This window comes from Neomonachus schauinslandi, chromosome 1, assembly GCF_002201575.2.
Source record: "Neomonachus schauinslandi chromosome 1, ASM220157v2, whole genome shotgun sequence".
Taxonomy (NCBI): Eukaryota; Metazoa; Chordata; class Mammalia; order Carnivora; family Phocidae; genus Neomonachus; species Neomonachus schauinslandi.
The window spans coordinates 157,294,458-157,438,052 of NC_058403.1; the positions used below are offsets into that span (position 1 = coordinate 157,294,458).

General features: G+C 47.3%; 3 protein-coding genes and 1 pseudogene across 4 annotated transcripts in view; 3 read left to right on the forward strand and 1 right to left on the reverse strand.

Annotated features, from left to right (window-relative positions):
- The first annotated feature begins 45,010 nt into the window (after positions 1 to 45,010).
- SEC61A1 (SEC61 translocon subunit alpha 1) lies at positions 45,011 to 62,504 on the forward strand. Its single transcript, XM_021694944.1, has 12 exons — positions 45,011 to 45,184; positions 45,427 to 45,494; positions 48,333 to 48,398; positions 48,488 to 48,566; positions 49,510 to 49,641; positions 51,558 to 51,667; positions 51,967 to 52,120; positions 55,978 to 56,138; positions 57,806 to 58,003; positions 58,262 to 58,453; positions 58,855 to 58,931; positions 60,444 to 62,504. Exons 1-12 carry the CDS (start codon positions 45,178 to 45,180, stop codon positions 60,628 to 60,630), a joined length of 1,431 nt encoding a protein of 476 aa, XP_021550619.1. The 5' UTR covers positions 45,011 to 45,177; the 3' UTR covers positions 60,631 to 62,504.
- A 9,307-nt stretch (positions 62,505 to 71,811) lies between these two features.
- On the reverse strand, positions 71,812 to 114,492 carry RUVBL1 (RuvB like AAA ATPase 1). 2 transcript variants are annotated; one of them, XM_021694967.1, is made up of 11 exons: positions 114,254 to 114,492; positions 110,617 to 110,703; positions 103,749 to 103,881; positions 95,399 to 95,550; positions 92,192 to 92,281; positions 91,253 to 91,402; positions 89,121 to 89,184; positions 87,499 to 87,697; positions 77,861 to 77,963; positions 73,503 to 73,594; positions 71,812 to 72,249 (listed from the first exon to the last, which is right to left on the reverse strand). In XM_021694967.1, the coding sequence occupies exons 1-11, from the start codon at positions 114,392 to 114,394 to the stop codon at positions 72,090 to 72,092; spliced, it is 1,371 nt and encodes a 456-aa protein (XP_021550642.1). In that variant the 5' UTR covers positions 114,395 to 114,492; the 3' UTR covers positions 71,812 to 72,089. The 2 variants fall into 2 exon arrangements, with proteins under 2 accessions (XP_021550642.1, XP_044772149.1); XM_044916214.1 differs by lacking the exon at positions 73,503 to 73,594 and having other exon boundaries at positions 72,113 to 72,249.
- On the forward strand, positions 80,855 to 81,269 carry LOC110585059 (annotated as a pseudogene).
- A 16,466-nt stretch (positions 114,493 to 130,958) lies between the features above and the next one.
- The window catches only part of EEFSEC (eukaryotic elongation factor, selenocysteine-tRNA specific), a 243,656-nt gene continuing 231,019 nt past the window's right edge, over positions 130,959 to 143,595 (forward strand). The window contains exon 1 of the mRNA XM_021695078.2: positions 130,959 to 131,274. Coding sequence (XP_021550753.2) covers positions 130,959 to 131,274 — 316 coding nt within the window. The remainder of the gene's footprint in view (positions 131,275 to 143,595) is intronic.

Below are 143,595 nucleotides of genomic sequence, written 5' to 3' on the forward strand. Positions count from 1 at the left end.
AAAAACACAGGGTGAGTGCCATAGGAATCAAGGGATGCAGGGACCTCACACTGCTGGGGACTCAAGGAGAGCATTGCCAAGGAGCAGACCTTTTACTGGGGCCTCGGATGGTGAAGAAGCAATCCCAGGGGTGCAGCTCATGGGGACATCACAGAAACAGCTGAGCCACAGAGCTGGGTCAAGGGGACATCACAGAAACAGCTGACCAGAGCTGGGTCAGATTGCCTGGGCCATAAGCTCTGCTACTAAGGCTGGAAAAGGAGATTGTAGATAAGTGACCAACACCTGGAAAAGCAAGGACTTTGGACCTGGTCTCTGAGTAGGGGAATCATCTCAAAATCTTGTGATGTTAAAGGAAGACTTCTCTCTGCACTCTGTTCCAGTTTCAGTCTTACAGAGACTTTCTATTTTCGTGTAGAGACTTTCTATTCTCTTCTACTACAGCAACATTGCCCAAAATGGGGCTAGTGTTGGACCACAAGTTCCTAACAGCCCAGGCACTCAAGCCCGACCACAGTGAGCAAAGAAACTCCACCCTCAGCCAGGTCTGTGTCAGGGACAGATATGGGGAGCTCTGCTGCCCTGGTCCACTCTGGGGGTGTCCTGTACTATACTTATCCAAGCTTCCTTCCAGCACACATGACCTTCTGCACATTGGCCCTGACCAGGCTCTGGTGTGGAGGAGAGAGCAAACACATCCCTTTGGCTGCCTGCTCTCTTACCTAGCTTTGCAGTATCTTCCCCAAGACTGCCAGTAGGGATGGAGCTGCCTGCTTCAGCCCACAGTTGAGCATAATAGAAAACAGCCACTCCCAGAATACACTTTAGGGGTGATATTTAAACAACACATGGGGAATCCATCTATTTTACTTGCCATCCATACTTCTGGAAGCACAGTGGATTCAAAGAGTGCATTTTGGTAGCTGTTCCTCAATAATTTCTCCGGAGTTTCCCATTGCACCGGGCTCCTTTTTAAACAGGAGTGGTCAGTAAATTCCCTAGAATCTTCCCAGAGGGAGACGATGCTAGATTGAGACAGCTCTTGTCTAGTGCCGAGCTGTGTGACCGTGATGACCGTCAGCCCATGTTCCCAGGTTCCAGCTGCTAAACCAGGCAGAAGAGGCAGGTCTAATGAGAAACCTGCTTCTGCCAACATGACAGGGGTCCACTTAGACCCAGCACAGGTTGTCCCCAAATAGGCCAGACTCTAGGAGGGCAGGAGCCACACCTGTCACTTGGCGGTGGCGCCACTTTGAACCTGCACTGAGCAAAGTGTACTTTTAGGCAGTTATGCATGCATCCATTCCCTAGTGTTTACACAGAGGGTTTTAAGAACACTTCTTGCATGAGTTGAAATGAGTTGATCCTTCTCACTCGTGGAGGCTCATAACCAGTGGGGTTTTCTTCTTGCTGCAAAGGCAGAGCAGTTCCTCTGAGTGGGCTGTGCTGGCTGTGGGCAGCCGTGGTTGCAGAGAGCCCCCCCCCCCCACCCAGCTCTTTTTCCCTGACTTCCTCTTAACAGAACCACTGTGCCTGTTCCACCCACGAGCATATACTTAGAAGCTGCCACACTTCCCTGCATCAAGGAGGCCTTGTCAGGGTGTCATGATACATCTTGTCAATACATCAGGTTCGAGATCTAGGCTCTAGTGCCAGGCTTGCTACTTCACTAGTTGTGTGACCTCTTGGGCAACATAACCTTTCCAAAGTCTTATTTTCCCCATATGCAGAAAGGGGAGAAAAATCATTTTTAGGGTTGGTATGAGGACTGAGTGAGAAAGTGCTGAGCAAAGTGCCTGTCAGATACTAAAACAATAAACAGCCTTTAGCTGCCATTATTTCTAGAATCATTATCATCGTAATCTGCATTTCCCAAAGCATAGCGCCCACAATGACCCAGTACTTGAGTGGACTCTCGTGGGATGGTAGGGGAGCTGTGCATTCATGTGAGATGGTTTTTCATTTCCCAGACTCACACTCAGCTCCTCCAGATGGTGTGCAAACAAATAAGCAAGCTTCGCTTTTAGTATCCAATTGAACCCCTGGGTGCTTCTTGTCTGACTTTCATGTTTGTTATTAAACACAAGACACCTCTACCCTCCTGTTGTCAGAGACTGTCAGGGATTCCACTTTGAATTCCTACCGCTCCTGTTTTCACCTCAACTGAAGGCCGTCTCTTCATACATGAGGGGACATGTATGTCATGGAGTACTCTTAGAAAACTTTGACTCTTTGCTAGTTCTTATCTTTGTGAGGCAGGATTTCTGGACACCGAGCATAGAACACAGTAGGGAAACGATCTGGATGCCGAGGCTGGCAAGAGATGGCAGCCGTCAGCACATCCGGGTCCTGCTTGCACCCACTAAGAAAGCACCACTGTTCTCACTGATTGACTTTATAATGAGCAGATGCTTTCAGTTTGAACTTGCAAAATAAAAATTTACTAATGAAAGATCGCTTTTGTTGCTTTTCATATTGCAATTCAATGTAGATTTCTCTCAAAGAAGGGGTTCCTGTGCTCAGGAAGTACTGAGCATCCCAAGGAGGGCAGGGAGGGCTGACTCACCAGAAAACCATAGGAGCAAGCAAGGTCCAGAGGCCAGGGCATGTGAGGGTGCGGGGGCCGGAGGTGGCCCCATTGCCAGATGGTTAAAGCACAGGAGGGTATCAGGAAAAGGAGATGAGGCCAATCACAAAAGACTTCAAACGCCACACCAAAGAGTGGTTCTCTGCCTCGGCACCCGGGTTTCAGGCAAGGAGGTCCTACGGGAACATCCCTCCACCACACAGTGTGGACAGACAGGGTAAGAACAGGCATGAGTCCCTGTCACTGAAGCCGAGCTCACCTGGCAGCAGGGAGTTTGTACAGCAAGTCCTTTGTACAGAAATGGAGTGTGTCTGGCCGATTCAGAGAGGAGGGAGATGCTGGGGTCTTTACGACAGGACAATGGCCAGTCAGCCAAAACCAAACACCAGAAAAGCTTCTAAGGGGTCATGCCCCTCCACCGGTGACCCTGAAAGACAGCCACCACCCAGACGGCTTCTTCAGCCATTCACACCAGGCCCAGCTGGGGATCACCAAGACAGAGGAGAGGCTTTGGGATATAGTCAAGTCCCCCCACTTCTTTGCCAACCCTAGCAGCCCCAGCTGGTCCCCATCCTTGTTCGCAGTCCCAAGGAGGCAGTCCCAGCTCATCAGGAAATCCTGCATGAACTGGTTGTGGAAGCCACTCCTTGCACCATGGCTAGTGTAACAGGCCATACGGCACAGTCTCCACCCAGGGGACATGGAGGGAAATCTCTGGAGGGACTTGTGGAAGGGTTTTCTCTGCCGAGTCTTTCCAAGTCTGCGTGCCCCTGGAGCTGCAGCCACTGCCCTGTGGTGATGAGGAAGCAGACGGAGACCGCCGCGGTTGGTCCACAGAGGGGACAGGATGGGGCATGGAAAGATCCAGGTCCTGGGTACCACCCTGGAGCCACTGAATGACCCAGCCATGGGACTCTGTGCTCCATGCCACTTGTTATGATAAAGGTTCCCAAGTGGTCAGGCCTCCTTGAGTTACGTGCAGCCCAAGATTTCCATACTCCAACCTTCGCCCGCCACAGCCACTTTCTCCTGGGATGACATCGGACAACCTAGCCAAAGGGGAGGACTCAAACAGTCCCGGTCGGTCGCTGGGATGTCTGGTGACGAGGTATCTTCATTCATCGCAGTGAGGTAAGTTCTGCATGCCAGGCCGATGGTTCCCAAGCTACCTCGCTTGTATTTGCCTCTCGAAACTTCGACATTTTTATTTACTACTAATCTCACCCACCACCTGTCTCAGTGAATAAAACGTCACTGGGGCGCGGTCACGCTGCTATCCCATGGCAGCAGCAGAACCCAGGGGTTGTCATGGAGACCTCTGCCCCACAAAGCCTAGAATATTTACGATCTGGCCCTTCACAGAAAAGGCTTGCCAACTTCCAGCACGTTCCATCAAATTTTCTTGAACAAAAATATGAGCTAAGGGAATATATAAATTATAAAGGAAAATAAATGCCTATTCCTTTGTTTTTATATCTAAATCATGGCTCTGTTTCATTCTGCTTTCACTCAACAATATAGCTGAAAAAGAGTGTGCCATACACTTTCTTTTTACCAGCCATATAGTGTGCCATTCCAGATTTGTCATAATTTCTCTAACAAATCACCAAGGGATGGGGATTTCAGCTGTTTCCTCCAGCTGTTATTTGAATAGTCAAAGAACCTGGTCTTTCTCACTCTTCTGAGCCTCTGAGGTATGATGCAGGGCCCTGCCCTCAACGAGTTCATGTTCTGGAGGAGGGAAGAAGGCAAACATAGGTGAAGTGACATCTTATGAGAGGTTAGGGTCTACACCCACAACAGGAAAAGTGTAGTGTAGTTCAGCGTATCCCTGCATTTGTTTCTATCGCTGCCAGAAGAAACAACCACAAATTTAGTGGCTCGGTACAATACAAAGCTGTGATCTCACGCTTCGGTAGTCTGGAAGTCTGAAATGGACATCAGTGAGCTAAAATCAGGGTGTCCCAGGACTGCACTCCTTTGGGAGGTGAGGCTCTCGTCAAATCCACATCCTTGCCTTTTTCAGTCTCCACAGGCCACTGGCATGTCTTGGCTTGTAGTCCCTTCCTCCATCTTCAAAGCCAAAGATTGCATCTGCTCTGCCTGCCCCAATAGCCTCCTCTGTCTCCCACTTCTGATCCCTCCCCATTTCTGGTGGTATCCAGGTATCCCGCCCAGGTATCCAGGATCATCTTCCCATCTTAACGTCCATTGGCCGGCAGCTTAATTCCCCTTTGCCACGAAACATTTGATATGCAAGGTTTCCAAGGATTAGGATGTACACATTGGGGGGAAACCATTATTCTGCCTGCCACACTACCTAATGCCTAACATTCCCATAGAGTACGTCTGTGCACAACCTGTACAGGATTTCACAGACACACCAAAGGTTTGGGGCCCCAGGGTTAACAAGGCCAGTGTAAATGCAGATGTGTGACCATGAGAGCTGTGGTCTCTGAGACCTCTGGGACATCCCTATGGGGGTTGCGGGGGAACCATGACAAGGAAAGACCCTCCTTGCCTGCAGGATTATTTCCACTCTGCTTTAACATGAAGCCTCTGATACAAGCCATAAGACTCGAAGAAGTATAGTAACCACCAAACACAAGCCATAACCTAAGTTAAATGCATCTCTGGGACAAGCAGAGTGACCCAAACTGCAGGGGAAGCCCAGGGAAGAGGACTCTTGGCTTTAGGGGATCCTGGGGGCTCACAGGGCAGGAGACCCTCAGGCTTGAGTTTGCTGGAGGGATAAAGAGGAAGGGGTTCTATGTTCAGGAGCAGCCTAGCATTTCCCATTCCCCAGCATGGGAAAAGGCCTGGTGTGTTCTGGATATAGAGAGAAGTTCTGTGCCAACAGTATGTGGACTGGTGGCTGGAAAGGCAGACTGGGCCAGGCTGGGAAGGACCCTGGGTGTGGACGCATGGAAGCCAGCATGGGATTTTATAAAGATCACTTTGATGGCCATACCTCAGGATGGACAGGAATAGGTCACCTGATAGAAGGCTGTTGGCAGAGTCCAGGCAAGAGGCCAACAAAGGTGGAACAGTGGGAATGAGGAGACAGACCCCATATTGTTCAAGGATTGACTGCACAGTATAAATGAGTAGAAATTTAATTATAGTGTGCCACTGGGTCTGAAATGAATGATTTTTTAAAAGACAATTGACTGTTTCAAGAAATGGGCAGAAGACATGAACAGACATTTTTCCAAAGAAGACATCCAAATGACCAACAGATACATGAAAAAACGCTCAACATCGGGGTGCCTAGGTGGTTCAGTTGGTTAAGCATCTGCCTTCAGCTCAGGTCATGATCCAAGGGTCCTGGGATTGAGCCCGGCATCAGGCTCCCTGCTAAGCAGGGGGCCTGCTTCTCCCTCTCCCTCTGCAGCTCTCTCTCTCTCTCTCTCTCTCTAATAAATGAATAAAATCTTAAAAATAAATAAAAATAAAATTTAAAAAATGCTCAGTATCACCTGGCATCAGGGAAATACAAATCAAAACCACGATGAGATACCATCTCACACCAGTCAGAATGGCTAAAATTAACAAGACAGGAAACAACAGATGTTGGTGAGGATGCAGAGAAAGGGGAACCCTCCTACACTGTTACTGGGAATGTAAACTGGTACAGCTGCTCTGGAAGACAGTATGGAGGTTCCTCAAGAAGTTAAAAATAGAGCTACACTATGACCCAGCAATTGTACTACTAGGTATTTATCCAAAGGATACAAACAGAGTGATTTGAAGGGGCACCTGTACCCCAATGTTTATAGCAGCAATGTCCACAATAGCCAAACTATGGAAAGAGCCCAGATGTCCATTGAGAGATGAATGGATAAAGAAGATGCGGTTTATATATACAATGGAATATTAATCAGCCATCAGAAAGAATGAAATCTTGTCATTTGCAACAATGTGTATGGAACTAGAGGGTATTATACTAAGTGAAATAAGTCAGTCAGAGAAACGCAAATATCATATGATTTCACTCATGTGGAATTTAAGAAACAAAACAGATGAACACAGGGGAACGGAAGGAAAAATAAAATAAGACAAAATCAGAGAGGGAGACAAACTATAAGAGACTCTTAACTAGAGGGAACAAACTGAGGGTTGTTGGGGGGCTGGGGAGATGGGGTAACTGGGTGATGGGCATTAAGGAGGGCACTTGATGTAGTGAGCACTGAGTGTTATATGTAACTGATGAATCACTAAACTTTACCTCTGAAACTAAACAAAATAATAAATAATAAAGAAAGAAATAAAGAAACAAACGAAATAATAAAAGACAATTGACTGTTTAAAGTAAAACTGATGACAGTTATTGTGGGATTTATGACATATGCAGAAGTAAATTATGTAAAAACAACAGAGCAAAAGATAGGAACTGAGAAATAAAGCATATGCTATTAGGAGGGTTTTGTGCTGGGGCGCCTGGGTGGCTCAGATGGTTAAGCATCTGTTTTCAGCTCAGGTCATGATCTCCAGGTCCTGGGATCGAGCCCCAAGTCGGGCTCCCAGCTCAGTGGGGAGTCTGCTTCTCCCTCTTCCTCTGCCTCTCCTCCTGCTCGTGCTCTCTCTCTGTCTCTCTCTCAAATAAATAAACAAATCTTTAAATTAAAAAAAAAAGGAGGGTTTTGTGCTCTATAGGAAGAGGTATAATATTATCTGAAAGTAGAATTCAGTAAGTTGACGGTGCATATTGTAAACCCTAGAGCAAATGCAACAAAATAAAAAGGTACAGCTAACAGCAGTGATGATTAAAGGGAATACAGTTGCTACTGCAAAGGAGACAGGAAAAGAAGGAAAAGGCACAAAGAACAGAAGCCACATCGAAAATGAAGAGCAAGATGGGAGATGTAATCACAAACATATGGATACCTACACTAAATATAAATAAGCTAGACACTCAAATAAAAATTCAGAGATTATCAGACTGGTGGATAAAAAAAAGCAAGATTTATCTTGAAATAGAAGAGGCCGGCAAACTCTAAAAAGATGTTAGGAAGAGCTCATCTAATCAGGGCGTCTAACCTCTGCAGGGTATTCCCAGCAGCGTCAGCTGATGCAAACATAATGAAAGCCACACCTATCATTTTAAATGACCTAATGGCGGGCGCCTGGGTGGCTCAGTTGGTTAAGCGACTGCCTTCGGCTCAGGTCATGATCCTGGAGTCCCGGGATCGAGTCCCGCATCGAGTCCCGCATCGAGTCCCGCATCGAGTCCCGCATCGAGTCCCGCATCGAGTCCCGCATCGAGTCCCGCATCGGGCTCCCTGCTCGGCAGGGAGTCTGCTTCTCCCGCTGACCCTCCCCCCTCTCATGCTCTCTCTATCTCATTCTCTCTCAAATAAATGAATAAAATCTTTAAAAAAAAAAAAATGACCTAATGGCTTCATGAAACAAAAGGAAATGGGTAAAATGAATTTCAATAATACATTTTGTCTAACTCAATATATCCAAAATATTGTCATTTCAACACATAACCAATATAAAAGAATATTAATGGGATATTTTAATTTTTTTTTTTTTTTTACTAAGTCTCCAAAATCCAGTGTACATTTTACTCCCGCTGTACATCTCAGTTAGGACAAGCCACAGCGCAAGTGCTCAATACCTTCTGTCCTTCCCCTCCTGACAGCCACTCACACTGTCCCCTAGTCTCCAAAGAACAATGCAACAGAGACATGCTCACCTGTGTCTACACCAGGGCCACTGTGAGCACTCAGGTCCTCCGCACCCCCACCCTCTGGGACATCAGAAGGCACGGCGGGCTCACGCTGGCTTCCCCTGCCTCTGCCAGCTCCCTCGCAGTGCAGTGCGGCTGCGCAGTCCCGCCTGCCGCAGACACAAGGCTTTCTGGGACTCCACCCCCTCCAGCACCACCCGTACCCCACCGGCCTTTCTAATGTTCGCCCATATGGTGAGATGATACCTCCTTGTTATTTTGATTTTAATTTCTCTAATTACTAATGAGTTTGGGCTGAGCTACTTTTAAAAGAATTTCTCCCACCTAATGGGCACCAGTAACAGATTAGCTAAATAAATTACGTTGACCACTCAATGGAGGACTGCAGAGTTGTTAAAAAGAACGAAGTGTGTATGTACCAACTGAGATCATTAAGTGGGGAAACGGTGCGGTGCAGAGCAGAGTGGTGTCCTGACACCGGTGTTTACAGACAGCTGTGCACCTACAGAATCCTCCCCCCCCCCCCCCCCCATTAACAGCGGTCATCTTTGCAGGGGTTGGATAATAGGGCGTTTTGCACTTACTCTGCTCAAGTGGTTTGCAATCATTGTGTGAACAACTTTCAGTCAGAAAAAAAGAGAAATTAAGGCACCTGGCTGGCCCAGTCAGTGGAGCATGCAACTCTGGACCTCAGGGTCATGAGTTTAAGCCCCATGTTGGGCTTAGAGATTACTGGAAAAAAAGAAAAGAGAAGAAAAGAAAAGAAAGAAAGACGAAAGAAAGAAAGAAAGAAAGAAAGAGAAAGAAAGAAAGAAAAGGAAGAGAGAGAAGGGAGGGAGGGAGGGAGGAAGGGAGGAAAGGGGGGGGGAACCAGCACACATACTCTCTAATAGCCACCCAGCCCTACCAAAAAAAGGTTTCTGTCTCAAAAACAGACCCACCCAAGCACCGCCCTCCTGGCCTCTCTCGCTGTCCATTCCCTGGTGCAAGTAGCTGGGTACCAAAGAAGCAGAGCCTTCGGGGCCACCAGTTCCCACCCCAGCCCCCACACCCTGGTTGTGTGGCCTTGGGCACCTCACCTCCCCTCTCCCATCCCTCATGTCCTTATCTAGACAGTAGAACTAATAATTCCTACCTCATTTGCAGGGCTTTGGAGAATTGAATGAGGTGAGGTGCTATCTCCTCTAGGGAGAGGGGAAACATTTCCTAACCTGGGGGCGTATTCTTGTGGGTTTTCTCTACCCATGGCTCCCCAGGGCCACATCCGGCACCACCCACTCTGTGTGACCTGAAACCTCTCTGTGCCTCAGTTCCCCATCTATAAAAAGAAAGGTGAGAACAGCATCCGTCTCAGGATAGTTGTGAAGGGCAGACGCATTTAGAGCTGTGAAGAGACCAGTCTTCCCTTGCTCTGATTGCTCCAGCTCCCCCACAGTACCAAGAATTCTCCATTCTTGCAACACACTTGCTGAGTATTTACTATGGTCCAGACACTGCTCAGGGACCTCCTCTCTCAGTCTCTCCAGAATGCTTAGGGGACATAGAAAGTTAAGCAAAAGGAAAAAATTAAATAAAAATAAGGGCATTATTAATCCCAGAGAAAATAATGCCATTAGTAAGAGAGGAAAGGTAGCCAGAGCTTAGTGTGGGCTCGGCTATGACTGGGGTTTACATCAGCTTACTGTCATGCAGAGCTTGAGCCAGAATTCATAACTAGAACGGGAGGAGGAGAGGAGGCCATGGCTGTGGGTGAGGACAGGGACGAGAGACCCTCAACGAGCAGGTGCCCTCTGCTCCCACGCCCAGGCTTCTCCATTACTGCAGGATGCCCAAATCACTGAAGAACTTGTTGGGCAGGACCTGGTTCTCAGGAGGTAATGGGCCCCCAGGTTTGGGCACATCTGAACCAGTGAAACTCAGAGCTGGCCTGGACATGCCACAAGCCCAACCTCTCATCCACCAGAAGGAGAACCCCAGGCCCAAGCCAGGAGGGACTTGGGCAAGGCCACACCAGGAGCTAGTTGCAGAACCAGACACAACCCACAGAGCTGAATCCCATCCCCTCCTCACTCACTCATGTGCACACACGTGACAGAAAACATTGCTGCCTAAAGACCACAGAGCGGCACCAGCTGTGTCCCTTTGGGCCTCTCTGAGCCTCTGTTGCCCTATCTGTAAAATGGGCATATAGCAGTATGTGCCTCTGGTACAGTGCACCCCTCCAGGACTCTGGAACTGGGAGACTGGGGTCAGAGATGAAAGGGAGAAACCGTATTTTTTTCTATACTCTGTGTGGCAATTGAACAAAGCACATAGTTTGTCTTTCAGAAAAATGCATAATTTCCCATCACTTTGCACTGTCTGCTGGAGGTTTTTCTCTATATGATTAATAGCAGCTAACCCAACGGCAGCTCCCTACAGCGCCCTACATGCTTCAGTCGTTTAACCTCCAAAGAGCCTGCCAGCCCTGCAAGGCAGGTGCTGCTGTTATGTACAGCATTTTAGAAACAGGAAACCTGATACTTGTCCAAGGTCACAGGGTTGGGGGCACACTGGGATAGGGATTCACACCCAGACCGGCTCCTGTGTGCCAACCACGTGCCCGGTGTCCCTCCAACTCAGGGCTCCCAGTGGGAGCACCCACCGGCTGGTTCCTGGGGACCTTCAGCCCTCAGTCTTGCAGCCCCGGCTCTGTGCTGGGAGCCACCCGACCAGACTCTTCCAGTCCAGGGTTTCAGCTCGCCTGGCTCCCCCGCGCCGCTCCCAGCCCGAGTCCCGCCTGCAGCGGTTGTGGGTCAGACAGGAGTCGGCTGCCCCGCGGGATGTGAAACTCAGTGGAGTCAGGACTCCAGAGCCAAGAACACTAATTACATCAGGCTCCCTGGAAGAGGGAGGTCGAGCTGCCGGGATTGCTCTTTGGTTCATTTAAAACCAGGAAGAATGAAGGATGGTAGCATATTGAGCAGAAAAACCCAAGGGCCACCTGGTGGCTCCAGCCCCAGACCCCTGTCTATTCAGGCAGGGAAGGGATCACTATCCCGTGGACAAGGGCTGCCCTGCCCAGGCGTCAGGTGCCCGGTAGCAAGGGCCTGCTCAGCCAGCACCACACCTCCTGCGCCACCTTCGGGGGAGGGGGGCCGGGAGGGGGGTCTCCCTCGGCTTCGGCTTCAGGCCACGCCCCTCCTGGGGCGCCAGCCCCGCCCCGCCCCTCTCCGGGTGGCCGCGCTCCCCTAGCTGCGGCAGGGAGCGAGGGACTGCGGTCAGTGAAGCAGCTCCTCCCCCTGGTGGCCGCCCCGGATGGCTTCCTGCGGTGAGGCGGTGGGTCCGAGCCCTGACTCCAGAACCAGGCTCGCTGCCCAGGCCCCGGCAGCCACCTTGCAGGTGCACAGCACGCTCCCGACACCACCGGGACCGCGGGGATCAGGAGAAGCAAGAACGGGAAAGACGAAGTTCCTTAGACGTCGTCTAGAAACAGGATACAGACAGAAGGTCTACAAAGTGATAAGCAAAAAAAGCTAGAGGGGAAAAAAAAAAACCAAAAACGGGCAACAGGGATGAGCTGATTTCACAGAAGGGGAAACCTGAATGGCTAGTAAACAAATGAAAAGGTGCTCAGCCTCACTAGAATTCAGAGAAAAAGCAAGTCCGACCAAGAAGAGACCACTTCGCACCCCTCCTTTGGCAGAAAGCGGACGCCAGGGCCAGGAGCGCTGTCCTGACCCCGCCTGGCCCCACGTGCACTGCCCCCCATCCCCACTGCGGTGCGGCCTCTTTGGAGCACGGCTGGGCATTACTTGGTAGAGCTGAAGGTGCAAATGCCCTACGGGCCCTCCTAGGTGCAGACCAGGGAGAAACCCTTGACCCCAGGCCACGGCGGTGCATGCACACACCAGGCATTTACAACAGCACTCTTTGTAGGAACAGGCAGGGTGTCAGAAAATGACCTATGTCCCTCAACAGGAGAATGGCTGGCTACTCGAGGTGCATTCAACCCTCTGCGGAAGTTAGAACAAACCAGAACGCGCATATCTGTGTGGATAAAATCTCAGAAACATTACATTGAATGAAAACAAGCAAATAGCAGAATTATAGATCCCTCATGAAACCACTTACATAAAGCTTAAAACATGCAAAATGATGCTGCTGTCTGTGATTTAGAGATGCGTACATATGTAATAAAAGTCAATAACATGGGTGACAAAGATTCACAATGACCTCAGACAGGGTTATGTGTAGGGAGAGAGAGAAACGTGATGGAGAGGGACCCAAAGCAGACTTCAGGTTCATCAGAATGTTTCCCGGACTTCAAGGATTCCTAACCCAAGTACATGCCACAACATCAGGATTTGTTCTAGCCGAGTGAGGTTCACACAAATATCTGTTGTATTGTTCTCTATTTTTTTCCTATCTGTTCAAAATATATTTTATAAGTGTACAGTATTTTTTTTAAAACATGGCTTTGGAGTGGGACCCACTCCAAAGAAATCAAATGAAGTTCCGGGGAATCCTGGGCTTGAGGAAGCCCTCTCCAAAGAGGTAGAGCCAGCACTCCTTGGCTCTAACCCCAGCTCCCCCACTGCTGGCTGTGTGACCTTGGCCCAGCCACTTAACCTGTCTGAATCTGAGCTTCCTTTTCTGTAGTAGGAAAATAGTAAGACCTACCCTGTCAAGAGAAATGAGTCAGTCGTTGAGCAAATCGTGTGGCGTGCCTGTCACTGGCCAGGAGCACTGCAAGGCGGGCACTGACAATTCCAGGCTGGCTCAGAGGACAGGACAGCAGGAGCCCACAGGAGGCCATGAGGGTGGCTCAGGTGGCCTACCCCTAGTCTCCTGCCTTGGGGGCCCACCAGCAATGGAGGTGGGATCCCAGGATAAAAGCTCACCAAGTCCTCTGGCAAAATAGTCATTTCTTTTTCAGTTCCCTTGCAATCCTTCCACGCGTGTCCAGGAGACGTCTCCATGGGTCTAATATGCTTCACATTTCTCCAACCCGAGCTCATCTCCCTTTGTACCAGAGAGACCGCAGGCCCCGGCCTTGGAGCCTCAGCAGGCACCTAGGGAAAACATAATGGTCCTGCAGGTTTCCCCCGCTCTCCAGAAATAGGGCGTTCCTCTGAAAACTCCCACAAGCTAGAGTGGCGTCAAGTGAAGGAGCAATCACCATTCATTTATATGGGAAATTTTTTGTCATATCCAGATTCAAAAAGTAACCTCTCTGAGGCTTTTCTGGTACCTCAGGACACATCTTGCTAATGGATGCACAGAGTGAATCGAAATAAGACAACAGATGCTCACAGATACAGGCTTGATGCTGAGATGCTGAGTGGAGCTCCGGGGGGAAGGTGCTGGGCGGCGCCCGTCTTGCTGCTCCGGATGCTCGCGGCCTCTATCAGCGCGCTCGCTGCAAGACAAACGCTGAACACTATTTTCGCTTTTCGCCCTTTCTCGTAAGGGAAAATCTTTGGATTTCTTTCGGTTAGTGGAAACCGATACTAATACCTAAGAGGTCTTTCATAAAAGCAAAGTGGCGCACTGTGAACTTTCAAAAAGTGGGGGATACCTGCATTTGGTGTTCGCAGCTGGTATTTTTAGTTCCCTTCGATTATGACAGGTGGCACTGGTTTTCCATTTACCGTAATAAAAATTTCCTCTGAAAGAAATGTATTTACATAGGGGTGCCTGGGTGGCTCAGTCGTTGGGCGTCTGCCTTCGGCTCAGGTCATGATCCCAGGGCCCTGGGATCGAGCCCCGCATTGGGCTCTCTGCTCGGCGGGAAGCCTGCTTCTCCCTCTCCCACTCCCCCTGCTTGTGCTCCCTCTCTCGCTGTGTCTCTCTCTGTCAAATAAATAAATAAAATCTTTAAAAAAAGAAAAAAGAAATGTATTTATATAAAAACGATTTAAAGGAAAATATAAACCAAATTTTCTAATATTATTCAAGTGGTGTAATGGATATGGTAGAAATCAAATGAAGTTCCGGGGAACCCTGGGCTTGAGGAAGCCCTCTCCAAAGAGGGGAGTCAAAAGGGCTTCAACAAACAGGAAGAGGGTGTGCATTTCAGAGGAAGAGGACCGGGCATTTGAACTGCATTAAAAGTGCAGTCCTTGCCCTGCAGCCGCCACAGTGGGCTGATAGAAAGCACCTGGGGACTCTAACAGTGCAGAGTCCCAGTCAGCAAGCCTAGGGAGAGGCCTGAGAATATGCATTTTCCTGAGAATACCCTGCCTCCTCCCCCACCCCAGCCCTTTCTCATCTCCCTCTTCCCACTCCTACCCAGACTCTCCTGCAGGTAGTACAGGGTCCTGCTTTGAGAAACACTCCAATAGAAGTTTGTCCCTGTGGCCACTCCCAGTCAGGCCCGTAGGACCTCTGAAAAGGCCACAGTGCTGGAATCTTCTGGGTAGGGGCCGGCTGTCCCCCCAGATCATGAGTTCCTTGAGGAGAGAGACCAGGTCCGGTCACCTCATACCCCTGGCCTAGCTTGCCCAGTCTATAACAGGCCGCCATACGTGTTTGTGGAAGAGGGAAGGGGTCTCTTGGAGGGACACTTGGCTTTGCCTCTCGCTTCTCGGCTTGCCTCTCCTGGTGCGGAATTTCCACCCTATGAACGAGCTGGGACAATGGGACAGGGACCTCATTATTTTCAATGTGTCATGCCTGAGGTAGAGCCTCTACTCCATGATCAGGAGCTACGTGGAAGAAAGGAGCCTAGACCTCATGGCCACACTCATCTAGAATTTAGCTTCTGCAACAGGTAACTGAGGGGTGGGGAGAGGTTCAGGTGTGGAAAAGAGTTAACTCTGAAGGCCTCGCCGCTACTTTTGGAAAGGCCTGCTGAAAAAGTTGGCCTTGCCCGGCATCTGGGAAGTTGGGGTTGGAAGGTTCCCACTCCCCGGACTGTAAGACTGGCTCATTGTGCCTCATTATTTATGCAAACAACATGCTTTACGCTGAACACCTGCTTTCCTTCTCAGAGTCTAGAATTTTGCTACATGCTAGGCAGAAGGGGCCTACGTGACCAATCTCCAGTAAAAATCCTGGGCAATGCGTCTCTCACGAGCTCCCCTGACTGGAGGCACCCCACGCGTGTTGTAGAGGACATTAATTGTGTCCTGTGTGACTTCTCTGGGAGAGGACCCTGGGAAGCTAGCGTCTCTTTCCACTGGGCTCCCCCCACGGGCCTGTGTTCTTTGCTGAGTTAGCTTTGCATTCTTTTACCATATTAAGTCCCAGCCATGGTATGACTACCTGCTGAGCTGTATGAGTCCTTCCAGCAAATCACAGAATCTAGGGATGATCTGAAGACCTTCTGACACAGGAGTGATAAGAAATACTGGCAGCCTGCTCCTCCCAGGGTGAAACTATAACCTTGAACTGGGAGCTAGGAAGAGCTGGGACCTGGGCTCTGGCTGCCCCACCTGAGCAGAGCTTCTGTCGTCAAAGCTAAGAGGGTGGGGGAGGGAATGGGTCATGGTTCAAATGCCACGGACGCGTTGTTCTTACCATGTTTCAGTAGGTTTTCTTGAATAAACGTTTCTTCCTTTGCTGTGTGCCCTTAGGACAATTTCCAGAGACTTGAAATGATTTCTTATAAGATTTGCACCAGTTTTGCTTGTTTAGTAGATCTATGGAGCTCCTCATGCTTCCATTCCAGAAATGGAACTTAGAGCATTGTTTAAATAATTTAAAGTTTTTGAATTGGGGCTAATATATATATAAATGCAGAGAGTAATGTAACAAACACTCTTCTTTGACAAGGTGAACAATTGGCCACTTTAGCTTCATTTCCAGGCCTCCCCAAACCCATTTTTCTCTCTCCCTTCCCTGAAGTAAACATTCCGCTAAAGTTGACATGAATCCTTCTCCTCCACATTTTTATGCATTTACTGCATAAAATATATATAAATATATAAATATTATATACTGTGTGTGTGTATAACCATCAACAAAACAGGGTATCATTTTGTGTTTTAAACTTCACATATATCTTATCAGACCTTACATACGTATCTGCAACTTGATATTTTTACTCAGCATTACATGTTTGAGCTTTATCCTTGTGAACCCAGGGAGACCCATGCAGGTCTAACTTATCGATTTTAACCACAATAAAGTACTCCAGTCATACCAAATGTAGTCATCCATTTGGCTGCCAATGGCTACTTAATTTATTTCCAATTCTCTGCCAGTCCCAGCAAAGCTCCCGGGTCACCCTCAAGCAGGCCTCCTGATACACAGGGGCAGGCGCTTCTCCAGAGCAAATACCCAGGCAGGGACCACTGAGTTGTGGGCTCTCTGCGTCTCAGGCTGCAATCTGTATTTCCAGATTGAGCCCAGAGTCACTATAACAAACTAAGACATGAACTGAGCTCCTTCCGGGTGACAGGCGCCTTTCGAGGGCCCACACTAATAGACATTTTCACCTGTGATTTCTTTAAAGTTCTTGAGCAAAACCAAGATTCTCAAACCATTCAATCATCCAAAACTATGAAGGGGCCCAGACCCTTCAAGAGAGTGGCAACAATTACTTCTACCACACGTTCAGAACCAGACACACGCCCTGTTAACAATCTTCCAACAACAGCCTGAAGAGCATGTTCCACATTTTGGTTTTTTGTTGTTTTGTTTTCTTTTTAATTAATTTATTTATTTGACAGAGAGAGACACAGCGAGAGAGGGAACACAGGCAGGGGGAGTGGGAGAGGGAGGAGCAGGCCTCCCACCGAGCAGAAAGCCTGATGTGGGGCTCGATCCCAGGACCCTGGGATTATGACCCTGAGCCAAAGGCAGATGCTTAATGACTGAGCCACCCAGGTACCCCAAGCATGTTCTACATTTTGTTGTAGATGAATCTGAGGACCAGGAGGAGCTGTTGGCTCCAGCGAGGCCACTTTGAACAGAGCCCAGCCAATAACCGGACACACACCCCATGGGTTATTTAAATGGCACCCCAGGAAGAAGGAAGGAGAATGTGAAGCCAAAGTGGCCAAGTTCACCTGTCAAGTAATAGCTCCCATTGGAATACAGCTGATCAAAAATAATTACTTAAACCTCCTACCAATAGTCCTACTCCTAGGACTATACATTTTTTAAGGAAAACAGTGTGTGTGTTTACCAAGAAATATGTACAAAACTGTTCGTGTCACTCTTCATAATAGCCAAAAGCTGGCAACCACCAAAATGACCATAGATGGTAGAATGGATAAATATATTGTAGTATGTTCACACAACAACATACTATACAGCAAAAGGGATTAATAAACTAGTCCAGCTGGCTCAGTCAGTAGAGCATGTGACTCTTGATCTCAGGGTTTTGAGCTCAAGCCCCACATTGAGGGTAGAGATTACTTAAAAAAATTAAATCTAAGAAGGAAAGAAAGAAAGAAAGAAATTTTTAAAAAAATAATTAATAAACTATAACTACATGCAATAATATGGTTGAATCTCACAAACATAATGCTGAGGGGGAAGAAGCCAGACACAAACGAGTATATGCAGTATGATTCCGTTTCTGTAAAGTCTGACAATAGGCAAAGCCACTATCTAGAACAGAGATTGGCAAACTACGGCCCACAGACCAAATTCTGCCCAAGACTGTGTTATAAATAAAGTTTTATTGTGACCCAGCCAAGTCCATTCACTTACTATTGCCCATGGCTGCTTTCATGCTACAAGGACAGTGTTCAGTAGCTACAACGGAGACCCTTTGGCCTGAAAAGATTAAGATATTTCCTGTTTATCCCTTGCAAAAAGTTTTCCAAAAGGCAGGGTAGCAACTATCCTTAAAGAGGTGGTAGGGACTAGCACAGGTTTCAGGAGTCCCCTGGGGTACTAACTATGCTTCTTTCTCTTGAGCTGTGTGCTGGTCACATGGTTGCGTTCACCTTGTAAGACTTCATTTCACTCTGAGCTCATGATTTACACACTTTTCTGTATATCTTTTACCAAAAGTTCGCCCCCCAAATTCTCTCTGCTCCCTCAGGACACTCCTCAGAAATGAGAATTCAAGAAGAAAAAGATAAAAACCTGCTAGGCCGAAGAGAAAAGGAAAGAGTTGGCAAGAGGCGAAAGCTGTGAATGGAACTTCCTAATCTGGAAAACAGACAAACACGGAGTGATTTCGTTTCACTCTCTCTGTCTGTTGCTTGCAAGGGTGGGGCGTGCGGAGGGAGAGGCGTGAGGACTGGAGTGCCAAGTCCCTGGGAAGGCAGGCCTGTGCCGAGAGAGGCTGAAGACAGAAGGATTGGGTCTACAGGAGCTCATGTGGCCGAAATATCTTCTGTCTATTGTCACCCTTGTATGAGTTTGGCTGCTCTGTAGAAATCTGGGTTGGAAAGCCACCTCTATACAGGTATGCCTCCCTCAGCCCTCTCAACTAGGTGACTGACCTTCCCAGACAGGAAAAAAGGTTGCCTCTGGATAGGGTTGCCCTATTTAGCAAATTAAAAAACTAGATACACAACTAAATTTGAATTTCAAATAGACACCTAATAATCTTTTTTAGTATAAGTGTGTCCCAAATGTTGCATAGGACACCATTCTAAAATATTCACCACTGCTTATCTGAAATTCAAATTCAACTAGGAATCCTGTGCTTTATCTGTAGGCCACACTACATCTGGAGACATGAACCAGGGGACCCTGGATGGGGCACTAAGGCCCAGCTGAAGGCAGGGGGTTACAAGAGAGCCTGAAGCCCCCAGCCTCTTCCGCACTCAGCTCCCAGGCCCCTGGCTGCCAGGTCTGAACTCCACCCACCCCACTTCCACTAAAAGATTCTGGAGGAAAAGAAGTAGACACACACGAAGAACCAGCCATCAGAATGACTTCAGACTTCTCAACAGCAGTGGTGACAGCTTTAACATTTTGAAGAACAATTATTTCTAACCCAGATTTCTATGTAGCATCCAAGCTCCCAGACAAGAGAGAAAGTAGGACATTTCAGTCACACAAGGACCCACGTGCCATGACTTTAGTATGTGTGAGAGGAAGTGCTCCACCTAAACCAGAAAGTTCACTGGGAAAGAGGAAGGCTAGGTATCCAAAAAATGAGACTCGGCACTGAGGAGGCATGAAGGGACATCCCTGTGAGAAGCAGTCCCAGGACAGCAGTGGGCTGCAGGCCGGGAGGGCACCAGTCCAAATAGGAACCCAAGGAGCAAGAGGGAATCTAAGCAAAGACACTTACAGAGTACCTGATTTTTCGCACTATGTTGAGAGGTGCCATAGAGTTTGTCCAAGAATGTAAGGATAAGTGAGAGGCTGGCACTTACGAAGTCAAACAAATGAAAAAAATAGTTAACTATAAGAGGAAAAAATGTGTGAGGAAGAAAATGTAATCATAATACACTATTTTGCTGTGAGCTGTAAGTACATAGTCATGATGCCATAGCACCAAGTTCAACAAAATGGTGACACAACTACATTGGGAACAAGCACGGTGGGTTGGTGGGGGATGTGGAAGAAGGTGGAAGAAAGCAAACGTAATCTTCAATGGGAGCAAGTCAGTAGAAAGTGTCTAAAGTGGGGGCACCTGGGTGGCTCAGTGGGTTAAGCATCCAACTCTTGGTTTCTGCTCAGGTCATGATCTCAAGGTCATGAGATCAAGCCCCAAGTTCAGTTCCACACTGAGTGTGGAGTCTGCTTAAGATTCTCTCCCTCTCCCTCCTCCCTTCCCCTGCTGGTGCTCACTCTCTCTCTCTCTCTCTCTCTCTCTCTCTCTCAATAAATAAATAAATAAATAATAAAATCTAAAAATTTAGAAAGAAAGTGTCTAAAGTTGAAACTCAAGAAGAGTAGAATAAGCATGTTCCATGGAGGTAAACACAGGGAAAAAAAGAAGTAAATGAGTTGGGAATGGTTGCCTTTGCAGAGTGGAGATCCAAGAGGAGTTAGGGCATGGAAGTCCTGACCCTCACCGTAAGGCACGTACATGGTCTTTCCCAATGTGAGCCTGTAATACTTGCAGAAAAAAAGAAACTCAGTTAAAAATAAAGTCACTGACCTAACACATAATCAAAAACTAACTCGAGATGGATCATAGACCTAAAAGTAAGCACTAAAACTATACAAGTTCTAGAACAAAATGCAGGAGAAAATCTTTGGGACCTTACATTAGACAAAGGTTTCTTAGATGTCACAGCAAAAGCAAAAAGAAAAAATTAACAATAACCAAAATGAAGAATTTATGTTCTTCAAATGACACTGTTTAAAGAACGAAAAGCCAAGCCAAAGACAAGGAGAAAAATAATTGCATTATCATATATCTGATAAAGGAGCTCTAACCAGAATATATAAAGAACTCTCAAAACTCATTAAAAAGAAAACCCAAACAACCTAATTTTTCTAAATGGGCAAAAGATTTGAAAAGATACTTCACCAAAAAAGACATATGGCTGGCAAATAAGCACATAAGATGCTCAACATCATTACTCAGTAAGAAAATAGGAGTTAAAACCACAATAACAGACCACATGAGAATGGCTAAAATTAAAAAAAAAAAAAAAACCTGGCACGAGCAACTGGTGAGCGTGCAGAGCAACAGGAACCCTCGTGCCTCCTTCGGGAACCCAAACGGGTACAGCCACTCAGGAGAGCAGTTTTGCAGGGAAACCTATGACCCCACAATCCCACTCCAGGTAGAACGAAAACTTGATTTCATACGAAAACCTGCACAAAGTCTTAAAGTGGTTTCTCTCGCAATGACCAAATCCTGGAGGTAACTTGGCCAATGCCCTTCCCCTGGCAAATAAATAAGTGAGCTGTGATACACCATACAAGGGAATGTTACTCTGCCGGTAAAAGGAATGATCTACTTACGTATACAACAACACGGATGGATCACCAATGTATTATCAGTGGAAGAAGGCAGTGTCAAAAGATTACATAGCATATGATTCTGCTTATAGAACATTCTGGAAAAGGTAAAACCGTAGGAAATGGAAAACATATCCGTGGTGGACAGGGGCTGCGAGTGGGGGAGGGGCGAACCACAAAGGGGCACAGGGCACTGGGATGATGGAACTCTCCTGTAGCTGGATGCTGCTGGTGGTGGTTGTATGGTGGTTGTATGACTGTATGCGTTTGTCAGAACTTGCAGAACCATACAGGGAAAAAGGTAAATGTTAATGTATGCAAATTATGCTTTTGTATTTAAAAAAGTAAAAATAGGGGCGCCTAGGTGGCTCAGTTGGTGAGGAGTCTGCCTTCAGCTCAGGTCAGGTCATGATCCCAGGGTCCCGGGATGGAGCCCCAAGTCAGGCTTCCTGCTCCACGGGGAGCCTGCTTCTCCCTCTCCCTCTGCTCCCCCTGCTCATGCACATGCTCTCCTTCTGTCAAATGCATAAATAAAATATCTTAAAAAAAAAAAAAAGGAAAAATAGCCACCCCAGGGAGGAGAAGCACAAACTGAGGAGAAAATGCATTCTGGGCAGTGCTGGAGGCCATCCGAGGTCCAGTGGATTCACGGTAGATCCAGTCTGCCCAGTCCCATTCAGTCATCGGCCAGCGAGGGGAAAGCATAGTTGAGATTTTGCCAGACACGTGCTTTGAAAGACAGAAGTGCAAGGGCATCGGTTCTTTCTTTTGCTTTTGTTTTGTTTTTTTTGTTTCGTATATATTGCAAAATGATCACCACTATAAGTCTGGAGATTTATAGTAAGGGTCTTTAAAGATTTTTTTTTTTAATTTATTCATTTGACAGAGATACAGAGAGAGAAAGCATGAGCTGGGGAGAGGGGGAGAGGGAGAGGGAGAAGCAGGCTCCCTGCTGAGCCAGGAACCCGATGTGGGGCTCGATCCCAGGACCCCAGGATCATGACCTAAGCCGAAGGCAGATGCTTAATCATCTGAGCCACCCAGGCGCCCCTATAGTAAGGGTCTTTTAGGGAGGAAGGGTGACCTTTCTTCCTTCTCCCTTCCTGCTGGCTACAATGAAGATGTAGGGCTGGTGCTTGAGTAGTCATATTGGACCGTAAGGTGCCACACGTGACAGAGCCCTAAGATAGAAGGAGCCCAAGTCTCTGAAACCATGGAGCGTGGCAGGGGCCCTGGAAAGGCTACTTCCAGACTTCTCGAAAATGAAAGAAATTGTTGGGGCGCCTGGGTGGCTCAGTCGTTAGGTGTCTGCCTTCGGCTCAGGTCATGATCCCAGGGTCCTGGGATCGAGCCCCGCATCGGGCTCCCTGCTCCGCAGAAAGTCTGCTTCTCCCTCTCCCACTCCCCCTGCTTGTGTTCCCTCTCTCGCTCTGTGTCTCTGTGTCAAATAAATAAATAAAATCTTAAAAAAAAAAAAAGAAATTGTTATCATGGCTAAGCTGCTGTTATTTGGGGTTTTCTGTAATAAGCAGCCAAACCTAATCATAACTGAACACAGACACGATCGAGGACCAGTGAGCAACAGACAAGAGAGCTTTAGAAACCTGTGGAAGGTGGGCTGGACATGCCATCCGGGAGGGAGAAGGGGCAGTTAGAGATGGGTGTGTCCTGGCAGACGGCAATATGCCCAAACAAGGGCAGGATGGGGGAGGGGGTGCAGAAAACACTGAGAGGTCGGTACTGGAGTGGAGGGGATGACAACATAGGAGAGGGATGGGTTCAAGTTTCCAAACCTGGCCATTATGAAAGTGATGGTTGGGTTAAGCACAGTAGGAAACAGGACAAGGAGATTTATGAAGCAAGATAATGACCTTGATTTTCCTTTCTTGCTCATGTTCTAATTTTCTGATTTCTTTTTAGACCCACACTAATTTCCACTGGGCTCGTGTTAATAAAGAGCTGCTTTTAACAAAACTCCGGGGGCAGGGGCGTAATTTGGGGGGCACAGAGAGGAGCTATTAATTATGCACCGATTTAGAAAGTGCCCAGTGTGCTAAGGACTTTACACACTTATGCTCACTGAGTTCTCACAGCCCTGCGGCGAGGGAGTCCTATTTCTTTTTTCCTACGTGGTGGTTCGGGAGATTATGATTCCCAGGTTGAGTTGCCTGCCTGCGGTGTCAGAGTTCATCAGAGACCTGGGTTTGAGGCTGGGCCTTCTGACTGCAAAACCTGAGCCCCTAATCCCAGCAACATAAGACTCTCCACTAGATTGTCTCTCTGGGACTTTGTCCCAAGCCTCATCTTTAATGGGACAGCCATCGAGGCGAGGCCACAAGAACTGTGACCTCAGATCCAGCAGGCCTGGGTCCCAGCTGTGCTGCTAATGTAGCTAATTCTTCCGATGATCCTGTCAGCTGGGTCCCCCAGGATTCCAGGAAGCAGACGCTGAAGTAGAGTTAAGAGCGTGCTATCGGGGGTAACTCCTGGGATGGGGTGGGGAGGGCCCTCGGACCTGGCAGAGGGGTCAGGCAGAAATGGAAGGCCCTCGAACTACAGTATCCCCAGTGATGGGCCCGAGCCACCCCAGGAGACCACCACTTGGCTCAGAGGCCGAGGCAGCCCCGCAGGAGCTCACTGCTGGAGGCTGTCAGCCACCCGCTGCTCAGGGGCCTATGAGCACACATCTCTGCCATCTGTACTCCTCAGCACGGCCCGGACCAGCTGGGAATCCCGGCCCTTCTACTGCCATGAGGGAGCCAAGATGTATGACTTCAGACTGCCCACCCAAAAGCCGTGTCTCACTCCAAAGCTGTGGGCTTAAAAGCTGTTTGAGTAGCCAAAAGGTGGAAGCACTCCAAATGCCCATTGACAAGTGAGTGGATGAACAAAATGTGGTTTATCCACACAATGGAATAGTGTTCACCCTTAAAAAGGGAGACAAATCTAACACAGGCTACGACATGGATGAACCTTGAGGACATTATGCCAAGTGAAATAAACCAGTCATAAAAGGACAAACACCATATGATCCCACTTATATGAGGTCCCTGGAGTAATCACATTTCTGGAGACAGAGGATGGTGGCTGCCAGGGGCCGGGGTGACAGGGAATTGGGAGTTAGTGTCTAAAGGGGACAGAGTTTCAGTTTGGGAAGGTGAGAAAGTTCTGGGGAGGGATGGTGGTGATGGTTGCACAACAGTGTGAAGGTGCTTACTGCCCCTGAACTGGGTGCTAAGAAATACTTTGAGTTCATGCATCCAGTTAGGATGGTAAGTTTAATGTCATGTGTATTTTACCACAATTTAAAATAAACTAAGGAACAATGTTGCCTCCTCTCAGGGTTATTGTGCGGGCCACATTAAAGGGGGTAATAGACATGAAGATGCCGGGTCAGCGGGCCGCGCTCAGAGCAGCCTCTGTGGCCCCTCCTACCCACGGCGCACTGAGGGGAGAGGGGAGAGCAGGCCTTTGGTAAGAGGCCGCACTGGGATGGAGCCACACGGGGGCCCACCCACAGCCCACGACAGACCAGTGGTTCCATCGGGCACCTCGGGGCTGGCTTCGGGCCTGCAGCCGGGCCCCCGAGAAACTGTAGGCAGCCAGCGAGCATTTCCACCAGCGCCCCAAGCTGCCTCCCGCCCCTCGCCAAGTCAGCGCAGGGCGGCAGCGGGGAGCCACGTGGAAGCCACTGGCGCGCTCCACGTCCTGGGTGCTGCTTAAGCCCACCCCCTGCACGGTCCTCCTGAACCTGCCCCCATCTACCACCTCTGCAAAGAGCAACTTCTATGGTTCGCCTTAATACTGACTCTCCCTAAAGGCAGAACCTGTCAGCACGGGCCGCATGTCCCCAGCGTGGGCAGGCCAAGCGGCACAGGCGTGTGAGGGGGCGGGCAGGAGGGCCACACCACAGGGGGCCGAGGGGCCGTCCCTTCACCCTGGGGGTCCCACCTTTCCCCTTGCCCTGGCGGGGATGCCCTAACCAGGACATCAGGGTTGGGGGCAGGTGCAGTGGGAAGGAAGGGGCAGGAGAGGAGAGCAGGAAGTAGACAAGCCTGTCATGGGATCACACATGTTCTCCCACTTCCCCCAAACCCACGGAGAAACTACTTTTTATCTTCCTCTCTAGAACTGATCCAGACTCCTGCACAAGCCCCAGCCCATGGGGAGGAGGGGATGGGGAGAGGGACAGGGGGCAGGGGAAGCCATTTGGATAGTCGCATGGTTTTCCTCTGAACTGGAAGTTTAAACAATTCCTCCTCTGTGCTCCGTCTCTTTAGGTAGAATCACTTCGGCACCAGGTTCCTGATCTCTGTTCCCTGCTTCCGCTGGGGTGGTGTGGTGGTTGGCTCAGGCTGCAGCAGAGGGAAGGCCCCCTCAGCACCTCTGCCGGCCAGGTGAGGGATGCCCCTGGCTGTCTGATCTCCAGCTGGAGTTGAAGGCCAGATAGTTCCTGTTTTCCTCTCCTCCCTCATCCTCTCTCCTTCCCCTTCCCCTCTGCCCTCCCTCTCCCTCCCTTCTCCCCCCTACCTCTTCCCACCTTCCTTGCTCAGGGCCCAGTAATGCCCAGCTGCCTCCCCGGGGGTCCCCTCACCTCAGCTCTCACTGCCACGCAGGCCCTAGACACTGTCTCCCACATCTTCTTCCACCAAGCTCCTGTCCCAACCAGTCGATCCAGGCTCCCTCTGATGTGGGGTCACCTGGACCCTGCCCGGTCAGGCTTGCTGTCCTTCAACTCAGTGCCTGCCCCCCGCCCCCGCAGCAGGACCCCTCAAGGTAACACCTGGGGGGATGGAGACCTGGCTCATTCCCCACCCCTCCCTCCATCCCTCTCCTCCCCACCATCCTGCCGGCCTTGCAAAGCAGGAGGGCCGCTTTTACATAAAATTAGACTGAGCATGAAGACTCTGGCCCAGCGTCACAGGTGGAAGGAAGGCGTCCTCCAACCCGGAGCAGGTTCTCAGCTGCCAGAGAGTCTGGATCGGTGACACAGGAGCTAAATGAACCTGAAAACCCTTTCTCACTCTGTAGTTCTGGCTTTCAAGCCTGTTGTCTCACTGCAAACCTCTATTTTTCATATCAGAACATGAATATAATAGTCTCTTCCCTTTGGATACTTTCTGTAGGAATCCTAATCTCATCCCAGACAGCCCTCCCCAGAAAGAAAGCTGCGGGCTCAGTAGGCAAAAGGGAAAGACAAAGACGTCAACATTGTTCCAAACTTGACCTCCATGCCAGATTTCCCATTGTTCCCCATTGTTCCCCAGACCCTTGTCTCCTTCGGATGGGCAAGTGACAATGGACGTTGAGAACCAGGAGCCGAGCCGGAGTGGGGCTGCACCTCAGACCCTACAACTCATAGCTGCCTTGGTTTCTTCAGCCCTTCACTCGAGCAGGTTTTCCTTCAGTAAACATTGACTGAGCAACTACCTCACACCTTGCCCTTTGCTAGAAGCTAGTCCATGAATGGAGGAGGGGTGACTCTGATTTCTCAGAGCTGATAGGACAGAGCAAAGAGGTCCCACCAGGAGAGGCAGACAGCAGACAGATAGGAGACCTCAGTCCCCCAGTGCCAAGGGTTCCTGTCCCCTGAACGTGTAACACCCCCACACAGAGCCCAGTAGAATGCCAGCGAGCAGGGAACACCCACCATCCTGCAGAAAACCACAGGCCCCAAGCACCAGGAGGATGCCTTGTGGGTGGATGGCGGAACATTCTAGAAGGTTCAGGAGCTGACTCGGCCAACAAAGTCAGCCTCTTTTGACCTGGCTGAGAACTATGGGGCCTTTTTTGTTTAAAATATCATCCGACTGGGGTGTCTGGCTCAGTTGGTGGAGCACACGACTCTTGATCTCAGGGTTGTGAGTTCGAGCCCCATGCCGGCTGTAGAGATTACATAAAAATAAAATCTTTAGAAAGTAAAATAAATTATCATCTGAATGATACTGATGAGGGAACAGAAGCCTGGCTGAAGGCAAAGCGTAAGCTGACACCCTGCAACCTCCCCCCCACCCCCCACTCCTGAGTGGGACATGTGTGACATTCTTCCAGGAAGTTCCCAACTATCTTAATGTTAATGCCTTACTAGAGGGGTAAACAATCTTAACTTGACAATGCCAAGGCCTCCGGTATCCTGTGAGTCTTCTTTAGCATATGAAAGTTCTTTTGGAAACCTCCCTTTTTCCTTACCTTCCCCAACCCCAGAGTATATAATCAGCCACCGCTCACAACCCCCAGGCCCCAGCTCATTCTACCCATGGGTCCTGTCCCTGTGCTTTAATAAACCACCATTTTGCACCAAAGACGTCTCAGAATTTAGTCGTCGGCTCCAGACTCCACCCCATTGAACCTCACCTGTATCCCAAAACCCCATCAATATCATTTGTTAAGAGTTAAAATAGGTACAGTCTGTCTTCAAGAAATGTGTTGATATGGATCAAGAACTTTAAAAGTGTTCATTGCTGGGCCATCTGGGTGCCTCAGTCAGTTAAGTGTCTGACTCTTGATTTCAGCTCAGGTCATGATCTCAGAGTTGTGAGATGGAGCCCCACACCAGGCTTGCTTTCTCTCTAAAAAAAAAAAAAAAGTGTTCATTGCTTTGACCTACCCAGAAATTCTCACTTTTGGGATTCTATCCTAATAGATTTAACAGGATATGTAGGCAACATTTTAGTCATGAAGATATTCATCCCAATGTGATTTATAAGAGGGAAAAAATGTGAACGATCTAAATCTACAATTTCAGGGAAATCATTATGTAAACCGTGGAGGCTCCCTGGATGTACTTCCCATGGGCATAGTATTAATATGCAGTTAATGGAAAAACTGTTAGTGACGGGAGGAAAATAATGCATGAATTATTGAAAATATTTAGAATACTCATTTAAATTTTAAAATTTAAATGATTTAAGATATTATATAAAAGCAATATACAAAATAATATGTGGTTACAATTATGTTAAAAGTAGGTAAGGAAGAAAGACAATGGAAACTGACCCACATTAGATTCTCTCCCGATGGGAGATTACAGGAGATTCTCAAACATGTGTTCGTACTTTTATGTATCTTCCAATATTCGTTAATGCCCTGAATTATTTTATAATTGGAAAAAGTGAACCAGCTGTGTTCTCTGACTCTTGAGGCCCTCTTGTCTTTCTGATGGGTCCAGCCTGAGTTGTGCCTCACAACTCCCCATGTACCCAGGCCCCTGCTAATTGGGCTATGGATGGCTGCCCAGGACTTGGAATGTTACACAAGCAAGGTGACAACAAGGGGACAGTTTTGCATTGTGGTTGCCACCAGAAACCCTGTCTAAAGTGTGATGTGGTTAAATTTACCATGTTGCTCATGGACCAACTCAGATGGAAATCAAGGAGGACACATGGAGAGAAGCACACAAATCCTAAGCGCCCAGCTGGATGGATTTCCAAACGTACACACACCCACTGCCCAGCACCAAGAATGAGAATCAGAACAAGACCAGCACCCCAAAACCTCCATGTCCCTTCCCAACCACTGCCCCAATCCCCAAGGGTAGTCACTACCCTGAACTTGTAATACCATAGATTACCTTTCCCTGCTCCTTTTTTGGGAGGGTGGGGGGGGCAGGAAGAGGGAGAGAGAGAAGATTAAGCAGGCTCCACGCCCAGTGCAGAACCCCACATGGGGCTCGATCTCACGACCCTGAGATCATGACCTCAGCCAAAATCAGGATTTGACTGCTTAACCAACTGAGCCACACAGGCACGCCTAACTTTCCCTGTTCTTGAAGTCTATGTGAACGGCCTTGTATGTATGTGCTCTTTTGGTTCTGGCTTCTTTTATTCAACATTGTCTTTGTGGCAGACCAAAGACAGTCACACTGGTACATGTGCTTCTTGAAGCTTACCACTCCCCCAAGAGGTGGACCCCAATACCCCTGCCCTTGAATCCAAATGGGCTCACACCCAGCTTATAATCAAGAGAAGGCAGCGGAAGTGATGTTGCATGACTTCTGAGGCTAAAAGACAATGCCTTGTTTGCTGAGGCACTTGCTTTCGGAGCCCTGAGCCCCTCTGTCAGACCCTGACTAGCCCAAGTCCACCAGGCTGCAAGGAAGCCCAGGCCACGGAGAGCGGCTGCGAATATTTGGCTCTGTTCCAAAGCCCCAGCGGAGGTACCAGACATATGAGTGAGAACGAATCCAAATGAGTCCAGCCCCCGGCTATCAAATCACCCGAAGCCAAGATGACCAGATAGCTAGGTAGGTAGGTAGGTAGGTAGATAGATGATAGATGATAGATAGATAGATAGATAGATAGATAGATAGATAGATAGATAGATAGATGATAGATAGATAGATAGGATAAACAAATAAAACATCAGGACACTACGATTTGAATTTCAAATACAACAAATACTTTTTAGGATAAGTATGTCTCACAATTCCTTTTTGTTTACCTGAAATTCAACTTTAACTAAGTGCCCTATATTTTACCTGACAATTTGGCCCCCAGCTGCCAAGTTTTCTTAGTCAGGAACAGAGCCGAGCCATTCCAACTGTGATATGCTCAAATTCTCAGAACTCATTTGCATGGTAAAATGCTTGTTTTAAAATGTTAAGTTTTGAGCCAACTTGTCATGCAGTAGAAGTAACCAAATTAGAGGGAGGCTGGATGTCTCAGTTGGTTGGGCAGCTGACTTTTGGTTTTGGCTCAGGTCGTGATCTCAAGGTGATGAGATCCAGCCCCATGTGGGGCTTGGTGCTCAGGCAGAAGTGTGTGTGAGATTCTCTCCCACTTGCTTTCCCTCTGCCCCTCCCCCTCGTGCTCTCCCTCTCCCTCTCTCTCAAATAAGTTTTTTTTTTTTTTAAGATTTTATTTATCTGACAGAGAGATACACAGCGAGAGAGGGAACACAAGCAAGGGGAGTGGGAGAGGGAGAAGCAGGCTTCCCACGAAACAGGGAGCCCGATGCAGGGCTCGATCCCAGGACCCCGAGATCATGACCCGAGCTGAAGGCAGACGCTTAACGGCTGAGCCACCCAGGCGCCCCTAAATAAGTTTTTTTTATAAAAGTTGTAAGGAGGGGCACCTGGGTGGCTCAGATGGTCAAGCATCTGCCTTCAGCTTAGGTCATGATCCCAGCATCCTGGGATCAAGCCCCACATCTGGCTCCTGGCTCAGTGGGGAGTCTGCTTGTCCGTCTCCCTCTGCCTCTCCGCCTGCTCATGCTCTCTCTCCCTGTATCTCTCAGTCTCAAATAAATAAATAAAATCTTTAAAAAAGAATTGTTTAAAAATAAGTTGTAAGGAAACAGAAAATGGAGAAGCAATTAATACAATGCCACAGGGGAGCAAGCAGATCAATCCAGGAAGAGAGACTCTCCAGAAAACTGGCCCTGTCTCTCCCACAGGTCAGTGGCTTGGAGACAACTTCAAGTGGGGGAGGGAGGGCTTGAATTGCTTCACCGATTGTTCTTTTTTTTGTCAGCTCTCTAGCATCCTTGCCCATCCAGGCCAAACTTCTGGAAGGCAAATACGAGTTGGCCCCATGGTTCAAAAAAAAAAGCCTTGGAAGTATGTTATTACTAGTGTAACACTTCATTTGTCCCTAACATGAGAGAATAAAGATTCTCTGGTAAGCGTAATTCTTAGACCAACAGTATTTAACTGTTATGGTTGAAAAATACATAAAAGTCACATATGTGCCTAGATCATAGTAAAGTGCACTGGGAGAGATCTGTTGACTTGCTTTATTTACATCAGATTGAATTCATCACTTGCATTCTAAAGGTGATTTCTTGGGAGGGAATGAAGGTGTTACAGAGAGTACATGCAGAGTAACTGCACACAACCCAAGGGACTGTTTGCAATATAACTGCTACCGGTCCTAGACATCCCAGCAGAAAACAACACTGGGACTAGGTGTTCTGGGAGTCTAGAGTTTATCCTATGATCAACACACTTTTGTATATGGGACCTGAATATATACAAAATACACCTTACAATCCCCTGTAAGAAAGTTTAACTACTATAACTGAAACAGAAACTCCCTTTTTAGGTCTCATGGTCATCAATATGACTAATCGTTATATAATCCTTTCTGCTTGCCTTGGGCTTAGTTTGCTCTCACATTTTTGTCTTTCCCTCAGAATGGATCATCTCAATTGTTCTATCTTTATGTTTGTTGACTCTTTCTCCTGACTATTGAAATCGGCCGTTGAGCTCCTCTGGTGGATTTTTCATTTCAGTTACTGTATTTTTTTTATTCCATAATTTCTATTTTTGCAATTTCCAGCTCTTTATTGATATTTTCTATGTGGAAAGACAGTGTTCTCCTAGTTTCCTTTAATTCTTTAGACATGCTTGAACTCTTTGTACATGTTGAAAAGAGCTGATTTAATACAGGAATTCAGTAAAGTGGCAGGATATAAAATCAATGCACAGAAATCAGTTGCATTTCTATACACCAACAATAAGACAGAAGAAAGAGAAATTAAGGAGTCGATCCCATTTTCAATTGCACCCAAAATCATAAGATACCTAAGCAATAAATCTAACCAAAGAGGCAAAAAATCTGTACTCAGAAAACTATAAAATACTCATGAAAGAAATTGAGGAAGACACAAAGAAATGGAAAAACGTGCCATGCTCATGGATTGGAAGAACAAATATTGTGAAGATGTCAATGCTACCTAGAGCAATCTACACATTTAATGCAATCCCTATCAAAATACCATCCACTTTTTTCAAAGAAATGGAACAAATAATCCTAAAATTTGTATGGAACCAGAAAAGACCCCGAATAGCCAGAGGAATGTTGAAAAGGAAAAGCAAAGATGGCGGCTTCACAATTCCGGACTTCCAGCTCTATTACAAAGCTGTCATCATCAAGACAGTATGGTACTGGCACAAAAACAGACACATAGGTCAATGGAACAGAATAGAGAGCCCAGAAATGGACCCTCAACTCTATGGTCAACCAACCTTCGACAAAGCGGGAAAGAATGTCCAATGGAAAAAAGACAGTCTCTTCAACAAATGGTGTTGGGAAAATTGGACAGCCACATGCAGAAGAATGAAACTGGACCATTTCCTTACACCACACACAAAAATAGACTCAAAATTGATGAAAGACCTAAATGTGAGACAGGAATCCATCAAAATCCTTGAGGAGAACACAGGCAGCAACCTCTTCGACCTCAGCCGCAGCAACTTCCTCCTAGAAACATTGCCAAAGGCAAGGGAAGCAAGGGCAAAAATGAACTATTGGGACTTCATCAAGTTAAAAAGCTTTTGCACAGCAAAGGAAACAGTCAACAAAACCAAAAGACAACCGACAGAATGGGAGAAGATATTTGCAAATGACATATCAGATAAAGGGCTAGTATCCAAAATCTATAAAGAACTTCTCAAACTCAACACCCAAAGTACAACTAATCCAATCAAGAAATGGGCAGAAAGCATGAACAGACATTTTTCCAAAGAAGACATCCAAATAGCCAAGAGACACATGAAAAAGTGCTCAACATCACTCGGCATCAAGGAAATCCAAATCAAAACCTCAATGAGATACCAGCTCACACCAGTCAAATGGCTAAAATTAACAAATCAGGAAACGACAGATGTTGGCAAGGATGTGGAGAACGGGGAACCCTCCTACACTGTTGGTGGGAATGTAAGCTGGTGCGGCCACTCTGGAAAACAGTATGGACGTTCCTCAAAAAGTTGAAAATAGACCTACCCTATGACCCAGCAGTTGCACTACTGGGTATTTACCCCAAAGATATAAATGTAGTGCTCCAAAGGGGTATGTGCACCCCAATGTTTATAGCAGCAATATTCACAAAGCCAAACTATGGAAAGAGCCAAGATGTCAATCAACAGATGAATGGATAAAGAAGATGTGGTACACACACACACACACACACACACACACATATACACACAAAGGAATATTATGCAGCCATCAAAAAAACCAAAATCTTGGGTGCCTGGGTGGCTCAATTGGTTAAGCGACTGCCTTCAGCTCAGGTCATGATCCTGGAGTCCCTGGATCGAGTCCCGCATTGGGCTCCCTGCTCGGCAGGGAGCCTGCTTCTCCCTCTGACCCTCCCCCCTCTCATGTGCTCTCTGTCTCTCTCATTCTCTCTGTCTCAAATAAATAAATAAAATCTTTAAAAAAAAAAAAACCCAAAATCTTGCCATTTGCAATGATGTGGATGGAACTAGAGGGTATTATGCTAAGCAAAATAAGTCAGTCAGAGAAAGACAAGTATCATATGATCTCACTGATATGAGGAATTCTTAATCTCAGGAAACAAACTGAGGGTTGCTGGAGTGGTGGGGGTGGGAGGGATGGGGTGGCTGGGTGATGGACATTGGGGAGGGTAGGTGCTATGGTGAGCGCTGTGAATTGTGTAAGACTGATGAATCACAGACCTGTACCTCTGAAACAAATAATACATTATATGTTAAAAAAAAAAGAAAGAAAGAAGAAGATAGTAAGAAGGGAAAAATGAAGGGGGGCGGAATTGGAGGGGGAGACGAACCATGAGAGACTATGGACTCTGAGAAACAAACTGAGGGTTTTGGAGGGGAGGGGGCTGGGGGGATAGGTTAGCCTGGTGATGGGTATAAAGGAGGGCACGTATTGAATGGAGCACTGGGTGTTATACGCAAACAATGAATCATGGAACACTACATCAAAAACTAATGATGTAATGTATGGTGACTAACATAACATAATACAATAAAATTTTTAAAAAAGAAAGAAAAGAGCTGATTTAAAGTCTTTGTCTAGTAAGTCCAACATCTAGACTTCCTCAGGAACAGCTTCTATGGATTGCTTTTGTTTACTGTGTATGGGCCATATTCTCTTTTTCTTTCTCTCTTTCTTCCTTTTTATCTTCCTCTTTTTTTATTTTTGCATGTTTTCAAATCTTTGTTGAAAATTGGATATTTTTAAAATTTTTTAAAAAGATTTTGTTTATTTATTTGACAGAGAGCAAGAGGGAGAGAGCACAAGCCGGGGAGCGGCAGAGGGAGAGGGAGAAACGGACTCCACTGAGCAGGGAGTCAGATGCGGGGCTCAATCCCAGGACCCCAAGATCATGACCCCAGCCAAAGGCAGATGTTTAACTGACTGAGCCACCCAGGCACCCAAAAAATATTTTAAACAATATAATGGGACAACTCTGGAAGCCGGTTTTGTCCCTCCCTAGGGCTTATTTTTATTGTTGTTATTGTTTGTTTGTTTAGTGATTTATTTGAACTAATTCTGTAATTCTTTGTTGTGTGTGTCCACTGAAGTCTCTGCTGAGTTAGCTTAGTGGTCAGCTAATGACTAGACGGGGATTTCCTTAAACACATATTCTCCCAATGTACACAGAGGGGTTCTCTGCATGGGCAAACCCTCAACACTCAGCTGGTCAGTGGACAACTCTACCTTAGCTTCCACTTCCTGCTGGGGTAGAGCCTCAAGGTCAGCCAGATGTTAGATTTCAGGGCCCTTCATAGCTTTGCTGAGCATGTGAACAGCCATAGGCATGTGCATGCTCAACCCATGCATGTGATCTTCTAGATTTGCAGGAATATTTTAGAGCTTTTCAAAGCTGCTATGGATGACCATCCCCCAGTTCTGTCTTTTAAGCTTTTTGGCTAACCTATTATTTGTCTCAAGCGTTATTTGCTACTTCAGGCAGTTGTGAAGCTGAACCCTTGCCTGTACATGTTATTGGAGAATGTCCTTGGGGAAAAGTTTTTTTGCACTGGGTGAATTCTGAGCTCCAAATCAAGTCAAATAAAGTGGGTCTTTCAAGTGGGGTCTTCTGGAGACCCTCCAGACAAGTCAAATAGTGACAATTCTCTTGGAATGGGGCTTTGAAGGAGCTCTACCCCATTCTGCAACCTCCAGTAACTGCCAGGCCATTGGTTTTCACCATGATTGCACCTGCCGGTCTTCCTGGTTACTGCAGAGCCGGGGCCTGCAGGGAGAAGACGGGCAAGTTAAAATACTACAAAGCTCACTACTTTTATCATGATTCAGCTGTTTTTCTTAATAAATGCTTACCCAGATTGCTGTAAGCCCTTGGCTACTTTTCAGAGCTCTGAATAAGTTGAATTTTTTTTTTTTTTTTTTTTACCATTTTTGGCCGTTTTCTTGTTTCTTTTATGAAGGAGGAAATTGGGGGAGGTCCTTACTCTGCCAGTTGCACTGATATCAATGGAAGTACACTTTTAACTACAGTGGGTATTGTTTTTTCAGGCAGTGTCAGGGTAGTAAAGGGGACAGGAAATTACCAGAGAAAGACATTGACAGCGATAGGAAGTTAGAGCTGCCACAGGAAGAAAATGCAGACATCACCCTGGGCCAGCAGTGTGGGGTAAAGGGCTCCCATCTATCAATTGCTCTTGAGTCTATTCTTATTTCATCTCAGCTGTATTAGTTTGTTAAGGCTGCCATATAAAATACTGTAGACTGTGTGCCTTAAGCAACAGACATTTACTTCTCACAGTTCTGGAGGAAGTCTAAGATCAAGATGCCAACAGAGTTGGTTACTTCTGAGGCCTCTCTCCTTAGCTTGCAGATGGCTGCCCTCCTGCTGTCTCCTCACATGGCCGGCCCTCTATGCGTGTACATCCCCAGTGTCTCTCCATGTATTCACACTGCCTCCTCTTAAAAGGACACCAGTTGGATGGTGGGTGAGGGCCCACCCTAATGGCTTCATTTTAACTCATCAACACTTTCAAGGTCTTACCTCCAAATACAGTCACATTCTGAGGTATTTGGGGTTGGTCAGGGCTTCAGCATAAGAATTTTGAGGGAAAGAGAAGTCTTGTCAACAAATGGTACAGGGACAATTGGATATCCACATGCAAAGTTGGACCCCCACCTCACACCATATACAGAGATTAACTCAAAATGGATCAAAGAGTGAAAACTATAAAACCCTTTGAAGAAAATAGGTGTAAATCTTCTTGGTCTTAGATTAGGAAAGAATTTCTTATGGTATCTAAAGCACAAGCAACAAAAAATTAGGTAAATTGGATTTCCTCAAAAGTAAAAACTTCTGTGCTTCAAAGGTCACCATCAAGAAAGTGAAAGGACAATCCTCAGAATGGGAGAAAATATTTACAGTCATGTATTTGTTAAGGGACTTGTATCCAAAATGTATTTTAAAACTTTTGTAACTCAACAGTAGAAAGACAACTCAATTTAAAAGTGGGCAAAGAATTTGAATAGACATCCTCCAAATAAAATATACAAGGGGCAAATAAGTATTAAAAAGAAAATTCTCAACATCATTAAAGATGCTCACATCATTAGCCATCAGAAATGGAAATCGAAACCTCAACAAGATACCACTTTACACCCACAAAGACGGTAATTTAAAAAACAACAGACAATAACAAGCGTTGGGGATGATGTGGAGAAATTGGACCCTTGTACACAGCTGGCAGGAATGTAAAATGGTGCAGCTGCTTTGGAACAGAGTTTGGTAATTCCCCAAATAGTTCAACATGATGATACCATATGACCTAGCAATGCCACACCATGTATACATAACTGACAGCTAATGGGTAAGGGGTTTCTTTTGGGGGTGATGAAAATGTTCTGAAGTTAGATAATGGTGATGTTTGTGCAAACATGTGAATATACTTAAAGCCTCTGAATTGTACACCTTCAATGGGTGGATTTTATGGTCTTTGAATTATTGCCCACTGTAGCTTTAGAAGAGCAAACAGGTTCTGCAATGTTTCTTTCAAGGTAAAGTGAGCACTAGGACACCTATCATGGCCATCCGGGGTCCTTCTCTGACTTACTCTCAGCTGTATTCTTGAAAGCTGAAGTTGCCATTAAGTTAGCTGGACAAGGGAGGAGTTACACTGAGCATCTTATAAGAATCATATTGAGTACCACACCAGGATCTGACATCAGGACAGTGGATGTTTCCCCAAATCTAAGTGTTGAAGGCCAGAGAAAACCACTGTAAATTTTCGCAAAATCTGTCACAAAAGGTTATCAAATAAAAAAATGGGTTTATTTGTGATTGATAAAATGTTTTCTTAAAACGTATCTGGAATTCATTGTTTTGAAGTAAACAACTTTGTGAGGACTCTTGGCCCTCAAAGAGGTGTTGATCAAAACATCCTGCAGGGTGCCTGGGTGGCTCAGTCGGTTAAGGGTCTGCCTTCAGCTCAGGTCATGATCCCAGGGTCCTGGGATCGAGTCCCACATAAGGCTCTCTACTCAGCAGGGAGTCTGCTTCTCCCTCTCTCTCTCTCTCTCTCAAATAAATGAATAAAATCTTTTTTTAAAAATCCTGCAAATAGGGGCGCCTGGGTGGCTCAGTCCGTTAAGCGGCTGCTTTCAGCTCGGGTCATGATCCTGGAGTCCCGGGATCGAGTCCCACATCAGGCTCCCTGCTCAGCGGAGAGCCTGTTTCTCCCTCTCCATCTGCCTGCCACTCTGCCTACTTGTGCTCTCTCTCTGTCTCTCTCTCTCTGTCAAATAAATAAATAAATAAATAAAATAAAATAAAAAAATAAATAAAAAAAATAAAAATCCTGCAAATAAGAGACAGCAGACAACCAACTCTCTTTGAGGCTAACATGGTTGGAACAAAAGTGCTTGAGGTCCTTTCCAAAATTATGAGCATTTATTTTCACAGGGAAAATCCAAGAAACAGCATCATCTGACCTTGACAGGACCCTGGAAGATACTTGTGCTACCACACTCAGATCGTGTCTACTGAGTAAATAAATAAACCACATCATTCCAAAGCTTGTCAATCTGACACATTTCACAATTGCTATATTTGCTTCAAATTATTTGGAAGAGGTAGAAGATGCTCCAGACTGTTTATGTTTCTGTTCCCTTCCTAGAGGCTAAGGATAGTAAATGAGACAGCTGGTAATATTCTCAGCTCCAGGGTTCTGGTAGACGGTTTTTATTTGGGGGGTTTGGAGATGGTTTTTAAAACTGAAATGGTCTGTCCTCTCCCTCTGCCTCCCCTCCCCTTGCTGGAGGACTGTAGTAATTGTGGATCCTGAAATCTCAGGTTTGTATTTTTACAATGCCCCACCAAAATATCTCTAAAAGATACGGTTTCCATTGGTTCGTGTCACTGAGTCATTCAATAACACTGGGCAAGTTCCTTAACCTAAGTCACAAAGTTCTTTGCAAAACAGGTTAATAATACATTCTCCACAATGTCAATGAGGACTGATCAGTGCACGTGAAACAGGACTGCTGCACCGCCACCCCCAGGTGATGCCATCCTCATCGGAGTCTGTGACTGGCCCAATGGGGAGCCAGGTGGCCCAGTCTGTGTGGCCCTGGGAAGCAGTCCTACCTAACAGTGCATATGGTTACACAGCAAACAGTAAGTGGTAGCGAGTGTAGTAATTATCATTACAGTCAACTTTTACTTGCAAGAAAGGTGAACTTGCCTCTGGATGCTTCAGAGAGGCTTGGATTAATAGCAAAAAGGAAATTACCAACATTAGGCTGTCCAGACCAGTTCTGATGTTTTCACATGTGTTACTCCACTTAACTTTCACAACCACTCCATAAGAATATTATCACCTCTCTTTGACTGATTAAAATCTGAAACTCAGGGACGCCTGTGTGGCTCAGTTGGTTAAGCGTCTGCCTTTGGCTCAGGTCACGATCCCGGGGTCCTGGGATCAAGCCCCATGTTGGGGGGAGGCGTCCCTGCTCAGTGGGGAGTCTGCTTCTCCCTCTCCTTCTGCCCTTCTCCCCGCTCCTGCTCTCTCTCTCTTGCTCACTCTCGCTCTCAAATAAATAATCTTAAAAAAATAAATAAAATAAAATAAAAATTTAAAACATAATAAAATAAAAATGGAAAGGAACCATTCCCCCCACAGAAAAGAGAAAAAGAACAAATTCCACTTGGTGGATCTCCAATCCAAAACCCAATTCCTAGGCTTGTGTCTGATGGTAATTCCTATGTTAACATCCCACACCGAGGCTGTCTCCCAATATCCATTCTCCCCTTCTTCCGTGGTAATCTGATTTTTAGCCAGTACCTAACTTTCCAGGATAATGACTACATTTCCCAGCCTCCTTTTCAGGTAAGTGTGGTCACATGACCAGGTGATAGGCAATGGGATGTGAGCAGAAGGTACAAGCTCAAGTTCCAGGTTGTGTGTTGAAAGGGAAGGCATGCCAAATGTAGACGTGGTGATGTGACATGATGGATTTTGTGGGCAAGGACGCCACCCTAAAGGGAGGGGAGTGATAAGACAAGCAGAGCTTGAGTTCTCTCTGCTACCCAGACTTCCTTTGGTTTATTGTACTATCTTTTGGAATCTCTGCAGTAACAGCCAAATTTACATCCTAAGTAGTACAGCAACAAACCTGCCAAAAGAACAAGCCCCCTCCATTCAACCTTTCTACTTCTTGAACCACCTTGCTCCTCCTTCTCCCCACCCTTAAATATGGGTGACACTCTCATTCGAAGTCTTTCCTTACATCTGGTTTCTCTCTATACTTTCTTCCTTGGAAATCTCATCTACTCTCATAGAAGAAGACTTCAAGCCCTCCTAACCCTACCCCATCTCTCAGCACCAGCTCTGCTTACCAACCTCTCCTCCCTGATGCATTGCCAGCATATCAAACTCTGTATGTTTAAAATCAAGCCCACAGTTCTCCCTCTCCTTCTCACACACACTCACACACTTGCACACTCACCACGGAGGTAAGGGTAGACAATCTGTTCTTTTCCTGATTCCTTTTAGTAAATGGAGCAAATGACACCACCATCCTGCCAGAGCCCAGGCTTAAAACTCTAAAGCAGGGGCCACAATTTCAAATGCTCATGGAGACCAGGCAAGTAACAGGCAAAAGTGGAGATAATGGAGAGCTGAAGGGCTCAGGACCAACCTAAATAGAGCAACCACCATGTGGCTGAATTCTCACATGTAGGAATGTGGATGCAATGTTGTAATGTCTTCTGATTTTTCAAAAGAAGTAAAAAATTTAGATTTTATGCTGTATGCAATCTCTCTCGATTTGTAAAAAGACAACAAAAGCTATCTCCCACAGAGCTATTCAAAATATTGAACTAGTAATATATATAGATCAATATGTAAATCACATTTTCAAAACAAACCTTATGCCATTTTCTAAATATTATAAAATGACTTGTTAAATAATATAATTTATGGCAAAAATAACTCATCAGATCATTCCAGTAAGGGTAAATCATTTATATTTGGAAATTATTCACCTTTTGATGCAGTTGTCACTAAATTTTGTCCCTGTATGAGTCATGATTTGACATAGGGAGCAACATCAAATTCTTCCAGCAACTTCCCCATTAAATTGATAATCACTGGATGAGTTAAGTAGACTGTTTTTCTGAACATCAGTGATAGTTTAGCGTTGAATCCTCAGCTTCTGATGAATAGCAATTGCATTTAAATATTTTCCAGACTTATAGTCTGAGGCTTTTATATATTCAGTATTTCTGTTAGTGACTAAATCACAAAAATCATTTGTTGAAATACCTTTTAGCCAGTTGGCTTAATTGTTCACCCTCAATCTTTGGAACTGCACAAACCAGTTGGCCAAAGTTCAGGACTCGGTAAATTGAAGGAATTGAAAAGTTCATTACATTTTTCACTTTTGTCCTCAAATACCTTTTCATATTATCTGTTGGACAATCTTACAGTTTTTCTATTGAAACTGATACTTCACTTAGTTTCAAACAGTGTACCTATTTTTTTTAATATCTCTACCTTCCACTTTTGTTTCAAAGTTTGTTACAGACAGAATGTCTTCCCAAAATTCTTATTAAAGCCTTACCTCCCTCCCTAACATGATAATTAGAATTAGATAAGATCACAAGGTGGAAGTCATAAGAATTATGCTCTTTATAAGAGTCACTAGAGAAGGGCGCCCGGGTAGCTCAGTTGGTTAAGTGTCTGACTCTTGATTTTGGCTCAGGTCATGATCTCAGGGTCGTGACATCTCTGGGTCATAACACTGAACCCTGTGTTGGGCTCTGAGGTGGGTGTGAAGCCCGATTGGGATTCTCTTTCTCCCTTTGCCCCCCTACCCCACTCTCACCCTCTCTCAAACAAACAAACAAAAACAGTCACTAGAGACCTTGCTTCCTCTGCTCTGCTCTCCACCGTATGAGGATGCAAAGAGAAGTCTGTGGTCTGCAACCTGGAAGAGGAACCTGCCCCATGCTGGCACCTTTATCTGACTTCTAGCCTCCGGAACTGTGAGAAATAAGTTTCTGCTGTTTATAAGTCACCCAGTCTGTGGTATTCTGTTATAGCAACCCAAACAGACTATGACAGTTTACATACATCCTGTTGTTTCATCTATAGTTCATTAAAATATCAGCTACAATAATTAAGTCATTTTCCTCATTAAGCTGAAATAAATTTTGACATTTCCATGAAAATATCATTTATTAAGGCCAAAACACTTAAAACATGTTTTTGAAATGGCTAACCACTCTGTTTGTTTTCTCTGACAGTGAACATACAGAATTTACTGATTTCCAAACTGCTTTTGAAGCTCTAGCACTTCAAGCTGTCCATCAAGGTTCGATTTTCTTTATGTAATTTGCAGTTCTTTCTGATCTTTATTTGATGTGTGATAGTAAATACAACATATTGAGAAAAATATGAGAATTACTTGACTTATATCCCGTATTGCTTTATCCAAAATTAATTAAATTTGATAACTTAGTGCCAAGTTAATACATCCAAATTTTTTCTAAACTTTTGGCTGAAACCCCAGACTCTAATATTACACTGGTGCTTTTTGTACAAAATCCAATGACTTTTTTTTAATTGTCATAAAATACTCCAATGACTTTTTTTTTTTTAAGATTTTATTTATTTGACAGAGAGAGACACAGCAAGAGAGGGAACGCAAGCAGGGGGAGCGGGAGAGGGAGAAGCAGGCTTCCCGCGGAGAAGGGAGCCCGACATGGGATTCGATCCCAGGACCCTGTGATCATGACCTGAGCCGAAGGCAGACGCTTAACGACTGAGCCACCCAGGCGCCCTCCAATGACATTTTTATGGAAATATTTTTCAATGGAATATAATTTTTCTTGCCCACAAAAAAGTTCAATACATTGTATTAAATGTGGTTCTCAGTGCCATAAGGTCAACAAAAACCATTATCTTCAAAATCATGAAATTTGTATTTTAAGCAAATTATTAAAACACCTTTAAGTAAAACAAATGAAGTTTCTTTGATGGTGATTTAAAATGATCTGCCTTGGGAGAGGGGCTAGAGGTTGAGTCAATTGCCAATGGCCAATGATTTAATCAATTATGCTTATGGTAATGAAGTCTCCATAAAACCCCAAGAGAACAGGGTTTGGAGAGCCTCCCTCTTGGTGAAACATGCAGATTCAGGGACAGTGGCCCACCTGGAGAGGGCAGAGAAGCTCTGTGCCCTTTCCCACATATCTTGCCCTATGCTTGTCTCCTATCTGGCTGTTCCAAGTACGACTTTTTATAATAAACTGGTAATCTACTTAAGTAAAAAATTAAATGAACTGCCTTGATTTATGTTTTCCAAAAAGTTGTTTTCTCATCTATGTTTTATAACTAGGGGGGGTCCATATACCCAAATCCACATCAATAGCATTCCTTTAGAAATTCTATTAAATATTTTCATAAAAATGCCCAGTTATATAGTGTCAAAGATTTCACTTGAACAAGTTTTAACAGTATCCTGATGAAATACACATTTAGAACTTTAATCTTTTAACACATAACTTTTGAGCACTATTTGCATCCAACTTTTCTGTCACTACCAAGAAGTCAAATTCTTGGCTGGAAAAAAAATTATTTTTCATTCCAGAACTACAGACTTTACATAATAAAGTTTATTTAATGCAAGTTTCATTTTGTGCAGATTCTTGCACAGCATCAAAACAGAAAACAGGTCTCAAGCTGGGATTCACTACTATTGTAGTTCCTTCTTTGTCCTGCAGATTAACAAGATTCATGTTTATTATGTTTAAAAGTCTTAAAATTTTATCCAGATTTTCCCTCTTCATTCTAGGTATTTGTTTTTAATATTTTATAATAACATCTTAAGTGTATAAAACACTGCACAACTACTTCCAAAAGAATTACAAAGTGCCAAGAATAAAATTATTTTAAGCTAGTGATTCTCCTGAAGCAATTAGTATTTTGTTAACATAAGCAACTTAGCCAGTCCCTTCAGTGACACAGGTCAAACTATGTCATGAATATTTCTTGGATGTGGCTATATCAGGAGGCCCATTTCCAATGGTACTAATATCCTAAAACTATCACCAGTGAGTTTATATTAAAATTTATATTAACTAATTGTAACACTTACCACAACTACTATAATACTATTTACCATTAGGTATTTCAATATTTTAACCATCAGTATGGTGCGCGATGCGTACTAGCTAAATCAGCTCTGGTCTATCTGCTGGATTTAGTCCAGGGGCTGCCAGTTTTAAGCCTCTGACCAAAACTCCAGAAGAGATTATCAGTGGATCCTGGATTGGAAGATGGGCTGCATTTCAGAAGCAGCTCTACAAGCATAGTCCATGGTCACTTTTTTGTGTGGAGGATGGATATCAAGTGATGTCACACGTGGACCACTTCACTCAATGAAGTTACCTACCTGCCTCTGGTAACATTGTAACTTCCCACCCCTGGGTTTGATTCTCAGAAAAAGACTTCCTGTCCTACCAAACTTTCTGAGGTAAAGATTTGCAAATCCTGGCCACACGATAGAAATGGGGGGGGGGGGGCAAATAGAAATAGCAATCCCTAAATTAGTATTACCAAAAAAGCATCTTGCCACATCTACACCTCCAACTTAGATCAGTCCAGGTCATGATTTAGCTCCCTGAAACCTTCCCTAATCCCCAGCCAGCATCACCCACCTCCTCTTCCTCTAAATGATCACAACTTAAGTCTCTCTCGTCTCTTTTAGAACACTTATCACATGCTACCGTGATTACACATGGCTCAAAAATAAATTCCAAACTCCGTGTCTAGCATACCTTGCCCCACCTATTATCCCCCACGAACGTTAAATCATATTGTTTCTCTTCACATATCCTTTGCCCCAGCCAAACAGGACATTTCCCCCCCAAAGATCTCAGGCGGTCATACCGCCATGCCTTGCTCAAAAAGGTTTCCTCAAGCTGGGGCACCCTCCTCCCTCATTTCTTGTTGCCGGAATCCGTCGAGGTTTAGCACAAAAGCAACTCTCCTGGGAGGCCTTCCTGGATTCCCTAGCAGGCGTAACTGTATCATGAGCTTTCCCAGTTCTTCTCTGACCATCTGTCTCTCCACGAATTCACCCCATTCGTCCTCAGATGGCAGGGACTCGGCAGGAGTCATTTCCGAGGCCCTGTGCCCAGGGCAGGCCTCCGGATTTGCTGAATGACTCAACAAACGAGGGTGTTCCGTCGGCCTCACTAGCCAGGCACCTACAAGGAGCCGGGCATTTTGGTCTGCGCCGGGACACAGGCTCCTGATCAAAGGAGCTTACACTCTATTTCCTAATTCATAGTTATAAGTACTATGAAGGGCATAGAGGTGACCTGGGACACCAACGTGCTCGCAGGGCTGTGGGCACAGACGGCTTCTACCCTTTGCCTCAGGTTCTCCACCAGCCGACGCCCACCCAGCCTCTGAAGCCACGACACAGCCTGCACCGAGCGCTCTCGCTTAGCCAGCTCTGCGCAGCCTCAGCACACTCCCAATCCCGGCGTGCCCCGCGACGCGCCCCGCCCCGCCCCGGCGTCTCGCACCCTCTTCCCGGGAGGCCCAGGAGCCCCGCTGCATGCCGGGAGTTGTGGTCTCGGCGGCAGCTGTGCGGCGCCGCGGCCGGCACGCAGCGCGTGGCAGGAAGCGGAAGCAGCCTGCGGCCCGCCCCCAGCTCCGCCCCGCGCCGCGCCGCGCCGCTCGCCGCGGTGCTAGCACTGACGTGTCTCTCGGTAGAGGTGCAGCGCTCCGGAGCGGGCTGGGCCGCGGACAGCCTCACCTCACCCGGAGTGGAGCGGAGCAGAAGCGGGATCCGGAGCCCGAGCTGCCGCCGCCATGGCGAGTGAGTCCCTCGGGGCAGACCCCAGCAGCGCCGGGAAGGATCAAAATCCCCCTTCCCCTCACCGGTCCGGGCGAGCGGCCACCCCCGGGCCCGCCCGGGTCCCCGCAGACCGAGGCCCGCGCGCCCGTGCGCGGTCTGCTCCCCTAGTCCCTGCTCCTACTCATGCTAGGCAGAACGCTTGCCCAGGGAGCGGGGAAGGTTTTTTACGTGCCCTAACTCTGCTTTTGTCTCTCCCATCAAAGTCAAATTTCTGGAAGTCATCAAGCCCTTCTGTGTCATCCTGCCGGAAATTCAGAAGCCGGAGAGGAAGGTAAGTCCCCGAAATCGCCGTCCAAGAAGGTTTCATGAAATGTCTGGGCGCTCGAAGTTTACAGTACAATTAAAAATGGCTTCAACACGCCAGATGGAAACTCTGTTTCCCATCCCTTTCTCCTGGAGTGTAGTTGTGTATACTCCTGAGCTTTGTCGGAAGGTGACCTGGTTGTGTGGGAATTTCCACCGAAATCATGGTGCTTTATTTGGAGCATCTTTTGTGGATTTTACTCCAGCAGACAAAGCCTCCGGTTTGCTCTGTCCCAAAAGTGGATCTCGGCGGTGAATGAATAAGGCCTCAAAAGCCTCAAGATACTCGGATTGAGTTACCTTTCCTTCTTCACCTTCAACAGGAGCACTTCAGGGCTGGGTTGTTTTTTCCTAGGAGAAGCTTTTAGTGTGCATGTGCTAAAAGGAGCTAAGAGCAGTCACTTTGTCCTGTGCATATGAGTTAGTACTCTGACAGTCGCCATAAAAGGTACAGAGAAAAAGGGCATTTTGTGAACCCTGCTTTTTACAGCAGACATATTAAAACGTGAGAAGATAAAAATGCAGAACCTTTATCAGAATTTCTGCTCCTACACAGCCCAGGATAGCGAGTGTTGCCAATGTTAGTGAAGCTGTTAAACAATGGGGAAGTTTTATTTAGATTCTTGCATTCAAGAGAATGAATAGTAAAAGATTTTTGTCTTTAGATTCTTTTCAGACTGTTGTTCATGCATTCACATATACATCTGTGTACTTGACATCAATATGGACACTTACATTCTTGAAGTCTCCTTTTTTTTTTTTTAACTTAAAATCATTTTGTATAAGTGCTTCACATACATGCTGCCTTTGAGGGGCAAAATACAAAGTTGTCCCTTCCACCCCAACAGCCTAGCATAGTAGAGAAGGTATAGCTCTGGAGGTAGACAAGCCTGGGACCCACCCTTACAAACCTCTTAATAGCTGTCTGACCTTGGCCTTGTAACTAAGTGTGGTAGATGGAGCAGTGAAAACGTGCAGGGTGTAGCAGTGGCTCGGGAAGGGCTTAATTCTGGAAGATGTGGTTTCTGATGGTGGTTTTAATGGAAGAATAATTTTTTTGAGGAGAGGGAAAGGAATTCCAGGCATAAGGAATATATGGTGTGCAAAGCAGACAAGCAGGTGGAAGGGTGTTAGCTGTAGGACCATATTGCTGGAACATAAAGGGTGGTGGGGAGCAATGGAAGGGCCAGGTGATTAGAAAATGCTCTGGAAATCGGTACAAGATGAGAGTGGTTTCAAGGCTTTTGTAACAGAGGGTGTATGGGGTGGGCTCCCTGCCCCCCCCCAGTACTTTTTATTACATTGTTTTACCCTTAATTCATAGCAAATACACTGTGGGACTATCACATATTGCAAATTAGTTAACTACAGAATAGCAAGATTTTATCAATTTCAAAAGCTTTTTGAATGAGAAGTGATTGTTGGCTGATTCAGGGGCTATTTCAAAGGTAAGGTAGACAGGACTGAGATAAAGAGCTTTTGAAGTTTTGCTGTTGAATTTGGCTGCATCCAGGAGAGGAGACTTGGTTATTAAGAAATGAGGAGTCTTATAAAAATTGTCTACTCTTTTTTCCCATAAAGAATCCTTTCAACTAGTTAGCCGGAAGTGGTGTTGCCTTCCCTTGGCCTCCTAATTTCTTGGTGTGGTGAGGTGACAGGTGGGAAAGGGAGCATTCTCAAGAGGAAGAAGGGTTCTGTGAATTCACCCCAGCTTCATGTGAGTGCCCACAGCCTTTGCATGGCAGTCTTCTTGGTGCCTGCCTAAAGGCAGTCATGGAAGACCTCAACTTCTATTCTGACCAGAGAGCCAGACTATGTCTCAGAGCTTGTGTAGACTTTAGACTTCTCCCCTCCAGTTAAAAAGTACTTTTTCAGAGCACAGTTTTGTTCACTTAATGCTGTCGCTCACAAGGTATTTTTTCATATCAAAATCCTCAGTCCACACAATAATTAATGGTGTTTTTTAAGCCCTTTAAACCCCTTCTTGCAGGATAGGCAGCAAGTACTAGGGAAGGCACTCAGTTGTTGAGGCAGAACACCTCGAAAAGCTGCCGGTTCTACTTGGTACCAGAGGGACCTTGGGAGGGGATTCTAAATTTATCTGATGGTACTTACTCGTCATCTATAAAATAATTCCCAGTAGTCACTTGGCCTACCTGTGTACCCAAGGAGATGTGAAAAGTCTTAAATAGGTGCTATTAGTAGGCATTGAGTAGGTTAAAGGTGTAATTCTCCTTGCCTTCCCCCCCAGTATTTTTTATTACATTGTTTTACCCTTAATTCATAGCAAATACACTGTGGAACTATCACACATTGCCAATTGGTTAGCTACAGAATTGGAAGATTTTATCAATTACAAAGCCTTTTTGAATGATCACTATCCTTGGCTGGTTGTAAGGACTGGTCTGTTTTAGGAATTCCTTGCTGTTGGAACATTGTTTGATCTGGGATCTGATCCTAAACTGTTAATGCTGGTGATTAAGAGCAAAGGTTTTGCACTCAAAACTCACTTCAGCTGTGAGATTTGGGACAAGTTAGCTTTCCTAAGACTGTTTTCTCATTGTAAAGATAACACTATGTGATATGAGGATCAAATGGTACGTGTGAAGGTCTCTGCATAACTGTCTTGTACATAGAAAGTATGCAACACACATACTCAGGTTTCAGTGCTTATGTTTGGCACACAGTTTTGAGTGTTCAAGGCTCACTTCTCTGGTGAACAGAGGAAGGGGTCCAATTCAAGTTCATTTTTATTAACTTGCTTATATAAATAACCACTGCCTTAATGCATTCTCTTCCACTGTAGATTCAATTTAAGGAGAAAGTGCTGTGGACCGCAATCACCCTCTTTATCTTCTTAGTATGCTGCCAGGTAAGCACAGTTCCCATTCCAGAATTGGGGTGGGGTGAAGAGCAGGCTGGGGGTCAGTGTGCTGACTCCTTTTCTCTGCTTGTTTCCAGATCCCGCTATTTGGTATCATGTCTTCAGATTCAGCTGACCCTTTCTATTGGATGAGAGTGATTCTAGCCTCTAACAGAGGTAGGTCTCTGGCCATCTGTACCACTCTGCAGTGTGGATTTGACTGGCCTCCTCCGGTTAAATTACAGGCTTCGGCTTTATGTGGAATTCAGAGAGTGTTAGGGAGGAATGCTAGCGCCCTGTGCTGAATAGCCTGAGCAGATGCCCAGTTCAGCACCGAGGCATTTGAATGCAACATAAAACCTGTAATAACAAGATAAGTCTAGGTCGTAGAGGATAAAAAAACATGGAAAAACTAGAATGTTTTTTAAACAACTGAAATGATGACATTTGTACCAGTCTTTCTCCTGTTTTGATAACATTCTTTAGAATATGTAATTTATTTCTGAGCTACATCTTTATATCTACAGGTTACATATACGTGTCCAAAAAAATACGTAACGGTGTTTTGTATACTCTAACCCATTACCTATGGGGGGTAGGATTTGAACATTTATGTTGATACTGCTTTTGATTAACTCGCTTTTTAAACATAGTTCAAATTAAGTTCTAAATCAGTTGGAAGTGTAGCTCATTTTAGCATAATGGAAATAGAGGTTTATTCACAACTAGATACAATGGTGCAGACCTTCTTTCCAAACTCTGGAAATTATTTGAATGTTATCCTTTTTTATTAACTGATGAAGAGACGAACCTTTCTTATCTCTGTGAAACCAGAATGAATCTGTTTGGGATGAATTTAAATGCAGTTGTCTGTTTAAATGCCACGTGACTTCCTAAACAGAATAAGATGTTGCCTGACAGACTGAACAGAATGAATTGAATTGTACTCTAATCATTGATATTTAGGGATTATTTTTGAAATTAAATGCTGCTAGCAAACTCAAACACATCGGATTTGTATACAGGGCACACCGTCGAATTTTGCTCATTTCGTTTTCTTAATAATGTGTTGCTTTTCTAAGCTCATACTGGCTGTGTTTTGCCTTGCCCTTTCTTCAAGGCACATTGATGGAGCTGGGTATCTCTCCCATTGTCACCTCCGGCCTCATCATGCAGCTCTTGGCTGGCGCTAAAATAATTGAAGTTGGTGACACTCCGAAAGACCGAGCCCTCTTCAATGGAGCCCAAAAGTGTAAGTGAGATTTTGAATAATGTTCAGATGTCTGTAGGTGAGAATTCAAATTTGCTCTAAAGTTTAGGGCATCAAAACAGGTGTTTTTGTACAATGTAACCTTCTTGGCCCACCAACCCTGTATGTACTGTGGACTATGTTAGCAAGAGAACACCTGGAGGGGCTGGATGAGGCAGCGGTGGGCACAGGCCCCAGACGCCATGTGATCGAGGGGAAGGAGCAGGGCTTGCAGGGCTTGGCAGTGTCACCCTCCACCAGCCACAATTTCCTTACCACTTAGAAGGAAAACTTCAGAGCTGTTGTAAGACTTCAATTGAATAGTGTGTGTAAAATCTCTCAGTGCCTGGCCCACAGTAGTTACCCAACAAGTGGTGTTTTCTCTCTGCTGGTAGTTGGAAAGGATTCAGCTTAGGGGAAAGGGGTCCTCTCCACCCAGCTCTGCTATGTCCTAGCTCTGACCTGGGACGAAGTTAGATGACAGCTCTGAAGTCTCCGTCTTTTCATCTGTAATAGTGAGGATAATAATGGTATTTGCTTTATAGCAAATAATATGTTACTAGTAATAGTAACCAGTCCTCAGAATGAACCACATGCAGCCTCTGGCTGTGAAGTGAAATGTATTAATTAGGAAATGACATTTACAGCTGCGTACGCAGCCATGTTTTCTTCCACACCAGCATGTTTTACAGATCTTCTGAAGTTAGTAAGATAAATGACTGAGCAAGAAAGACTAATCCAATTCAGACTTGTCAGTTTCAGACACAAATCAGGATTTAAAAATATACACATGTATTATTTTTCAAAAGCACAAATGAGCCGTTTTTCTCTTTAGTTTTGGACAGTTTTTTGAAATTTTTCTGTCTTAAGACATCTGTTTTATTAGGCACTTTTTTAAAAAGTCAAATGGAAACTATTTGATGGGCACTTTGGAGTAAAATTGTATTTTATGTGCAAACTAGGCAGAAAAGCTGAAATTGAATCCCAGACCCATCTAGTATTGTGGAACCAATAAAAACATGTGGATTCCACTGTGCCTAACAATGGAGTCTAATGAGCTACAAGAAACAAAGACATGTTCATACAAAAAGGAAAGTGTCTCTTGGGCCAGAAGAGCTTTGTGGCTAAGGAAACGGGACTAGTAACTAAATTGACTACTTTCTGAGTTTTTTTCTTTAAAAGCACATTAACTCCAAGCTGGGAAGGGATCACCTTATCCCAGAGCTAATATTCAGTGTGCTGGACTCAGACCCGGATGATGGGCCTGTAGAGGGCCCAGGCACGTATTCAAGCTAGGGAGCTCTCCAGAGCCCAAGTGACCTGACCTGAGTTTGGGTGCTGCAGGTCAGTGCCATCACCAAATCACGTGCCTCTGGACATCGTCTTCCCTTGCTCCCTGACTCACCTTTCATAAGAACTAGATTAGTGGGGCGCCTGGGTCGCTCAGTCTGCCTTTGGCTCAGGTCATGATCCCGGAGTCCTGGGATCAAGCCCCGCATTGGACTCTGGGGAGTCTGCTTCTCCCTCTTCCTCTGCCACTCGCCCTGCTTGTGCTCTCTCACTCTCTTTCTCTGTCAAATAAACAAATGAAATCTTAAAAAAAATAAGTACTAGATTAGTACATTTCAACTCTTTTTCTCCTGCCATTACTGAAAGGAAAGTGAATTTAGGAGAAGCTGAAATCAAAGAGGTCATGGGCTTTTGTTAGAAGGCATTTGAGTACTTGTACTCAGTACTCTTGTACCTTGGCCATGGGGCTACTGAGTGTTCCTGGATCGAGCTCCTCGCGGGCATTGTCTGTATTCTTCATTTCCATTGTCGTCCTCCCTGATGCCTGGCGCACAGTAGGTGTTCTGGAACTGTTCTCTCCAGACCGTGGAGTGTCGCACTTTGAGAACACTGTGTTCTTGTGATTCCAGTATTCGGCATGATCATTACCATCGGCCAGTCCATCGTGTACGTGATGACAGGAATGTACGGAGATCCTTCTGAAATGGGTGCTGGAATCTGCCTGTTAATCACCATTCAGGTCTGTGCAGCTCTGCCATGTCCCCCCTTCGGAGTAGCCCCTCCCACTCACTTAGACTCCTGAAGGACAGAGCTGAGGCGTGCTTAAAAGAAGCATGAGAAGAAGCCGGGGCCCCTGGGGTAGCCTTCCTGAGTTCACCAGAGGAAGGCTCTACTGTCCGAGGCCTACCCTGCCTTTAGCATTGATAGCAGAGATGCTCGGTACTATGGAAGGAAAGAACCAGGCCCGTGAAGAACAGTAATGCGCAGTCTTTTAGGGTTTCTTTATTTTTTTTTTCTTTTCTCTTTAAATTTTCACAGCTCTTTGTTGCTGGCTTAATTGTCTTGCTTTTGGATGAACTTCTGCAAAAAGGGTACGGCCTGGGCTCTGGGATCTCCCTCTTCATTGCCACGAACATCTGCGAGACCATCGTGTGGAAGGCCTTCAGCCCCACCACTGTCAACACCGGCCGAGGTAAGGGCCCTGGCCTTCCCTGGGGACAGGGTTTAGTAAAAAGTACCAACGTGTGCAAGGCAGGAAACAGAAGTTCCCCCGTGCCAAGGAAAAATTAGCTTAGTTTTAGGTACATCTCTTCTAATTTTCCTGTGTGTATCTGCAGAGTTTTCGTTTTTGTTTTTTAAAGTAACCTCTATCTGCAGAATTTTTTAAACACAGATAGGTTTGTGCTCATCAAGATGTCTAACTTGCATTTTTTGTGTATTTCATGGACATTTGCCGTGCCAGAATACATAATTTCGCCTCGTTTTCCTCAGCACAGTATGGACTTCCATTGCAAGGATGAAGCATTTATTTGTTTGTTTGTTTATTTGTTTGTTTATTTATTTGACAGAGAGAGACACAGCGAGAGAGGGAACACAAGCAGAGGGAGGGGGAGAGGGAGAAGCAGGCTTCCCACCGAGCAGAGAGCCCGATGCGGGGCTCGATCCCAGGACCCTGAGATCATGACCTGAGCCAAAGGCAGACGCTTAACGACTGAGCCACCCAGGCACCCCAGCAATATTCATTATAACCAGTCTTGTGATGGACACGGAGGTTGTTGCCAGTTTCGCTGTTGTTGCAGCAGTGAACGGCGCACATCCTCACACGTTCATCTTTACAGATCTTGGCAGTTGCTCGCAGTGAATAAGTTTCTAAAAATGAAATTACAGAACCAACGCACTTGCTCGTGTGAGGGGCAGTTTTGGGAGAGAGGCCTGAACTTGGAGCTCACTGCGTTTAAGTCCTGGCGGTTGCTGGTAGTAGCTAAGTGGCTTTGGGCACAGTCCTCTGCCTATGAGCCGTGGGGGCCAGGATTAATGAGGAATAACATAAAATTCTGTGATGCCTGGCTCAAAATAGATGTATGTCTCGTGTAAATGTTCTACCTACAAAGAAGGCAATCTGTGTCTTTAATAAAAGTTCCTAAATATTTAGGGAAATGTGACTTACTAGGAAAGGAAAATCAGGTTTTTTCATCACTATGTTATTCACTCAGAATTCTGAGTCTCATGAGAAGTAAATATTCATACGTGTTTATTTTTCTTAGAGATGAGTGCTGGAAACAGTCCCTGGCATCCAGAGACCAAGTGATCTCTATAGTGAGACTCCAAGTAGGTCCCTGGACAAATGAAGGCCACATGCACCCAGTAGATTACAAGGAAAAGAATGTAGCTTGACGTAGGAACTGTCAGAAGAGTCTTAGAGGAGACAGGAGCAGACTTGGTTCCTCCCTGGGCACTTCTGGAATTGCAGGAAATTCAGGACAAATTGGGAGAAACGAGAGGGTGGAACAAGGTTTTTCAGGGATGGGTGTGAAAAGGCAGGAGGGTAAGGGAGATCATAAGGGTTCAGGTTTGTGAAGACTATCACTGTTACTGGCCTGGGAGCATCCTGAGGTATGAGGAAGTGATACCAGAGTGGGGCCCAGGAGGGGAGGAGTCAGTAAAGGCCCAGAAGCCACCTTCCATTGAGGAGCAGGCCAGTGAGGCAGTGGGGGTTGGAGCGTGGAAGGAGTGATTCAGCCTGGACTCGAGGGGAAGATGGGTGGAGAACACAGCCTGATAGCTGTTCCGTCGTCCAGCTTTGACCAGCCGGCCCGAGGTGGAAAGCACGGAGCAAAGGCACAAGGAGATAAGAGTGTAAGAGACGGGACAAAGGAGGTTCTTTCAAGGGGGATGGAAAATCGCAGAGCAGAGTTGGGTGTGTTTCTGGCTTTAAAAGTGTTTCACTGTCAGCTGGTCGTGTTGGGGGCTGAGCCGGAAAGAAGCGCAGCCAGGAAGGGTCCCTCTGAGGCGCATGTGTGGGCAGTGAGTGCTGCCGTGAGAACTGTGGGGTGAGGGGAAAGGGAGGAGTGGGGTCTCGAGGACTGGGCCCTGGTGGAGGAGGGCAGAGGTCACAACGGTCACAGGCCTGAGAAGACAGTATGGCAGCACATCTGGAACTCTGCTACAGTGTGGCTTGTGCACATGGAAATGCGTCCGTGACCGTGACCCTCTCACGGGAGAACAGCCATTCCCTGGGCAAGTGGAACAGCCCAGATGGGATTGGCGGGGACCCTTAGCCTCTGCACCCGAAGTAACTCTTCACACTTGGAAGCTCTGTCCTGTCCCCAGAGATGCAGCAGGTAGTGAATTTTAAGAAATGATGTTAAAAGTTAGGAGAACTAGAGCTTAACCCTGGCATTGCCCTTCACTCAACAAATACTTTACTAGGCGTCTGTGAAGGACCAGGCACTGTCTGGCCACTGGGAATGCAGAGTGAGCTTGAGTGTTTCACATGGCAGGTGTTACAACAGGTACCTCGGGGAAAAACAAGACAGAGAAAGAAGACGGAGATGCTGGGAGGGTTGTCACAGGACTAGTCTGGGTGATCGGGAAGATCCCCTCTCAGCATCCCCCACCTTGGAACAAAGTCCTGCCGAGGGGAGGGACTGTGCAAAGAATGTCCCATTTGGAGGGAACAGCCAGCTGCCAAGGCCCTGAGGTGGGAGCGTAGTTGGTGTTCAAGGCCAGCGCGTGTGCTGGTGCAGAATGAACAAGGGGAGAGGAGTCGGAGCTGAGATCAGCAGTGTGGACAGAGGGCAGAAGGGAACAAGTTCTTCCCCGGCGGCTGGGGCGGCATCCCCTGTGAGGCACGCGCTTGTCCTGGCTCCAGCTCTCAGATCCCTGAACCCTGCGCCCTGGGAAGACAGGCCAGTGCTGTCACAAGCCTGGGAGCAGGGCTGCGTGGGGACTGAGCGCAGCGTCCCAGGGTGAGGTGAGGAATTACTGACAGTTGGGACAGTGTTTCTTTCACAGAAGCCACATTCCAGAAGAGGTCCGTGGTGATGCCCATTAGATGGTTGGCCTACAGCCTCGTCTTGAAATGGCCCGGGAACAGCAGCAGGTGGTGCCAGCCGCCATGTGTTAGAAACTTGAGCAAATGCTGTGGCAGGACAGTCCCAGGGCATACCTCACGCGACTGTTACCCGTGCCCCCAGCTGCCCTCAGAGACCATGGCTCTAGACATGGCACTAGCTTCAGGCATGCGCGCCACCAGACTGTGTCATGACATAGACTGTCCTGGGTTAGCAGAGATTACACAGTAACACGGTGCTCTTGTTCCTTGCTTTGGCTTTTGTTTGTTTAACTCTATAAATTTCTTGAAAATTAAGACAACTCTAGGCCTTACTGACGCCCTGTGCTCCCCGGGTTCCTCTCACTTGTCCCTCTGCTGCCTGCTCCTCAGGTCAAGTACCCAGTCTCGCTCTTTCCTTCAGTCTCTGGCAAGCTCAGCCTGCTTCATGGCTGTGGTTTCCTGGCTCTTACTGGGCTGCCTCCTTCCACACCCTTTCGGCGTAGGGCATCAACTCGGATTTGGATCAGCCTTGTGGTGGGCGCACGTGTGGTCCTTTGCACTTGGCCATCCATGTAGGGAGCAGAGCCCGAGCCCCACCCTCCCCTCGGAGGGGCTGATGCTCCGACTGGCCGGGCATTTCCGGGAAGAGAATCTGGCAGCTTGGAGGCCCCTCTTCGGTGTAGGGCCCCTTCCAACTGGGGTTCAGCAGACCCTGCCTTTATGTTTTTGTAACTGATCGTCATGCCATACATCCAGTAGCCATTGATTCGTACATGCTAAAGAATTGAGATCAATTAATTCAGAAGGTAAGATAGCCCTTTCTGCGGGTTGCAGTCTCTACAAAAGCAGTGGATGAGAGAACTCTCTCCCTGTGGTTATGGGAGTAGGCACTGCAAATGGTAGGACTTAGTCTTTTTGGCCACTGAGAAAATCCTTAGCCAAATTTAGTTGGTGGGTGGTTTCTTTACCACGTGCACCCTCTCCTTCACCAACAGGAATGGAATTCGAAGGTGCCATCATTGCACTCTTCCATCTCCTGGCCACCCGCACCGACAAGGTCCGAGCCCTTCGAGAGGCCTTCTACCGCCAGAATCTTCCCAACCTTATGAATCTGATCGCCACCATCTTTGTCTTTGCAGTGGTGATCTATTTCCAGGTGCGTCCAGACCCCAGCGCGGTGAGTTTTGATGGTCTGCATTTAAGTGTCAGAATGCCTTGGTGTACGCGTCCCCCACCCACACCCAGGGGGAGCCTATCCCATCGCATTGTACTGACATGAGATGGCATTTCAAGGACAGGTTCCTTCCACTGAGTCGGGGGACTTGCCAGAACGAAACAGTTGAGGCAGAGCTAACATTTCTGGAATTGTGTTCCTTTGCATTGGGCCTGCTGACAGAGAAGATATTTTAAGTCCTTAGTTCAAGAGAAGTGAAAAGTAACCAAACTCTAACACCTCATCTCTGTCTTACCCAAAGTTTGTACCATAATTGTAGGCAGGAGCCTCATCTTGGAAAAGGCCTTCCTCTTACCCTGCACGTTATTCGTCTGTGTCACTTGCTTCTGAACAGGAGAGCTGAACTGCCAGTTGGCTTTTCTGTAGTCGGATTAATCTCTGTATTTCTTGATCAGCCACTTTGTATTCTAATATTTATTGACAAGAAGAGACAGCAGTTGGGGCGCCTGGGTGGCTCAGTTGGTCAGGCGACTGCCTTCGGCTCAGGTCATGATCCTGGAGTCCCTGGATCGAGTCCCGCATCGGGCTCCCTGCTTGGCAGGGAGTCTGCTTTGCCCTCTGACCCTATCCCCTCTCATGTGTTCTCTCTCATTCTCTCTCTCTCTCAAATAAATAAATAAAATCTTTAAAAATATAAAAAATTAAAAATTAAAAAAAAAAAAGAAGAGACAGCAGTTGAGAGAGTAGGTGAATGCTTGTTGGAATGGTATTTAAACCAGGCAAATGCTTTTTCCGAGGAGTGAACAGTTCTGTTCCTTTGGCTAAGACTCAGATGCCTCATTACTAACAAGTGGACTCTTTAGGGGCTTGGCAAGTATTTGCATTTGGAGCATGAAGATTTTATTTTAAGTCTTACATATTCTAAGCCCTGTTCTAGGCACTGAGAGTTTGTGAAAATCATACAGAAGAAACCCTTCCTCCAAGGGTTTCCGAGGGAGAGGTCATATTCATAGAAAAGCTTGGCTTTTTTGTGTATGATTAGAAACTTCCTAAATGGCTGTTCTCGGGTGCGAGGCAGATGCTGTGGTGGCATGGTCTTGGAGCCGCTGAAAGCATAGGCGAGAGAAGCACTGCTAGGACTTGGGCAGGTGTTCTTCAGGCTTTTCTAGAGCTGGATGTAATGTGCTGGACTTTGGTTTCTGACAAAAATGGGATTATCTCTGCTGGGCTTTGGTGCATTTTTAAGCCAGTATTTCTGGGAACCTTTTTTTTTTTTTAAGATTTTATTTATTTATTTGAGAGAACAGAAGGAGAGAAGAGAGGGCGCACGAGAGCACAGGAGTGTGGGAGAGGGGCAGAGGGAGAGGGAGAAGCAGGCTCCCCGCTGAGCAGGGAGCCCGACGTGGGGCTCAACGATCATGACCTAAGCCGAAGGCAGACGCTTAACTGACTGAGCCACCGAGGCGCCCCTTCTGGGAACCTTCTGTTCCAATGCCCCCAGGTGCAGAGATGGCTAAGGCAGGGGAACCAGAGCCCTGGCAGCGGTACTTGGGGCCGGCTCCCTGGTGGCTGTCCCCTGCTGGCCGGGGCTTCTGGGCAGTGGGCCGGATGAGGCAGTGAAGGGCAGTCTGCTCTGTTTGGTGTCTCAGGGCTTCCGCGTGGACCTGCCCATCAAGTCAGCCCGTTACCGAGGTCAGTACAATACCTACCCGATCAAGCTCTTCTACACCTCCAACATCCCCATCATCCTGCAGTCCGCCCTGGTGTCCAACCTGTACGTCATCTCCCAGATGCTGTCCGCCCGCTTCAGTGGCAACCTGCTGGTCAGCCTGCTGGGCACCTGGTCTGTAAGTACGGCCGCTCGGGGTCATCAGTTTCAGCGCCGCGGCAGGTTGCTGTATGTGACCAGATATTTCACCTGTGGGTATTTGCTAATCATGCCCTTTACAGATTCAGCACATTCAATTCCCTTTTCGGTGAGGGAACTGTACTACGGGCACTTGAGCAAAATCGTCGTCTTTTTGTCATCTGCTCAGAACTATGTCTGTCCTGATGCGGAGGTATGACGAAACAGCTCTCACAGGCTCCCTGCGTATTCTTTCCAGGATACCTCTTCCGGGGGCCCGGCGCGTGCGTATCCAGTCGGCGGCCTTTGCTATTACCTGTCCCCGCCAGAATCTTTTGGCTCCGTGTTAGAAGATCCTGTCCATGCCGTGGTGTATATAGTGTTCATGCTCGGCTCGTGTGCGTTCTTCTCCAAAACATGGATCGAGGTCTCGGGCTCCTCTGCCAAAGATGTAAGTATGAGTTACAGTAAGTTTCTAGAGAGGTTAAACCAGGAAACAATAGTCCTTATCCGTTTGGGGCCTGAGGGGTCTCAGCCTGTCTCCTCTTGCTAAGAAAGCGGTCTGTGAACACCTGCAGACGCATCATGCTCATTGCGGGGCAGTTCCGAACCCTTAGTGGCCAAAGCTAAAGCGCAGCGTTAAGTGAGCGCTTAGCTGGGGAAGCTGGAGCCACAGTGTGCGGTTAGGCCTCGTCACGTGACTTCTCCACGGCAGAGTCGCAGTTTCCTGTGTGAGTGTTGAGAGCGCGGAAGAGAAAAAGATGTGAGCGTTGAGTCCCACCAGGAGACACGTCTGCCTTCCCTTCAAGTTCAGGTTTCAGATTTAACGTCTCCTTGGTGGGCATCATGCAGGTTGCAAAGCAGCTGAAGGAGCAGCAGATGGTGATGAGGGGCCATCGAGAGACTTCCATGGTCCATGAACTCAATCGGTGAGTGCTGGCCCCCAGCCCCCAGACTCTGCATTTGTGGAGGCATCCTGATCTGGCTTAGGGATTTCTGGCTCATTAACTCCTACCCTGGGGTAACAGGATAGAAAAGACCCCTGTGTCTCTAATTCTTCATGTGCTTGCTAGATGCTGGAGACTGGGGATAGGGTAATAAATGCGTGCAGCCCCTCTCCTGGAAGAGGGACCCGCCAGGGAGCAAGAGAGCGGCCCGCGGCCCCATGCGTACAAGAGGGTGTGGTAAGGGTGTGGGCAGTGAGCTGGCCACTGGGGCATGGGGCTCACTGCCCCCCCCACACACACCTGTGCTCCGAGGGCTGGTGCCCAAGTGCAGATGAGGGCTGAGGTGAGGTGAGCCTAGTGAAGCTGTGCAGGAAAGGGACAGTGCCCAGGGTCCCTTTAGGACGCTCAGTGCTGGAGGCAGACCCACCAGAGGGAGGGCAGGCCAACCGCCGAGAGGCCATGGTGGGAGTTTGGGCAGGGGGGGCAGGAGGGGGCCCCAAGTGCTGCAGGAACTTGGGGACGCAGAGGAGAGGCCACAGCACTTGGTGTGTCGGGTACGGGAGAGCAGGCAGCTCCAGGCTGGCCCTTGCGGTGTGCATGTGCCTCTTTGCCATCTGCACCTCCTTTTCACTTACCATGGAGCTGCCTCTTGGGCAGCGGGGTGGTGGCATTAAGTATCTCAGGCTTTTTGAGCCTGTCGTGACTATTCCTTCCCTCCGCCGCCACTGGGCAGCGGCCGCAGACAGTTCGTACGCAGATGAAGGAGGCTGTGTCCCTGCAAAACTGTTCACTAGATCAGGTGGCAGACCAGGCTTGTCCCACAGCCCACCTGTAGCTTGCTCACCTCACCTAAAGGAAGCAACCACAGGAAAAGCCAGCGTTGCAAGTTTCAGGTGGTTTTCAGATCTCTTGCAGGGGCGGTATGTGATGTTCTCTTCATAAGACTCCTCCGAGGCCTCTAGATTTATACCACCATTCAGTCGTAATAGTTTGCACGCCACTTAGGAAATTTTAAATTTTCTACTAGCCACATTAAAGAAAAATATATATACCTGAAACTAACAAAATGTTGCATGTAGGTTATATCTTAAAAAGAAAGTAAAAAGAAACTAATTAAACTTAATGATATATTTTATTTAATTCTACGTGTTCAGACTATAATTTCAAGTTGTAGATAACATAAGAAGAAGTATCATGAGATACTTTATATTCTTGTTTTCAAAACCTCTTGTGATGTCTTCAGCATCTTGATTTGGAGTAGTCCCGTTTCATGAACCACATGTGGTTCATGTGGCACCTGCTGGAGAGCACAGCCCTAGTCTAGGCCATCAAGGCGTGTGAGTCAGTGAAGGTTCAAGGGGGTAGTGGAGTGGCCTCAGAGTCAGGTTCCTAAATCAGAGGTGGGCATGTCTGATGGCCTGGCCACTTCTCGTGGCCAGGCCGGGGGTGGGGATCTGCACGGTGGCACGTGGCTGATCGGTCCCCACTCCCCAGGTACATCCCCACCGCCGCGGCCTTCGGCGGGCTGTGCATCGGGGCCCTCTCCGTCCTGGCTGACTTCCTGGGCGCCATCGGGTCTGGAACTGGGATCCTGCTCGCAGTCACAATCATCTACCAGTACTTTGAAATCTTCGTGAAGGAGCAGAGTGAGGTCGGCAGCATGGGGGCCCTTCTGTTCTGAGCCGTGTCTCCTCGGACCAGGGAGAGGGGGCCCTGCCCGGAACTGCAAGGGATGGGAACAGTGAGGCCTCACCGTGAGGCGCTCACCACAGGGAGTGCTGCTGCAGTACCAGGACTTTTGTTTAATGATGTTTTTGAATTTCATATTCTTTCATTCCACTTTGTAAAGTGCTAGAATTTTTCCAGTTTGAAATTTTGCTTTTTATTCTGGCATTGGCAAAAAGAGGGTAGAAGGGAGGTTTTATGGAGCTGACTGCCAGAGGTGGGGATGGTAAAGGACCGTCCCCAAGTGTCCATGTAACTTTTAACCTTTGCACCTGCTCAGTGCCATAGGCGGCTGCAGTGGTCTGAGCTGTTCCCCCACCAAGGGAGCGTCTTTTGGTTAGAAGCACAAACCTCGGAGCCATGTCTCTGTTGTGGCCGTAGGGCACGAGGCTGAGAGCAAATCATGTTTTCTGGTGGACGTGACTCACAAGTGAGTCCCTATCACAATCGGGGTAAGAGTATTTGGCTTCAAACTGTTTCTCTGGAAGACACTATTGTTTTCCCTTTTTATAAGTAGCTTTTTAGGAACAAGCCTCTTCCAAAAGAAAGGGATGGGTTTTCCAGAAGACACTCTTGGGCCATCTGTTAATTTTTCTGCATGTGCCTGTTGGCTATTCTTGTTGACTGTTCTGGTCGGGCTTTGAGGCTGAAGAGCACGGAGTCGGCTTGGCTCCGTCATGTCTGTCCGTCTCTGTCGTCGGTCTGTGTCCTCTGATTGAGCGAGGCCAGGATTCACCAGCCTTACGGAGTTGCACCTGGCCTAGCCGGGTGGACTCTGTACAGAGGACTCTGGAAGTGATGCGTGTCTATGCAGTCCTTCCATTTCGTCGATGGACGGGCCTCCCGCTCGCCGCCGTGGTGGAACTCACACGGGGAGACGGCTTCGCTTTCGCAGGCCACCGTACTTTCCAGGCAGAAACCTTCCCGTTGTGTTTGTAGCACTTTTTTCACTGTGCCTAGGACCAAATGCATGTTAAGTAAATGACCAGATGCCACCTTGTCCTCATCCGTCAGCACCGCCCCGCATAGAGGAGGGTGCAGGCCCCACATCCGAGGCAAAATCAGGGGCAGAGAGCTTAGGGTCTTCGTTTTTGCTTTTTTAGTAAGTTGCTCCAGTGTTGGATAGGAGAAGACGATGATGTCTAAGATGAGTTCTGTTTGTAGTAACAGGGGACCTAGGTTTTAGGCAGTGGAACCTTTTCTAAGGTCTGCAGAGAGGCTCCTCGGGGGACAGGTGGTGCTTGGCAGCAGGGACAGCAGAGTCGGGCGCCACGAGCCTGAGGAGTTCTCCCTGGAGGATGCCCCAGGTCTAAGAAGGGAGCACCGGGGCCCCACGGAGAGAGACACCCCACCAGCAGCAGGCACACAGTGGCCTTCGAAGCACAGAGCCGTGGTCACAACTCAGTAGAGCTGAGTCCAAGCTCCTAGGACACCTCACTCGCAGCACCAACCAGGAAACAGACCGACCAAGGGACAAGAAGTGACTTGTCTAAAGCTACCCGGCAAGTCAGCAGCAGACCCAGGATGGGCCCGGCAGGTCTGTTGACCCCCCCAGTCCAGGGCATCCCACCATAGCACACGTGGCCTTGTCAGACCCAGTCCTGAGCAGAGACTCGAAGCCTCCCCACAGCACACAGTCCGCTCGGCCCCACCTGTGGGCACGCTGTGGGCGCCAGCCTCATGGGTGGGGCCCTGCGTGGCTCGTGCTCTGTGGTCCGTGATCACGGTGGGCGGGGGCTGACCCCAGCTTGCAGGGGACTGTCACTGTGGACGCCAAAATGGCATAACTGAGTTAAGGTGAATAAGTGACAAATAAAGCCAACTTTTTACAAGCCACTTGGTCACGTTCTCTTGGTTTACAGCCCCCAAGAAGGCCGGTGAGGGCAGAGCTGGGGTGTCCTCCGAGTGTGTGTGAGGTGCAGTCGTCCTGCTTTTGCACAGTGCACCCTGGGTCTCCCCAAGTCTACCCTGGATGGAAGTGCCTCCTCAGAAAGGCATTTCACCTGGGAAATGGCCTTCTCCTGGTGGTGGCGTCAGCTGCCAGTGAGACACGGGTGACGGGCTGATGCGGGGCCGGCGTGCGGGCAGCCCCGAGGCCCTCCCGGGAGTGTGGGAGGGGGCCTGGCATCTCACCTGTGACTGCAGCCCACCGCGCCATCCCCGTGGAAGGTGCTGGCAGGAGCCTGTGGCCCACACCTCCGCACCCTCCCAGCCCGGGCCAAGGGGTGCCACTGCCCTTGGCTGCAACAGCAGACTACATCCGGTCACTGGCCAGGCAGACCCGTCGCTGAGCCAGGAGGGTTTCCACCCCGCCCTGACCCCAGCATCGCGTGGATGGTGGTGGCAGACAGGAGGGCTGCCCCCTGCAATGGGCCGCGCAGAAGTCTTCCAAGGGCTTCCACTCCAAGGAGAACAGCGGACTACATTTCCAGGGTGACGTGGGGAAAAAACTTCCCACTCACCTGGGTTTTGAAGCTGTCACGCTTGTCGCAGACAAGGCCTTGCCCCAAACCCTCCCATCACGGCCCCTGGCCTGGAGCTTCCTCCGTGACTCCCGAGTGACAGGTGGGCAGGGCCTTCCTCCTCAGCTGGGTGTTCCAAGGACAGCCTTAGGCCTTGTTTTAGAAAACTTCGGATTTCTGAGACGGCCTCGGGCAGCGGCCCTGAGACCCCAAGAGGGACCGGTGTTGGCGCCTGGCCCCGCGGAAGCCGGTGCCCGCCTGCCCGGCGCCCCCTCCTGCCCGCTGGCCGCCAGAGCGGGCTCAGAGGCCCTGGACGGGAGCTGGGCAGGCGGGCACTGCGGGATGGCGACGCAGGCAAGGGGCCCGGCTCTGACCTCCAGAAACTCAAATCAGGGAAGCTCCCGCCCCCCAGGGAGGCACCGCACCCTTCCTCGTGCCAGGAATGCGGCCCCGGTGCCAGGCTCCGCCTCGGCTCGCCGTGCTGCCAGGCCGGACCTTTGTGCTGGGGACGGTCCCGCAGCGCTGCTGCCTAACGCTCTCCCTGTCCCCCCGGGCTGGCCCTGTGCTAGCCGCCTCCTACGCATGCTCTCCCGCTCCCACCCCCAAGCCGCCCGAGGCCTCGGAAGAAACAGCACTTCCCCATTTGGTGCAGAAACGGAGATGCAGTGTGACCAGCTGACACACAGCCACTTAGTGGCAGCGTCGGGACACGAAACCCAAGGTGCTGTTCCTGCCCCCAGTTCCTACTTGGCTGCTAGGCCTGCCTGCGGGTGCCTCTGCAGGGGGCATCGTTGGAACCAGGAACAAGGGGCTTAGGGAACCTGCCCCACGCAGGAGCTTCCCCATGCTGACCTCAGCTGGGGCCCTGTAGGGGACCTGCCCTTGTCCGGGGCATCCTCAGTCCCAGCTGGCGCCCCTGCCCCACGCCCCACCCCAGCCTGCTCCTGTTGAAAGCCTGTCCTGGGCCCAAGTCCCAGCCAGGCTGAGAAGTCCTCGAGAAGCTCAGGTGCAGTGGGGAAGATGGGTGAGCCTCCGATCCCTGCCCCAAGAGGTGGGCCATGTCCTAGGGAAGAGTGTGGCTTCCTGAGGGCCAGGGGGTGGGCATGTGACCACCATCCAAGGATCAGCAAAAGCTCTAGTACGAACTTTAACCCCCACCAATGCCTGGTTCTGAAGAGTCCCAGGAACGCCCCTTAGTGGCAATGCCCACCTCACTCCCCTGCCCCAACATTCTGGGACTTTCCATCACCCTGCCCCAGAACCTTTGGCCAGCACACCTCCACATCACCCACTCCTTTCCATTCGACACACATTATTGAGCCCCTGGGGGTAAAGGGGTCAGGAGTTGATTGTACCCTCAGAAAGCTCATGCCCCAGCAATGGGAGTTATGCAACGTCCGCCAAGCCTCCGCGCTCTCCCCAGTTTGCCTCAGTTTTTGTCGGCCTGACAAATTCCTGTTCACCCTTCAAAGCCCAGCTTAATGAAGCTAGAAACATCCAAATGCCCATCAGAAGGGGACTGGATAAATTACAGCAGCTCCCTCCCATGGAACAGAACTTGGAGGACATTCCATATATGCTATGAGAAGAATCTCCAAGATGTGCTGTTGAGGGAGAGGAAAACTGCCAAGAAGCAGGAACAGTGCTCGCTACTATCTGTGTTTAAGAAGTTGGGGCCGGGGTGGTGGGGGAGGGGGTGGTGAGATTGTGCATCGGGAACAGGTCAAGCAATTTCTCATGAATCTGAACATACACCCATCCTACACCCGGCTCTTCCGCTCCTGGGCATTTACCCAAGAGAAATAAAAATCTATGCCTATACAAAGACTTCTACAGAACGTTTGGGGCACCTGGCTGGCTGTCGGGGGAGCACACGACTCTTGATCTCCAGGTTGTTAAGTTCAAGCCCCACGTTGGGTGTAGGGATTACTTAAAAAGAGTGTACATCACACACACATTCTGTAATACCATTCACTATTTTATGAGAATATATTTGCTGAATATTAGAAAAGAATTAAAAACAAGACAGGCATCTCTAACATTTCTCTCCTTGAAAGAAATAGCTTATTCATGAAAACTGAAAAGTGAGAATGGGCCAAACAGCCAACAACAGGTACACGGATGAGTAAAGGGTGCTACACCCATAGAGCGGCATCTCCAGAAATCTGGACAAAGCACTGATACACACCACAGCATGCATGAATCTCAGGCGCAGGGGCCTGTGTGACTGAAGGAAACCAGTCACGAGAGAGTGTATACACACCGTACAATCCCATTTTTAAGAAGCCCCAGAGCAGGCAAAGATTATCCACGGTGAGAACATCCAGAATAGTTCTCTCTCTCTCTCTAGTGTGTTAGAGACTGACTGGGAAGAGGCACAAGGGAACTTTTCTAGGGCAACAGTAACATCTTTGATAGGGTTTGGGTTTCACTTGTCAAAACTCATGGATTGGTCCACTTAGGATTAGTGCATTTCACTGTGTATAAATTTAACCTTAAAAGAAAAACACGGGGCACCTGGGTGGCTCAGATGGTTAAGCATCTGCCTTCGGCTCACGTAATGATCTCCAGGTCCTGGGATCCAGCCCCGCATCCCTCTGCCCCTCCCCCTGCTCGTGCTCTCTCTCACTCTCTGTCTAATAAATAAAATCTTTAAAAAAGAGAAAAACACAAATACTGAACTCTAGATAACTATATGTATGCTACAGTATTTGGGGATGAAGGGTGATGGCTGCAACTTGCTTTGGAATGAATGAGAAAGATTGGATAACCTTGGATGCAGGGAACGCTGGAGAGCATCTAGATGATATGGATGGTCACTGTACAGTTTCTGCTACTTTTTATGTTTGGAATTTTCCATTACATGTTGGGAAGCACACTGTGCATGTGGCACTGGCTTGCATACACAGAACATCTCTGGCGGGGTACACCGGTGTAAGGCGGGCTGCTTCCACAGGGGAAGATGGGATGGCTGAGGGCAGGGGGAGAGGAAAGTTCTTCACCGTACACTCCTTTTGCTTTTTACATTTTGAACCATGATCTAAATTATACATTTAAATATATATATGGATATGTATTATTATTATTAATTATTAGAAATCCAGCTCAGTAAGGTTTCCCTGGCTGCTCTATTCCCACGGGCAGTTTTGGACAGACACTCCCTCCCTGCCCGCCCTGCCTCGGTCTCCATTGCAGGGAGGCGGGCTGGGCCGCTGTGGGTCCGCTGCGATCTCGGTCCCTAAGGCCAGGCTTAGCCTCGCCCGCCACCCTCCGACCGGGCCGGGTCCGGGGCCGAGAGGCGCGACGCGGGGCAGGCGCTGTGCGCGTCTGGCCGCGCGAGGGCGCTGTGGCTCCGCTGTGGGGAGGCTCTCCAGACCCCCGGAAAGCGAAAAGGGAGAGGGACTGGCATTGTCCCCGCTGCCGCTCGCCCCTGAGACACCGCCGCCCACCGGATAGGCCGCAGCTAGGCCCCTCCCCCGCGCTTGCCCTCAGTCACTCTGGCCACTCGGGCTCCCCGCCTACTAGGTACCCCCCATCCCCGCTATCCCCGGCCTGCGGCGGCTGGCCTCCCCGCGCTCAGGTCACCTCCTCTGGGAAGCCCTCCTGGCGCCTCCCTTAGCACCAGGCCCACGGCTCCTTCCTATCAGTTTATCGACGGGTGGGTGAGCTGACGCGGTCTCCGAGGCTGACCGTCCCAGGCGGCCTGGCTCTTTCCCCCGGAGAGGCCGGGGAACAGCTCACCTCCGGTGCATCTGTGGACATTGGCCCTGGCGGTCCGCCAGCTCTTCGCGGTCACCTGGTGCGGCGCGGGCAGGACAGACAGGGTGAACCCAGGGCGCCGAGCTGAAGGCGGGGTGTCCTGCGGAGCAGCGCTGTGAGTGGGCCCTTCAGGCGCAGGGCTGGCAGGAGGGCAGGGGCAACCACGAGCCTTGCGATTTGTCCCCTGGGCCATGGGGACCTATGAGAGGGTTTTGAGTAGGGGCCTGACTGGGTCACATCTGGAGTTTCCAAAGATGGCTGGGACAGTGGGGAGAGGCCTGCAAAGGCTGAAGAGCCTGGTGGCCCTGGTAGCAGAGGCCTGGGCCAGGCAGGGGCAGGGAGAAGAGGTCACATTAGCTGTCCCCCCAACTCCCGGCCCTCCGTGCGCTAACAGCCGGGGTCACGCAGGCCCCTGGGTGACCGGGGCACGTGGGCCAGAGCAAGCCTTGGCGACACCTCTGTGCCCGTTGTGCATGTACTTGCCCCAGCCCTGGTGCCTGGGTCCCCCACACGCGTGTCCTGGGTCCTGCCGGGCCCGTGAACACGCGCTCCCAGCGTGTGCCCCAGACCCGCATTCCGCCACCCCTCGGTGACCCCTGTGCCCCAGTGGGAGAGGGCGGTGTCGCATCCCACCCCGCGCGTCCCTCCGCGGCGGGGTCCGCGCGCCCGCGCGCCCGCGCCCTCCCCGCCGCTGCTCGCGTCCCCATTAATCACGCGGCGCTGACGGCACCGATCTGCGCGCGGGCGGCGTGACGGGGACGGTGACGGCGGGTGACGGAGCGGGCAATCGGCGGGCGCCCATCGGCCCATCTTATCGCGCCGGCCCAGCCGCCGCCCGCCGCGCGCCGCCCATTGATCGCGCCGGGCGGGGGCCGGGGGTCAGCGCGGGCCGGGCCGGCCTGACAGGCGCATCCATCGCCGCCCAGACGCGCGCTGATGGCGGCACGGGCCGCGCGGCCCGGCCATTAATCACCGCGCCTGCCGCCGAGTGACGGGGAGGGGCGATGGGGCCAGCCGGGCCGACAGCCAGCCCCCGCGGCCGGCCCACCGCTTCCCCAGCACCCGGCCCTGCTGCGCGGCTCGCCCCGCACCCTGGGCTGCCCAGTCACCGTGCGCGGGCCTCCGGCTGGTCCCCGCGGGCCTGCCGTCCCGGGTGAATGGGAGGGGGAGGCGTGGGGAGCGCGCAGTACGTGGGCCCAGGTGGACCCTACTCTGCTCCCCGGCGGGACGGTTTCCCAGAGACCAAAAGGGAGGGTTGGCCTGGCCGAGTGGTCGCTACTGCTTGGCGGGCACAAGGGGGCAGCCGTGTCTCCCCTCTGGCTGCTCCAGCCCTGGCTGGGCCCGGGGGGCTTGGGGGGCCCGCAGGCCCAGTGAGGGGCAGCACATGGCTTTTTCAAGTTGTGGACACCGGGGGAAAAGCTCACGCCTTGACCGGTTTTCTCTTCCCTGCTCCGGAGCTTGTGTGGCCCTGAGCAGTCGCTGGTCCTTTGCGCCTAACAGAATGGTCCAGCCACCTGGGATTTCCAGGCCTTTCCAAGGGCCTGCTGCCTGAGATAGCGAGGCGTGGAGCCTAGCCAGCTTCTGCCTCCTGTTGGACAAACTGTGACCTTCTCTTCTCCCAAGAGGGTCAGGAATTGGGAGCTCTTTGCTGAATTTCAGTACATCTGGAGCGCCTGATGCAGCCACACGGCAGCCCCCCATGGCCCCACATCCATCTAATGGGATAAGATTGCCCCCATCTTATAGATGAGGAAACCAAAGCTCAGAGGACCAGAAGGGACTAGCCTCACCAGGACCAAGGGCCAAACCCAATCAAAACCACATCCCTGTGTGCCGTACCCCCAGAACCAGGTTGCTCCTGTCTTCCACCTGTTGCCTGTCTGGGGCCCTCAAGAGCAGGACTGGCCATCGGGGGTGCCGAGAACTGCCGGGTGACCAATGTTTGCTGCTTTCCTGGCCGAAGCCTGCTGACCCTGGGGTCAGCTATGGAGGCCAGCAGGGAGTACACCCCCACCGTTGTGCAGCTGATTTATTAGAAAAACGTTTGCTAACCAAGAAGTCCCTTTCTGGTGTGACACCACCATCTATCTGTTTAGTCCTAAAAACACAGTAGTATCCTATGAACCAATCTAGGAAGTGCATCCTAAGAGGTGTGATGGTAAGAAGACATTTGGGCTGAGGAGGAGGGGGACAAGGGGACTTCCCAGCGAGGGCTGGGGACATTGTCTTTCAGGAGCCCTTCCAGCATTCACACGCATCTCTGCATCTCCAAGGCCATTAGCACAGAACTGGGGAGCTGGGATTTACATGCAAACCCCCTTGCCAGGAGGCCCCCAAGAGAGCCTGGGCCCGGAGCTTAGAACACCAGCCACTTCTATGACCAGCCCCCACCCTGACTCACTTTAATATTACAACAATTTTTCACGCTGGAGCTGAAATAGTGCAAAAAATGGGGCTGCTGTAATTGTTGTTAGATTGTGTGTCAGCCTGATAAGATGTAACAAATATTTTCCTCCCCACCAGGGTCTGTTTCCCTCTTGGTAATGGATGGAGAAACTTCTCATAGTCAGCGAGGGATCGGTCGTAAAAACTTCGCCTGGAAGATTAATGTAATAATCACAGGCCTTGCTGGAAAAAATAGGAGGAAAATTAAAATAACCCAACCTTCCTACCTATCCAGAACCATCTCCCTCACTGGAGCACAGATGAGCGAGGTGGGCCAGCTTCCTGGGCACCACCAAGGCCAAGATCCTGGAGGAGCTGGAGCAGGGGGCCTGTGACCCCCCTCCCCGCCGCACCTCCTCACCCAGACTTGCTCTGGCCATCCAGGTTCCCGGAGCAGCGGGGAGGACTCTGTCATCACCTGTGCTGGAGAGGTTTGCCAGCACCCCTGCTTCTATCCTGCTCCTCAAACCCTGTGGAAGGCTTGGGGGCTGGGGGAGAGGCCCCGGCTGGGGCAGAGCCCGCCCTGGTCCTCTGGGGCATCCGAGGCAAGTCAGCGTCCTCACACCTGCCCCTGCTGGCCTCACCTGCCTGGTACGGAGCTCAGATCTTAAAGGCCCCGCCGCCAAGTCAGCGCAGAGGAAGGTGGTACAGCCATGGGGTTAGGAGCACGGCCTCCAGCCTGGCTGACTGCAAATGCTGGTTCCACCTCTTACTAGCTGACCAGCACTGAACCTGTCCCAATCTCCTGGGGCTACCGTGAGAACATGGAAGGGGATGGCTCCAGTACCCGCTAGCTCTTGCCACACCTTAGGTGTCATTCTTCTTTCCTACCGTGGCTTGGGTTGGGAGGCCAGAGGCACAGGCACAAGGACAGAGGATCTGGGCAGCCCGAGCAGGCTGCAGAGTTCAGCCCTGACTTCAGGAAGCGTCTCACCATCCCCCATTGGACCCGGTCTCCTCCCTGCCCCCACTTCCCCCAGGACCCCCATGCCAGCACCTCCCTCAGGGTCCGGGCCCACAGAAGATCCATTCTGACAACACAGATTAGCTGGGGCCTTCCTGGGGCGTGAGTATGGCCAGGGGACCCTCGGAGGGCTAGATGGACGCCCACAGCATGACCTCAGCCCTCCTGCCTGGAGTGTCCTGGACACGCTCGGGTGGATATCACTCATGGGACAACAGTTGTGCCTGCCCCACAAGGCCCTCATGGCTGACTGGGATTAAAGCCCTGACTGGATCAAGATACCCATCTTGGTGGGTCCCCTCTCCTGTCCACTGAGAGCGCAGAGGCCCTGCGCATGTGGGCAGAGAACCAACGAGCCTTTACTGAGGCACGGCTTCTGTGGCTAAGCCGGCTGACGAGGCCTGGGCGGGGCAGAGGCAGAAAGTTGTGCTTATCCTACCAGGCAAGATGTTCCACTGTGCTGTCAGGGCTGCCACTGCCCCTTCCTCTCAAGGGGCTGAAAGCCCCACTCGGTGGACTAACATGTCAAAGGGACACAGGAGCCAACCAAAAGAGCTCTCAACAGTCAAAACTGGACCAATCTGAGCCACAGAATAATGTAGTATTGGATTATAACCCCAAGCATATGATAAATATCCCTGACCCACACTGATATAAATGATTAATACACAAATGGGAGACAATGGGGAGAACAGATACCTCCTGTGCAGAAGAATTCCAAATAATTTATGTAGATACCCAGCCCTCAAGAAGATGGAGCAGAGGGGCGCCTGGGTGGCTCAGTCGGTTAGGCATCTGCCTTTGGCTCAGGTCATGATCCCAGGGCCCTGGGATCGAGCCCCGGGTCAGGCTCCCAGCTCAGTTATCTGCCTCTCCCTCTAGCCTCCCCCGCTCCTCATGCATGCACTCTCTCTCAAATAAATCTTTAAAAAAAGGGGGGGGAGGGGGTGGAGCAGAACTCCCCAGCCTTACATGTGGGCTGCTTAGTGACTCCTTCCAAAGAGGACACCGTGGAGGATGCACAGGACACCCAGGTGACTGCGGCCAGCCATCAACAGGGGGAGGTCACACGGATACGAACCCTCAGTGCGGTGTGATGGCGATGGCACTGCACCTCGGTGGTCTGCCACCAAGAACCCAAAACCCTGGGTGACCACGAGAAACCCATCAAACCAACCCGCTGCAGGATATTCAACAGAACACCTGACCAGCACGCCTCTTTCCGTCGAGGTAGAAAAAACAAGGAACTGTCCTAGCCAAGAGGAACTGAAGGAGGGCGTGATGGCTAAACGTGACGCGGCATCCTGGGTGGGATCCCGGGACAGATGAGGCCGCTCAGTAACCCAGGGGAGGTGAGTAGGGTACAACAACACATTAACTGTGGCTCATTAGCTGGGACAACGTGCCATACCAGCCCTGTGGGATATTAACAGTAAGCAAAGCGGCATGAGGTGTATGGGAACTCCCTGTACTATCTTCACAACAATTCTGGAAATCTAAAATTATTCTAAAATACAAAGTTTATTTTTAAAAAAATCGAGAGAGAGAGACAGGTCATCAAAATAACCTACAAGGATTTATTAGAAAACATGCCAGGCGAGGCAGGGTTCCTTCAAAGCAACCGCAGAAGTTACGGTAATTTAAAAAGCAACACTTTCCACACTGAGCTGGTGCTGACCGCCGTGGCCAGAGGGGACAGAGCCCAAAGCGCAGGGGGAGCCTCCTGCTCGCAGGCGGCACCCAGCCAGGCACGCCCGGAGTCTCTCCGGAACACCTCAGCTGTCTTCACTTCATGTACTTATCCTGCTGGTCAGCCAGGATTTTGGCCGAGGACTTGGCATCGTAGAAGAGCTCGCTGATTTCCTCGACATGCTCTTTCTCGATACTGTCCTTCCCATTGATCTTAGCCAGCAAGTTGGCTGGGGTCAGCAGCTGCACCGAGTACCTAGAGTGACAGGGGCCAGGGCAGGGGTGAGACGGGGCCACGGGTGGGAGACCCCTCACCACACCAGCAAGGCCTGCCGTCATGACCCCATCAGAGGAAGGAAGTCACCAGCACGACACATCCTAGCCCCCAAATCTCTGTCAGTCTAGTTCTCTGTAACAGCAGTAACTACACTGCTAGTTCAAAGAGACCACAGGGGCGCCTGGCTGGCTCAGTCGGTTAAGCGTCTGACTCTGGATCTCAGCTCAGGTCTTGATCTCAGGGTCGTTGAGTTCAAGCCCCATGTTGGGCTCCACACTGGGCGTGGAGCCTACTTACAAAAGTAAATAAGGGGCGCCTGGGTGGCTCAGTCGTTAAGTGTCTGCCTTCAGCTCAGATCATGATCCCTGGGTCCCCGAAGCCTATTTCTCCCTCTCCCACTCCCCCTGCTTGTGTTCCCTCTCTTGCTGTGCCTCTCTCTGTCAAATAAATTAATAAAATCTTAAAAAAAAAAAAAAGTAAATAAAATAAAATCTTTAAAGTTGTGGGGGGGGGAACCACAAACTGGTGTACACAGGCGCAGGCCAGAAATGCTAAGGCCCAGATTGGGACACTGCCCACAGCAGGCAAATGAACACACAGCCAACTAAAAGCACGTTCCCCCTGCAAAGGCATGAACTCTGGGAGTTTTTAGAGCACCGCTCCACCCAAATAAAACAGCTTGCAGTTCTGCTTCAACCTTGGAGCAAGGAACAGACTCAAAGGGAAACAGAAATAGCGACTGGGGTCACGACTTCACAAGCACTAAGAGGGACATCCTGCAGGCAGCTGGCTTCAGACCACTGGTGAACAGTCAGGAAAGCAAATCTGTGTCCGCACTCGTCCTTCCCCCTCCCTGCCCACCTCAGCCTGGAGAAGAGCCCCACGGGAGGGGCCGAGCACAGCCTGGCCAGTGAGCCATCTGCCTTGGACCCTGATCTCAGGATTGTCTGTTGCCTCCACCAAGAAGGCTGGCAAGCTCTCCACACAGGAGCATCTGCTACAGGACAAGGGGACCTAACCTGTTACTCTAGCTCTATGAGCATCATCACCTGAATATTCCGCATTCTAAATCACAGTGCCCAGGACAAGACCCATCATAGCAATGAGGGCAGACATGGTCCTATGCCCTGGGAGAGGGATCCGCCTTTATGTCCCAGGGCCCTCCGGTGGCCCCACTGGGCCCTTGGGCAGGCACCAGCAGGTGGGGAGCAGCTCCGGGCAGACGCGCTCACCTCAGAGTTGTCTTGGTACCGATCTCCCCCAGGTGGTTCAGCGCCTCCTCACTGATGTTGATTCCTTCTGTCTGGGCTCGGATTTTAATGATCTTTTGGAGGAGAAAGACCATGATCAACAGTGACTGACCTCAAGTGTCCCCTTTATCAAGTGCTTTAAAAACGACCTTGTCCCATGTGTCTTGTCCTGCATCATCAGTGCTGAATCAGAGGCCCAAACCCGGGCTGGAGGGGCAGAGAGCTGGCCTCTGCCCAGGACTTCTGGCCCGGCACACCTCGGGGCTCCAGCCACACCACGTTCTGTGTGAACAGCTTACAGCCTGGGCTCACAGTGACTAGAAGGCAGCTGGTACCCCTGGAGGTGTGCGCCAGGGTAGCTCAGCCCCTGCCTCCCCAGCCTCCCCAATGCAGTTCCTAGATCTGGAGAACACAGGCCCCTCCGAAACCTGCCAGGGCTCCCTCCAGGGCTCTAACCTTCCTCCCCAGCATGGGCACCACCACCTATAAGCACTCAGGCAAGAAGAGACATTTTTTATTTGCTTGATAAATACGATGGTTAAATAAGTCAAAAAAGTTACTTTTAAAGATTTACCAGCCCTCACAACATCACTGGGAGATATCTAATCTATCACGAAGAGGCTGATGCTTGTTGGTGTGAAGATCCTGGGGAAGCTGAGGGGAGGCGGGCTGGCGGCGGGGCCGCTTAACACACATGGCCCCAGGATCCTGCAGGCGCACCAGCACTGAGTGATAAGGGGCAGCCGGGATAATGATGTTGTGTGTTGGGGAGCCGAGATAACTCGAGGACTTCGAGCCTCATATAATACAGGAATTTTTCACTTTGGCAGCTTCGTAAACAAGATATCAAGAAGCCCTTGTTTAAATTAAAGCCATAAAAACACCCAAGGTAGAGGAATAGGAAATGGGAAAGACTGAGCCCCCAGCTAAAGCCTTGCAAGGGGAAGAGAGGGACCAGAGGTTCAGGAGCCAGACTCTGAATTCACACCGGCCCTGAGGCTCTGAGGCAGAGACCCACTGGGGCAGGACACTCAGTGTCTGGGAACTCCGGTGAGGGCACCTCGCATGTCAACTGCCGTGAATTGGGAAAGTCGTGCTCCGGAGGAAAGTCAGGTCTCGCAGAACTGGACAAGGGCAGAGGCCAAGGTAGACGAGGCTGCACGAGCCAGGGCAGGTGGCACGTCTGCCGCAGGCCACTGGTGCCGCAGGGCGGAGGGCAGGTGCTCGCAGGGAAGTTCCATCTGGTCCAAAGACACTCAAAACTTAAGACTTTTGTATGAGATGTCCCAATTTCTAAATGTTGGCAACTTGTTTGAGTCACTCACAATCACAGCACTGGCTACATAGAACTTTCCATTCAGCCAGTGGGCTGCCAGGTATGACCTCTGTCGAAAGACTCTTAGCTTGTGCATGAGGAGTTCCAATGTCCAGGGGCCAAAGCTAAATGTAGCCGAGGCAAGGGAAGTTACTGGATAGGTCTAAGGATGGCACAAAAAAGAGCAGAAAGAGAGATCCCTGCTCCTGGCTCCAACCACAGGAGTCCCCTCTGACCACACCAGCCAGAGTCAGAGAGGTTTGTGCTCTAACAGAAAAGGGCTTTGCCCTGACAGCTGGGGATTAAGGAAACCTCCAAGTCCCCCTGCCAAGTCCTCCGGGGGACTTCGGAAACTCTAGGGAGATGCAAATACTGAATCCGAGAGCCTGGTCAAGGGGAGAGCTTCAGCCCAGAGCATCTGGCCTTCAGCAAGTTGCACAGCATTCAGAGTCGGGCTTCAGGAATGTCAGGGCCACTCTGCTCTCACTCTCTCTCTCTTGAGAGCAGGTCAGAGCAATCCCAAGAGCTCCTGTTTCAGACTGCTCGGAAACGGACAGTTCATAAATTAGATCTTTAATCATTTAATAACCTGCAGGGATAGTTTATGAGGGTGTCAGCACTGATGGCAGAGTACACAAGTTACATTTACTTTGTTTTTTTAAAAACCTACCCAGGCTCCAGTAAAAATGCTGAGGTTATCCCTTGAGCCCATCAGAACAAAGCAAAGCGCATCCTGGCAGCTGCTGTGACCTCTGCTCACCCTCCTGACTGAGCCAAGAAGGGAACCAGCCCAGGAGCCAGAAGCACAGTGCAGAACTTTACAGGAGAGCTCAGACCCTGTGCTCCAGGGTCAAATGGAGGCAACAAAGGTGAACTGGCTCTGAGTGGGGTCCCAGCTCCGCAGCTTATCTCTGTGACCACAGGACCTTTGTAGTTCGGGAGCCTCAAAGCCTGGTTACTGGGAGCTGCGGTAAGGCCCCCAGCAGGTAATGGTGAACACCTGTAAGCCATTAGTAGCAGTAATAACTGCGCTGGGACAAAGGATGGCCAGCCCGGTCCCCTCCCTCAGTTACTGTCACTCAGTCCTCACAACAACCTGGAAAAGAGAGAACAGACCTTCCAGAGGACAAAGAAGGCCAAGGATCACAGAGATGTGCCAGTGGCTCAAGTCACGCGGCCACGAAGCACCTCAAGCGGATGGGGCTGCCTCTCCTGGCAGGACGACACGGGGCTCCTGTCCCCACAGTAAGGATGCGGGGGCAACCAACTCTTCCTTTGCTTCTGCCTCTGCTTCTGTTCAGTGAATGCCTTGGCTTCAACCTAGCATTCACCCAGGAGCCGGAGACCACGATCTGGTGCCAGGGCCCCGGCCATGGACACCATGTCCCCAACGGTGCGCCCGTGGCCGCCCTGCACTCTTACGGCTCTGGTGGTCCCCAGCTCCCTACATCACCATGGCACTGGAGGGCGCTGGCCGGGCTGGGGGGGGGCGGGGACCATGGTGAGCAGGGGCGCTGCCAGGGTGTGCCCTGGAGAGGCCCTCAGAGCTCCACAAGGAAAGGCCCCTCACAAACTGCCACAGGGAATCCACCCCCAACTGAGCTATGTCTAGCAGGTGGGAGCTAGTGGCCCGGTGAGGAAGAACATGGGCTTCCGGACCAGGCAGCCTGGACTCCGGTTTGTCAGTCCTGTCACTGGCCACCGACAAGCTTTATGAACTTGGGCAGACGAGTGGGCCTGGGTCTCTGCGTCCTCATCTTTAAGAATGACAGTGATAACAGCTCTCCCACCTCACAGGTAATGGGGAGCAAATGGAACCACATTGGCTCAGTGTGTCCACAGGCCCAGCATGACATCCAACAAAGAGGGCCTGTGCTCTGTGAGAGGAGAGGGTCCAGGCAGGGACCGCTGAGACATCAGTGCAGCCCTGGTCCACCCGATCTGTGGCCACACGGACCCCGCAGTGAGAGACCTACACCAGCAGCGAGACTCTCCGGCACAGGGTGGGCCGGGCAAGGCCACAGCACAGCAGTGCTGCCCCAGTGGGACACCAACCTAGGGCGCAGCCCACCGCTGAGCACGTGGCCTGGGCTCCGCACCCAGGGCTTGCCACTCAGGGACTGAGCCATACACAGGAAGAAAGGGGATCAAGCACTACCTGGCAGTACCAGGAAGAGGACTAGAAATTCTAAGTGTAAAGTGCCTGGGCACGTGGTACTCCAACTCCAGATCAAGCAAGAGACGAACGCTGTGGGGAGAGCTGGGACGGTGCCCCTTGGGGTAAGGCCCGACAGCAGACACCTGCTTCATTTCCCATCCTCAGGCCTAACGCAAATCCAGCTCGCACAGAATTCTGAGCATACACTCCGTGTCAGGTACACCTCCTTCAGCCTCTTATAGGTTAGTTTTAGGACCACCACTTCCAGGTACCCCTCTAAATTGTATGACCATGCTTCACCATCATCTCTATGGCCTCCACAGCCCCCAGGAGACCTGCCACTAGTCACACTGGTTGCAGCAGATAGGCTCTCGGCCCCTCCAGGTTCTGTGCCCTTTTGGAGCCAGCCTGCTGTGGGTTCTGGTGGGACGGAGCACTTGGCTTTGCCTACTCAGCAGAAAAGGCCTCGGACAGGGCCTGGCCTAGACACCAAGAGTGACTGCTAAATCATATCTTATTGCCTCTGTCCTACAGCTGGTGGCCTCCCTAATGGCTGTCATCAAGTTGATTTTTTCACTATCCTTTTCCTAAAGTTTATCAGAATGCATGTAGTAGAAGAGACAACAGCCAGGACCCACAGACCTTAGCTGAGGTTTGGGGATACCTCAGGCAACGTCTCATCAGCCCACCCATCTTTCAGACGGGAGGACTGAAGCCCCATACTATGACTTGCCCAAGTCCAGCAGCTAAGTGCCAGGATGGTGGTGGGAGCCAGGTCTGCTCCGTGAATACCTTTCTGCACAGCATCAGGGAACGCTAGGAGTAAATGGGGGGAGAAGAGGGAAGGGCGGGGGAAGGGAGGCTCACCTGTTTCATTTCCTGTGGGGTATACAGCATGGTCCGGATGATCATCACGCGGTCCAGAAGGTCAAGAGGGATGCCATGAGGAGAGGTGATGTCTTCAGTACCCCTGCAAGGGCCAAAATGATCACATCACCCAGGCCTCTCTGAGACCAGAAACTGGATACTGGAAACATGGCTGAGGTACTCACAATGATAAAGCAGGCAATTCACATCCTGAGTCAACCCATGACCACAGAGTGAACCAACTAACATTCAGGTGGCATCAAAAACAACTTCATTATTTTAGCAAATGTCAGTACAATAGGAAATTTGGGAAAGAGGAAAAAAAAAGGCCACCTAAAATCCTATCAAAAATATTCATATAGATATTTACCAAATTTTCATATAGATGTCTTTATAAATCACACTAAGTGTGTAGATTTTTTTTGCTTTTGTCCATGCTGCTTCAGTCTTAATAACCCATCAAGGGGGCACCTGGGTGGCTCAGTCAGTTAAGTGTCTGCCTGCTCAGGTTGTGATCCCAGGGTCCTTCCTGGGATGGAGCCCCACATCCCCACATCAGGCTCCCTGCTCAGTGGGGAGTCTGCTTCTTCCTCTGCCTCTGCCCTCCCCACTGCTCGTGCAAGCACGCACTCTCTCTCTCTCAAATAAACAAAATCTTAAAAAAAACAATAATCCATCAAGTATTTTCCTTAACCCAAACTGTTGGGCATTTAGGTAGTTTCCAACTGTTGCTATTATTAATGATGTTTGATAAACAATTTCATGCATACAGCCATAAACATTTCCTCAGCAACTCTCAGAGTACCTGCTACAATCCTGAATATGTTTGAATGAATGAGTGAACTAATTTCCACAGCTACATGAGTGATCTGATCTCAGTGCATTGTAACCAGCACAGGGTATTCTAATTCTTAAACATTTTGCTGCTTTAATGGTTTAGAAAAAGAAAGGGTGACACTTTGTTTGAATTTACATTTCCTTGATTATTAGTGAATCATTTGAATGTTTCCCTTAGATCCATTAATTATTTTCTTGCCTTTTGGGAACTGCCTAATCATGTCCTTTGTGCCTATTTTTCTCTCGAATCCTTAGCCAAGCCATAGGAAGAGCGGCCCAGGAGGGAGCCCTGCCAACCCGTGAGGCCACGAGACACCAGCTGCCCAGCAGGAGGCATGCCGAGCAGAGCTGGTAGCACACAAGGTCGGCTTCGGCCGCTGTGTCTGAAAGCCCAACGTGCTATGCTGTGCGCTCCTGCCTCAGCCTCCAAGAGTAGCAGCAGCAGCTCGATGTCAGCACTGACTCTGGCATTCCTAAACTTACGCCAAACTGCAGAGTCTATGGGGTCGTAACTCATCAGTAGAACAGAGAACAAGGCAGGTCATTTGGATTTAGTTGTTAATATTACCAGAATATTCAGTTTCAAATATAAGTGAGCATTCAAGAAATACAACTTCAGTAAAGAAATCTAGCTGTTGAAATTCTATCCAGGGACGCCTGGGTGGCTCAGTCGTTAAGCGTCTGCCTTCAGCTCAGGTCATGATCCTGGGGTCCTAGGATCAAGCCCCACATCGGGCTCCCTGCTCCGCAGGAAGCCTGCTTCTCCCTCTCCCACTCCCCCTGCTTGTGTTCCTTCTCTCGCTGTGTCTCTCTCTGTCAAATAAATAAATAAAATCTTAAAAAAAAAAAAAATTCTATCCAGTTGAAGTACAAATATATACTTATTGCAAGCATAAAATGCTCTGATGCACATTACAACAGGATGCTAAGTGAAAGAAGCCAGTCATAAAAGGGCAGATATTGTAGGATTCCATTGGTAGGGAATACCTAGAAAAGGAAAATTCATAGACACAGAGTACAGTGGAGGTTACCAAGGGCTCGGAGAAGGGGAAGATGGGACTCGCTGCTTAATGGGCACAGAGTTTCTGTTTGGAGAGACAGGAAAGTTTTTAAGACAGGTGGTGGGCATGGTTGTACAACTCTGTGAATGCAATCAATGCCACTGAACTGTACACTTAAAAATAACTAAAATTGCAAATTCTGTTATAGCAATTTTCCCAAAATAAAAACAATTCAAAGAAAGAATAAAATGCTACATTTAATGAGTAATTGTTAAATCTAACATGAAAAAACAACTAAGACCTTTTAAAATAAATAGGGAAATAGACTGGTAGCAAATATAAATATTAAGATAACTTTAGAGAAAACAAATCTTTTCCACCAAAAAATATTTTTAAAATAACAAGGAAAAATTATAAAGATTAAATTCTATCATGATTCAACTCTCAGTATTTGGAATGCTTACAATCTTTACACTCAGCAAAATAACCTTTGAAAACTACAATTAATTTTTAGGTATCTAATTCCGTTTAGGTGATAAGTTTGGTTTTTTTTAACTTCTACTTTGGATTTTTCTTGAGAACTCTTTAAAAGATCTCAACTTTGCCATGTTAAAATATCCCAAACTCTGTAACACTTGTGGTAAATCATCTTCGATTGAGACATAATAACAAAGATAAAAAGTCTGAAGAAGAAAAGGTTAGGGGCGCCTGGGTGGCTCAGTTGGTTGAGCGTCTGCCTTCGGCTCGGATCATGACCCAGGGTCCTGAGATCGAGTCCCACATCAGGCTCCCTGCTCAGAGGGGAGACTGCTTCTCCCTCTGCCTGCTGCTCCCCCCTGCTTGTGCTCTCTCTATCTCAAATAACTAAATAAAATCTTAAAAAAAAAAAAAAGAAAATTCTTTTTTTTTTTTTTAAAGATTTTATTTATTTATTTGACAGAGAGAGAGATAGCGAGAGCAGGAACACAAGCAGGGGGAGTGGGAGAGGGAGAAGCAGGCTTCCTGCCGAGCAGGGAGCCTGATGTGGGACTCGATCCCAGGACCCTGGGATCATGACCTGAGCCGAAGGCAGACGCTTAACGACTGAGCCACCCAGGCGCCCAAGAAAAGAAAATTCTTAAAAAAAAAAAAAGAAGAAGAAAAGGTTAGGAGAAAAATGAAGTACTCTCTAATCAAACTTCAAAATTTCTCATGGGGGCTCAGCAAACAAGTGGACCAGCAGCAAACCACCAGCACGGAAGAGGAGGCCCTGGGTCTCCACAAGGTCAGCCTCAATGAGTGAACTTATATGAAGATACTGAGTGAACTTATGTGAAGATGAGACACGACAGAGAGCTTCGAGACAGATTATATGCTTCTGATCAACATTTAAATATGGTATTAGGACATGTGGGAGAGACTTGACTACTATAGAAATTAATGAGGACACATGCTAAGAGATACGTAAATCAATAAAACAGAATATTGCGATGCTCTTTGTCCAGGGAGATGGTGTTGTACTAGTTGCCCCTCCACTGAGTTGGCTGAAACAAAGAATTTATTGTGTATGGAACACAGGAAAGTTTGTATGATTGCCTCCTTAAATACAGAAGATACTCAAAAGAGAAAACTGCATAAATTTTGATATTAAGAACCAAGTATCCTTCCACTCCTGAAATGAGTTGATTTGCAGATAACCTACAAATTCTTTTTTTTTTTTTTAAGATTTTATTTATTCAGGGGCGCCTGGGTGGCTCAGTCATTAAGCGTCTGCCTTCGGCTCAGGTAATGATCCCAGGGTCCTGGGATTGAGCCCCACATCGGGCTCCTTGCTCAGCAGGAAGCCTGCTTCTCCCTCTCTCACTCCCCCTGCTTGTGTTCCCTCTCTCGCTGTGTCCCTCTCTGTCAAATAAATAAATAAAATCTTTAAAAAAAAAAAAGATTTTATTTATTTGGGAGAGAGTGTGCGAGAGAGCACAAGCGGGGGTGGGAGGCAGCAGAGGAAGAGGGAAAAGCAGACTCCCCACTGAGCAGGGAGCCCGATGTGGGGCTCAATCCCAGGACCCTGGGATCATGACCCGAGCCGAAGGCAGATGCTCAACCAACTGAGCCACGCAGGCGCCCCTAACCCACAAATTCTTAAGCGAAAGGGCATCTTTATTTTTCTCCAACCTTTCCAATAAAGTTGTTCACCAAGACGCAGAACTCTTCTTGTTTCAGATGCAAAACTTCACTGCTTTTTTCAGATTTTTTCTTTAAATTTAATTTGATGTTTCCTTTTTTATGCAAAAAAAAAAAAAGAAAAATTCTTGCAGTTTTGAATCCACAAAACTAAAAATTTAAACAAAAAGGTCCACTTAAAGACTGCCAAGTATTTTTCAGGAATTAAAGCCTAAACATTGGTCGAAGCTATGAAACTTAGGTACAAAGTTTCTTTTAGAAAACATATTAGTAAAAAATAGTTTCTGGGATTCTATTCTGCAAAAATCCCACAAAAGGGTCTGTCCCATCACTTGCTAATGGGCAAGGGAACGGAAGCCCCTATTTACCAGTGCTCCTCTGGGGTGGAGGGTGAGCCCAGAAGGAGCTCTCAGTGCAGAGCAATCACTGTCTGACAAGGCTGCCATAACTGTCAGATTAGATTATAAAATTGCTAATAATAAACTGCAATAATTACATTTTGGCTAAAATTGCAGATTTATTCTTGTACCCAGAGGCTCCTTTCTGGCTTTGGTGTCAGCCCAATATTGATTTCACCATTAGGCCATTTGACAATTGTTCCCACTGTGTTAATGCCGTACCTCTTCCAGATATATAGTTTTGGGCTGTGATGCCACAGACCTAATTCTCCTTGGAATCCAATATGGTCTATCTGCAGGAACAAGGTCACTGCACTTCTAGAAATGTATCCTATAGCTACACTTACAAGTGCAAAGGGTTGACTCAATTGTGAACGTTTCCATCTTACTATAATTCAGGGTTCCTCCGCTGACACTTTTGACATTGTGGACCAAATAATTTTTGTAGGGGCTTCTCCTGTGCATTGTAGGATGTTCAGCAGCATCCCTGGCCTCTACCCCCCAGATGCCAGTAGCACCCAAAGTCGTGACAAGTCACAACATCCCCAGCTGAGAATCACTGCCTGACTGCTTCTTTATATAACCCCATGGCTGCAGGGACACAGATACCACAAAGCTTTTCTGATGACAGGAGACGCAGTGGAGAACACCTCTCTGGGTAATGTGAAGGGTAACTCCCATAAGTCCACTGCACCCTGGCTCAGTGGACACAGGCAGAGTGCTAAGAAGAAAACCATTTGCTTTTCTGATGAGGCTGCCGAGACGATTCACTGAAGAACAAATGGTCCTGGGACAGCCGGACATCTACATGTAAAGGAGTGAAGCTGGACACACCTCTTCCTTAGACTATACACAAAATTAACCACAAATGATCATAAACCTAAATGTAAGGGCTAAAACTACAGAACTCTTAGAAGAGATCGCAGGTGTAAATCTTTGTGACCTTAAATGGTTTTTCAGATATGAGCCCAAAAAACACAAGCAACCAAAGAACAGAAAAACTGGCCTGCATCAAAAAGACACTATCAAGAAACTGAAAAAACCACCCACAGGATGGGAGGAAAGTATTTGCAAATCATACATCTGGTACAGGTCTAGTACCAGAATACATAAAGAATTCTTAGAACTCACTAATAAGAAGACAACCCGAATAAAAAAAAATGGGCAAATGAGAGTAACAGACAATTCTTCCCAGAAGATACACAAATGGCTGAGAAACACATGAAAAGATGCTCAAAATCAATAGCCAAATGCAAATCAAAACCACTGTGAACTACCACTTCACACCCCCTTGGAAGGCCAGACTATAAACGAGAAAGCGGCTTTTCCCCCCTCCCCGCTCCCCGTAGCTGCTGGCAGCCATTCATCTACTTTCTCTATGTGTTCGCCTTCCCTGGACAGTTCATATAAACGGCACCACACGACCTGTGCTCTTTTGTGCCTGGCTTCTTTCACGGAGCATAATGTTTTCAAGGTCCATCCGTGTTGTGAACCGTGTCAGTGTTTATTGGTTTTTAAGGCTGAATAGTATTCCAAAATGTGGAATATTTAATAATACACTGACCCTTTAATTAGTTGATGGACATTGAGTTATTGGGTTGTTTTTACTCTGTGGCTCTTATGAATAATGTTGCCCTGAACATCTGTGTACAACTTTTTATGTAGACTTCGGTTTTTATTTCTCTTGGGGACATACCTATCAGTGGAATTACTGGGTCCGATGGGAATTCTTTTTAACCTTTCAAGGAGCTGCCAGACTGCTTTCCACAGTGGCTCCACCATTCTCACCAGCAGTGGCTGAGGGGTCCAGTTGCTCCCCATCCTAGACGACACTTACTACGGTCATTTATAGTCTGGCCTTCCAAGGGGGTGTGAAGTGGTAGTTCACAGTGGTTTTGATTTGCATTTGGCTATTGATTTTGAGCATCTTTTCATGTGTTTCTCAGCCATTTGTATATCTTCTAGGAAGAACTGTCTGTTACTCGCATTTGCCCATTTTTGCTGATTCACCTAGACTTGCCTCTGAATGATGGTGGGTCACACGCAGGACTTTAGCTGGATCTAGAGATACTAGACCTGCAGCCATCCTGAGGCGTGGCAGCAGGATAACCATTGACGGGTATAGGATTTCTTTCTGGGGTGACGAAAATGTTCTAAAATGGACAGTGGTGATGGCTGCACAACTTTGTGACTATACTAAAAACCACTGAATTGTACACTTTAGACGGGTGAATTATACTGTATGTGAATTCTATCTCCATAAAGCCATTTTCTTCAAATGTACCATCTTCTGCCACAGGAATACACTGAATGGAGACTACACTATTCCTTAAGTCTTGCTCTTTGGTGCAACAGAGTGACTTGTGGAGAGAAACTCCCACAAAGATTCCTTAACACCAGGGAGCTATCCCCACAGGAAAAGAAGACCTCTTAAGTTTGGGGGGCTGGGATCAAGGCCAGGCTCTCCTTTAATGGCTGAGGGTCCTGGCACAGAAGGGACTTACTTGAGGGTGGCAAGGGAGGGTGGAGCCCATGCAGCTGCACCACCCCTGGCGCCCAGGGGCGTTCTCTCTTCCCGGGAGGAGCCTGAGGCCTCAAGGTGCTCCTGCAGGAATGGCCACCCTGCCCTGTGCACAAAGAGACATGACCTAGAGGAAGAGGGGGCAGTTGGCACTTTCACAGCCACTCCCTGACAGAGGCGGCAGTGACCTGCACCAGCTCAGCCCCCCACCACGCCCCACACTGACCAGAAACAGTGCGGGAGAACAGGGGTGGCAGGAGCTTTAGAGCCAGCCAACCCCCAGGCTTGTGGCCTACTCACGTCACCTCCCGTGGGGTGCAGGAGAATCGTCAGGTGCAGGAGATTACATGGGGTGACCTATGTAGAGTACTGTGGACAGTTTCGGGCACAGAGGAAGCCCTCAGTTACAGGTAGCTCCCTCCCTCCTCTTCCCTTTCGAGCTCTGGAGGTCAGATATGGGTCTGAAGGGCAAGGAAGCTCAACAGCTCCCTCCAGGAGTAAAGTCTATTGGGAAGCAAGTCAGATGTGCCGACACTGTGCCAATATTCCAGAAATTTCATCACTTCACATCTAAACCAAATCTTGTTGGGAGCATGAGCTCTGAAGTCCAACACCCTAGATTCAAACCCCAGCCTTACTTCTGAGCTGTATGACCTTGGCCAAGTCCCCTATCGTGGTGGAGCCTCAGTATCCTCATCTGAACAGTGAGAACACCAGTCCCTTCCTCGGTAAGTTGAGGTGTGACCAGCAGTGTGCACAGAAGGAACTCCTCAATACATGTTGGCTATTATTTTTATTGTTGCTAATTTCACATTAGTTTCAGCACCACAACAAAATCCCTACCAGCTACCAGCGCTTCGCACCAAAACCTTCACCTAAAGCATACAACCCAGTTCTGGTTGCTTCAGCAGGGCTGCAGAAAGCATCACACACTGAGCATCTTCCTCCCACTGTGGTCTGGCAGCAGTGGGCAGCCACAGCCTCTAGCAGCCCTTGAGGAAATCCGTCTGGGGGCACTGGGGCCAAGTTTCCCAGGTTTCAGGCTGACCAGAGCTCCATCCCCACTGGGCATGCTCTGAGTTCAGAACCATCTTCCTGTGTACTTTTTTCCTGGGTGGGACAGGTCTGAGAGAAGGTACTCTGAGGCCTAAGAGTCTGCTCCTGTCAGAAGCTGCCAGGCTCCACTGGCATCTGCTGGGTTGGGTTATCTGCTGTGAGGGAGCGGAGCCTGTTGGCAGAGCTCCCCAGCAGGGGGCACCATCAGTTCAGGCTGAGCCTTTCACCAACTTTCAGACTGAAGCCAGGCCTGACCAAAGCAAGCAGAAGTCCAGCAAAGCTACAGGGTCTGGGCGGCAGGGATGCCAGGCCCACCAGGCACCAGGCCACATACCGGGCTTCCAGAGGCTGCCCAGGTAGTCAGCTCCTCTCACCAACGGCTGGCCTGGCCCTGAAACAAGCTGCCTTCTCCCCAAGAATGCATAAAACACCTGTGATGATGATCTTGTCAAGACACCAATACAGGGATTCAAAGAGTGACTACAAGCTGCTGCCACATGAACTTGAATCATGTAGGCAAATCCTAATTCTGAGCCAGAGCGATCACCTGAGAGGGGAGCTGCCCCGGAGCCAGCAGCATAGCTTTGGAACACTCTCAGTGGAGACAAAACTCTGTCAAGAGCCAGCTAAAGTCCTGCATGTGACCCACCATCATTCAGAGGCAAGTCTAGGTGAATCAGCAATTTGGGTTCCTAACTTGGTCTGGCTCCAGCCCTGTACTGAAATACTCATGGGCCTTAGGGTCTCTTTCCAGATTCCTACCACCCCTGCTGCCAGGAACACGCAGCCCCCAGAGCTCTATTCTCCCACACTACTCCCCAGCAGGCTTGAAAAGGGCTCTTCACCACTCTGCTTTGTGCCCCAGCATTCAAACCGGAGCACAGAAAACCAAAGAGCAAGAAAACTACCAAGTACAGGGCCCTTGAGAGCTGGGAAGACAGTGTGTTCTCTGGGGCTCATCTGCTCATTTGCAGAGTACTCAGGAGAAGAAGAACCTCAAGAAAGAACCCCCCACCCAGCCCTGGGCCCATCCTGGCAGGGTGAGCATCACGTGGGCATGTGCCTTCCAGGCCTCAATATCTACCCTTCCCAAAGGCAGGCCTCAGGGGGGTAGGGGTGGGGCAGGGGCAGGCACCAGTGTGGCTCCAAGAAGGTAGAGAGAGAGAAAATACTGGTTTTGTTACTGGTTTCATTATTAGAAAGATCTGGGTCCTCATCATATCTTTATCTTCACGACCAGGATTTATTCTGCTGTTGTTTCTTTCATCTAAAACACAAAGCCAAGAATACTTACTGCCCACAGCTAGTATGAGGATAGAAATTAACATATGTAAGGTCACCCAAGGCCAGCCTGACTAACCTTAACTTTGCCCTCTCCAACAGAATGACCAAATCACACCACACTGTAACCCCAGAGACCATGTGGGAGGCCCTCATATTTAGTAACAGGATGGCTGTTGCCCTTGATGGCCATGATGGAATGAGGCTGATGCATGAACTACCTGTGAAGACAAGCCACTTTGGCAGGTTTCTCTCAAAATGAACATGATCTCCCTTCACCTCTATCCTGACTCACGACATTATGGGTTGAAAGTGATCCCAGAGGAAAACATGAACCCAGATGGAAGGTGGAAAAGCCTCACGGCTGGCAGGGAGTCACCCTACCTGATGACACAGTTGCCTCGGTTGGATGCAAAGATGACGATGGGGGCGATAGAAGATTCCAAGGCCCGGTGCAGGTAGGTGAAGCACTCGATGTCCAGCATGTGGACTTCATCAACAAAGAGCACGCCTGGAACCAGCTCAGCAATGCCCTGATCAATGTACTTATTCACTACCTTGTTAATCTCCCCTCGAAGTTTGTCTAGGAGACAGTAAGAAGAGACAGGCAAAGTTAGGTGGGGAAGCGGTCACCTTTTCTCCTCTTCCCCATCCCCATTTGATCCAAAGACAAGTGTGGGGCCCACTTTTACTGCTAACTATATGACCCCAGGCAGGTTACGTTCCCACTTCAGTGTCATGATCTGAAAATAGGGATAATCACCACGGAGAAGTAACAGAACTGGTAGCTTCCCCTGCTGACATGTTAAGTCTGTAATGGCTTTTACAGTTTTGCATGTCTTCACAGGGGCATGCATCCCCCAGTCATGCTCTCCACTTTGCTTTATTACTCACACCCACCCACCTAGTGCCCTGCCACATCCCAGAGAACAGAAGTTGGGGAGCCCTGCGTGAAGTGAGTTTTCATATGCAAATTTTCCTGTTCTGCACTCAGCAAATGACCCTTTCTTTTGGCCCTATATGACAAAGCTTGGGTTAATTAACTTTCAGTCAAGTGCCTAGATGAAGGAATAGGGTGCGTGCAAAAGGCTCTCTGGAAGGAAACCTGTGAGGAATGCAGGTTCTGAGGAAAGGTCCAACCTCAGAGCTCTAGAGGGACGGGTCTCTTAAGAGTTACATGAGACCACCTAAGGTCACAGTTCTTGTTCTCCAAACCAGCTCCTGCACTATCACGAGGAGGGAGCTGCTCACAAATACAGAACACAAAGATCTGATGCTGCATCTTCCACCAAAGCCAGGAGGCAGGGATGGTCAAAAGAGGAGGTCATGGTCAAAACCGTGAAAACACAGAAACTGATCTTGGCAACTCTGCTAGAAAAGTCTCAGATCACTCTGCTGGCTAACACGAAACAGGTAACAGAGGCTTTAATGTTTAACATTTTAAAGTGACAGGTGCTTAGAAAAAAGAGGGATGTACCAGTTGGGAAGAGAAGCAGGGGAAACTCAAGGTCCACAAGGGAGAAACAACATTCCTGCCAAGCCATGGGAAGTGCCCAGGAAGCTGAGCCGGGCAGGCTGGGAGCTGCTTTGCGGCTGCAGAGCAGAGAGACCCGGGACCGAGGCAGTGGAGCTTGCTGTGCTCAGGAGTGCTCTGGCAGGAGCTGTCCTGCACAGCTGAAGTGATACCATCCACGTTTCCAGGACCTCGAGGGGACCAGATTGTGACGGCCTCCATCTTCAAAGATGAGTGCAAGGATACTGAATGCATTCAAGAGGGTGCACTAGCACTCTGGACCAGACAGCACAGAGTATGCTTTATTTCGAGCTGTCTAAAGCAGCCACAGACTGCTAGGATGAAGTCAGGCTCTGAATGACAAGGAAGAAAGAACCTGTCCCAAAGTATTTCCTCAGGTCCGAGGATTCACTCAAAAAGCCTCACACAGTACATCAGAATCCAGGGCCCTATGGTTCTGGTTCTTGCTCGCAGGCCTTGCTGTTTCTCTTACCTGTGATTTCTGTCTTCTTCGGCTTCATTAACTGGCCCATCATAGACAGGATGTCTTGTCCCCCCTGCAAAACAGAAGACCCACAGAGTCAGTCCCGCTTTCTAAGGCAGCTGCAAAGGTCTCCACCACCACCATCACCATCACACTGCTTCCCATTGTCAACTGGACACGGGGTTTTAGGTGTGGAGACCCCAGACACCCTCACTGGAAAGCGTGAGGAACTTTTTTTTTTTTTCAAGATTTTATTTATTTATTTGACAGAGACACAGCGAGAGAGGGAACACAAGCCGAAGGCAGACGCTTAACGACTGAGCCACCCAGGTGCCCCATGTGAGGCACTTCTAAACACAGAGGAATTTTTAAGAGGTCCCCCTTGGCCTTCATGGGATGTACCAGCTCTGTGCGGCCTGCCCCAATCTCCTTCTCCTGCCATAGCCTTTTCCGATCCCACATTCCCTGATTAGCCACACAGGACCATACCCTTCTCCAAACACCCGTGCTCTTGTACGATTCAGTGCTTTTGCATATTCTAGTCCACCTACCTGGAAGCACAGTCTCTTTTCCGGGAAGCTCCAGTTACCCATCAAAGTTCGGGTCAAACGCCCTCATGGGGCATCCGATGCCTACCCTCTGCCGATGCTCTGGTTCCCTTGGGGATGGATGGACTGCTGAGGTAAGTGTAAGGATGTACTTATCTGCGTTCCCACGTCTCCTCTCTCTAGACTCAACTGCACAGTCACATTCAGCGAGTCCTGCCCTGGGGCTGCTTGGTCAGGGGAGCCAACCCTGCAGGACGGCCGGCTGCTAACAGATTCACTGACAGGCTCACCGCCAGCCCCTCCCAGGGCAGTCATCTGCCTAGCGTTTCGTGATCCCTTTCTGCCAGGCCCTGGGACAGAGGTGGAGGTGCTTACTAAATGTTCAGCTATAAAATATAGCGAATGTTTCCTGAGAACCTACGACATCTGATCCTGCAGGGTAGGAACTATTATGCCCTCTTCACAAAGGAGGAAACTCAAAACCAGAGCACCCTAAATCACAGAAAACCCAGGGACACCAAGCGACTAATGGGCAGAACTCATTAGTGTCGGAGTGACACAATCCCTGACTTCCAACTCTTGGCCAAACACTCTAACCAAGGTGAAGGCTCCCGGGAGGCTGGTTTGGGGACAGCTGTTCCACACACAGACGGACCTCTTGGTCCAAAACGATTCTTCAGCGGGACACCTGGGTGGCTCAGTTGTTAAGCGTCTGCCTTCATCTCAGGTCATAATCCCTGGGTCCTGGGATCGAGCCCTACATCGGGCCCCCTGCTCAGTGAGGTGCCTGCTTCTCCCTCTGCCTGCTGCTCCCCCTGCTTGTGCGCTTGATCTCTCTCTCTCATTCTCGCTTGCAAATAAATAAATAATAAAATCTTAAAAAAAAAAAAACAAAACCCACAAACGATTCTTCAGCAATCTCTTGGCCAAGGCTCTAAGGGGCAAAACACCCAAGGATCAAATTTCAGGTTAGAAAGCCTATTCCCTGCTAGTGAAAAGGTAGACTCTTAGGATGAAGAGGAAATCAAACTGAAAGACTACCAGCAGGGGAGAGTTGGGGTTTTAAAATGGCACAATTTCGCAGAGATGTCATAGAGTCATACTGTACTCCCCCACATTTTACTAGTCAAGGCCTAAGCATCCATTCGTTGGCATGAGGAGCAGACACAACTCCCGCTCCAAGCTAAAACACTGAAGATTTCACTAAGCAGGGGGAAAGACACAGCTTGGTCAGGCTTTCGGGAATCCTGCAAAGGGCTCAAAGAACACTCCTGCCCTCCACCATTAACACCCAGAGAATCCCAGGCGTGAGCCTGCTTGCTGGAGGGAAGCCATAGAAGCTGGCTAGCTCAGGGCCAGAGGCTTGGCTGGGGTAAGAAACAATACACATGAAATCATCTGTGACTAGAGCATTTGAATTGGAACAAAGGAGTCCCTCGTAGCTCATGTCGATGTTAATTGCTGAACATTACAGATAGAAAAGGACCGTCTGCCCTAAGAAACGGCAGCAAGACACTGACAATTCATTCCCCGAGCTTCCATGCACACACAAAAGGGCTCGGGTGCCAGGTCATACCCACATCAAGGCAGTACCTGGGGCCGTGCGTTGGCCACATCCAAGTCGTGCAAGGTCACATCCTGGATGATTTCTTTCTTCTTGTGCACATCCCCCTTTGGCAAGGGGACATACTCTTCAGCTTCAAGGTCGAATTCTGTGGCGTAGGTATCACACCTGCCCTGCCTCTGCAGAAAGAAAGAAACCTGAGTGCCCGGTGAGTGTTCACTGCCAAGTCCCCAAATGGCACAGTGCTAAGTGAGATAAAAGTCTCAGTTCCCAACTGCGGGCCTGACAGCCTACCTGACGAACTCCAAATACGCCCCACGCCCCCGCTGCCAAGAGAAGGAAGCTATCTGCTCATCACTGGGCTCCAAAAACCCAGTTGAAAAACACCTGATACTTTCTCCAAATCTTTTGCCCCCTCTCTTTCTTTTAACTGTATGCAATTCCTGATAAAGGGCAAATCCAGTAGATTAACTGGAGACGGAGGGAGCCGTTCAGACTCTTTTGTAGGTGGGTGATTTATCGTATGATATGAAGTATTATGCTCATCCATTAAACAGTGAGGAACACTGTACAGGACACTGAAAATCAGATATAAAAAGAATGCCAACTAATGCAGCATTCCTTTCCACATGCATATATCTTGGGAAGAAAATACCAAAGAGATAAAAGGAAGATTAAACACACTGCACACTTCAATTTGAAAATGACTACAGTTGTTCTGCTTTCTCACCCGGTACTCCCCCTCTAAACAGGCTTTAGTATTTTTCGAACAGACTGTCTGTTTTAATCATGAGAAGGTTAAAGAATGAAGATAAAGGGAAAGCAAACTTTATTCAACGTAAAGGGCCAACTGCTGACCTTCCCTCAGCATCCCACCAGACGCCAGCCCCTCCCTGCACCCCATACTCCTGAAGAAAGCACCCCCCTTGTCACCTAGGCCTCCTCCTGCAAACCAGGCATGGTGTTACCTTCACGGCCCCACTGTTGGCTTCAATGTAGATCACATCTCCAGCCTCTACTCGCTCTTTCTGCAAACTTTCAAAAATGCTGGGGTCCAGCTTAAAAAAAAAAAACAAACAAACCCAAAAACATTTGACTCAGGGAACTGTAATACATATATAGTATCTATTTCCGATATGCTGTAAGGTACCTTTCCACAAGGGACTCGAGGTAGCTAATGACTATATGGAGAAAGTGCATCTGTGTGGGGGTGGGGGTATGTGTGTGCGTCTGTGGATGTGTGTGTGTGGATGTATGAGACAACTGGCTTTGGGGATATGTGTCCTAGAGACAGCAGGAGAATGAGTGTGCCCAAGCGGAACACGAGGGGAGACCTATTATCCGCCTTCCTCTTACTCCTGAGGTCCCAGATTGGCAAATATGATTCTGATTGCTTTTAGGTGAGGCCCACGCTGTCCGTGGGACCACAGGCTCTAAGACCCCCTTTTGAGATTGCTCTCCCTGCTTCAATTCTTCTCCTCCTCACCTCAGGTGGGGGTAGAACTTCCTGCATGTGAAGCACCCACTGGAACCTGCTTGCTCTTTGTGGCTGGCACTTGGTGCTCCTATGATTTTGGTCAAGGCTCTCTGAACCTCAGGCTCCTCATCTGTACAATAGCACCAAGGTATAAATATCCAGAGGGAAACACAAACCAAGCCTTTTAATTCAAATCTGTGTCTGCTCCCTGAGGCCTGCCTGCTTATACCTCCAGGAAAGGAGAGGAGCATATTTTTGACCACTGCTTTTCCCCTGATTGTCCAAATTCAAGCTACCCTTAATGTTCAATATTCTAGGACAGCATCTTTCGTCAGGAGTCAGAATTTAAACATAAGTTGCCGTTAAACTTCAAGGAGAGCTGTTTTTCTCAAACTTTGTATTTTATAATGTGAAAAAAACGTGGGCTTTACCTCAAAATTAAAGAGTAAAACTCAGGACTCAGTGAAAGAAGCCAGACACAAAAGAACACATGCTGTATGATTCCATTTACATGAAATGTTCAGCAAAGACAAATATATACAAATAGAAAGTGGATTAGTGGTTGCCAGGGGATGTGGGTGGGAATGGGCGCTATTATCAATGGGCAGGAGGTGTTTTGGGGGGTGATGAAAATGTTCTAAAACTGGACGGTGGTGCTACCTATACCATTCTGTAAATAGATTAAAATTCCTTGAGTTGTACGCTTAAAATGGGTGAATTTTATTTAAAACTAAATCTCAATAAAGCTGTTAGAGACCGTAACCACAGGAACAAACCCGGGGCTCCGTGTCACTGGCAGGGTGGGGCCTGGCAGCCTCCTAAAGCATGAGAACAGTGCTTGGTAAGCCCCTGATGCAGGGCCTGGCACGAGGGAGGGACACAATAATGATGGCAAGTATGATAATTCTCCTCCTTCACAATTCAATACCTACAACAAGTATCTGAACTCTGTGCAAATACCTTATACATATGCTCAAATTAGCTACTCATTTGGGAAGAAAAACATTTTATTTTCTCCCTTAGGTTATTTTCTTGAAGAAATTGTGCAAAGCAGCCTGGTGGAGAGCTGAAATCTAAACTGCGTGCCTTACTTCAGCTCTCCTACACTGGGGAATATTCCTTTTTTTTTTTTTGCCTCAAGCATTTTAATATTGGTTAATTTCCCAAATGAATTGACTGAAGATGTAATTACTGGAAAAGCAGCAGATCCTACCAAGAAATCTAATTAATACAGAAAGGGAGAGATGAGGGGGAGGTTTAAAAGAGATATTTGCAGAGGAAAGCTCCTGAGATGGAAACCCTGTTAGGAAAAAGAAAAATGACCCTCTGAAGAAGTGACATTTTTATGATCTCCATAAAGCAGTGACCAAGAAACCACCTTACAGAATCAAAGAACCATAAAATCACAGAGGAGAGTGAAGATGGAGAAATTATATGGTCAATCTCCCACAGTTCACAGATGGGCAAACAGAGGCCCAGAGAGCTCAACTCACTCCCAAAGGTCACACAGCAAGTTGGAGGATAGACAGCATAATGGCTGGGACTCACAGAGTCCACTCTGCCACTTAACCAGCTGTGCAAGCCTAGGATAACTGCTTAACCTCCTGATGAAGTCTCAGTTCCTTCTTCTATAACATGAGGGAAATTACACACATGGCACACATACATGTAGAAAGCTATAAATGACAAAAGATGAAATATATGTTGAAGCACTTAGCCTGGGCCTGGCACATCCAGTAAATAAGATCTATGATGCTATTATAATTATTATGATATTGTTTATTATAAATAATAAGGCAAAGCCTACAATTCCAATTGCCGCGTTTCTCTAACTGAAGGCTCTCAGAATAACATCAACAGCTACCATGTCTTAGGTAACTTGGAGCTACCCCCAGAACTACAACTTTTATATCCTTCTAAGAACTCATTATCCCCATTTAATAGATAAAGAAACTACTGCTCAGAGATTAAGTCACTTGCCAAAAGCCACACTGCTCTCAGCAGCAGAGCCCGGTCTCCCCTTCGGACTTCACCAGACTCCAAACCACACTCTTCCCCTGGGCGCCCCTGCTACCCACATCCCCAAGGCTAACAAGACAAGTGTCTGAGGAGGGTGACAGAAGGCCTCCCACACTGCCACCACTATGGCTTCTCCACAAAGCCCTCGCCTGAGCAGAGTCAACCACTGAAGCCACTATAGGTTTCTAGGCTCTGACACATAAAAGGAACTACATTAAGGATTCTGTGTTTGGCCCCTTGGGATGTCCATCTGTCATCTGTTATACAACTCTTACCAGATTACTCAATGCTGCTTCTTTCTGTGAGCATGAACACTGATATCTGAAACATTAATCCGCCGGTTCAGAGACAGGCCCAGAGCCTTTGACACATGATCATAATACGGGATACAGCATGGCAAAAGGTAGACACAACTAACCACACAGCTCAGGTTTTAATGTACAGTTTCCTAGGAGTCAATGAGAAAAGTTAGAGCTATCTTTATTGGGTCTTCTTGTGTACTCGCCCTATTCTAGGTACTGCTTAACACACATAACATCCCCAAACGGCCCTGTGATGTATCATCACCCACAGCATACGGAGAAAAGTGGGACAAAGAGAGGTTACATCACTTGCCCAAGGCCACACAGTGCTGAGAGATTCTGAGGCAAGACAAAAGAGTCCACACACAGGTACTCACTTTCAACTGTTTGGTTCCTTTGGCCGTTTTAAGTCCTATGATCACATGGCTAATGGTTTTGCCGTACCCTCCCATGGGGTTCTCTGTCTCACATGGAGTCAGCTCTGTGACTTCACCTTCATAAACCTCCTTGGTCTCCTTTATCCGCAGCCCTGGAAGAGATGGCAGGTGAGCCCTGGTGAGAAGCAGAATTCTCTCTCACATATTCATAATCTCTCTCTCTTACTCCTTAGTAGCCTTTTTAGCCACAAAACTTCCATGTCACCAAGACTGACAAGTCAACCTTACTAATGCACATTCAAGGGTATCACTCTGGGTAGAAAAGTACTACAAACATAAATGTAACCTGGAGGAGCTATTCAGAATTCAGAAAAACAATTTTATTTCAACTTTTCAAAGGGACTTTCTAGGTTCAAATCTAGAACTAAATAGACAAGCTATCATACGCAAAATTGTTTCTCACATCTGCTACACCTCCAAGGGGATGAAATTTAGCTTTAGCCTCTAACCCAGTCTCTGAACCCAAACCATTCTGCTCCACTAGATATGCCCTCGTTTCCTGCATTTCTGACTCTCGAAAAAAATTTTAAAACCAATGGAATAACTCCCCACATCCCTTGTGACACTATCAGGCCTAAGCTAGATATAATTAGAGGTCCATGCCAACAGCGAGTGATACTTGACCTGCCAGGTGTCCTGGGCCTCTGGCTGACCCTCACTGCACACCCAAAGAAGAAAGACCCAATGGTCATTCAGCATTTGCAATGGGTTGTTTTACAAGTTTTCCGAGGCCACAATTTCCAAAGCAACCCCCCAATAATAAAGCACAATTTTCAGATTAGAATATTATCAGTGAAGGCAAATGTCTCTCCTTGTTCTAAAGATCAACCACATTAGCTGTTCAATAAGTGTTTATTGTCAAACTAAGAACTGTTGGCAAATTAATTTTTAGAACATGATCTCAGTGCCTTTTTATGAAATGTTTTTGCTGCCTAAAGTACTTCACTCCTTTTTGGCTTCGCCAACTCCCCAGTTCAAATACTTACTCCTAGAAAGCTTGCCTGACACACCTTCTTCCTTACCCTCCAGATGACTCCCATGGCAACCTGTGCCTCCCACCCGGCACTCATACATGGGATTGCTGGAACTCGGGAAACCTGACTCCCCTCTGCTAGACTGTCAATGGCCACACACATAAGTGGATGAATGGAGGAAGTTACTCGAGTAACTTCAAGGGGGGTGTCATCAGGCAGACCATCCAGTACCCAAGAAATATGTCTACGGATACTTCCACACATTCTCTGTAATGACCGAGATCTCTAAGGAGGTTGCCACATGATGCAACAGCCCAGGTCCACCATAACACCCCCAAACCTAAAACCCTAAAACCCCAACCCTGGATCACACCTTTCTGCCTTCAAAGTCAACACAGGCATGTCCCTGCTCACTGGTGCAGGGGGACAGGGAAGAGCGACTGGAGGGGGCACAAGGAGCTATTGAAATGGTTGTTCTTTTTTTAGGAGCTTCTGGAGTTCTAATGTGTCTCTTGATGTCGGTGCTGGTTACATGAGTGTATTGACTTTATGAAAACTCACTGAGCTAAATACCTATGATTGTGTTTTTTCTTCTGTGTGTGTATATATATACATATATATATACACATATATACATACCCATATATATATGTATTATGCTTTAATAACATGTTAAAATAACAAAAAGAAAATTGGGTTTGTCTAACAAAGCAATGATAATTACTAGTAAGTAAAGGTTTTCTTACAACAGGAAAACAAATGCATACCACTGAACACTGCTTCTCTGAAAACACATGCACTCACACACAAGCTCTCCCCAGTTCCCAAAGTCTGGGTCAAGGGACACAAATCCTTTTCTCCAAAACCACAAATGTATCACAGGTAAGTTAACAGCCAATAAATCTGTTTTCCAAGGATTCTACATCAACAAGAAAACCATTTTCAGTCACTATACCTGCCATCAATCCAGAGGCACGAAAGGAAACATCCTTAGGTCAAACTAGTTGAAGATGCATCCAGAAGGAGTCCCTACATTTAGGGAAAGCTGCAGGCCGCACCAGGAAGAACACACTATAAACCTCTAACTGTGGCGGCCTCTTCACCCATGTAAGTGGCCTTCCCACACAGTCTACAGAGGGCATGCATGTCACTGCCTCATTTGATCCTGCACTGGAATCCTGAGGACGAGGGGAGGGGCCAGCACATCCCAACCTAGCCCTGTGAAACAGCCACAGTGAGCACTCCTTATGTCCTTTTACAGATTTTACAGAGGGGAGGTCAGCTCCAAGAGGGGAGCCAAGGGTCCTTTCATCCTTCATGGTAGACCCCAGACTAGAGTCCAAGTCTTCTGGCTCTGACACCAGCTTCTTCCCACCATGCCACACCACACCACACCACACCACAGGGCGCCAGCTGGCTGACAGCCTTTCCCACAACACTTGGCTCTGTCCTTTCCCCTTCAGGTAACATGTGCCCACTGACTTCAGCAGTCCCTTTCTGCCAGCCCTTGGGTGTGAGCCTAGTCTCCATCTAATTTAAGTTTTGCCCAAAGGAAAAAACAGAAATGTAAGGGAAACCCATAGGTTAAAAAGATGTAAGACACATATCAACCAAGCTATCATGCAGATCCTTATTTGTATCCTGATTCAAATAATAATTCAAAAAATTTTCGAAAAAGGAAAAACACTATAACATGAGACAACTAGAAATTTGAATACTAGGTATTTGATGACATCAAGGAATATATTGTTCGTTTTTTTCTAGGCATGACAGTGGTATAGTGGGGTTTTCTTTAAGTCCTTATTTTGCAGAGATACATATTGAAATATTTATGGATGAAAAAGTAGGTCTGCAATTAACTTCAAAGGATCTGGGAGGGGAATGATGGGGGCTATAGATCAATCAAGATTAACTATGAGTTGAAGCCTGGTGATGGGACCATGGGGGAAGGTCATCACTTGACTCCTTTTTGTACATTTGAAACTTTCCAAACTAAGAGTTAAAAAAAAAAAAAAAGGAAAAAAAGCAATGAAATACTGTTCTACCACCTCTAGGATCACTACAATTAAAAGCTGACCATATCAAGAGTTGGTGAGGATGCAGAACAGCGGGAAAGTTTGCACTGCAAATAGGGGTGTAAATTGGTACAAATACTTTAGAAACAACATGGTATAATCTCCTAAAGTTGAACACATGAATACCCTATATTCTGTAATTCAGCTTCTAGGTATACACCTACTAGGTATAGGCGTACTACATGAAACAATACCAATGACTCTCACAAACATAACTTTGTGGAAAAGAAACCAAACACAGAAGAATATTTACTTCTACACTGCCTGATTGCATATATGAGCTTCAGAAACAGGCATAACTACTATAATGTTAGAAACAAGACAGTCATTAATTTGGAGAAGGAAGAAAGGATGGAGATTGGGGGTGACACAAAGGGTACTTTGGGGTATTGGCAATACTCTCTTTCTTGACTGGGTGCTGACTGCATGGGCTTTCAGTTTATGATAATTCACTGAGCTATACACTTGTGCTCCAGGTACTTTTTTGTTATGTGCACACAAAATGACCAAGTCACTTTAAAAAGAAAAATTTAAGTAAATAATACTAGTGAGACCTGGCAAAGGAGGAACACCAATGGCTTACATTTAGGAGACAATATTCTGGGGCGCCTGGGTGGCTCAGTCATTAAGCGTCTGCCTTCAGCTCAGGTCATGATCCCAGGGTCCTGGGATCGAGTCCCGCATCGGGCTCCCTGCTCTGTAGGAGGCCTGCTTCTCCCTCTCCCACTTCCCCTGCTGGTGTTCCCTCTCTCACTGTGTCTCTGTCAAATAAATAAAATCTTTAAAAAAAAAAAAAAGGAAACAATATTCTAAACCTCAGCTGGAGTCTACATCATGGTTCTCTCACCCTTTAGTATCATGATAGGCCTCTACAATTCTTCAGACCCTGGCTGGACTCAGACCATTTGCCTCTGAGTCTCAGGGGTTGGGACTGCCATTATCATTCATTTAAAGCTCCCCCAGTGATTCCCGCGTGCAGCCACAGCTGAGAACCACTCATTTAAGGAGTGAAGAACTCCGTCCTACTCACAATGTAGAGCCGTAAACTACCTCTGATGACAGGTAGCCCAGATAGGGTTTGGGTGTCCTCACCATCAAGCCACCTCTGTTCTGATACGGAAACAGCCCAATGGCACAAAGAAACACTGCCAATGGTGTCAGACACTCTCGATCACTTCCCACTTTTAAACGTGGTCATTATCTTATCATTGGGTCAGTTGCCTTCTTTCCCCAGAAACCCAACCAGAACAAAGACTCTCAGATACTAAAGTTAAGGAGAAGTTCTACTCTACCTTCATTCAATCTGATAGCCCTACAAATGGAAGTTTTGGAATGGCCCCAAGAGAGGCTGTGTTTCACTTTCGCCTTTCCAAATTCTTAGTTCCTCAATATTGAGACTAAAATTTTCCAAACTTACAGGAATGTATCAGAAGACTGTGACATACTTGGAAAATTCTGTACTTTTAAAATGAACTTTGATTTTTTTTAAATCAAAACTTTTATATCCCACAGAGATAAATTCCTTCCAATGGAATGCTCCCTCTCTTTCCTGTTAATGACCATGACATGAAATTCCTTGAGTGGGGAAGAAAGGCATTCCCATCTCTCACTAGTTCCTGTGTTTGTTTAGAAGTCGCTGTGTGCTGACAAGCAGGCAGGGGATGTGGCTGACGGACAATGAAAGCGGCTGTTAGCCAGGGAAGGGAACAAGCCGGCGCTCTCTCTGGCAACGGCAACACGAATGACACAGGTTTCATCTGCTGGCTCAGGTTTCTGAATCCCTGACAGGGACCTTCATCACATCAAGGAAACAGCACAGACTCCTTGCTTTTAATTTCTGGTCAGCTTACCGCTTCCTCCCCACCCCTCTGCCAACTTCACAGGAATTCAAAGGCAGAGGGAGATGGGCAGGGATCCTTTTTGAAGACAGTCAATGGCCTGCCTTTTTATTTCGTGGCAGGATCAAGAAATTCTCTTTACCTCAGTGCCATCAAAAGAACTGCACTGCCCCCTCCCCTCAAAAATGGCAAATCACAAAGCAGATGCCTAGGAAATTTACCTCTATTTTTTCCAATTTTAAAGCATTAAAGTTACTTTTATGCAACCTCAACACATGCACTTATGTAAAAGTCAGTTTTGTCAGATTTTATCAATCAGAAAAATAGTTTTTAGTAAATAAGAATACATTTCAGATGTACTCAGATATTTGAGCCAGTTGTAATATCTTACAGTTTATCTTATTAATTAGTGAGTTAAATAAAATCTTTGGCACATGTTCATTAAGTTTTTAAAAAGGACTCAGAAAGATTTTAAACCCCGAAGAGGGTCTTTCGAGCCATGTCCACTGTTATTCCAGATACGATGCAAAAGTCCAAAGAGAGCAAGACACGTAAGAGCACCAGCTGAACCTCACAAACATAAACACTGCTAAAAAAAAAAAAAAAAGCAACACCTGAAGTAGGTTCCATTTAGATAAAGTGTAAAGGGCAAAATTCTGCCACCCCGCTGCACCAGCTCTGCCGAGCACAGAAGCCGCAGCCACACAGCGCTCACGCCCTGCGGGTCGGTGTGGGACAGGTGAGGGGCTGTGGCCAGCCAGGGCATGGCGACACCTGCGTGCTGGCCCTGCTCTGCACCTCGAGCTGAGCGGTGACTGCGTGTTTACCTCATAATTAATTGTTAAACTACAGGCATGCTGTACCTGCTTTTCTATATGTATATGATATTTCAATTTAAAACAGCCACCAAAACAATGCAGTGTTTCCAGTAACAAAGATTTCCAGTAAGGATTATTTCGCAGTTTAAAAAAAACACTGTATCTACATAACACAAAGCTTAGCCTACAGACACGGCTCATAATCCCTCTGGCTTAGAACAAGAGTCCCACACTCAGGTGCTCGCAGGGACCCGGTACAGGCAAGCACCCAACGGGGAAGGTCAAGAAGCAGAGCAGGCCCCCGGGGGGCTGTGACGCAGTGCCGCACAAGCCCGCTCTGCAAAGGAGCGCTGCTCGGCCCCAACCTGGCTGTTGCTGTGTGGGAATGAAAGCTTCTCTCCAGAAGCCAGAAAGAAGGATTTTATAAGACATTCCCCAATTTCTAAACACTGGCAACTAACTCAAAATTCATTTTAAAAAACCCTGTGTAGGGCGCCTGGGTGGCTCAGTTGGTTAAGCGACTGCCTTCGGCTCAGGTCATGATCCTGGAGTCCCTGGATCGAGTCCCGCATCGGGCTCCCTGCTCGGCGAGGAGCCTGCTTCTCCCTCTGACCCTCCCCCTCTCATGTGCTCTCTGTCTCTCTCATTCTCTCTGTCTCAAATAAATAAATAAAATCTTTAAAAAATAATAAAAAAATAAAAAAATAAAATAAATAAGATAAATAAAATAAAAAACCCTGTGTAAACCAAACCAAGTATATCTATCGCCAGACACAGACTGAGGGCTATCTTTAGGCAAAGGCTTCTGTTTTCCACCTGCTTTACAGTCCATCCTCTTTTCTCATTCAGAAAAACTTTACTAAGCATCCACTCTGTGGCAGGAACTGGGGCTACAGTAGATACTCTACCCACAGCAGACATTTAATAAACACCCAATCTGCTCCTCTCCATTCTTTCCCATCCCCCAAGATGGCCACCTCTCTTTCTTGCAGCCCCACATCTAATCCTTCAGGCAATTCTGTGAGCTCTACCATCCCACTACATCCAGAATCCGACCACTTCTTATCACCTCTGCCATCACCACCCTGGCCCAAGCCACCACCATCTGCTCAGACTCCTCACGGTCTCCCTGCTACCCTCTCACTCTCCTCACTGCCCACTCTCCATCCCCCAGCCAGAGGGGGATTCTTGGACATCCGAAACTACTCTCCAATTGCTTCTCCTTTCACTCAGCGAAAAATGCAAAGCCCTAATCGTGGCTTGAGGCCCTACATGATTGTACCCCTGACCTAGACTTTAGCAGTCTCAAGGCAAGGATTCTGGGCTAGACAAATCCGCTTTCTTAAACTTTCCTCATTTCCTCAAAGTTTTCTAGCAAATTTCCTTAAGAATGTCTACCTTGGGAGCACCTGGGTGGTTCAGTCAGTGAAGCATCTGCCTTCAGCTCAGGTCACGATCCCAGGGTCCTGGGATTGAGCCCTGAGTCAGGCTCCCTGCTCAGTGGGGAGTCTGCTTCTCCCTCTACCTGCCCCGCCCCCACTCGTGCTCTTTCTCTCTCTCATGCTATCTCTCAAATAAATAAATAAAATCTTCTTTAAAAAAAAGAATATTTACCTTGTTTTGACAACCAAAGGGCCTGGAAAACTGTACAGGCACTCTGACAAGTGTTTTTAACTCAGCAACTGTATCCTAGAGATAGATGCCTATATGTGCAGAAACACATCAAGTAGTTTTTAATATCTTAAAAGGAATAAGCTATTTCTACATGTAGATGTGAGGGAAGCTGGGATTTTCCCAGAGCTAGGGAAACAAAAATGGAGCAAGGAGACTGGCCCAGACATCCCCGCTGACAAGAGGTAAATACTTGGGAAGGGCCATTTTTTTTTCACAGCAGATCTTCAGAGTATGGGCTCTAGAATCAAACAGATACACATTCAGACTGTAACACTGCTACTTACTAGCTGGGTTACTGTAGGCAAGTCATTTAACTTCCTGAGATTCTGTTTCATCAGATGCAAAATGAAGTCAGAGAACTTTCTCTTAGGGAAACAAAAGGCTATAATCAATGTTGGGGGGGGCCTGGCATATAACAAGCACTTGATATGGTAGCTCCCAGCCCCATGAGGGTGGCACCATAAGCCTCAAATCTCTGCCTGTCCCCACATGGTTTCCCCACTCTCTGAAGGCCACAATTCTGGCTCGATATCCAGGACCAGGGGCATTCCAGCATCACGACACACAAAGCTTTTGGCTTACGTCCAAGCCTTTTCAGTGGACAGTCATCTCTAAAAGCATAATAAGGCTGCCAGGAAAATCTGACTTGTTTTTTAAAAAATCACTTCACAGCCACATTTATTTTGTCAGGTGAGAAACCCCAGCCCATAGCCAGGGCCCACATTTGCCAACTGCTAAAGCACTTCAATTAGTAAAGTTGGGTTCTTGTTTGGCTTGCAAAGATAACACTAATAGTGCCAAAAGAAAAATGGTAGTACAACAAATATAAGTCATAAAGGCATTTGCACAACAAAGCGGCTTCAAGGCACTGGGCAAGTGAGAAGAATTCTTGCCACAGACATGATACTCACCAATGGCCCTGCGGAAGTTCTCCATCAGCACCTCCGTCTTCTTGATCTCCGTGGAGTAAACTTCACTCCCCACCATTGGGCAGAAAGGGACCTTACTACCCAGCTCCTGAGCAATAGCCAGAGCTAGAGCTGTCTACAGAAAAAGTGGAAATGCACTTGTTTTACATTCTTGAAAATACAATAATTCAGAAACATATGCTATTAAAAAAATATGAACCAGGAATAACTGAAAATCTAGTCCTTTTAGTTGTAACATCATTTAGCATGTTTCACACAATAAATGCTGCATGACTTTTGTGGACAGGTGATTTATAACCCAAATGGCATCTTTAATCATCCCTGTAATTACAACAGTTATCACTCACTGACACTTACCAGCACGGGCCCGACTCTAAGTGCTTCACATGACCCTCCACTCACCCTATGAAGTAGACACTAAACTCTCCCCATTTTACAAATGATGAAACAGAGGCACTGTAGAGATTAAAACATGTCCTGGGAACCATAATCTAGAAAATGGCAGAATGAGAACTTTAAGTCTGGCAACGGGTTCCAGAGATCGTGTTCCCATCACAATCAGTAGTCTTCTAAAACACTTCCCTCAGTATCACAACAGGGCCCTGACCTAATGGCTCGGAACACTACTCCGGGGTGGTTTTTACAGGCACAGGAGGACACCAACCTCCAGCCCATCAGAAAACTACTAATCAAAGAATGAATCACATGACATTCGCTTTGTAGTAAGTGGTCTGCACATGGTGAAGAATGATGCATGAGCTAGGGTCTGAAGCTATGAGCTGGTCCTAAGTTACACTTGAAGAACTGCCCTCGTAAACTACAAACTGATTTTTAATAAGATAGCTACAGCTGGCAGATGCTAACCACAAGTAGATTTAACAGCTGCATGGTCACATATCAAGTATGAAAATCCAATGCGTTAGAACTGGTATGGGACAGGGAAATGCCATGGTGTCTGAATGCCTGTTTTCATCTTTGCTCAACTTTGAAACAAGAGCCTGAGAAAGGTCAGTTTCCAAGGTGTAGAGACTAAGCAAGAAAGCAAGCCTGCAGTGAACAACAAAGTACATCTCTGAAACAGTATTTTAAAACTGGCCCAGTAAAGGTTCCTCTTAGAAGGAACCTTTTCAATGCCATGTTGGTGATGTTTTAGGATGGTAGAATGTGTTAGAGAATCGGCATGTAGTGTAGCACAACAAGCACTGGCGGAAGGTGCCTGGGTGGCTTAGTCGGTTGAGCGGCGCTGCCTTCAGCTCAGGTCATTGTCCCGGGGTCCTGGGATTGAGCTCACCCGAGTCGGGCTCCTGGCTCAGCGGGGAGCCTGCTTCTCTCTTCCTCTGCCCCTCCCCCTGCTCATGCGTGTGCACACGCTCACTCTCTCTCCCCCTCTCTCAAATAATGAAAAAAAAAAAAAAAGCCCTGGCAGGCAGGGCAAAAACTGGGCTGTAGTCCTGGTTCTGCACCTAATTTTCACGGTGACTCTGGGCACATGGCAAATCTCCGCTGCTCCATTTCCCCACCTGTCAAATCAAAGTCCTAGCTTAAATCACAAGTCACAAACTAGTTGCCCACAGCCTGTTTTTTTTTTTTTTAATTATTAACATAATGTATTATTTGTTTCAGGGGTACAGGTCTGTGATTTATCAGTCTTGCACAATTCACAGCGCTCACCATAGCACATACCCTCCCCAATGTCTATCACCCAGCCACCCCATCCCTCCCACAGCCCTCCACTCCAGCAATCCTGTTTCTTTCCTGAGATTAAGAGTCTCTTATGGTTTGCTCCCCCTCCAGTTTCATCTTGTTTCATTTTTCCCTCCCTTCCCCTATGAGTCTCATGTGTTTTTAAACTCAATTTGTTGCCTATTTTTTAATGTTCGGAAATTCCACGTAAAAATCCAGGTATTTAGCTTCTTTTGAGGAACTAGAAGGTCTGGCCACAATGGGCCCGAATTACCACGTGGTGACACCTGGGGTGGACCTCTAGAACAGCTGCCACCTTCGGTGAGGACATGCCACTCTGGCCACCCTAAGCCCTCGTGCTTGTACCCAGGCACATCCCTCATCCCCATGGCCTGTCTGAGTAGGCATCTGAGTTTGTGACCGCAGGGCTGATACCTCTAAAACTGTTATTCTCTGGTACTCTACAAGCGAAGGGAAAATCTCTGCAGCATGACAGGGTACAGTGTGAGGAGGAGACTCTAGTACCACATCTACCTTCTATCCAAACCCACCACCTTCTTAGCCACTCCTTTCTCACCCAGGTATCTCCACAGGCCCTGACTCCACACCTTCAGCTGTGAACTTCAAAGACAGAGACTATATATCTGGTTCAATGGTATCCCCCTCACCTCAACCTAATACAGAAGAGATGATCAATATCCTTCTACTAAAGTATGATAAATACTTGGTTAAGAAATGCTTCAGGTGTGTCTAGTTTCTTCCATTTCCCAGAAGGCAGGTATACAATATAGCTATTATACCCACATCTGTGCTAGATGGTGCTAGATCACTTATATGAGGTCTCACTGAATCCTCCCACCTAGCCTATGAACTTGATGATCTAGTATTTGATAGTGTATTTGATATTTGATATTGTATTTGATAGATTTAGAAACTGAAACACACTAACTCATCCAAGGTCAGTTACCAAGCAGCAAAGCCAAGATGCAAACCCCACTCCCCAAGACGTTATTTCTTTGTGAGCACCCCCTATGTAAGTGGCAAGTGGCACACAAAAAAATAGGCTGTTGCCAAAAGAAGACTGAAGAAACCTATTTCAATCTCATCTAAGCATCTCCTTTCTCTAGAGCCTAAATATAAAGCCCCATTATTAATAGCATGAGGTCCTCAAGAGTGGATTGTCTATATGAACCACGTATTTGCATCTCTAAAATAAGCACCATATTTCTGTCTGCCACTTAGTTAAGTTGCCTAAACCATTGGTCCCATCAGCGCACTGTAGAGCAGGAGTTACCACACGCCTTCATACACATGGAAAGAGACTGTAGTGTTGGGAACTTCTTGTATTTCCTAGGAGGAAAATGCTACAATACTACAAAAGGAACGAAGGGGGCACCTGGTGACTCAGTCAGTTAAGCCTGACTCTTGATTTTTGGCTCAGGTCATGATCTCAGGGTCATGACATCGAGCCCCAAGTCTGCTTGTCCCTCTCCCTCTGCTCCTCCCCACCACCTGCACTAGTGCATGCACTCTCGCTCTTTCTCTCTCTCAAATAAATAAATAAATAAATAAATAAAACGAAGAATTTATGCTGCCAGGAATATGACACACTAGAAAGAGCCATGGAAAATCCTTCCTGTTACAAAACACCCAGAAATAAAGAAATAATAAAAAATCCAGAGTAGTAAACTATTGTTGCCTTGAAAGTTTGGAAGGTTTTGACAGATGGCAGAAACCTCAGCAAGATATAGTAAGAGAGAAACCCCTCGGGGCGCCTGGGTGGCTCAGTCATTAAGCGTCTGCCATCAGCTCAGGTCATGATCCCAGAGTCCTGGGATCGAGCCCTCCATCGGGCTCCCTGCTCAGTGGGAAGCCTGTTTCTCCCTCTTCCACTCCCCCTGCTTGTGTTCCCTCTCTCACTGTGTCTCTCTCTGATAAATAAATAAAATCTTTTAAAAAAAAAAAAAGAGAGAGAGAGAAACCTCTGAATAGAAAGGAGCCCTGAAGGACTATGAATGAGTAGAAAAGGTGAGCCATAACAAAAAATATCCTGACATACAAGGTATAAACTTATCCATCCTGCCATGGCTCTGGGTGAGGAGAAGAGTCCCCACAGCATGCTCTCAAACAACTTTAGGATTAGTCTTTACATTGATGACCGGAAAACCCATGCCACAATTTCATTGCAAGTGCCCTGGGCAGGGCAGGAGGGCCCCTCACAACACTCTGAGAAGAAGCCTCACAGAGTTGATCGGCCAAACACAAGTTTACAAGCAGACAGAAAATACAGAAAAAATGAAGACACTGAGTCATGAACAAAGAACAAGAGGCTATAAAAATAGCCAGATTAAAAAAAAAAAGAGCCATATTTTGAAGGGAAAAAAAAAACTGAACTTAGGAGGGGGATGTTCCTTCTTTACCAAAAACAAAACCATAAGCAAGCTAATTCATGTGGAATGACAGATTTAGAAAATCACCATTTTGCAACCACCAATGTGGTAACTGATATAGCAATAACCATCAGGGAATCCTACACCCTTACGGTGAAAGGATATTTGCAACATCTCAGTGCGTCACTTCTGATCACTAATTAATTAAGGGAACCAGGACCTTCACAGCAGAACTTGGCCTCTGGCCCACCTGTCCTGTCAGCCTCCTGCTGGGATGCAATGGGATACAACATCACCAGTGCAGGGTTCCACCAAGTGTTTAACATTTCCTACTGATGAAACAATCAGACAATCAAACAATCAGACAATTGTAGGCCAGCTGTAGGACCTTCTTACAAAACAACTGTCCTGAACTCTTCAAAAATGTCAATGTCAAAAAAGAAAACAAAACCAAAAAGGGCTGAGGAGGGTTCCTGTTTAGATAAAAAGAGACTAAAGACACAACAATGAATGCAGTGTGTGATCTTTGATTGTATTCTGAATTTAAAAATATAAAAAAATGACACAACCCCAAACTGGAACGACTTGGAGAAATTTTAATATACACGAGACATCAGCTAATAATGTTAGCATTTTTTGGGCGGATGCCGGTACTTTGGTGTCATAGGAGAATGTCCTTGCACTGACTTCCAAATGGTTCGGAAATAGAGAAAATGCAAATGTCACAAAATATTTACAATTACTTATTTACATGTGGGGTAGAGAGCGGATCATCATACCATTCTTCCAACTCTTTTTAGGTTTCAAATTTTTCAAAATGAAAAAAAGAAAAATATTCAGTGGGTTGGATTAAACAGCAGCTTACTTATAGCCTACAAAACAATGAGACTGAACAGAGGTCTAAAGAAATTACTCAGAATGCAGCAGAGCCAAATATAGAGAAAATACGAAAAAGAGGTTGAACGACAAAGAAGACAAAATAAGAAGCTCTGGCCCAGGGTTTCCCAATGTTGGCACTACTGGTATTTTGTGCTGGATAATTCCTTCTTGTAAGGACCGTCTTGGTGCGCTATAGGATGCTTAGCAGTACTTGTGGCCTCCACCCACGAGATGCCAGCTGCAGTCCCTGCTCAACCAAATTCTGACAATCAAGAATGTCTCCAGACCTGGCCAATGTCTCTTGGGGGGCAAAACTGCCCCAGGCTGAAAACCCCTGCAATCAAACATCATCTGACTGGAGTTCCAGAAGAGCACAAAGAGAATAAGGAAATGCAACATCTGCAGAGGAAAAATTGTAGTGATACATATCACAGTGAAGTGGTATCAAGAGATACGTATCATAGGGAAATGCCAAAACCAAAAACATCTCGAAAACATCAAGACAAAATCCTCAAAACTAGACTTTTCAAAAGCAAAAAGGTAGCAAGCTTCAAGAGAAATAATACCAAGAGAAAACAGCTATCAACAGAATTATATATCCAACATAACGATCTTTCAAAACAAGGGCAACATAATAAATACAAACCTGAGCTGGATACCAACAAACTTCTAGAAGCAACTTCTAAATGATGTACTTTAGGAAGAAGGAAAATGGAGGGAGAGGGAGAGGGAAGGGCTAAAATATAAGAAGGAACAGTAAGCAAATAAATGGTAAATACACTGGACAATCTGGTGTTGCCTACAGAGAGATAATTAAAGCTCACATTTACATGGCACTTGAAAGGTTTTTCATGAATACAGCACTTCTTCCTCTACTGTAAGACACTAGTATAACATATACCATCAATTCAATTACATGATTTCAAAAGGATAATGCAAGTCATTATCTTACAACTGACTGGTGTAACAACCGTCTGAAATGAGGCACGTGCTACTTCAGAAAGGGTGAACATACTTCCCTCGGGTCCCCACGGCAAGTCAACACCAGGGCTGGAATTTAAAGCTTATTTCTTTACAAACGCAATCCCAAGCTCCTACTGTCCCATACCAAGTGGCCCTGTTGAGGAACATGCATGACTCAAATTGGGGGCTCTGGTCCATTTTGTGTATCTGGCCAGTCCCCTCACAGATCCCAACAAGTTGTATTGCCTCCTCTGCCTAGAAGGCCCTTTTCTCCCCTGCAAAGCCAAACTCTCTCCCAACTCTGCAGGGCAAATGTCAAGTCTCAACCCTTCCAGCTTTACCAGGCCTCGGTACCACCTCCAGCTCAAATCCTGGCTGCATTTAAGACGAGTCAGTATCTCACAGCTTAGTGGCCAACTTAAGTATTTTGTGCTGTCATGGTTTCCTCTCTCTGCCCTGGACACTGGAAGCCCCTTAAAGATAAAAATCATCTAATTCCTTCCTTCTTTCTTTTTCCCCATCTCTCACACTGTGAGAGATAGTGCTAGGTAAAGTTAGCCTTCAAAAAAATGGTCACTGACTGATTTTCTTTCCCCCTTAAGTAAGATGTCATCCCCAAGATTTAATGATGCCCTAGGCCAACAGAAATGTATTTCCAAGGCAAGGGAGACTGGAAAGAGATAAAGGACAAATTCTAGACACAATGGAGACCCCTCCAAGGACTTCATCCTCTCTTCTTTGGAGGTCAGCCAGGATAATTTGAATTTTAGGAGCATGGGTTTTAGATACTCAATTGTATTATTGCACATTAGTTTTTCAAACATACATATAACCAATTTAGCTAAACAAAGACTAGTTAAGACACGAATTCAATTTGGCTTAAACATTAAGATCATTCTCTTGGGTAGATTTAAAAAATGAAAGAAATTGAGTACCTTGCCAGTTCCAGGAGGTCCTGCCAACAAGACAGCTCTTCCAGCCATTTTCTTGCTTTTGATTAATTCTACTATCACACCACATGCCTAGACACCACAATGGAAAGAAATAATAAATCAGTATTAAAATGTTTCACATGGGGAAAAAGTCCAGTTTCTGGTCCAAACAATTCATACTCAATTCAGCCAACACTGAGCGCCACTACACTGCAGGCACCGTTCTAGGTACTGGGAGCAGGGGAGGGCGACAGAAAAGAAAGCCTTGTGATCTTGGAGCTTGTGGTCTAGTGGAAGGGACACACACAAAAACACTGTAGATGATCACTACTGTAAAAAAAGGGGTATTAATCTGGGGAGCCCTCTCTGAGGACACTGTATTTGATATGTGAAGCTCCAGACAAAGGGAAGGCAGTGTTGCAGACAAAGGAAACAGCAAATTCAAAATGCAGGAATGAGCTTGGCATATCCAAGGGACAGAAAGGCTGCATGGCCACAGCATAGATAAAAGGAGAATGGGAAGATGAGGTTCAAGAGGCAGGCAGAGACCAGGACTCACAACAGGATTTTAGTCCATAGTAAAGTTTGGATTTTAACCTACATGTAATGGTAAGCCATTGAAAAGGTCTTAGGCTATGCATCCCATGATGATTTCTTTTTAAAAGACCTTGATGGCACTGTGTAGAGAATGATTGGTAGGGGTACAAACGGGAGCACTGATTTCTAGCCTAGGGGCCAAGGGTAGACTCCAGGGGCCCACATACCTCCTGAGACTGGGAATGAAATTGAAAACAAAATTGCGTATAGATGTTCCAGGGAGGAGAGTCACAGCTTTCATCAGATTCCCAAATTAACCCAAGAATCAAGGCATACACTACTAGGTTGGCCATCGTTAACTCCCAGAATGTTGCAAAGCAAATGCTGCACGTGAGGTTAACCTAGGGCGCCATAAGATTAATTGAATGCCTTTCAAATCCTCAAGAGTAAATTACTTGATGATTTGTTGTTATACCTTAAGTTCATACTAACACAACACTATTAAGCCATTTACAGCATATACATACATATACATATAGGTATATAAATATGTGTATGTATATATGCAAATTCCATAAATGGGTTACTGATTTTTATATATTTTAGAATATTTAACTATAAAGAAGGCTGAGAGTCACACTTACTGAACACATATCCCAGGACTACAAGGTTTCTTACATTGTTTTAATAACCTAATAAATTACTTAGAGCAGGCCATAGCTCTTCTCTCCAGGAGGTGACAGGGTCTTGTGAACACATCTTATCTCCTCTACCACTCTTCCTATGGACTGTGGAGAAGTACCTTGGTCCCACACTTAGACAGCCACTCCAAAAATGTGGGTTCAAAGAATGCATGTGGATGGGCTATATTCCATTTTTGGCTCAGATGGAAAAGCACAGTACCCTGAAGAAAGCCCAGAAACTGTTCTTCAGCTGCTGCATTTCTAAAAAGAAAATAGAGCCAACCACTATGGTTTTTCCCTAGAGCCTTGTGATATCATAATCCTCGGCACTCTTAGGGAAGAAACTTTCCAAACCATGGATGTGTACTCTTACTGACACACTAGGACCTCTTCCATTTACTCTAAGTTTAAGCTCCAAATCCTCTCCAGTGAGATATGTTCAGTGAATTCTAAAATTTAAAAAGAACTGGAAAGGCCTTTAAAAGATCACCTAGTCTAACTCTCTTATTTTTTCAGAGAGGATATTGAGCACCAGGGAGACTGCTGATGTGACCAGAGCCATGCAAGGACCTGGAAGCTGCAGCAGGATGCCTATTATTTCAATAAATAAATAAATACTGAGCCCTGATGAGTAAGGTTTGGGTATATAATCATATTTAATCATTTCTATTGTCAGGAAGCTCATATTCATAAGGAGGCATAAAGCGTCAGAGTTAAGAGCATGGATACTGGAGGGTGCATGGGTGGCTCAGTGAGATCATGACCCTAGACTCAGGTCATGATCCTGGGGTCCTGGGATGCAGCCGAGTTGGGCTCCCTGCTCAGGAGGGTGTCTGCTTCTCCCTCTCCCTCTGCCCCTCCCCCCGCTGGTGATTTCTCCCTCTCAAATAAATAAATAAAATCTTAAAAAAAAAAAAAAAAGAGCATGGATTCTGGAATCAGACAAGCCTGGGTTTAAATCTGGTCTCTACCACTACCCTCTGAGTGACCTCAGACCTACCTACCTAACCTGTGTGAATCAAATCTCCTCCTCTGAAAACAGTTCATAATAGTGGCACACACGCTAAAGGGCTTAAGGGTAAAGTGTACTACTGTCTGCAACTTACTTTGAAATGCAAAAGTGGATTGATGGATGGATAAATGAATGGATGTAGGATAAACCAACAGAGTAAAATGTTCATTGTAGAATTTAGGCACATAGGCATTCACTATACAAGCCTTTTAACTTTTTTGTTAACATCTGAAAAGTGGCAGAGTAAAGTAGGTGACAATTATTAGGGTGGAGGTGAAAACAAGACAATGGAGATAAAGCTGCCTGGCATATTAGCAAGCCCTCAGCCAGTGTTAGCTATTTTCAGTAACAGGTCCTCAATAAGCAAAAGCTGGATAAAGAGAAATTTCAAAGTCCCCCTGACCCTGTCAATATTTCCATTTTTGGAAAGATGATGCTCAAAATAGAAAGTGGAGGCTTTTCTTTGGCCCTTTCTTCTAGCACAATCTGGCTAGGAGGCAATAGTCTTAACCTTGTACTAAGTGCATGTGTCTGTAGCTACTAAACTACGGCAAGGCCAAAGGGCATGGATCTGACCTTAGAGCACAGCAGGCTAAAAAGTAGCTGTAATATCATAGAGAGAGCACTGATTTGAGGGTCAGAAATACATGTGGGTACAAATCCCAGCACCACCATTACTAAACTGAGTGGCAATTTTTTCATCTGCAAAAAAATAATACAAAAAGCTTGAATAATTTCGTGATTATAATGTAGGTGAAATGACTTGGCATCACTGCCACTTAAGTGGATTTGATTGGAATGGTCAAAAAGGATGCTGGAGTGTGGCTGAAGAGGACTGCTCCTCTCCCTAATTCCCATTTCCCTCCTTCAGTTCCCAAGCCCTGGAAACCAAAGTGAGTTTTCTAAGGTTGATCACTTCCCTACTTTAAAACCCCCATAGCCTCCCACTGCATTCACAGAAATTCAAATTCTTTACCATGTCCAACAAAGCCCTTCAGGAACTGACCTCCACCAAAATGTAATAATTATTTTATATACTGGTTAAACGTTTATCGTCTCTCACCACACTAAAATGTAAGCTCCGTGAGAGCAGGGACCTTAACTAACTTCTTCCCAGCTTACCCCTGCGTCACGAAGAGAGCAAGGCACAGAGGAGGGGACTCAATCGTGATTTGCTGTCAGTGAGGCGAAGCATGCCGTCAACCGCCCGCGTGGGGTCAGCACCTGTTCTCCTGGAACTGCCCCTCTCCCAGTCCCAGGGCGGACCTCCCTCACCGCCCACCCCCCCACCACCACCGGAGCCCATTCACACAGCCCTACGGAAACGTCGGCGGGACATTCAAGCGCGCACCCCGCCCTGAGCCCCCCACTTCAGCGGCCTCTCAACTCCCGGGCCCGCCCGCCACACCTCTCGCGCGTTCTCCTGGCCCACGAGCCCCGAGGCCGCCTGCTTGGCCAGGCCGCTCTCGTCCAGCCCCAGCCCCTTCACGTGGCTGTGGGACGCGATGCGCTGCGTCTTCGTGGTACTCTTCACCTCCTCAATCTTCATCTTGCAGACGCCGGGAGCCAAAACCAGCGAGGAAAACCGAGAGCGAGTACCACACGCCCAGCACCTAGGTTACCATGCGGCTGTTACTAGGGCGGTTTGTCAAGGCCCGCCTTACTCGGCGTTCCATTGGCGAGGACGGGAACGCCTCCGCTCTCCATTGGCTTTTGGCTGCGCCCATCGAGGCTGCCGGTAGGGCTCCGCCCACCCACTTCCGGCTGTGTCTCGGGGTTGGCTTCCCCCGCCGCCGGCACTTCCTGCTCGGCTCCTAGGGTGAGAATGGGAAAGGTTCTCCTCCGATCTAGGGCACCAATGTGGGGTCTTGGAGTCCGGTTCCTAATCGTGCCATACTATCATCGCGTTTGAACGTCATACCCTTCTGCGGAGCTCAAGTCATTACCTCCGATTTGGAGATGAAGAAAGCAAGTTTAGAGCTTAAACTTTGACTTTTGCTTACTAAGCAGTTTTCTGACTCCCAAGTCTTTACTTTGCCTCCCTGGGGAGGCCAAGCTCAACCAACCACTCCCACCCTGGCTCCGCTCAGGATCCTCCCTGGAACTGTTTTCCTCCGCTTCTCCTGGCCTCCACCCTCTCCCTTTATTTAAATAAAGTTGACAGTGAATAACATGTTTCCAAAACTCTACCTCCCTGTAAGGTAGTCCAAGTCCTAATACAGATGAAGATGCAGACTAATCACAGTAACTTGCCCCAAAATAATCACATTACTGCAGCGAATAATCAGCAAAACTGGAGAGCTTGACTGAGGACTTGAGGCTCCACAGCCTGTATAATCCTCATCCCAACCCACAGCCTCAGATGATACAGCCAGCAAATATGTCTTGTCAGAAGTGACACTCCTTTATGACACTCCTGAATGATATTCACACTCCTCGTAACACAATGTACTCTCCCCATCCATCCATTCATTCAATAAACATTTGTTAGTACCTGCTATGAGCCAGACTCTGCAATGCACTAGGGATGACAAAATCTCCAGCAAGGTCCTTAGTTGACAAGGGAGGTCCTTAGTTAGGAAACTTGCAACATGAGATGTGCAGGAACAGGTATATGCACCTGGTGTGCAAGCCCAGAGCAGGGCCACCAAGAACAGCCTGGAGAGCCCAGGAAGGCATCATGAGGAGAGAATGCCTGTGCCAGATCTGACCAATGGGAAGACTTCCTCAGGAGCAGTTGGTATGTTACTATTTTACAGATGAGTAGACTCTGGTCCAGAGAAAAGGAGGGACTTGCCTAGAGCTTAAGAGAGCTTGAATCAGGTTTGAGACAGACCTGAAGTCAAATCCTACTGTAGTAGTTTCTGACTCTCACTTCTTATACCTCTCCAGTATTTTTAAATCTAGGTTTCTATTTGCAAGATTATTGGGTCAATGTTTGTCTCTCTCACTAAACTGCAGGCATTGTGAGAGTGTAGACCGCATTCGTATTCACCATTTTAACCCAAGTGCCTGGCACATAGCCTGGCTCATAATTAAGGCTTCTTATGAATTCAAATAAGATTCAATACCACCACATACACGCTTAAGTCATGCAGTTTTGCTGCATGTATTTTAAACACTGGGTTTTATGGGACTTGGTAATGATTTCTGTTCACGAAAAGAAGCTTTTGGCATTTTCAGAGCATGAAAGAGCAGGGGCAAAGCCTTGGAAGGCTGAATATGCTACAGGTGGCCTATGATTCATCAACTCTAGGACACCAAGAAGGTTGCTTAGCATCTCATTGACTTTTTTCCTGGTCATTACCCATAAGTAAGGAGCAATTCCTTTCACCCCATAGAGGAAGAAAGCTTTCCCCCAATTATAGTCAAAGTGAGGCATTCTATAGGACTAACTTCTTTGTGCCTTGTTCAGTTAGGAGAGAAGACCTTTTCTACATTTAGTATTTTAAGCCCCAGACTTTGGTATGAAGAGGATTTCCTTCCAGAAGAAATGGGGAGGGGGGCGAGGGTTGGGGAATAAGAATTTTGGAGCTCAGGGGAATCACTAGGAACACTTGATCCAGTGGTTTTCAAACCACATTCTGTGAGGTTGTTGAATTCCTCTGTGGCCAGTATGTGTGGGGAAAGGGAAGCCTGAGGGAGCAGGATGGCTGTACCATGCCCCACCTCCCCTTCCCCCAGAGCTGTTCCATCACGGATCCAGTCTAGCATTCTCATTTTGAAGATGAGGATACTAAGGCCCTCAGAGGGGATGGAGTTTGTCCAAGATCATAAATCGAGCAAGTGCCTGAAAAAGCCTAGACCCCACATCCAGTGTAGAAAGAAGCTGGGCCTGGTGGCAAAGCCAGACAGTTCCCCTCAGTTCAACAGAAGACTATGCAGCAAGCCAGTGTCCAAGATACACAAGGTGAGTAAAGGGCAGGTGAGGCCCACAGTAGTAGACATATTTTGGCTACCCAGCATCCATCCTGCTTCTTCTGGCTACCATCAGGCTTTCTTTAGAGAACCACCAATCACTAACTTTGAGTCTGAGTGGTTTGGATGGGTTGACCCCACTCCATAGCTTTGTTTCAGGAATGGACATGGGACCCTGGCCTGGCCTATCAAAGTATCCCACCCTCCACCCGCAAAAGGATGATTGGTTCAGAAATGTGAGCAGACAGACCAATGACATGTGTCCTGGTATTTTTACTGGAAATATCAAGAAAGAGACTTGAGTCATGGGTTTCCAGGTCATCTTTGCCACTTTATGGAAAGACTCTGCCTGAGAATGAAGCCAACACAAAGGAAAAGAAAGGGGGCAGACAGGGGCACCTGGGTGGTTCAGTCTTTAAGCGTCTGCCTTCGGCTCAGGTCATGACCCTAGGATCCTGGGATCGAGCCCCGCCTCGGGCTCCCTGCTCCCCAGGAAGCCTGCTTCCCCCTCTCCCACTCCCCCTGCTTGTGTTCACCTCTCTCGCTGTGTCTCTCTCTGTCAAATAAATAAAATCTTAAAAAAAGGGGGGGGGGAGCAGACATTCCTAATGAAATCCTTTACATTCTCTGATACAGCCTTGCCCTACTTGCAGTGTATATGCACTGATATTGGGACTTAAAATAGATTGAGTTAGGTATCTAACCGTGGGTACTGAAAATCTTTATCAATGCAATGACATATAGACAAGGAATTATGTGGACTGCTACATTCCAGCACTGTGCTGTGTGACACTCCCAGACTCGCCAGTATTCTCATTCTCTCACTCCTATGACCCTTGCTCTTTCATGTCCAGTTCCTTGACTCCACTTTTCTCCAGTCCAAGCTTGATCATCTCAGCCACTTGTTTCTCAACCCCTTCTGCTTCTTCTTTGCTTTGGCTTCTTTCACACCTGACCTTTGAACCCACAAGCCCAGGTCAAGCCTACCCCTGCCTTCACCACTGCCTCCTGAAGGCTGAATAAAGAACGTGGTAATGAACTCTCACATATGTGATTAAGGGTGCAAAGACCATTCAATGTGTCAATGGGAAAGGACAGTCTCTTCCACAAACTGTGCTTGGGAAACTGGATATTCATGTGCAAAAGAAAGAAGTTGGTCCCTTATCTTACAAAATATACAAAAAATTAACTCAAAATAGATCTAAAACCTGCACTTAGGAACTGTACCTATAAAACTCTTAGAAGAGGGGCATCTGGGTAGCTCAGTCAGTTAAGCGTCTGCCTTCAGCTAAGGTCATGATCTCAGGGTCCTGGGATGGAACCCTGCATCGATCAAGCCCTGTTTCTCCCTCTTTCTCTGCCCCCCAACCACTTGTGCTCGCTCTCTCAAATGAATAAATAAAATCTTTGAAAAAAACTCTTAGAAGAAAACGTAATGGTAAATCTTCATAACCTTGAATTTGACAAAGGTTTCTCTCTCTTTTTTTTTTAAATTAGATTTATTTATTTACTTGAGAGAGAGAGCAGGGAGAAGGGCAGAGGGAGAGGGAAACTCAAAGCAGACTCCACGCTGGGCCCAGAGCCTGATGTGGGGCTCAATTTCACGACCCTGAGATCAAGACCTGAGCTGAAGCCAGGAGTCGGATGCTCAACTGCACCAACCAGGCGCCTCAAATTTGGCAATGGTTTCTTAAATATGGCACCAAAGGCATAAGCAACTAACAAAAAAATAGAGAAGTTGGACTTAATAAAAATTTAAAACTTTTGTGCATCAAGGACTCTATCTCTCAACAGAGTGAAAAAATAACCCACAAAATGGAAGAAAATATTTACAAATCACATATTTGATGAGTGTTTAATATCTAGGAGATAGAATCGGCTCCTACAACTCAACACAAAAAAAATGAACAACCCATTAAAAAATGAACAAAGGACTTGATAGACATGTCTCCAAAGAAGTTACACAGATGGCCAATAAGCACATGAAAAGATGCTTAACATCATTGGTCATCAGGGAAGTACAAATCAAAACTGCACTGAGATACTACTTCACACCCATTAGAGTGGACTACAATGAAGAAGAAGAAGTTTGAGGAGGAGGGAGAGGCTGAGGGAGAGGAGGAGAAGGAGAAGGAGAAGGAAGAAGAAGAAGAAGAAGAAGAAGAAGAAGGAGGAGGAGGAGGTGGAGGAGGAGGAGGAGGAAGAAGGAAAAAGAAGGAGGAGGAGGAGGGGGAGGAGGAGGAGGAGGAAGAAGGAAGAAGAAGGAGGAGGAGGAGGAGGAGGAGAGGAGGAGGAAGGAAGAAAGGAAAGAAGGGAAGGAAAAGGAAAAAACAAAATAACAAGTATTGGCAAGGATATGGAGATATTGGAACTCTTGTGCACTGCTAATGGGAATGTATAATAGTACAGCTGTTGTGGAAAACAGTTTGTTGCTCCTCAAAAAATTAAACACAAATTTACCATATGACCCAGCAATTCCACTCCTAGGTATATACTCCAAAGAACTGAAAACAGGAACTCAGCAGATAGCTGTACACCAATGTTCATAGCAGCATTGTTCACAGAAGCTGTGATATTGTGATTTATAATAAGAAATACATATTTGGTCTGTCAAGAAAGAAACAAGAGACCCAAAATGGAGTCACTTGTGTTAAGCCCCATGGCAGCAAACTAAGAGTAATACCTAACCTAATTGCACTTTCAACCTCTTCCAGAAATATGACTTTAACCAGTCAATCTGGGATTACCTGGATTACTCAGCACTAGTGAGGTAATCTGCCTTATAGACCCCTGTCTTCCCCCAAAGGAAGGAGACCTGTCCTGACACAATCTACTCTTTGTTAGAAACTTCCTTTTTCTGCCCCCTTCTTCCTATAAAAGCCTTCCATTTTGTACAACTCCCTAGAGCTCCCTTCTATCTGCTCAGATGGGATGTTGCTCAATACATGAATCATTAAATGAAGCCAATTAGATCTTCAAATGAATTTTGTTTTTTAACCAGTCTTTGTGCTGCTTCTGGCATCAAACTCCTAAAGCCTTTGGTATTTCCTAAGTTATGAAAGCTTTAAAGGTCTATTATGTTAATAAGGTGACTTTTGGACTGCACCTTGGGATGGGGACTGGTCACCAGGAGAACCAACCAAATGATTAAAGGGTGGGCACTTTCAGTCCCACCCCTCGACCTCCAGAGAGATGAGAGGGGCTGGAGTTTGGATCAGTTGCCAATGGCCAATGATTTCATCAATCATGCATATGTAATGAAGCCTCCATAGAAACCCAAAAGGACAGGGTTCAAAGAGAGCTTGATGAACGTGTGGAGATTTGGGGAGGGTAATGTGCTTAGACAGAGTGTGGGAGCTTCAGGCTCTTTCCCCATACCTTGCCCTATGTATCTCTCTTCATCTGGCTGTTGATCCATATCCTTTGATATCCTTTGCAATGTTAAAAAACAAAATTCAACTGAGTACATTTTAAAGATGTTGTTGGCTGGATTCAACAGTTCATGAATCGGGCAGCATCCAATTAGCAGAAAGGATCTCTGAGGAGCTGCACAAAATGAAAGACTTTTATAGGCAGAAGGGAGCAGGAATAAGGAAGTCCCAGTAGACCAAAAAAAGTGGGTTGGTTATTGCAAGGTTACCTTCCTTAGGGAATGCAGGGTCTATCGGGCAGGTTATCTAGCGCCGATCAGACGATTCCTGATCATTAGTTTAAGATTCTATTTCTGGGGCACCTGGGTGGCTCCGTTGGTTAAGCGTCTGCCTTCGGCTCAGGTCATGATCTTGCGGTCCTGGAATCGAGCCCCACATTGGGCTCCCTGCTCAGTGGGGAGTCTGCTTCTCCCTCTCCCTCTGTGCTCTCTCCGTCTGTGTTCTCTCTTTTGCTCTCTGTCATAAATAAAATAAAATCTTTAAAAAAACTAAGATTCTATTTTTTGGAGAACCAACACTAAATAAGTCTTGGTTTGGTGATGTGGGGCTTAGCATAAGTGAGTCCACTGGGGGCTTATTGTCTTGTTTTTTAACAGTTCCCCCCCTTTTTGATCAGACTCTCAGCATACCCAAAGGACATAATCAAAATGTTACGTATTAGTGCTACTCCCAGCTACTGCTCTAGAATCCTGTTTTTTGCTGAATCTTTGTATGGTATTCACAGGTCACAATGTCAGATTTACATTCTTTAGGTCAGTTATTCCCTTTGTTCCTTTTCTGACATTCTAGTCTTAGGGAGATCATTTGCTTGCTGGCAGTGGCTGGGAACTTGTATTCAAAGCTTTTGAGAGAATATGGCACACCAAGGAGACTATTATGCTCATTATAAACAGGATAATTCCCAATGTGTGGAGTGCACTTCAGAGCCATGGTCCCAAGATCCCAGCCAATCAGAATCAAGTAAGTCAGAGAAATACCCAGGTGAAGGAATCACTTTTTAAAACTAATTGGCTTATTCACTGATCTTGCGTTTCTACATCCTCACCAGCATTCGGAAGTATACCTTTCTGGTTATTGCCAACCTAATTGGCATGCTTGTTATTGCAGCCCTAGGCTGATCTCTGGGGACAGAGCAGACAGAGAGAATTTTACTGGCAACTCAGAGGTGGTACAAAGACCTAAAATTAAATAATATTGATTTTTATAGTAAGAACATTCTTGCCTTTTTTTTAAAGATTTTATTTATTTATTTATTTGACAGAGAGAGACACAGCGAGAGAGAGAGCACAAGCAGGGGGAGTGGGAGAGGGAGAGGCAGGCTTCCCGCGGAGCAGGGAGCCCGATGTGGGGCTCGATCCCAGGACCCTGGGATCATGACCTGAGCCGAAGGCAGACGCTTAACGACTGAGCCACCCAGGCACCCCCATTCTTGCCTTTTTAATTCTCTTTCAACAAATCTTAGGGTGCAGACTGTAACTTTAACCCCTTTCTAGCACTTGCTAATCTCCCTAAGGACCCTGAAACCAAGGTTTTTGTGGTTCCTGCCTACTTATTGCAAGTGATAGTTTTCCGATGTATAGGAAATACTTTGATTTAAGTTGAAAAGCAGGTTAATTTAAAGGCACATATTAAGAGGTAGGTGGTACCTGGATGGGACACAAATTATGAAGATGGTGCGCATCACTGGGGCTGAAGGAAACTAACAGAACCAGGAGCAGCTGGCCAAGAACAGAAGGGTCCTGCATTCCTGGCAGTGTGGAAGCCTCCTACTCCAACATGGATGCTCTGGCTTCAAATCCTGATGTTTTCTGAGCAAGTTATCGCTCTAGGTCCACTTCCTTGTGCTGTGAAACAACAATAACAACACTCACGTATAGGATCACTAAGAAAATTAAATGAGATCTTTTACAAGGGGCTCTAGTGTTGCGAAGGGCACAGAAAGTGGTATCAGAGCCTTAGACTATAAAGGCATGGACTCCCCCCTTTAATATTTGCCTTCTCTGTGTGTGTCCTGACCTTAGTGGGTCATTTTGTCATGCTTTTTTCAGCTGAAACAGTACCCTCAGGGAACCCACAGGAACTGCTGTGGAGAGCAGAGGTGGAAGTCAGGCTGGAGACAAGGGTCAGCTTAACAAGGGCTAGTCCTGCGTCTCCTATTGTAACCTCCTCTGCTGGGGAACAGTTCTTCTATTTCAGCAGGCATGTCCCACTGCAATGGGGAAACCTGGTGGCCATCTGCTGAGTCCCAGTGACAGCCTAGGAAATCAGCCCAAGCTTGCAGCTTCTGAGGGCTCCCAGAGCCCTGTCCTACTGGTGTTGCATGACAGTGTGGTCAGAGGTCAGGGTAGCCAGGATGAAAGCAACAGGTCTGAGCAGAAGACAGGCACTAAGGTTGTTTATGGTGTAAGTCTTAGTGATCCTTAGGTCTACGATGTAGAGCAAGCCTGGTAAAGGCCCCCTATACCTCTGATCAGGTGGGAGGAGATTAGGAGATATTCATTTATGTAATAAATATGAAAATAGACTCTGTCCTCCAATTAAATGCTTGCATTCATTTCCTGTGGTAACAAATTGGCACACGCTTAGTGGCTTAAAACAACATTTATTCTCTTAGTTATGGAGGTCAGTGTCCAAAATGGGTCTTAGTGAGCTAAAATCAAGTTGTTGGCAGGGTTTCACTCCTTTCTGGAGGATCTAGGGGAGAATCCACTGCCCTGCCTTTTCCAGCTTCTACAGGCTGCCCACATTCTTGGGCTTATGTCCATCTTCCATCTTCAAAGACAGCTATGGCCAGTGGAGCCTTTCATGATGCCATCTCTCTGATTCTGACCCTCCTGCCTCTCTCTGATAAGGACCCTTGTGATTTCATCAGGCCCACAGGATTATCCAGGATAACCTTCCCATCTCAAGATCCTTCACTGAGTCATACCTGCAAAGTCCGTTTTACCATGTAGGGTAACATACTCACAGATTCTAGAACAGGGACATCTTTGGAGGTCCACTACTCTGCCATGGCCAGGCTCCCCTCCTGGGATAGTGGCTGGTGGGCTGGACCTGAGTCTCAGGCCCACTCTGAACTAGAGGAGTCAGTCTCCACAGTGACCTGGAGGAGAGGTGGTGTGATGCCTCCAAGGAGAATCAAGGAGACTTTCGGAAAAGGAGGGAGAGGATGCTGGCCAATATAGACTACGGTGATCTTGTAAAACATTATTATGTCCATGAGCAGATGGAAAAAATGGTGAGTCACACAGCCAGCATGAGATAGGGCTCTGGTTTGAAACTGTGTGGGACCAGCTCTTGCCAGGACACCCTCTTCCCCACCCTGTGGCTAGTGGCATTAGCAGATCTGCTTAGTGCTGGAAATTCCATGTAGCACAGCGGGTGGCCCAAGTGACAGTCTCATCTGAGGTTAGTATGGGACATATTGAGGAAGGTACATGGTTAACACAATCGTTGGCAAGGTAGTCACCCTTAGAGAAAAGGGAAATTTCCATTTCACTCCTAAAAGAATCTTTAGAAGCCAAAACCTAAATCAAAGAGCAAAGTATAATAACTTCCTCTGGGCAAATTTATAATTAATCCTGGATTAATTGGCCTTAATGAAGTTGAATTAATTACTAGCTGCTTGTAAAAACTTTGAGCTACCTTAGTACAAAATGGCATTAAAGAAACCAGCATTGCATTAACATTAAGAACAAATCCCAAATAATCGCCATTCTGCAGGCCGTTTTCTGTCAGTCATTTCCCAGGGACCGTGCCCAGCCTGTGGAATCGTATGAGACCCAGCAGTCTGCTGCAGAGGGGGATGTATTTGTGGGCTAGAGGTTTGGGGGTGAGTCCAGTCAAGAAACAGTTACAGGGCATTTGCCTGTGTCAGGCCCTGGGCAATCAAAGATGTGTAAGGGACCCTCAGCCGACTAGGATTGGGGGTGGGGTGGGGGGCTTCAGAGCACCAGCCTGGCCTAAAGCAAACTCAACTCAGATGTCAGGAGAGAGACAAAATTCTCAAGAGTGAGGCATAGTGTGATTTGTATTTTGCTGGCAACAGCACCCCGCTTTCCTCCCAGCCCTCGGAGTGAGCTAATGACTGACACCTAGCTAGGCAGAGCATTTTATGTCTCTGCTTTGTGCAGGGACACACGACTTCATCAGGGACAATGAGACTCCACGTGGGGACTTGGAGTTGCTGAGGTTGTAGGCTTGGAGGTGCTGGCAGCTATCTTGTCATCATGAGGAGCGAGCCTGCCTGCAATGGAAGCAACCCAGTGGGGCGAGGAACAAAGCTGGTGGCTTTGCGTCATTGTCTGGGCCCCTGGATGAGGCTGACATGAAAATGGGAGCTCATCTAGATCTTTTAGTTAGGTTTATTTATTGAACTTAACAAACACCAGTACAGCACTTACTCTGTGCCAGGCATTGTTCTATGTGCTACACAAATACTTCATTTATTTATTTATTTTTTAAGATTTTATTTATTTATTTGAGAGAGAGAATGAGAGAGAGAGAGCACATGAGAGGGGGGGAGGGTCAGAGGGAGAAGCAGACTCCCTGCCGAGCAGGGAGCCCGATGCGGGACTCGATCCCGGGACTCCAGGATCATGACCTGAGCCGAAGGCACAAAGAGGTTCTGTAACTTGCCCAAGACTGCACAGCTTTCAGATGATGGAGGTGGGATTCAAGCACGAGCAGACAGCCCCTGGAGCCTGTGCTTTTAACTGTACCATCAGACAGTGAATTTCCTTTTTCTTTTGCTTCAGTCAGTTTCATGGAGGGTTTCTGTCACTTACTTTCTAAAACTGTGACTAGTGCAGGACATGATATGGAGGAGGCTTCCAGAAGGTGTGCCAGGCAAAGGGCATAGCTGGTGGGCAAGTGTAGGGCAAGGTGGATCAGCACTGTCCATTTGCAGGATCGCACAGGTTCATGATGGCCAGAGTGGAGAGGGGTGGGCATGGGGCAGATGGTGAGAAGTCCATCCACAGGCAACAGTGAGAAAGCATTTATGACTCTTCCACTAAGGACTAAAACCAAAAGGATCTTAGTCCCACTGGTTTCTTTAGGACATTATTTTACATTTAAAAAATATTTACTTATTTATTGAATAGGTAATATTTTGGCCTAATTTAAAAGTGAAAAAAATTTTTTTTTTAAGATTTTATTTATTTGACAGAGAGAGACACAGCGAGAGAGGGAACACAAGCAGGGGGAGTGGGAGAGGGAGAAGCAGGCTTCCCGCGGAGCAGGGAGCCCGATGCGGGGCTCGATCCCGGGACCCTGGGATCATGACCTGAGCCGAAGGCAGACGCTTAACGACTGAGCCACCCAGGCACCCCTAAAAGTGAAAAATATTAATGCATTTCTAGTAAAATGTCTTCCTGTCCTTCAGCAGATGAACGGATAAACAAATGGTGGTCCATCCACTGAGTGGAATACTGCACAGCAATGAAAAGGAACTCACAATGTGGTTACATGCAACAACACGGATGAATCTCAAATGCATTATACCAAATGGAAGAAGCTAGACTCAGAGGTTACCTACTGTCTGCGTCTATTTATATAATGTTCTGAGAAAGGCAAGTCTTGTAGGGATAGGAACATAGATCAGGGGCTTCCAGGGTTTAAAGGTATGGGAGGGTTTGATCCCAAAGGGTTTCTCTGAGGGTTGTGGAACTGTTTTGTATCTTGATTGTAGTGGTGGTTATGTGACTGTGCATTTGCCAAGGCTCATAGAACAATATGCCAAAAAGATTGTATTTTCCTGTTGCAGTAATCCGGGTAAAAGATGACAGCTTCAGCCAAGTGCTAACAGGTGGTTGGATTCTAGGCATAAAACCAGCAGGATGTTTTCATGAATTGGATGCAGGGTATGAAAGGAAGAGAAGACTCATGGATTGAGCCAGGGTTTGCTGCCCAAGCAAGTGGGAGAATGTAGTTCTCATGAACTGAGATAGGGCTGCTGGTGGGATGGGGAAAATGTAGGATTAGACATTTCATTCCCTACATTCAGTTTGAGGTATCTGTTAGACATTCAAGATGCATATACAAGCTGCATATATAAGCTGTACATTTGAGAGCTGATGGCTCTTAAAGTCATGGCTGGTCCTAGTGATTTGGATCACCAGGAAGTGAGTGCAGAGAGAGGAAATAAGAGGATTGAGCTCTAGGGCCTTCCTGGGCCCATCTTCTGGGATACACTCATGTGTATCCTTGCAGGGCTATTCTACACTGTTCAAGCAAATATAGAGAGGGAGTGCCTTTCTCATAGAAGTACACATGTTACACGTATGGGTGTGTACCTTACTTCTTTTTCAGTTACTAATATATCTTAGAAATTATTCCCAAGTGGTATATAAACATTGTCTTTTTTTGTTTTTGAGGGCTGCATAATATTCCACTCTGTGGCCATACCATGATCTCTCTCTCTCTCTCTTCCTGTTTAAAATTTTTACTATAGGGGGCGCCTGGGTGGCTCAGTCATTAAGCGGCTGCCTTCGGCTCAGGTCATGATCCCAGAGTCCTGGGATCGAGTCCCACATCAGGCTCCCTGCTCAGCGGGAAGCCTGCTTCTCCCTCTCCCACTCCCGCTGCTTGTGTTCCTGCTCTTGCTGTCTCTGTCAAATAAATAAATAAAATCTTTAAAAAAAATTTTTTTTTTACTATAGGGGTGCCTGGGTGGCTCAGTTGGTTAAGCGTCTGCCCTCCGCTCTGATCATGATCCTGGAGTCCTGGGATTCAGCCCTATGTCGGGCTCCCTGCTCAGCAGGGAGTCTGCTTCTGCCCCTCTCCCGGCTCCTTCTCTCCCCTTCTCAAATAAAAAAATAAATAAAATCTTTAAAAATAAATAAATAAATATTTTATTATGGAAAATTTCTAACATATACAAAAAGTAGATAGAAAAATATAATGAATCCTCTCCCCACCCTGACCCATTACACAACTTCAATGGTGATCAACTCATGGCCAGTTTTAGTTCATCTAGACCACCACACACTCTCTTTCTTTCAAAATATTGTTTCTTGGTAACTTGTTATTTTGATGTAATTGTAAACTTACCATAACATCTATTTTCAAGGATATTTCAGTTGTGTATAATATTTTATTGCTGTAAACAATATAGTAAAGAAATAGTACAACATGCCTATTCACAAAGACCACATTCCCTGGTGCCCAAAAGGACAAAGGGTTGGGAACTGAAATGCTTTCAGAACATCTCTCTTGAGGAATGGGTCCTGAACACTGAACACAAATCTCAACTTTCTCTTGGAAAGTCTCCTGGCCTTGGCCTCTACATTTCTGTTTTTTTTTTTTTTTAAGATTTATTTATTTATTTGAGAGAGAGAGAACGAGTGGGAGGGGCAGACGGAGAGGGAGAGAGAATCTCAAGCAGAATCCACGCTGACCATAAAGCCCAGTGAGGGTTTGGATCTGAAATCAAGAGTCAGATGCTTAAACAACTGTGCCACCCAGGCGCCCATGCCTTTCCATTTCTGGCCCCAATTCCAGTGTGTGGGTTTTCCCACACCACCAAGCAATTGCCTAATACCAGCTGGGTGTTGTTAAAAGATAAACTGAGGCATATTAGCAATTTTAAGAGTTTGAGCAAAAATTGATTAAAAGCAGGCAGCATCCTATCTAGCAGATAGAAAGAAGCACTGAGGAGCTGTATGAAAGACTTGTATAGGCAAAAGGGAGTGGGAACAAGGAAGTTATACCAGGCGAAAAAGTGGGTTGGTTATCACAAGGTTGTAAGGTTACTTTCCTTTAAGAGATGATGAGAATCTATTAAGCTGATTACCTAACTAGTGCTGATCAGGTGATTCCTCATTGACTGGTTTAAGATTCCATTTTTGGGAGAGTTGAAATTGTAATTAAGTTAATTCTGTTTGTTGACATAGGGCTTTGCATAAGCGACTCCATTTTGGGCCAGTTGTCTTGCTTTTACCAATGTTGTTGGGGTTCAGGGCAGGCTGCCCCCAATTATGCCACTTTGGTAAATGGATTATTTTGAATTAAAGTTACTTAAGAAACAGCCAGTACAATAAGGACATTGTGACCCTTTTTTTATCTCCCTGAAAGCAGGAAATAAATTTCCCATGTGAAGGGTACCTGGGTCGAAGACATCCTTATCACCAGAGATAGGGAATTCAGGGCCCAGAATGCTGTATAAATAAACCTTGTTTACTTTTTCACTAATTTGCTACCCCAAGCTCCAACTTCTTTTTCTTGTCAATTCTTCACAGACTTATTATTTCTTTATCTAAAAGGTAAAAAAGCTGTGTGCTTCGGTTACTTCTTCGAGTCTCATATTTTTATAAGTTTTCATATGTACAAAACTAAATTTGCTTAGCCTGTGACTCTGTCTTACGTCAATTTAATGATTAGGCCAGCCGTAGAACCTAGGAAGGAGGAAGGGAATAGTTTTTCCTCCCCTACAGTGTCCTACAATTCAGCTCAATTCTGTCACTATTTACCTGGAGATCAGCTCCACATGTTAAGGGTTCAGTCCTATGAGACTGCCCTGTACCCCTTCAGAAGCCAACTGCAAGTTCAGCTTGTCACCTGTGCTTCTGAGGACCAGCTAGCTATGGATGGGAAGTTCCAAAGACCCTCTCCTCAACTTCAATTAATTTGTTATAGCAGCTCAGAGAACTCAGAGAAACAACTTACTGGATTGCAAGTTCATTACAAAAGGATTTAACTCGGGAACAGCCAGATGTAAGGGATGCATAGGTCAAGGTATGTGAGAAGGGACATGGAGCTTCCATACCTTATCTGAGCTCGCCACTTTCCTTGAACGTGCAAGTTCTCTGAACGCTATTCTTTTGGGGTTTTAGGGAGGCTTCATGATCCAGGCATGACTGAATAAATCATTGGCCATTGGTGATTGATTGAATCTCCAGTTCCTCTTTTCTCCCCTCTCCAGAGGTTAGGGGGTAGGACTGAGAGTTCCAACTCCAATCACTTGGTTGGCTCCCCTGGTGGCCAGCCCCCATTCTTAGGTGCTTTCCAAAAGTCACCCCAGCAACATAACAAAAGACACCTTTCTCACTGTCATCACAGGAAATTCCAAGGGTTTTTGGAGCTCTGTGCCAGGAAGAAGACCAAGTAAATATTTCTTACTATAAATCACAATATCACAGCCTATAACTGACTCTCCAGAGCTTTTGCCTGTGACATTTTAGAAGGCCACAGGTTCAGACTAAAATCTTGGAAAGACATTTTCAGAATAAGCTTACCATGCAGCTTTTTCTCTTCTGTACGGGTATTTTGTGTGCAAGCACACAGCAGTAACTTTTCCACAAGTGAGTGCCATGTGCCTGACAAACAGAAGTGTCCTACCTGGGCCTTCTCTAAACCCCTGCCCTAAGTCTTCACCCTGTGTTGTGCATGTGTCTCCTCGAGTGGTAGTTGCATGGTGTTAGCTATCCCAGCACATGTCCTCCTCTTCTCTGCTGCACAAGGGACTGAACAAACCGCGTCTGCTTCTCCCAGGGACTCTGTTGTTAGCGCACGGCCTGGACCACAGGAGGCATCAGGGAGCAGTTACTGCCAGGTTGACTATATCAGAACATGACCCGGCTCATTACAGATGGCAAACTGGCTGCCAGGCAGAATTGAATGGATTTTGTGCTTGGCTACCTTAGTGTTTAAATTAAAAGCTAAATTAGTTGCTGACATGTAAAAGATTGCATATAGAAATTTCATATAGAAACACTCTCTTCTCTTGAAAAATGGGAAGATGGGCAATGTGGGGTTGGCATTCCTGCCATTCCTGCCTGGTATCAGTTGGCTGGAACTGAGCAGTGGCTTCCTCTACAAAGGAAGCTCTTCAGGTCTCCAGTCTCCACACTCACGGGCATCTAAGCCCTGCTAATCTCTCTCCTGAGTCATCTGCCTAGCCAGTGAAGACCCCTGTTTGTGACCCCTGGCTGTTAGCTGTAGTTGACAACCTTTTTAGTGGCTCCAGACACTTCAAGAATCTCTTGAGAGTCATGTACCCTCTCCAGTACAAGCACATAGCATAACATTTTACATACAATCTGGAGCTCTGCAGCCCCTCCTGAGGCCAGGCTGCAGACCCAAAGGGCAAGAACTCCTGAGTCAGAGATGACATCTTTCTCTGCCATCTTCTAACAGCCTTTAACAGATTCCCCCATACTGGCTCCTGCTTAACATTCCAGCCTCAGCTCAATCAGCAACCCGCGACAGGCCTTCCCTTGACCATTCATTGTTAATTAGCTGTCCTCCCTTCTCCTGGCGCGCTAGTCCTCTTAATCTCTGCTTTTATTTTCCCTGGAAGGCTTCTCCCTCTCTGAAACGATCTGGTTCAGGCGTTAGTTCACCTGTTTATTGTCTGACCCCCACCCGCGCTCCAATACAGTATAGCATGCAGAGAGCACTGTATCCCAGTGCCGTGAATAAGCAGTGCCTGGTACTCAGTAGACACATAATAAGAGCCTGTTGAATGAATGGATGGATGGACGGATCCCCCCATTCTCAATCTCCTCGAGGCATCGGGTGGCAGGAGCCAGGTGAGAGAACAGCCCCACAGTAGGTGACCTTGGTCAAGTCCCGACCCCGGAGCCTCCTCCTCCTGCGCGGTGCCAGGCAGCGCCCGCGGGCACCGAGAGGGCGGAAGCTTCGGGGCCGGAACGGGCGTGCCCGGCGCGCGGGTTGCGGGGGGAGCGGCTTTACCGGCCGGACCGCGGCGGCGGCGGCGGCGGGAGGGGAGGGCCGGCGGGCGGCGGCGGCGGCGGCGGCGGCATGGCAGGTCGGCGGGTGAACGTGAATGTGGGCGTGCTGGGCCACATCGACAGCGGCAAGACTGCGCTGGCGCGGGCGCTGAGCACCACGGCCTCCACCGCCGCCTTCGACAAGCAGCCGCAGAGCCGCGAGCGCGGCATCACGCTCGACCTGGGCTTCTCGTGCTTCTCGGTGCCGCTGCCCGCGCGCCTGCGGTCGGCGCTGCCCGCTCCCCCGGTGGCGTCCGGAGCCGAGCCCGAGCCCGGCGAGCCGCAGCTTCAGGTCACGCTGGTCGACTGCCCCGGGCACGCCTCCCTCATCCGGACCATCATTGGCGGTGAGCGCGGGCCGGGGCGGGAGCCGGGCTCGGGGACGCTGGGCGGAGCGGTCGGGCGCCGTGTCCGAGCTCGCCCGAGCCGCTGCCGGGGAAGGGAGACGGCCTCACCTCACGGCCGGCACCCCCCCCTCCTCCCCCCAGGTCGCGAGAGGAGGACGGGGCTCGCAGAAGGCCCCGCGCGGCAAGGGAGCAGAGGTTCTGGGACTCGAACTCGCGGCCGGCTGACTTGGAACCTCTTCCCACCCAGCATAACCGCGCTGGAGTGCCTCCTTAAAGTTTTTGGTTTTGTTTTTTGCTTTTCTGTTTTCAAGATGAGTTTGTAATACACGAGCAAGTAAGAAAACTCAAAGACTACCAAAAGGGTATATGTAAAAAGTGCTAAAAAAGAAGTCTCCACTCACCCGTTCTTTGGTCTCCTGGTTCCCATTTCCAGAGTCAACCAGAGTCAACCGCTGTTCCCAGTTCCTTGTATCATTTCAGAAAAACTCCACGTAAAGACAAGCATACTCGTGTGTAAACCCCCTTCCTCTTCTTTCTCTTCACAAAATAGTAGACACTATTTTAGTCAACACCAACGGCTCCATATCTGTACACACAAAGCTATATTATTATTAGTTCTTAGAGAGGCAGAGAGAATCATAAGCGGGCTCCACGCCCAGCACAGAGCCCTGGGGGGGCTCAATCTCAGGATCCCAAGATCATGACCTGAGCAGAAATCGAGTCTTAGGGGACTGAGCCACCCAGGCGCCCCAAAAGCTATATTATTTTTAAGGGTCATATAAAATTCCATTGTACACTTGTGCCAACGTTTTCTTAAATAACTCTTAATGATGGACACTTACGTCATTTCCAGTTTTTGCTAATGATGCTTCAGTGAATTTTCTAGAACAAGTCTGGTGGGGGTGCTAATCTATCTGTAGGATAAGCTCCTAGAACTGAACTGGCTTGGTGCAAAGGGCACATGCATTTTCAGTCACAATGGGTATTGCCAAAATGCCCTCCAAAGATGTATCACTTAATTAATTTTTAATTATACAGGTAATACACGAATGGTTCTGCTTGTGAAGAAATAGAACGTTTCAAATTAGGTAAAGGTCCCCTGATTGCCCCTCCTATTTCTCCAGAGGAAGCCACTATTATACCTTTGTGCATTACTTTTCTGGACACATTTTACCACAGTGGTAAAGCCCTGTGGACAAGGCTTTAAAACTTGCTCTATTTTTAGAGGAAAATGATGAAATAATAGAAGCACCTGGCACAAAAGGGTGTACAGCTAAAAGAAGTCTTTTCTTCATTGCTGACCCGAGTATTTGGTTACGTTCCTCTTTTCCATTGCTTTCTGTTTCCTTCCAATTATATGATATTCTCTACACCTACAAGCACATATGGGAATATATATTGGGCAGATGGTTTTATTGGCTTGGTGGCGGATGGCCTCATTGGTCGCTGGGCATACTGGGTCCCAGTTGTAGTGATGAGTGTGTTAAGTACTTTAATCTTTGTTACCTCCCAGCTGTTCCATGCTGCAGGCAGTCTGAGGTCAGTTCCCCATTTTACAGTAGAGGAAGTGGAGGCTCAAAGGGAAGGGACCTGCCCAAGGTCACCTGGCCTAAAGTCTTCCACTCAAGTCGTGTTTCAGTCATCAGATGAATGTTAAGGGTCATGTGATCCTCTCTACCCTTTTCCCCTTCCCTTCTCTTAACAATTCTGTTTACTCAAGTCCAAGTACATTTTAAGACAGGTACTCTGAGCCAGTCTAGGTTGGAGATGGAAGAGCCAGGTTAAAATAAAACAAGGCACTTTTAGGTTTTTTGTTGTTGTTGTTTTTAGTAAATAGTGTAGGTGAGTAATGAAGGACATGCTTTTGAAGTCAGAACTGGGCTTGAGGCCTGGCTTTTTCCTTTACTAACTGTGCAACCTTTGAATCTAATTTTGGACCTTCCACACACTGGCAGATAGCAACCACACAGGTCTTTATTGGCTTTGCTTTTCTTGCATGTTTGCCACTTCCCAGGCAGACCCTGTAAGGAGTGTGGTGGTTACCATTTAATAGTTGAAGAAATTGGGACATGGGGAGGCTACTGGTAAGTGACCCTATAAGGAGTGTGGTGGTTACCATTTAATAGTTGAAGAAATTGGGATATAGGGAGGCTGCTGGTAAGTGGCACCCAGGTCCCCCTGGTCCCAAAGCTGGAGCTCTTTCCTATGCTTCCTCAGATCACTTTATGCTCCCCCTGCCCCCCTTCTAACATATCCATTTATAGAGAAGCTCTTTGTAGGACAAAATGTTTCAGGTGCCAGCCTTATCCTATATAACCAAATTTTAATGCCTCCAAGAATTTGGCAAATCCTTAGTTTAGACTGTAAAAGAAAAGAAGAGGAATTTTTTCTCTTCTTGTATGTACACCGTGGTTCTTCTTACTTTTCTCTCACCTCCTGAGTGAGGAGACTTTCCTTACCTTCTTACAGGCATTAAAATGCAACCTGAACACAGTGGAATGGTGAGACCAAGGCTGCCACTATCCTTCCTTCCATAGATCAGATTCCCACCCTTTTCAGAGAAATGAGAAAAAAATGAGGGAAGGGTGCCCACATTTGAGTACCTGCTCTGGCCCATGCCTGTTGCTGAAAACTTGCATTTGTGCAACAACCCCAAGTGGTAGGAGTGTTAGGCCTATTTTTCCGATAAAGGAACTGAAGCTTGGAAAGTATCAAGTACCCTGGGCTGGTGTTTACCTAACTCTGCTGCCCCTAACCTGGATCTGGTTAATACCTTCAATTATCCTCATGACTCATAAATCCATAGCCATCTTTGCCTTCTTGAGATTGCTCCAGAGGCCAAATCCCTGCTTCTGGGAGCTGATCTCCTACAATGCTGGACCTACTTCTCACTGACTGCTTGCCCTCCTCTTCCTGCTACTCCATTTCCATACACAAGGCAGCAAAACTCCTTTTACAGAGGTTCAGCAGATCATGTCAGCCCTCGGCTTCAACACTTCCCAGCAGCTTCTCTTTGTGCTTAGAGTAAAATCCAACCTCTTCTCTGTGGGCCGCAGAGCCCACGATCTGGCCTCCCTCTTCCTCTGAGCTCATCCCTTGCTCTGACCTTCAGTCTCACTGGCCTCATTTTTGCTTATTGAACGGGCTAGTTTTGCACCTGCTGTTCCCTCTTTTTGGTACATCTGGCTCCTCATGTATATCTCAGCTTGAGTGTCCTTTAGAGAGGGCTCCTCTGAGCTGCCTAGCTAAAGTATCCTCAATTTTCTCCCCCAGGAACTTTCTCATGGCCCTGTTTTACTTCCTTACAGCCCTTTTCACTACCTGATAACTCTTTATGTGTTTACTTGTTTACTGTGTCTGTCCTCCACGAGAGCAGAGTAGGAATCATGTCTGGCTTATTTACCAGCATATTCTCAGCATTTGGGCCAGAGCCAGGTGTGTGGTAGGCATTTGGTAAGTTTGAATGGATGAAGCTGTGTCCTACTTCCTGGGCTGGATGGTAATAGTGAGCAAAGAACTTTCTTCATGGGTTAGTGGACAGAAAGCAATCAGCATGGGGCCTGGCCTATAGTAGGTATGTTGTGCTTGTTGATTTTTTTTCTCTCCCTCTAGGAGCTAACAGCAGAACTGGGGAGAGGGCACTGTCCGATGTGCAAAGTGACCTATCAGACCTTTTTCCATCCAGGACAAAAGCAGGAATAACTCACTTTGCTGGGCAATGGGGTATAGGGCATCATGGTGGAAAGAAGAGCTTTCCTAGTGGAGGAAATGCCTGGTCAGGGCTCTGTGCCTTAAACCTGACTTTTTGTCTGTTTAGAGTCAGAGGTAACTGCTAGCATTTAGCTGTGGCTGGAAATCAGCATGCTGTGTGGGGAGGTGTGACGAAGATGAAGGTAGAAGGGTTGGTGGGCCAGATCCTCTAGAGTGCTAAGTGTTGAACTTAGATTAGGTTAGGCCCTTAGCATAGATTTCTCCTAAGGGCCTTGGCAGCGTTTTAAAGCAGGGTTGTGACAAGATCAGGCCTGAGTGTTAGGAGGATGCAAGATTCCCAGGCAGGGACTCGTGCTGGCAGCAGGCAATGCACCTACACCTGGGATTGCTGGAAGATTGGGCTCTTGTTAGAATTCCTGGCTTGCTGTGAGTGATTTAGACCACTTGCTGAATACATTAGCCCTAGTAGAAGGAAATTAGAATGATTGTCTCAGTTCTGTGATGATATCTCTGAAGTTTAATATATCTTTTATTAAAGCCAGTTCTCTTTGATTCTGTTGCTCCCCCCAAAGTCTTTTCACTACCCAAAAGATTCCTTTCTTAGCTTAGAGAAAATTGGGCTTTATTTCCTCGATCTGTGTGGCCATAGATAAAACTCCTGTGGTACCAGGGGGAGGTTAATAGTGACAGTAGTACTTAGCCTTTATTTAGTGCTCCCCTTAAGCTATTTTCCCCCCATTTAACGCTCAAAGCAATCTTGTGAGGTAAGAGATGATATTCCCATTTTACAGGGCTCAGAGAGGTCAGGCAGGTAGCATAGTTCATAAGTGTCAGGGCTAGGTTTGAACCTGTGTTGATCTGACCACACAGCTCCTACTCTGGCATTCTCAATGGGAATGAAGAAGTGTATCCGTCCACTGCAGCCCCTATAGTAGTGTTTCAGGGCAGTATTTTTCTCTGATCCATTTTAGAGTATAAATCTTTCAGGGTTAGAACTTCAAAAAGATTCAGTAATGTATGTTTTAAAGACTTGGGTGGGGGTGAGGGACTTGGACCCATCCTCAATCTAACTCTGGTAGGAAAGAGGAGAGCTGAAAAATGCTGGTATCTTGGCTTGGCAATTTATAGTCCTCTTGTGGCTGCTAGGATTAACAGTGTATTGTCTCCTGGTCTTTTGTTCCAGTTGTTAATGAACAGCAGCTCTTCTGCCACGACTTGTCGCCCTGATCTCTTGCCTCCTCTGCCCACCATTTAAGTGGTGCTTCCTGCCTGGCTTGGACCCTCTCTGGGTCTCTGGGTCCTCCCTGGCTGGAGCTGATGAGAGCTGCCAAAGCCTTGTAAGTCTGGCTCGGTTACTCTCTTTGGAAGGAAAACAGTCAGCAGCACCGGGGATCTTTGTCTCTGCAGCCTGGGAGAAAACATTCTTTGTAAAACTTAAGCTACTTTGCCTTCTCTGTTTTTCCAACTCTCTGCACTCTTGGTGCTGATGTGGAGAAAGTGCTTGTCCCTTTGGCTTGTTTTATCAAGGAGTGTGCCCTGCAGTTTTTCTGCAGTCTGTCTGAGATGCTCTCTTTGGACCCGTGAAGCAAGGTGTGTGAAGGAATGTGTGTTTTCAACAGATTTTTTACATACCCTTTGGGTACCTGCACATAATGCCCAGAAAGCCGAATAAGCAGAGACAACAAAGGGGCCTGGCAGTGCACGGAATTTGGGCATTATGCTAATGTAAAACCAGCCAGCCAAACAAAAAACCCGATTTGGGTTTTCTTTGCCTTAGTCTTTTTATGAATCTCTACAGCAGTACGTTGTTATGTTATCGTATTCATCTATGTGTGTCCTAAAATATTGAGACATATTTAAAGGAGTTGATATAAGTGGAAGTGCTTCTTTAACCTTAATTTCTTTTTTTAAAATTTTTTATTGTTATGTTAATCACCATACTTTACATCATTAGTTTTTGATGTAGTGTTCCATGATTTATTGTTTGTGCATAACACCCAGTGCTCCATGCAGAACGTGCCCTATTTAATGCCCATCACCAGGCTAACCCATCCTCCCACCCCCCTCCCCCCCATAACCTTAATTTCTTTAGCCCCTAGAATCTGCCACGCCTTGGTTCCCTGTATCTTCGTGCTCACTCTGGGGGTGCTGCCTTTGGTTTTCTCTTCTTTGTTAAAAGGTGCACACCGTAACGGAAGATTGTCCTCTGTGGTGCCTGTTCTGGGATGCCCTCTACCACCGAGTAAAGCGGAGGCCAATACTGGTGTCTCTTGTGTTAAAGTGCTGAAAGCCTCTCTATGTCCAGTAGGAAGTTGGCTGCACTCAGTGCCAAGGGTGCCCATATTCAAATACAAGTTTTTCTGTTTTTCCTGCTACCTTATCACTCTCTGACCCCTCCCGATCTCCTTCCAAGTTGGAGTGTCTTTCGCTGTCTCTAGGAGACTCTCAAGTTGAGCTTTGTCTGCAGCCCGTGTTCCTGGTGCTGGACGGCAGGTGACTTTGCTTTGGTTTGGGTGACAGTGTGGAGGTAACACAACATCAGAGATGCAGCCTTGAGTTTAAATAAATGCAGAATATTTGAGCAGGAACCAACAGGAAAGAAAAATGGAAGCAGGTAGTCATATTTCATTCTGTTGGGGTACATTTTTCTTCTCATGGGGCTTGCCCTTGAGAACAAAACATATCAAATGTTAAATCAAAGAATATTTTTGTAGTCATGCTAGGAATAGAAAATAATGCAAAGACTTTGCCTTCTGGAGGCAAATATTTAGCTGGAAGGTTATAATCAAAGTCAGAAGGAAATCATAGCCACAGCTTTTGGTAAAGCTGTAATCATTTAAAATTAATTGCTTTTAAACTTTTTATTTAGCATCTCCTTTGTTTTCTTTCTTCTTTGTCTCCTGGGTTTTTCTTCAAAAATCACTTCATCCAGGTTGGAATAAGATTTGGGCAGGCATCCCAGGAAACAACCCGTAAATTCAGCCCTGAGACATAGTCCCTGCTCGGTCATTCTTTTGTTGGCCAGAGCCTTGAACAGGCTAGGGATGAGGCATCCTTGTCTTGGAGCTTGAGTCTGTTCCCTCTGACCAGCAGGCCTTTGAGACTGTGCCCAAGGTGACAGTGTCTGTAGCTCTGGTGCTCTGGGTGATCCGGAGGCCTGTGTCCTGGTGAGGTGGAGCCTGGCATTTCTGAGATGGCCTCAGGGTGGGGCGAGGAGCAGGAATGAGCCCGCCTAGGGTCAGGTGGCACCTCGCGTCTCCTGCTCTGCTGCAACGGCTCACTTCCCCTTATTCGAGTGTTCCTTTTAGTCTGGAAGCATCTCAGGGACAGAGACAACATTTGAATTGTCTTGGTAGCTGTAGGGCCAGTCCAGGGCTTAGCACATATAATAGTAGATATTCAATAATGTTTGTAAATATTTTTATTGAGATATAGTTCACATACCATAAAATGCGCCCATTTCAAGTGTACACTTTGGTGGTTTTCAGTATGTTCTCAGAGTTGTACAGAGCCATTGCCACAATCTAAGTTGAGAATATTTTCATCACTACAAAAAGAAACCCCATACTCATTAACAGTCACTCTCCATTCTCCCCTCCCCCAGGCCTATGCAACCACTGATCTACTTAATGTGCACAGATTTGCCTTTACTGGACATTTCATAAAAATGGAATCTTTCAACATGTGGCCTTTTGCATCTGGCTTTTTTCAATCAGTGTGATGCTTTCAAGGTTCATCATATTGTAGCATGGAGTATATATACTTCATTCCTTTTTTAGAGAAAATTTTTTAAAATTTGTTTTTAATTATGGTAAAGTAAATATTACATAAAATTTACCATCAAACCATTTTTTTTAAGGGGGGGGAGAGAGAGAGAGGAAGAAAGAGAGAAAGGGGTGGGGAGGGGCAGAGGGAGAGGGAGAGAGAGAACCTCAAACAGACTCCATGCTCAGCAGGGGGCCCATTGTGGGGCTCAGTCCTACCACCCTGAGATCATGATCTGAGCCGAAATCAAGAGTCAGATGCTTAACCGACTGAGCCACCCAGGCGCCTCAACTGTTTAACCATTTTTAAGTTTACAGTCTAGTGGCATCCATCTCCGGAACTCTTCATCTTAAAAAACTGAAACTCTAGGGGCGCCTGAGTGGCTCAGTTGGTTAAGTGCTGCCTTCGGCTCAGGTCATGATCTCAGGGTCCTGGGATCGAGTCCCACATCGGGCTCCCTGCTCTGCAGGGAACCTGCTTCTCCAGCTCCCCGTTTGTGCATGTGTGCGCTCTCTCTGTCAAATAAATAAGTAAAATCTTAAAGAAAAACCCCAAAAAACTCTATACCCATTAAAAGTAACTCTCCCTTCTGCCTCCCTCAGCTGTACTTCATTCCTTTTTATGGCTGAATAGTATTCCAGTATATGTCTATACTGCTTTTTAATCCATTCATCAGCTGAAGGACATTTGGATTGTTTCCACTTCTTGGCAATTATGGATAATACTGCTGTGAACATTTGTGTGCAAGTCTTTGGTGTGGACATATGTTTTTATTCCCTGGTATTACCTAGGAATGGAATTACTGGGTCATAGGTTAACTATTTCTACTTTTTGAGGAACTGCCAGACTGTTTTCCATAGCAGCTGCACCACATTATATTCCCACCAGCTGTGTACACTGGTCCAGTTTCTCTGCATCCTTACCAATACCTGTTATTGTCTGTCTTTTGGATTATAGCCATCTTGGTGGGTGTGAGGTGCTATCTCATTGTGGCTTTAATTTGCATTTCCCTGATGGCTGGTGATGTTGAACATATTTTCATTGCTTGTTGGCCATTTGTCTATCTTATTTTGAGAATTGTCTATTCAGATCCTTTGCCCATTTTTTAAATTGAGTTATTTGGCTTTTATTATTGATTTCTTTATGTATTCTGGATACCAGAACCTTATGAATGGATGATTTGCAAATATTTTCTCAATAATATTTGAGTTAAATAATTGAGTTGAATTGAATTAAATAAATGAATATATATTGAGAGGATTAAATGTATCTAAGACATTACCTGGGCTATAGTAAGCATGTAATAAGTGCCATTTGCTTGTGTATGGAAAGCCTGTTGGGGTCCTTCCTGTCCTATTCCTCGATCTGCCCATTTCTGTCTTTATAGGACATCTGTGCCTGATAGGTGAATGGGTTGTCCTTTCTGTTCATCCCTTGGTAGGGTCTCATCCCACATTAGGGTCTTGTCCAGAGTCTGGCCTACAGATGTGTTTTGGTGGCCCATTTAATAATTAGAATTTTTAAAAAATTCATTGCTAATATTTAAAAAATCAGGAGATCAGGGGGGCCTGGGTGGTTCAATTGGTTGCACGTCCAACTCTTGATTTCAGCTCAGGTCATAATCTCAGGGTTGTGAGATTGAGCCATGCTGCGTGTGAAGCCTGCTTAAGATTCTCTCTCGGGGCGCCTGGGTGGCTCAGATGGTTAAGCGTCTGCCTTCAGCTCAGGTCATGATCCCAGGGTCCTGGGATCAAGCCCCGCATCGGGCTCCTGCTCAGTGGGGGGCCTGCTTCTCCCCCTCTCTCTGCTTCTCCCCCTGCTCATGTTCTCTCTCTCTGTATCTCTGTGTCTCGAATGAATAAAAAAAAAAAAAAAGATTCTCTCTCTCCCTCTCCCTCTGCACTCCTCCCCCACCCCAATAAAGAAAGAAATCAGGAGATCTCATTTAACAACCCAGATTCCTGGCTTCTTAGAAACACAAGATTTTCATATCTGCAGAGCCATGCTCCAGTGTGGTGGCACAGGCCTGGAGCTGAGTAGAAGGGGCGTGTGCTTTTTAGATTGCCTGGGCCCTGTAGACATTTGGGCTTGTAGCCCCCATTTTGAGGGCTGTTGTCAGCCTGTATGATGGGAGAGGATCAGATGGCACTGTTATTTAGTGTTTTCATCCATTTATTCAGAGACTCTACAAACAACATATATTGTACACTCTCTTTGGATGTGAGGACAGATACAGACGTGCCTATCTTCAAGGAGCTCACAGTCCGGAGGGCCAGGGAAGAGCGGGAGGCAGTGCCAACAGCCAGTTAAGATGCAGAGTCATAAGGGCTTTATAAAGAGGAGCTTAGGATATGAGTGCCTCTGCCTGGGACAGGCAATAAGGGCATCCCTCAGGAGGGGACCCTAGGCTGGGCCTGGAAGGGTGACCTGGAGGTTTCCAGGCATAGAAAAAGAGAGGGCAGAGCAGACCCAGGGAGCAGCCTGAGCCGTCAGAGGTGTGAGAGCAGACCTGGCCAAAGAAGGGGGCAGCCAGTCAGCAGGAGAAGTGGGAGGAGGTAAGGCCAGGGCATGAGGGTCCTGGGTGAGTTAGGAGGAGGGGCTGTCTTGTCGGAGCTTTGAAGGCTGAGATTTTCCCAGTGGGGAAGAGGAGGGGCTTTCCCGCTAGAGGACTCAGAGTGAACAGGGACATAGGGGCGAAGGGAGGGCTGGAGTGTGGAGCTCACAGGGAAGCAGCAGGGTATGAGGCTGAGCTGCAGAGACCCTTGGGCCCCAGTGCTCAGGAGCTTGGGGAGCCTGTAGTTGGAGGCAGGTGGAAGGTTTTTAAGCTGGGAGATCCTGCCAGCTTTTGAAGAGTCTGAGGAGAGGGCCTGTGACAAGTGGTCTGGGGCCATGCATCCCTCTCCTCATTCTGACTGAGGCTTCCAGAGCTGGCTGGAAGAGTGAGGGAGTGCAACCATAGGCAGAATAGACACCATCAGGAGGGAAAGTGTGGCTCTGGGGGTGCAGACATGGTAGTGCAGAGCAGAGGCTGAGGAAGGTCTGCCTCTCAGAAGGAAAAGAGGGGAATGGACGCTTTGGGAACATTTATTGTTTGCTGGCCACCGTTCTAGCCCCTTTATTATCTCACTCCACCCTGCCAGCCGGAGGTGGGAGAGTTTCTACATTGTACAGCCCATAAAAATGAGACTCCAGAGGTCAGTAGCTGGCTCAGTAGGGGACTAATCCAATTTGATTTCAGAGACCCTGGTTTGCTGGGAAGCTGCTCTCAGACCTTAGCCCATGCCTACTTTGGTAGGAATTGTGGCTCCTGAGGAGCAGTTTATATATAAGTCAATTTGTCAAAAGTAGAGATTTCAGCTTCCATTCTCCCCTGGATTATTTGAGTTTTGTTTTGTGTTTTTTGGTTTTTTTTTGTTGTTGTTAATTGGGTCTTTTATTTTCTTGTGCTGTGTGATTAGGCTCCTGCTGCTTTGAAGTGGCCTTGGTTGGGTGGGGAGAGAGTGGGGAGGACTTAGTTAATGTGGTGATCCTCTCTTGGCAGGAGAAGAAACAAGTTTTGCTGTTAAGAGAGAAGTTGACTTTCCCTCTTTCCATATCTCTTCTGTTGTGATGATGCCTCTCTTGTCTTGGGGCCTTCAGGAAGACTAAAATAATTTCCTTTGTCTCTAACCTACTTCCTGAGGATATTTATTTGGTGGCATACACAGGTGCTACCTAAAGATAAACCTGACTTTTTTTCTTTTAAAATTAGTGCTTGGAATTGCTAGCATTGACCTGCTTGGCCTCAGGAACCCGCCCTATCTGGCTTTGTGGCTTCGTTCTTTATCATAGATTTTTTTGGGCTGCTTAAAGCTCAGGGAGGGTCAATGGCTTGTCCTTGGTCATCTGACACAGACACTAGAGCTCTGCCTTCCCAGTTATATTGCAGTGTGGCACTTAAAAATTAGCTCTGCTTGTGGTCATTTCTAGGTGATTTTCAGGCCCTTATGCCGTAAGCACCAAAGACCCTTGTGCATGTGCGCATGTGTGTTTATTCAGTGTTCCTTATTCTCTGAAGTGATGATGATCCGGGGCACATTGGGAGATAGTCCTCAGAACTTATGCTCTAGAGAAAAAAAAAAGACTATATAAGAAGACCACCATTTCTTGAGCATTTGCACAGACGAGTAGATGGGAAGATCAGGAAGGGAAGCTGGTGTTTGTCAGCACAGACCTTGTTGCCATCAGCTATCAGTGTGGCCAACAGAGGTGGACACTTTGGCTGCCAGTGACAGTTTTTCACAAATCCTGCAGGGCCTTGCTCAGCACTTTCCAACAGATGGGAATGTTGTATGGTGGCACAGTCCAGCATGGTGGCTGTGAGCCGCGTGTGGCTAATGAGTACTCACACTGTGGCTAGTGCAACTAAGGAACTGGACATTTCCTTTTATTTAATTTTAATTACATTTCAGTAGGAAGTTCTAGACCTGTGGATCCATCTACTTCTTGGGCTGGTTTCCTCATCAGTGAACATCACAGGCCCTCAGACTCCACATCCTCAAGACCACCCTCTTCACTTCCTTACCTTCCCGGGGAATGATACCTCCATTTTCCTAAGGCATGATCTTTCCTTGTTTTTTTTTTTTTTTTTTTTTAAATATTTACTTATTTATTTTAGAGAAAGAGAGAGTATGAGTGGGGGGAGGGGCAGAGGGAGAGAGAATCCCAAGCCGACTCCGAGCTGAGCGCGGAGCCCAATACGGGATGTGATCCCATGACCCTGAGATCATGACCTGAGCCAAAACCAAGAGTCAGATGCTTAACTGACTGAGCCACCCAGGCACCCCAGGGCATGACGTTTGAAAT

Bases quoted from the DNA above. Each gene is read 5' to 3' on its own strand.
- SEC61A1 (XM_021694944.1), top strand. The intron at 51,668-51,966 runs GTCTGTGCAGCT...AAATTTTCACAG, and splicing joins GCCTGTTAATCACCATTCAG to CTCTTTGTTGCTGGCTTAAT. The intron at 52,121-55,977 runs GTAAGGGCCCTG...CTTCACCAACAG, and splicing joins CACTGTCAACACCGGCCGAG to GAATGGAATTCGAAGGTGCC.
- RUVBL1 (XM_021694967.1), bottom strand. From the start codon at position 114,394: ATGAAGATTGAGGAGGTGAAGAGTACCACGAAGACGCAGCGCATCGCG. The intron at 92,282-95,398 runs GTGAGTACCTGT...TTTTTTTTTAAG, and splicing joins AAGGAACCAAACAGTTGAAA to CTGGACCCCAGCATTTTTGA. The intron at 77,964-87,498 runs GTAGGGTGACTC...TGGCCCTTGCAG, and splicing joins CGAGGCAACTGTGTCATCAG to GGGTACTGAAGACATCACCT.